Source organism: Gastrolobium bilobum, unplaced genomic scaffold (assembly GCF_033153095.1).
Source record: "Gastrolobium bilobum isolate Gb01-03AN ecotype WA unplaced genomic scaffold, APGP_CSIRO_Gbil_v1 utg18566, whole genome shotgun sequence".
Lineage (NCBI taxonomy): Eukaryota > Viridiplantae > Streptophyta > Magnoliopsida > Fabales > Fabaceae > Gastrolobium > Gastrolobium bilobum.
Window position 1 is genome coordinate 554,774 of NW_026899779.1, and position 144,179 is coordinate 698,952.

At 36.9% G+C, this 144,179-nt stretch overlaps 8 protein-coding genes and 1 pseudogene across 10 annotated transcripts; 3 read left to right on the forward strand and 6 right to left on the reverse strand.

Annotated features, from left to right (window-relative positions):
* The first annotated feature begins 1,287 nt into the window (after nt 1–1,287).
* On the forward strand, nt 1,288–6,173 carry LOC133293451 (uncharacterized). Its single transcript, XM_061492031.1, has 7 exons — nt 1,288–1,426; nt 2,424–2,488; nt 3,420–3,544; nt 3,999–4,141; nt 5,187–5,334; nt 5,414–5,573; nt 5,668–6,173. Exons 2-7 carry the CDS (start codon nt 2,476–2,478, stop codon nt 5,760–5,762), a joined length of 684 nt encoding a protein of 227 aa, XP_061348015.1. The 5' UTR covers nt 1,288–1,426; nt 2,424–2,475; the 3' UTR covers nt 5,763–6,173.
* A 3,491-nt stretch (nt 6,174–9,664) lies between these two features.
* Nucleotides 9,665–11,453, forward strand: LOC133293433 (probable ADP-ribosylation factor GTPase-activating protein AGD15). The gene is made up of 6 exons (XM_061492001.1): nt 9,665–9,730; nt 9,889–9,947; nt 10,436–10,526; nt 10,602–10,656; nt 11,035–11,131; nt 11,222–11,453. Exons 1-6 carry the CDS (start codon nt 9,680–9,682, stop codon nt 11,451–11,453), a joined length of 585 nt encoding a protein of 194 aa, XP_061347985.1. The 5' UTR covers nt 9,665–9,679.
* An 8,743-nt stretch (nt 11,454–20,196) lies between these two features.
* Nucleotides 20,197–22,646, reverse strand: LOC133293463 (uncharacterized). Its single transcript, XM_061492045.1, has 2 exons — nt 21,126–22,646; nt 20,197–20,503 (listed from the first exon to the last, which is right to left on the reverse strand). The coding sequence occupies exon 1, from the start codon at nt 22,093–22,095 to the stop codon at nt 21,208–21,210; it is 888 nt and encodes a 295-aa protein (XP_061348029.1). The 5' UTR covers nt 22,096–22,646; the 3' UTR covers nt 20,197–20,503; nt 21,126–21,207.
* Nucleotides 22,647–37,767: 15,121 nt separating this feature from the next.
* On the reverse strand, nt 37,768–41,955 carry LOC133293410 (eukaryotic peptide chain release factor subunit 1-2-like). Of its 2 annotated transcripts, XM_061491978.1 has the most exons (6): nt 41,821–41,955; nt 40,001–41,305; nt 39,819–39,946; nt 39,516–39,619; nt 39,330–39,401; nt 37,768–38,034 (listed from the first exon to the last, which is right to left on the reverse strand). In XM_061491978.1, exons 2-5 carry the CDS (start codon nt 41,291–41,293, stop codon nt 39,370–39,372), a joined length of 1,557 nt encoding a protein of 518 aa, XP_061347962.1. In that variant the 5' UTR covers nt 41,294–41,305; nt 41,821–41,955; the 3' UTR covers nt 37,768–38,034; nt 39,330–39,369. The 2 variants fall into 2 exon arrangements, 1 of the variants encoding a protein (XP_061347962.1); XR_009749055.1 differs by lacking the exon at nt 37,768–38,034 and having other exon boundaries at nt 39,362–39,401; nt 39,516–39,659; nt 39,819–41,305.
* Nucleotides 41,956–44,751: 2,796 nt separating this feature from the next.
* On the reverse strand, nt 44,752–94,013 carry LOC133293411 (eukaryotic peptide chain release factor subunit 1-3-like; annotated as a pseudogene).
* Nucleotides 94,014–105,207: 11,194 nt separating this feature from the next.
* Nucleotides 105,208–107,728, reverse strand: LOC133293416 (eukaryotic peptide chain release factor subunit 1-2-like). The gene is made up of 3 exons (XM_061491986.1): nt 107,679–107,728; nt 105,472–106,962; nt 105,208–105,311 (listed from the first exon to the last, which is right to left on the reverse strand). Exon 2 carries the CDS (start codon nt 106,935–106,937, stop codon nt 105,624–105,626), a length of 1,314 nt encoding a protein of 437 aa, XP_061347970.1. The 5' UTR covers nt 106,938–106,962; nt 107,679–107,728; the 3' UTR covers nt 105,208–105,311; nt 105,472–105,623.
* A 21,835-nt stretch (nt 107,729–129,563) lies between these two features.
* LOC133293449 (dehydrogenase/reductase SDR family member FEY-like) lies at nt 129,564–136,145 on the forward strand. The gene is made up of 8 exons (XM_061492026.1): nt 129,564–129,835; nt 130,294–130,414; nt 130,610–130,727; nt 130,951–131,087; nt 132,299–132,400; nt 132,888–132,980; nt 135,273–135,345; nt 135,540–136,145. The coding sequence occupies exons 1-8, from the start codon at nt 129,609–129,611 to the stop codon at nt 135,797–135,799; spliced, it is 1,131 nt and encodes a 376-aa protein (XP_061348010.1). The 5' UTR covers nt 129,564–129,608; the 3' UTR covers nt 135,800–136,145.
* Nucleotides 136,146–136,410: 265 nt separating this feature from the next.
* On the reverse strand, nt 136,411–137,245 carry LOC133293407 (mavicyanin). Its single transcript, XM_061491975.1, has 2 exons — nt 137,083–137,245; nt 136,411–136,613 (listed from the first exon to the last, which is right to left on the reverse strand). The coding sequence occupies exons 1-2, from the start codon at nt 137,228–137,230 to the stop codon at nt 136,411–136,413; spliced, it is 351 nt and encodes a 116-aa protein (XP_061347959.1). The 5' UTR covers nt 137,231–137,245.
* A 2,852-nt stretch (nt 137,246–140,097) lies between these two features.
* On the reverse strand, nt 140,098–143,685 carry LOC133293462 (kinase-interacting family protein-like). Of its 2 annotated transcripts, none has more exons than XM_061492043.1 (2): nt 143,541–143,685; nt 140,098–141,230 (listed from the first exon to the last, which is right to left on the reverse strand). In XM_061492043.1, exons 1-2 carry the CDS (start codon nt 143,683–143,685, stop codon nt 140,263–140,265), a joined length of 1,113 nt encoding a protein of 370 aa, XP_061348027.1. In that variant the 3' UTR covers nt 140,098–140,262. The 2 variants fall into 2 exon arrangements, with proteins under 2 accessions (XP_061348027.1, XP_061348028.1); XM_061492044.1 differs by lacking the exon at nt 143,541–143,685 and adding an exon at nt 141,308–141,332.
* Between the last annotated feature and the right edge of the window lie 494 nt (nt 143,686–144,179).

Below are 144,179 nucleotides of genomic sequence, written 5' to 3' on the forward strand. Positions count from 1 at the left end.
TACAACATTTTATAACCATATCTTAACTGTTGATTTTCGTCGATCAACGGTTATTATTTTCGCAAATCAAACTCATTAATTAATATTTAATTTGCAATGAATGATAATAGTTGATTGGCGGAAATCAACGGTTAAGATATGATTGTAAAATGTTGTAAACAAATATAGGTAATAAGTATAACCTTTCCATTTTTATTAACTCTTGTAATTTTGAATGTTTGTTAAAAATTCATATGGTTTTTTAGAATCTTATAAATCCATATTGTCCTTTCAAATCTTATAAAAATAAATATTGTATAAGATAATATCATCTAATATTTGGTAATGCACTGTATAATGCTATATAGGATAAAAATAAATATTTTTAATAAAAATATCATTTAATTAAGAATTTATATAATTCTTCAAATAATGTCATATGATATTAATTTTTATATTCATTAGTGTGTCCAAAACATAAATTAATTTTTATAAAAAAATTCAATATTTAAAATTAATATATTGAAAAATTAATTTTTATAAAAAAAATTCAATATTTTAAAATTAATATATTGAAAAATTAATTTTTATTTTAATATATTAATATTAAAATAATATATTAAATTTTGATAATTGCACTGGTCAACTATGTTAATACACTAATCTCTTATCAGGTCTTATCCTTCCTCCTTAGGCCGAATTAAGTTATACATCATTTTGATGTATTAAGGGATTCTGCTGTATAAACTTATAGTATAAGTATAAGCTTATACTATCAGGCCTTGTACGTTACACCAAACATGCCTTTAAAATACTTTAAAATCTTTTAAAATTCAATCTTATGAAATCTTGATTGTAAAAAAACTATTTTAAAAAAGTCTATAAAGTCTCTCCCATTCTAAATTGTCTTTTAAAATCTATAAGAGTTTTTAGCAGAAAAATATATTTTAAAATCCTAATCCAATACACTCCCTTATATTATATAATTTAGAAAAATCAAATTTCTCTTTTTTCTTAAAAAAAAAATCTCACAATAAACTTGTTTCTTTCGTAAGAGGTAGGTTATAGTTACAACTTTTTTTTACAACCTCTTGCAACCATATCTTAATATTGTTGATTTTCGCCAATCAACGGTTATCATTTATTGTGAATTAATAATTAATTAATAAGTTTAATTTACGAAAATCATAATCGTTGATTGGCGAAAATTAACGGTGTTAAGATATGGTTGTAAGAGATTGTAACTATAAACTTGCTTCTGAATAAAAATAAAAGTTAATTGAAAGATTATTTATAAAACAATTAACGACTCCATTAAGTTTTATCTTGACGACAGTTTTATATTCCTCCTCATTTCAAAGTACCGAATCCATTGTGCCCTAATCGTTCTGACGCTCCACCGCCCCTACTTCCGATCAGCGGTTTCGCCGTCGTTGTGTCACCTGAGGTACCCCTCCTCTTTTTCTTCAATCTTCACTCCCTTCTATTTCACTTCTTCAATTGATTTGGCAACCATCTTAGAAAGAGGTGAAGATTTATTTCTCTGAGAAAATAAAAGTTTTGGGTTTTTTTCTCTTTCGGAAAATCATGAGTTTCTTGTCATATGGATCGGATCCTTTTGAAATTTGGGAAATTTGGTTCAGTTATTTACTTTCAAAAGCAAAAAAAAAGAAAGGGGGGAGGGTAGGGTTTTTGCTTTTTTACTTGTTTTTAATGTTTGCATGTTTATATTGTATTGAACTTCAATACTGTTATTTTCCTTCTTTTTAATAGTGGGAACTCTGATTAGGCACTTGTGATAACTAAGTTCTTTAGCATTATTTGTTTATTTGAAATCGGTGTGTTATCCATTGAAAGTGCAAGATTTTATTTGTTGAGAATCCGGTTGCGTGTTTTTTAAGAGGATTGGAGGATGCTGAATTAGAAGCAATGGTATTACTGCTCAAAGTCTATGGCTTTGACATTATAGAATCTTGTGAGCTTGGCAATTTTGATTTCAAGACTAATTGGCTTATTTTGTTCCCTCTATTTTGGGAGTCTTAAAGTCTGATTTTGGAATCCTGAAAAACCTTAGGGCTGCTGCAAGTATTAATTTTGATTAATTTTTTGTGTATAAGCGAGGGGTTTACTTGTAAAGAGTGGTATGATGCCAGTGATATGCGGCACTGATAGAATGGAAAATAAGATTAGTTGTCTCTTTAATTTTTATGTGTTTCTGCAGATTTTCTGATTTATTTATGATTTGGTCTGTATCACTCCTTTACCATCCATCTCTTTTTTTCTCTTTCTCTCTCTCTCTCTCTCTCTCTCTGTGTGTGCGTGTGTGTGCTGGGGGGAGGGTTTGGAGAGGTTGAGGAAGTGTTGCTGGTTGAACTCTCGTGGTTTTTTCTCGTTCAGATGTCTGACGGTTTTTTTCTTCTTCTTCTTCATGTGCATTCATGCAGTCGATTTAGCAGGCATTCTGTTGTTCTGTTTCATTGACAAAGTGACAACAAAATGGATGATTGGGGTAATGATATTCTGTTTCAATTTTTTGTTTGTACATACCTTTCAGCTGTTGTTTAATGTTAATGCAATTACTGGAATCTTTTTCCTTTTGTCAATTTTTTAATTGGGTATCTAGTATGTTTCTACTTTCAAACAACTTATTTGTGTTGGTCTTTGATAGTTTAATTGTTTTTTACCTCCAGAATCCAGACACCATCTTTAATATTTTCTTAGTATTGCTTATTCTAGATCATTCTCATTAATACAGAGGATATTAGATTTGTATGCACTACAAAACTTACTAGATAAAACTATAATCGTTGATGCTAATTAATTTGTTAGGTTGGGAAAATCTGATAAATTGCGCTGACATTATAAGGTTCTTCAATTGACAGTTCACTTGCACATTGATTCATTATGAGTAATTTTGGAATCACTGAAACTGGAGTTGATTCGATTCAAAATCAATTCATATGTTTCTAACTCATTAGTACAAAAAATTGATTTGTAGATTACTTTTCATGTTTGAAACTTGAAAGATTAAATAAGCTCATTGCGTTAATAATGTTACTTGATTGACCTTACTTAGAATAGGTAAAATACTAAAAAGGCTGAAGTAATGAGGCTGAGGTGGTCAATTCAAATATGAAAACTATAATTAAATCACATTCTCTCAAATCCAAGCTTATTTGAGTGAATTTCTAAATGTACACAACTAATTTCATAAGATTTTGAAATCAAATAAGTTTCTACTGTTGACTATCCAAACGAAAGATTTCATTCATAAATCAAATCAATTTCTAAATTTTGTGATTGCAAACCCACTATGTATATGATTGCAAAAGCCTAAAAATCTAGTATAATAAATTAATAATTATGTCAAAGTATACTGTCTTTCTTCTTTTGTATTTGTATTGTTGTTAATTTAATAAATGTTTGTATATTTGTTTCAGAGGATGAGGAAATTGCTCCTATTGAACTGGCATTAAAAGACCAACCTAAAAGTAAATGGGATGATGAAGATTTGGATGAAAATGATGTGAAGGAATCATGGGAGGATGAAGATGAGCCTGCTCCGGTATGAACAATTAGAAATGATGTCACAACAGGGCATAGTTCATTTACATCTGTATGGTTGCATGTAATTTTTAAAGATAGATGGAGATAGCTTTTTCATATTTAGCCAATTACCTTCTTATTAGTATTAGCTGATTAGCATGCCGTTTTTTACTTTTACAATGCCATCACAATGCCAATGTACTTAAGTCTGCTAGTACATTGTTAGCTCTATTTTATCTGTCTATTTTCTCTTAAAGGAAAAAAGGCTTTTTTTTGGGAGGGGGAATTGTTTAAAAATAAAAAATGGTGTAAGTAGCTTAACTTATACACTTTTAAAAATTATTAGTACAATGAAATTTGAGTTTCATAATTACTTTTAATGAAGTGATGCTGTGTTTCTTGTAATTATGTTCTTTTCTGTTGTTACTAATTGCCAGTTTTTTTTTTTTTGTTTCTTTGCATAATATTGTCAGGAACCTGCAGTACCTGCTGTAATAACTACTGAAAAAGCTCCCAAAAAATCTTCTGAAAAAGCTACTGAAAAGAAGGGAAAGAAAACAGAACCAGTAAAGGAAGAACCATTGGATCCTGTGGCTGAAAAACTTCGCCAACAAAGGTACTTTATTATCTATCTAATTTGTTTACCCTGACATTCCTTTTAGAACGTCTCGTATGGGTACCAATATCATAGATTTTTACACACAAGTAACAATGTGTAGGTTTGCCATGTATGCTGGTTAGCAAAATATGAATATGAGCCAGTGCAGATTGTAATAAGACCGTAGTGCTGAATCTTCTCCTTTGTTATTTAGTTGCTTTCATGAACTTTTTTATGGCAATTTGGTTTTGGTAGCATGATAAGGGGTCTGTCCAAACTGTGTGTGTTGTTTCAGTACAATTTATCTTTGTTATAGAGCTAGATCTTCTTTACTTCTTCTTGAACATGTATTGCAGTGATTTTCGAGGTATGCTTTAACTAGCTATGCTACTTACATGATTAGGAGCTGATTTTTTACTTTTGTGGTAAAACAGCTATTTACCCCTACCCTCAGCTAGAAGAAAAGAAAAGATGGATTGCAAAGGAGGGAGGGTAGTGAATACTCCTAAGATAAAACTAAGATGAAAGCCAGCCGCCAACCAGAAACAGAACAAAATCCCTAACAAAACTATTAATACAAATTAGTCTACACTTTCTATGCAAATTTACCAAAGGAACTTCACTGCATAACCTGTGTGCTGAACATCATAGAGAGGCCAAAGAAATAATCATGTCCTAGAGCAAGACTAAAAGATTGAAACTTTCTTTTCACATTTTCAAGCATTCCTCTTCTAACCAAAGTCATTTAGAGCACAGTGAACATAGCGCATTGCAATAGGACTTTGGCTTCCTTACTGCTGCTAAAGCCTCTCAGATTAGAATTTAGAAAATACTCCGAGAATCCTCTCCAAAATTATGGTTTGCAAACGAGTATCGGGCTAGGCATATTTGTTCTCTATTGATCGTTGCAATTAAATTTGATATTTAAGTAGTGTCTTAGATAAATTGCCTCTCTTTTATTAAATTAAATTATGATTGTTATAGAATGACCACACATTTAAAAGAAGCAGATTGCTAATTTAGATGATGCTCATTTAATTTTAATCTACTCTTTCTATCACAGACTAGTTGAAGAAGCAGATTATAAGTCCACCAAGGAATTGTTTGGTGGGGGAAGTGACGAAAAGAACCTTGATACGTTTATACCAAAATCTGAGAGTGATTTCTTGGAGTATGCAGAGCTCCTCTCTCACAGGCTTCGTGCATTTGAGGTGAGTTAGATACTTCTGTTCCCTTCTTCCTTAAATATTTGTCTAGAGGGTATCCTAATTTCCTTTTTGATGAATGCAGAAAAGTTATCATTATATTGGTTTACTGAAGGCAATTATGAGACTATCAATGACTTCTCTAAAAGGAGCAGATGCTAAAGATATTGCATCTTCGATAACTGCCATTGCAAATGAAAAGATAAAAGCAGAGAAAGAAGCCAATGCTGGCAAAAAGAAGACAGGTAACTTCATCTTAAATTATACATTTTGTGTTTGATTATGTCTCTTTTTCTTTTTCTTTTTTGGGTGTTTTCAAGAATTTTTGTGTGTCTGCAGGTGGCAAGAAAAAGCAGCTAATTGTTGACAAACCTGATGACGAGTTTGTTGCTGATCGATATGATGCTCTGGATGATGATTATAATTTCATGTGAAAAATTTTGGTTCAGTTCCTTTCGGATTCAGTCAGGGGATTCAACTATTTCAACATTGGAAGTTGGGACAAGACCCTTCGGCATACCCTTGTCAAAAATTGATGAGTGCTGTCCTGTATTTTGTCTAATAAGAGTGTGCATCGGTGTCGTTTTTATTCGTTGTCAATTTTGTCATCATTATGTATTTCGATGTTAGATTTTTATTAGATGATTTATACAAGTTTGAAGATGAACGTAGCAACATTCAACATTACTGTTATTTTGGGTACATCAATGTTCTTGGATTGTAAGAATCGATGTTGCCTTTTTAGTGTTAAGGGAACTTGGGACATGCCATGGTATATGCATGTTAAGATTGGATGTTGATAGCATTTATCACCCACTGATTGCTTATAAGGACTCGCATGAGAATGAGTAAGCGTTGTTTGATATCTATTACAATGTGAGAAACGTATTAATGATAAAATCCTTAGCTACCATTACCGAACATATTTTTCTTCTCTTTTCCCCATTAGATTAAAAGAGTGGTAGGTTAAGAGCTGCAGGTGCAGTTTTGGTCAGGAATACATACCCTTCAACCCAAAAAAAAAGTGCTAAAATAATTTTTTAAGTGAAATATTGTTAGCAAAGTATTAACTAATCAATAAAGTAATTTTATACAAAACTGTAACTCTTTTTAAATCCTATTTTATTTATAATATTTTGGCTTCTTAAGATATTTTTACATTTTTTAAGTGCGAATTTAGTTATTTTACGAGGGATAATGACCCATTTGCCACAGTAATTACAACTATTTATCAAAATGCCATGATCTAGTCAAAATTTTTCAAAATGCCATGTCACAAATTCGTTACACCAATAGGCGAGTGTCATTTGGACATGTGGCCATTTCTTGCCAGCCATAAATCTTGGTGAACAGTGCAGCGAGATAGCCAATCAAAGCGGTAGACTGTGCAATCTGAAAAAGTCTGTCCATGTGGCATATCTCGCTGGGCTGTTGCGCAAAATTGGTGCAGCTTTTTCCACGTGTTAGCACTAGCTTATCTCACTATACAGTCAGCCGAATTACATGCTCGTCGTACATCTAGCAAATGCATGTGTGACACGTGTCACAACCCTAGGTGATTCGCTGCATTGCCTGCCGAATTCTATGTGGACCTCTTCCTATATATCCCCCCACTAACCCCACCACCCATCACTCTCAACGTTCGTTCGTTCTCTCTCTCTCTCTCTCTACAAATATCACTCTAACTCTCTATAAAAAATTCACTAAAGGTATTCTCTCTCTCAAGATAAAGTTAGTATTTACAAATTTTTGTTATTGTTATTAATAGCATATACTTTATAAGAAATTCTAGAATAGATGACATGTTTAATTTTTATTACATCAATTAGTATAAGTAAATTGTAGGATATTAATTATTTTAATTAATATTTCAATTTAATATCATGCATAGGGCTTTAACATTGGTTTGAATTTTTGGTTTTATATATTTTATTTTAATGTCATTTATTTTAGGACTTGAAACCTCAGGATAGATGTCATGTTTAATGTTTGATAAATTATTTAATATATGTAAAATATAGGAGAATTGATATTTTTAATTTGACACACAGCGGTGGACGAACATGAATCGAAATCGCCATCCACGCCAGTGTCTAATGAGTCACTGTCCGAGACAACGCCTTCATTCACCTCTTTGTCGAAACTGTCAGTACGCCATGCCGGATCATACATATCGTGAGCAGAAACCTTTTCTGCAGACTTTGGTGGGTAGGGTGGTTGGGGTGACACATACTTGTCTTCAAGATTCACCAGTGACTCCCTTTTAATGTCGATGGAGGGAATGGAAGAGAGGGAATATTGACTGCTAGATTGTCCACCGGAGTCTACTTTCGCATGGAGTTCAACAAATGTGGAGTGTAGATGATCTCGAAATGTATCTACTACTAACGCGACATCTTCATCCTCAACAATCTCTACAAGAACCCAACTTTCGGGTCTCGAGGTGCATCTAGCAGTCAAGCGAGAGAGAACTTGACCCTATTGTAATTTCAACTTCTTATATATTGTCTTCTTCAGTTCATTAAAGGTTAAAACCACACTGCGGGCTCATATGAAATAATTTCGTATCTCCTTCAAAAACTTGCCCATTATGACCAAAATATTTTCTCTCATTGTAATATACTATGGCAATTACTGAATCATTATCATCGCTCTTTTGAAAATAATTACACAAAACTACAACAGAAAGAAACAATCGGAAAATCACAGCACCAGAAATAGAAACAACGAAAATTTAGAGCTCCGATGAATTGTTGCAACTAGAACGAGGGGAGGTGTATTTATAGAACTAGCCTTGATGCTTTGATGACTGAGTTGTACACGTGTCATAGAGTATTAAATTTGGTTGACTGTCCAGCGTGATAAGCCAGGTGCTGACACGTGAAAAAAGCTGCACCAATTTCGCGCAGAAACCCAGCGAGATATGCTATGTGGACATGCTTTTTTAGATTGCACAGTCTGTCACTTTGACTGACTATCTCACTGCATTGTTCATCAAGATTTATGGCCTGCAAGAAATGACCACGTGCTCAAACAACACTCGCTTGTTGATGTAGCAAATTTGTGATATGACATTTTGAAAAAATTTGATTGAATCGTGACATTTTGATAAATAATTGTAATTAGTGTGGCAAATGGGTCAATGTCACCTTTATATAGACACAAACTGTTGTCAATTTTTGAGAGTGTTTTTTGCTACCATTGTGGGTCCTGAACAAGTTACCCAAATTAGTGTTTTAAAAATCGAAACATAGGGTGAGCCAGCGACACCTACAAGGCTACAATCAAGGTTCGGTTGTTTTACTATTAAGATTTATAGAACAAAATAATATTCAAAATCGAAGCTATAAGTCATATAACTAGTTTATAGTCTAATTAGTTAACCGGTCCGTCTAGTTTAGTTTTTAAAATTGTACTCAAAACTCTAATCCACAAAACACATACATGACAAGACTTACATAAAATAAATTTTAGGTAAGATAATAATCACATCTTATAGTTTCACTCGATAATCGATATAGATTTTGGTTCTTGTTAATTATTTTAGACATCTGTTCTTATAGTTTTTACATATTTAGATTTTAGTGTCTCAAAATTTAATATTTAATAATAATATAAATTATAAGGACTAACCTCTATAAAAAAATTACAATCTATTTTCATTTACAATTTCTTATAATCATATTTTAATTGTTGATTTCCGCTAATCTGATTGTTATAATTTATTAGAAAATAATAATTAATCAATAAATATGATCCAATAAATTATAACCGTTAAATTAACGGAAGTCAACGGTTAAGATATGATTATAAGAAGTTAAAACAAAAATACGTTATTAGTATAAGCTTCCTCAAATAAATATAAATAATCTATAAACATTAAACTCAAATAAATCAGGAACATAAAAATTAATACAAAAATTTAAATGAATATGATATATAAAAAAATAATAGCATCTGAACCAAACTATATATACTAACTTTTGTACATGTTACCCAAATATATATATATATATATATATATATATATATATATATATATATATATATATGTTATTGATGTTTTGGGTTTGAAAGGCAACTAAAGTTGTTCTGTAGAAGTGACCAAAGGATGATTGTTATTGGCTTAGAATGATGAATGGATTTTCCGTGTTTTGCTCATGCTATCACAAACCGTGTTTCCCTGCTTCTTCAATGGTTCACCTCTGAATTTTTGGAGCCACAAACACACCCTCTTTTGATCTTATTTTCCCTATCACTTTCCTTCCTTCCTTCCTTTCTCTGTTTGCTTTTCCTTCGCTGTGAATGTGTGTCCTCACACCACCACACAAGCAGTGAAGGTTTTGCAAATATGAACGGAAAAGCCTCTGTCTCCAAGGAGCTCCATGCCAAGCACACCAAGGTTCCATTTTTCTTCCACCCCTTTTCACAATTTTTGTTTTATTTTATCAATCCCTATGTGGGTTATATGAAAGTTGGATTTTTTTTGTGGGTTGATTGTTGCTTGGTGCTTAAGTTATGTTTTTTTTTTTCTCTCTTTTTTTGTGACTGTGTGTGCAGATCTTAGAGGGACTTCTTAAGCTGCCTGACAATAGGGAATGTGCAGATTGCAGGAACAAGTATATATATGCTTTTCAGAACCCATTATTTTATGTTAAGCATAAACATTAATGATTTTATTCATGAAGCTTAAACTATAATAGGTCATTAAATAGTTTTTTTTTTTTGGAACTATAAACATATTTTAGTACTTCTATTATATACACAAGGAGATTGGTTGTGCACCATACTTTTGTTGAGATATTCAAGTGTGATGAGTCCCACATTGGTTGGTAATGAGCTAAGTGAAGAGTATATAAGTAAAAAAACCCATGAACCCAAAGCCTTAAGGTTTTAGGTTGAGATGTGGTGTCGGATCCACTTGCTACAGTTGGTGTAGCCTTAACTCATTGGTGGTGGTTCCCCGCCACGGGCTTTCCCTGATTAGAGTTTGAGGGAACGAATTTCCCAACACTTGTGTCATTGTGTAAAGTTTGGCATTTGATTTTGCATTGAAATTATTGAAGTTTTTTCGTGGTTTATGGAACTCATAATTTTAATATTTCAGGGCACCACGATGGGCCAGTGTGAACTTAGGAATTTTCATTTGCATGCAATGTTCCGGAATTCACCGGAGTCTTGGAGTGCATATATCAAAGGTTTATATATACAACTTTTCTTCTGTATCGGTTTAGAAATTGATAATGGCTGAGCCTTTCTGATTTTGTAACTAGGTGCGGTCCACAACTTTGGATACATGGTTGCCAGATCAAGTTTCTTTCATGCAATGTAAGAAACTATAAAATCTGTTCTTACTTTCTTAGCCAAAAGTATGATTAAGCTAATTATGAGATACTGTGAGTAACTAATTTTTCTTCTCCCCAGTACAAGAGGATCAACTAGTTTTCTTAAAAGGGTAGTAAATCACAAGTAGTCTGGTCCATTCCATATGTATGTAGATAGAGATATCATTTATAGGACATTGTGTAATATTAATTGATTAGTGAATCTAATTGCTCATGGAAGATATGGTAATTGTTTAAAAAAATTTGTTGGGCTCTTGAATTCTCTTGCAGCTGAATTTCTATGTTACTTTGATTGTTTGCATAATGGCTACTTACCTACTCTCTTGATTTGTGTGTTTCTTGATTTGTGTGTTTCATGCAGTTATGGGTAATGCCAAGTCAAATATGTACTGGGAGGCAGAACTGCCGCCAAATTTTGACAGAAATGGATATGGAATTGAAAAGTTTATTCGTGCCAAGTAATACATGACAGTACTTCAAACTGGAAGATCAAATTTTCATCTGCTTTCCCATTTTCTACTGTTATCAACTTGCTTGAGATATTTCAGGTATGTGGAGAAAAGATGGGCTTCAAAAGGTGGCCCACAAGCAGCTTCAAAGTCAGCTGAAATAATCTTTAATGTGAATGATTCACCAAATGTTGTGGCCAAGAGTAGTATTCAAAAGAATAGGAGATTGTCTCTTGAGGAAAGCATTCTTGTGAACCACATGGCAAAAATCCGGCCTCCAGTAGCAAGATCTCATGAGGTATTCATGTTTTATATGAAGTTCAATCCCTGACTAAAGAATTTTAATTGCACAGATACATGTTTCAGTGGATCATTTAATAAACAAGTCACTTGCACAATTGCACATACTGTAAAGAACTTTGGGATACACCACCCCAAAAGCTAACTCTAAGGGTGAGAGTGTCCAAGGCCTTATAAACTCCACATTAGTTGCACATACAACCAATGTGGGACTATATATCTCAACACGCCCCCTCACACGAGAGCCCTTTGGGCTTGAAGGGTGGACAATGCAACAGGCCCAACCTACCTGTGCTAAGAAACTCCACAAGAGAAAGTGGGGGACGGCGAGGCTATGATACCATGTAAAGAACCTTGGGATAAAACGCCACAAGAGAAAATGGGGGGCGGCGAGGCTCTGATACATGTAAAGAACCTTGAGATACACCACCCCAAAAGCTAGCTCTAAGGGTGGGAGTGCCCAAGACCTTATAAACTCCACATTAGTTTCACATACAACCAGACTATATATCTCAACACATACATGGTCACAACTTGCATTTTATTGTCATTTTATTTATTTATTCTCCTCTGCTAAATAGCATGGTTCTCTTTCTGTTTTGTTTACTCCGAAAAATTTTGGTTGCCTTTCAAGATTTACTACATCCCAAAAGAACAAGATATGATTTGAAGTTTATCTTTTCAATTCAGGACTCCTTAGGTTTGCAAAAGAAGATTTCACCACCATTAAAGAAGCCATACGCATCACTTGATTTTGATAACTCCATTGGAAAGAGCAATGGTACCGTTGATCTTTTTTGCTTGCTTTCTATCCATGACGATAAACAGGATGTCTCAACTGTACCTCCTTCAAACTGGACAACATTTGATTGTAAGATGACAATACTTGTATCATAAATCTTTGTAATCTTTCTTCTATTTTCTTTAATTCGCTTCATTATAATAGTTCTTGGAGAACTAAAGCTTTATTCTTCATTTCTTTAAGTTTTTTCTTCTTCTAATATCCTTGCACCCTAGTTGCATTCACAATAGAACAAAGAAAATGTAGCAGTTCATGTTATGCACTTCCAAATTATTAAATCAATATTTATGTTTGCAGGAGAAAGGAATGTGCCGTATAAGTTCATGGATTGTTGAGTTAGCCCTTTGGGTAGATGACACAAAATTATAGTTGCAGACGGTCTTGCAATGTTGCATGAACATTGAGCTGCATTAGTCTGGTGTGTTCTTCTCATTTCAGTTTTATCAACGCTAATTTGATGTTTTTCTTTATGACCATATTTTGTTTAGATGACCCTTTATCCTAAAATGGAGAGACCTGCTTATTCTGTGGCCTTAAAATTACTTTAACTTCGGAATAATGATAAAGTTGCTCCGTTATGGCCAGAAAGTCATAGGGAGTATAGTAAATAGACTCTTTGCAAATACATAAGAGTAAGGAAAGTGACCCTCATCCCTATCCTTGCAAAGTTGGGGGGAGCCTTTAAACACTGGGGTGTGCCACTTTCTTTTTAGGTGAAGTATGCTCAAAGTTCTTATTTATATAATACTGTAGAAGCAAATACCTATTGCAAGGAATGATTTGGCTGCTGAGTTACATTTCTTCATCACTGATTCTGAGATATATGTGTTTCCAATTTGTTTGATGGGGTCTTCAATACCTTGTTTGATAAATGGCTTATTTCTTGAAAGGAGTTTAAAAAGGTTGTGTGTTTTCACAGGTTTGAGGACTAAGTTTTCAATCAACACATACTGCAGCAGGATATATAAACTAGGCTCACATCTGCTCCACTTTCGCGTTGATATATCACACAGCCTGAGGTCGTCTACAAAATGGTTTGATTTGCACTGTAGCTCCTGTTACTTTATCCCCTACAACATCCACTGATTGAGATGGAGAAAGGGATCAAGGAAATGACAGTTGTAAAAGTTAACCATTGATTTTGTTTCTTATGATTTTATTATAAAACAAAAATTTAAAAATTTTGCTTGATCCGAAATCCTGAATTGTATAAGTAGTTCAAAAGAATTGATAATATAATAAATCAAAATATAAAATCGTGATATACAAACTTGGGTAATTGATACATTCCACCGAAATCAACCAAGCAAACAAATCGCACTAAGCAATTGCGATTACGCGAATCTTACATAATCAGGAAGCAGCATAGCATGCAAGATCAGTAGTGTTTTGGACAATTGGATGAAAATATTAGAGAAGGAAGAAATTATATTATTCTTGGTCAACTTCCAAGCTCCAAAATTGCTTGAGTATGGTTACAAATTCAAAAGTAACATCTGCAGTATATATTTAGTTGCACGCATATAATTGAGAGCATTGCATATTATGAAGATTTTACCAATTGAATCAATACTCTTTCAATAAAAATAAAATACTGTTATGTAATTACGAAATCAACCCTATAATGGAGACCACTTTCAAGAATATCTGAAGGGAGTAACTTAGATAATATATGAATAAAACTAATAATTTTGTTTTCTCTCTATATTTTCTAATACCACTTGAACTTTTGAAGTGTTCTCGATTTCTCCATTCATCACAAATGGAAAATAGAATTGGCGCTCTCACCATCCTTATCGTAAGAACGTCCGCATTGTAGCTGACTCTCTGCAACAACAGAAACAAAAACCGTATAAAGGCGGGAAAACTCGCAACCCTCCACCACCGCCATGCCCATACCTTCTCGCTCTCTGAAATTTCTAACATACTCTCTCTTAATATCTCTCTCAACTTCTTGTTCTTCTTCAGTGAGTTGAAAATTAGCTTTAAGATTTTTCTTCTCTGTGTTCCTTGCTATCTTGTGTCACTGCGGAGCTTACAGTAGGTACCTTTACATTTTCTAGAGAACATTAAACCACGCATCAACTTGATACATTTTCTGATCAGTTCTGTTTTTTCACGCTAATTGATTGAGCTTTAGATTTCGATAGTTTGCACTTGCAGAGAGAATTTTCTGTGAAATTTAGCGCTGAACTTCCAATTCCATATTTTCAGTTACTTAATTAGCTCATTTTTTATTTTATTTTTCTTGTTTGTTTCGAAGGAAAATGGAGGGACTGAGGCCAGCGTGGGCTGTCAAGGCTATCGTTGTGATCGTAATCACTTCGATTCTGTTCCGATGCGTCTGCGGTGTTAACCATACCGTCGGTGGAGCTTCCGGCTGGGATCTTGGTTCGAATCTCCAGGCATGGTCTTCTACGACCACGTTTAACGTCGGTGATGAGCTTGGTACGGACCTACATTTTCTCTTTCTCTCTATCTTCACATATGTTAATTCGATCCCAAGAAAAACGTTTTCCGCCAAAACAGAGCACTTAGGATCTTAATCTTTGAACAAACTAACGATAGAGAAAAATAAATAGTTAGGTGAAGTTCGGTTCGATTTATTTGAGCTTTCATTTCGAGAATTTCAGAATCCATGGAAACTACGTTAGCTGTTTGTTTTCTTTGTACTTTCTATACATTTTCTCGGCAGCCAAACAAACTGCTGTACGTAACCGTTTTCGTTCTCGAAGTTTTGAGTATTTAACAGAAACGGAGACAAAGGCGAGGGTATTTTTGACATGACGGGATTTTATTTTTTTTTTAAATTAAAAACTGTACGATTAAAATTCTAAAACGTTCGTTCCGTTTGGGATGGTTTGGTTGGCAGTGTTCTCGTACACGCCGGTGCATGACGTGGTTGAAGTTAACCAACTGGGTTACGACACGTGTACGATCTCAAACCCCCTTGCCACGTACGACACCGGTGACACCGTGATCCACTTGACCGAACCGGGAAACCGCTACTTCGTCTGTGGCCGAATGGGCCAATGCCAACAAGGCCTCAAAGTCCAAGTCCATGTTCTGGCCCACTCTAACAACAACAACGGAACCGGTGATGATCAAGGCCAACGTGGCGGCGGCGGAGGCAGGAGCCGTTCTCCGCCACTTCCTGTTTCTCCACCTGCGGATGCACCTTGTGATTGTTCCCTTGCTGAAGTGAGCTATACGCTGGTGCCATTGATTACGCTCGTAATCATCCTCGCATTCACTCGCGTTCCTCTCTTCGCCTTTTCGCATCTGTTGGTTTTCATCTGAAGCGTCGAGCTTGCTAGCTAGCTAGCTAGCTCCCACCGTACATTTCACCTATGTGTCGTTCTTGCATTTCGTCTTTTATCACGCCCTCTTCCTCAGTGAGCATATATGATTGTGATTTTGGGTTAGTCAATTGTTTCTGTTGGTGCATTCGAAATTGAGTAATGAGTTTTCTGTGGGTGTAATCGTTTCTTTCTTGTTGAGACGCAATGCATGCTCAATGTGAGTACATTTTAGTTTTGACTTTTTAATAAAAAAAAAATTCATCCATGTTCTTTACTCTATCAATTGCGTTATCTTTCATTATTATACAATTGATGTGAAAGTTTTATATAAACAAACGTTTTAATGTGATATGTCTTCCTTTAACTATATTTAACAAGGGATAATTAATAAATGAAAAAGTAAGGACAAAGGTAAGCAAAATAAATTGTTGAGGTTATATTTACAAATTTTTTGTTTACAAAATTGTACAAACTATACTATGTGCAATAATCAAAAGTGTATGACCGGTCATATTCAAGTGTGATGAGTTTCACATTAGTTGGTAATGACCTAAGTGAAGAATATTAAGATTTTAAAAGACTTTTTTTGAGATGAAAAATTCTACAGATTTTAAAAGATATGTTAGAATTAGAGAGACTTTGTAGAATTTTTTAAAAGACTTTTTTTGCAATCAAGATTTCATAGGATTAGATTTTAAAGGATTTTAATAGATTTCATAAGATTTGAAAGGATAATATGAATTTATAAGATTTTAAAAAACCAAATGAATTTTTAACAAACATTCAAAATTACAAGAGTCAATACAAAAGGGAAAGGTTATACTTACAACCTATTTTTGTTTACAATATTTTACAACCATATCTTGACCGTTGATTTCCGACAATCAACGGTTATCATTCATTGCAATTTAAATATTAATTAATGAATTTGATTTGTGAAAATAATAACCATTGATTGACGGAAATCAACGGTTAAAATATAGTTGTAAAAGGTTGTAGACAAAAATAGGCACGGTACTTGTAATTAAATCAACAATTGTAGGTGTAGCCGGCATCATCTTGCCCTACCCATTCTTAATCTTATCATCAATTCCCTAACCCAACAAAAATTACAAGTTTAACGAATAAGAAAGATGCTGCTGCTAACTTGTAATTAAATAGGCACGGTACTTAGACTTTGGATGTATAGGTGATGTCCCGATTTATCTACAAAAGGAATAATATAGCTATGGAAAATGATTCTTTCAAATAATTTTTGTGCACATATTATTATATCTAGCCGCTTCAAGAATCAATGACTACCCCACATACTAACACGAGGTCATCTATCTCAGAATTTCTCTAAGTCAAACACGTTTAACTATGGAGTTTTTCTGTTCCGGACTATCGAAGAGTAGATGTATCTTGTTAGTATAGGTAGTACCAATTAATTCTTATAAGCTATCTTAAACTGTACAGTCTCGTACCTGCACAATCTTTGGAAACCCTTTCTTTCGGGTGTCGATTCGATTTATTCATACATGTAACCCCTACTGGAAGCCTGTTAGGAGCCGCTTCTTGTCCGTGCCTCCTTATCACTCCCCGCCTTCGTCAGCGCTCGGGATGTTACACATATTCTCACCTAGGGGTATTTATATGGTTTCTATACTTTTCTAATACGTAAATATCTACTGGACTTGAAGGATGAATAATGCACATATTAAAAAAATTCACAAAATTTAATTATTTATTAATTAAACGAGAGATGATAAGGATCAAATCTGTAACACTAAAACTCTAATATTATGTTAAAAACTAATTCAATCAAAAAAAATTTAACTATTAGGTGAGGCTACAATTTTTTAATACTTCTCTAACAGTTTTGATGTAAGAGAGAGAAGATAGTAGGGAAGAAATGAATAGTGATGATTTGGTTTAAGTGAGTTACTTTTTACGTGCAACTTACTCTTGCTATTTTCAACCCATGCCAATAAGGAATTTGGGGCAAAGAAGAAGAAAAAATTGTCCAGCAAGTCTGTCAAACTCCAAAAGGTTTCACCTAACGATATGAGCTTAACTTCTCCAAAACTATTTTCATAGATACTCGGGGAATGTACTTGGCATTATTTCAAAATGCAACAGTAGTCCCCACTTTGTTTATTAAAGACTGCTCCGAGAAAATAAGGGGAGTTAGCTTACAGACGGACACATGAAATGATTTTTGTTAGGCAGGCTTCCTTTTGTGTTTTCTAATTATCAATTACCTTCTTGTCAGCATGAAAAAGGGAAGAGTGTTAATGAAACTATTTTGGTTCAGCAATTAGATTTTAGAACCTGAAAGCCCATATCAGGGCCAATTTTGATTGCTGGTCTTGAAGCCATTGCTTCAACTTAGTGTTAATTAGCAGTGCCTGAATAGCTTCTTGCTGCAGTGCAGGAAGCACTAACTGATATCATGCCCTATACTGTCTGGGTCCCGATTCCCTTGATTCAGGCCCACAGCTTAAATGTGCCATAACAACGTGTACAAGGATTTTGTGGGTTGTTTCCGTAAGTGGTTAATAAGAAAAGGACCCGTCTTTGATAATGGCAAACATTGGGTCTTATTCTTTGGTCCTCTAGCTAATAGATTCTTCTTAATCAATTTTTGGACATAATTATTACCGTAACTGTTGTGTAGACAACTCGCTTCAGTGCCCGCCCCAACTTGCTCGTTGTCTTTGAATTGATAATTATAATTTCTATTATAATAAAATAAAAAATAGAAGGAGAGATATTGTAACAATCAATTAAGGTTACTACTAGGAGTGTTCATCAACCGATCCAAACCAATTCAAACCGTGGTGACCGAACCGAAAAACCGATAACCGATAACCGAATAAACCGAAAATCGAATAATCGAAAACCGAAAAAAAACCGCAAATTTTAATTAGATTGGATCAATTTTCGGATTGATAGATGAAAACCGATCCAATCCAAACCGATCCAATATATTAATTTTCATCTACCTACTTGGATCTTTCTCCAATCATAGCTCAAAAATTTCTAAACCCAAGATCCATTAACCCATCAACTAAACCCTAAAAAAAACTTAGTTACATCTTATCAACAAAATTTCATCTATGTAGAGATTCATATCTCATTTTCAAAAAAAAAAAAAAAACTATATTATCGTTTAATGATGCTTTTGTATTTAATAAAAATAAAATTACAAAGCCAATATATACAAAAGATGTTATTTACACAATAATCATGAAACAATTTTTAAGATTTTCAAAAAATCGAAAATCGATCCAATCCAAACCGAAAAAAATTGGATTGGATCGGATCGAATTTGAAAAAAAATCCAAACTAAATGGATGATTATATGATCAAACTGAATGAATTGGATCAGATGATTTTTGCTTCTAAAACCGATCCAATCCAGACCGCGAACATCCCTAGTTACTACCAATGTTACTAGCAATCAATTTCACCGTTAGATCGATTATGTTGATCCAACGGTTATATTTATTTCCATCTTTATATAGTTATGATTCCTCATATTTAATATTTTTTATATTTGTTTCTATATTTGTATATGATTATGTTTTTTCATATTTAATGCTTTCACATTAAATATGAAGAATCATAACCATACAAATATGAAAATAAATATAACTGTTAGATTAACATAATCGATCTAATGGTGAAATTGATTGATAATAATATTGATAGTAATTCTAATTGGTTGTTATAATATCCTATGAGTTATACTGCAGAATCCATAGACAAAAATAGAAAGAAAGGGTTAAATAGAACGAGAAGGCGCGAAAATTCAAAAAATAAAACCGAGTTTTCTAATTGAGTTAAAAGGACTTTGCAGGCAGAAGATGGAGGGTCCGCGTGCGTGGTTTCTTATATATAAAAACTTTCACTAGCTGGTTCCACTTATATTTCAAATTGTACAAAGGTCCTACTTCTTTAATAGGTTCTGAGCTCAGAAACCACTCAAAAGTTTGTGACACTACGACAAACATGGGGCTTTTTTGTTTCAATTTTCACTGGGCATGTAAAGGGGCAACTTGCTTTCCGACCTTAGGAGGTCATAATTAAAATGAACGCTTGAAGAAACAGCAAGTTCCACCATATCTATAATGATCTATACCATTCTGACAGATAAGATTCATGTGCGTATGTGTATTCACTAAGTTTATTTCCCTAATCTCAAAATTTTGTTTCCAAAACTAATTGTGCCTTTAGAGATATTGACAGCGTAACCAATCTGCTTAAGCCAAGATGCACATCTTAATTGAAGGTCCCGTGCAACCATGCACAGTTGAAGGGACAACTCAGTGTTAACGTTACGTTTAATTCATCCTCCTTGTTCATTCACTTTAACCCATTTTCCAAAAAGAAAAAAAGAAAAAAGCTTTGGTTCTTTTCTAATACCATAACATACCAACGGGGTTCCAACTTCCAAGTGTCTAGTCCAACTCCACGAGTTCACTCCATCAATAAACAGTAGCAACTATCACGTCCTTGCATGTGTACGGTTCTTACTTGTTATTGGTAGGTGCGGGTGATCTTGTTCAATTGGTATGAAATCCAGGTTTCTTCCCTCTTCCTTGTATATCCGTTTCCTTGTAATTAAAAGAATATAAAAAAAAAAACAACTTTCAACAAACATTTTAAAGCTAAATTATCTGGCAAATTAGGACTGCATAAAATTTTACATTCAATTCAAGTAATCCTCTTAACTATAGTGCTGCCTTGGGTTCAAACTATATAATCAATACAAACATTTTGTAATATAAGAAGCACTAGACTTCTGAATAGCTAGTAGAGCATCTACAGGAAAGATCTAGATAAAAGAAAAAGCAACACATATTAGGGAGAAACTAAATTATGTCCACTATGTCACAAGAAACTTGACGAGAGAAAAAAGTCCACAATGTGTGATACTTGTCTTGGCTTCTCCACACAGTCTCAGCAGCAAAAATATATACACAGCAAATCCTGCCAAGGGAGAAAAAAAAGTCAACATAGAGAAACCGACAAATGGAATATGTATGCGGGATTAGATGTACTAATGTAGATTATATTTTTCTACACTTCAATCAAGTGTTCGGTAGGTGGAACAGCCTAATCAAAAAGCTAGATTCATTTAATTGTGCAAACTACTATTTATGTTTCGCCAGGTGTTGGAAGTTGAAAGCCAAAGCCCAATACTTCAAGAATATAAGATGACATATATATGTACCATGGAATCACACTGTCACATTTGGTGTCATAAAAATACATATTTGTATATACAAGAAACTCTATAGAATGCTTTCTGAGGTCATACCTCGTAGAAAAAAAAAGTAGAAAAAAGCTCAACAAACATTTGATAATTAAACATAAAAAGATTCCACACGAAAGTGCTGTACTTAACTACTATTTCGAAAGATTAACCTGTCAGGCGAAAGCTCCCGATTGGTTTTATAACAACATCACATATGTTATATATGATAATAAACATAGTTGACAGTGAAATTCTGCAGAATTCATAAATTTGGCAATGTGTTGAATGCAATGAGAACTGAGTACTAAGCTAAGATAGAAAATTGATAATATATCTATACATGTACTGATGTACCTTAAAATGGTTAATATACTTCAAGAGATTCTCATTTTGCTAAATTTTTTCTGTGACTGGTGAAAAAGAAAGATTAACCACATCAAACCCTGCGATTGACCATGTCCCTGAAACGCTGGTAAGATTCAAGCCTCTGTAACTTCATTTGATTATTGAAATTTTTGATGAATGCTTCTGCCCTGTGATACAATTCCTCTGGGCTGATGGACTTTTCCCTCCTCAACGATGCTCTATCGTTGAAAGTTTCAGACTTTTTGAGCTCCTTTTGAGCCCAAGCCACAGGGTCATCATCACCCTCACCTTTGTCATGGAATGGTTCTGCCTTTGCAATCCTTGCACTCCATGTGTCACTCTTCTTCAGCTGTGGCTTCATCGTTTTCCCCTGTCCCTCCATTATGGCCCTCCACGTTGCTTCCAGTGTGTCATCACCCTTGTCACCGGAATCCGGCGAGAAATAGTCGTTGGTGCATTTTTCCGGTGATGGGTCAGTGATGAATTTGTTGCAGGACAAACCAGAGTCTTTAGCTTCTCCCTTTTCTTCTTCTTCTTCTTCTTCTACTTCTACTTCTTCTTCAACCTCTTTTTCTTCTTCCTTGGACTCGTTGGTTTGATTTTCTTGCTCGGTTGAGTGGGTGGTTGTTGTATACTTAAGATCAGAGGGTGCATGTGAATCAGAAAAGGATACGGGGTTATTTCTTTTGTGGTTAAAGTTGGAGGAAGCTACAATGGTGATGATGATGAAGTTGACTATGATATAAACGAATGGTAGTGTTAAGCAGCTTCTTGCTGAGACCCAAAGGCGAGGAAGAGTTGAGAGAACAAGGTGGAATGTGTATGGGACTATTGCCACTTTCAACAAAATAAGAGTGGTGATAACCCCCATGGACATAAGCACAAGCTTTGAAGCCCATATAGCTGTTTCAAAGCTGTTTGATTTTAGAGGAGATGGGTTTTGAAAAAGATCCATCATTGACAAATTGTAACACTACTAACAACTCTTCACAACCCCCAGAACTAAACAAGAAAAAAAAAAAAAGAGAGTACTTTTCTGCTAAAAGCTGTTTGGCAAATGAGAAGAATAACACCCAGAAATTAAAAGTTTGGGGGGAGGAGTTTAGCTACTAGGAAATAACCAAGCATCAGTTTTTCATAAGAACTAGAAGAGAAAGAAGCTTTAGAAACTGAGGCTGGAATATCAAAATAGATATCTGAAACATCTGAAAGTTTCATCAGGATGTTAAGAAGGGGTTGCAGAAGCAAGGTTTAAGATGGATTATTGAGGATCCTTGAGCATGAAACAGAAAGAAAAAGGGACAGAAAGAAAGGAAGTGAAGAAACTGAATACAATGTATAGAGAGATCTAGAATTTCAGGCCTCTCTATAATAAAAAGAATGAAGAAAGCCTTTTAAAGAAAGAGAGATTTCAAAGTTTCACAGTCTCAGGTGCTGTAGTTAGCTGCAGAACCAACAAAAATTCCATTAGTACAGGGTAGGGTGGCTGGTTATAGAATAGAGGACCACAAGAGTCAAGATGGGATTTAAATGAAGAACTAAGAAGCTCTCTTACACATAAACTGTTGTAACCAAGACAGTTTTTGATGAATTTCCCACCGTCGGATGATGCTTCAGAATAGTTTATGAGTTTTGAGGACTACATAAATTTTGCACCCTCATCTTCATTTTGTTACTATTGTAGATGATGATAAAGATAGACATACCATATTTTTTTTAATTTTTTGTTTTTCTGAAATTGTTTGGATATTCTTTATGGAAAAGTCAAGCAAAAGTAAACGGTTGAATTCGAGTGGAAATTATACAATTAGTTAATCAACTATAATTATTTTAGTTGTTAGAATGGTTTAGTTTTTTTAAAGAATTCTAACCAATGTTTGGAGGTGATAATACCAACTTTCGGCACCACTAAGCTAAAGCTTCGAAACTAACCATAAGGGACTAAGGGTACATGCTTTGCATATAAACATAAAAGTATCATATCTATGTCAATTTATCGCTAGATTCTGGATTGTTCTTTCTTGCACGGGTAATAGCTATTAGTAATGCTAGTTTCAGGCAACTTATCTTTTAAGAACTTGTACAATTATCCATGTAATTTCATATAATTTAAAAGAAATTTGTTCACCCAAACTCCCACCAAATCACTCATAAATATATGTAAAAAAAAATTGTTCACGTAAAAGTTTTTCAATTAATATTATTATTTAAGCTTAACTGTCCACTTACCTCTATTGTTCTATATTCACCACACCAATGGTTTTTCTTTACTTTATTCTCCGAATTGTTCATTTATCTCCATAGTTGTATATCTTTCACCATATCACTAGTTTTTTTTTTTTTTTTTTTCCATTTTCTCTAATTCCATACACCTCTAGCTGATAGAAAAAAAGCACAAGGGGCAAAACCACAAAAGATTCTTTAAGATGTCAGGCAATTAATATTCTATTTTTATTACTGAATTTTTCCATAATCGGGTAAAAAGTTGGTTCCACCATAAGCTGGGCAATTAAGTTGAGCCTTTAGCTGAGCTGAACACTGTCTGGGAGTGTGTGTATGAATAAGGTGGGGAATGATATCCATGCCCTGTTGATATCAGCATACATATGCAACCTTGACATATGAAAATGTTTCCAAAAAGCCATATAAAATTAAAAAAAAAATTAGTTTTGATAATTTTCTCAGAAGTTAAAAAAATAACTCCTCAATTTTTTTTAAATGTTATATTTTAAATATAATTTTTTCAAAAACTGATCTAAATCTAGCTTTAGTTATACTCTTGTGAATTATGATAATTTTCACGCCTTAAGTTGTTTTAATAGTCCCTTATGAAATTATAAGGCTTGTTAATAACTCTTAAACATTTTCTTATTTTTTTTTTATTTTAAAAAATTGTGGATGTTTCTCGTGGGAGGCAGGGGAGACTAGAGGAAATAGTAACTGTATTTTCACTAAGGATAAACGCTTAATTAGGTAATAATTTATTTCAAAAAATTATTTTCGATTTGTGATCTACCTTATAAAGTGCATCTAGATAAGAGGACAGAGCGACAATCCTAAGAGATATTAGGTTGCAAGTTGCAACACGCGTGCAATGTAATCTCTAGCATTTATATATTTAGAATTTGGTCAAAAATTTGGGTAAGAAAAATGAAAAGCATAGTTCACTATATTGGAGCTGTATAGAAGTATTTTGTTGCTAGTTGAGTGAGTGGTGGCATCTGGCATGGGGTCAGTTGTCTTACCCCAGGGAACCAGCCACCTACCGACACACCCCAGCTGCTAATAACTCTCTCTCTCTCTCTCCCTCAAGCTTAAATGTCTAATAATCATAACTACAACAACACTTTTCTTTAAGCCGGGTTTTCAAAATTGAGCTACAACCTTCGTCTTTGCCATGAAACAGTTGAATAATGCTTTTGTTTTTAAAGTTAAGTTCCACCACCATATAATACTTATCAAAGTTAAGTTCTACGTCTAAATAATTATGTATAACGAAAGAAGAATATTATATTTATAAATTCTTACAAATTATATTATGTCTTATCGGTTAGACATAGTGTAGCATGTAAGTTTGTAAAAAAAATTAAATAATTGTCAATATAATCATTCTCATAATAGAATATCTAAAGATGTTTATTTTTGGGTGATTCTAAAGAGTTAATATTTAGGAACTCTCTAACTAATTATAAACTGAAGAAACAAAGAAAAATATGTACAGAGCTAAGAACGAAATCTATTGATAGGACGGCAGAAAAAGTTTAAAAGAGAAACTCCATATTATCACAAATATCTCTATATCAATCATCACTCATTTTGACAAATTCTTTAACTAGAGAAGACTGATTTGATTTATAAATATCAAGGCTTTGAAGCTTATTGATGTATAGTAGCACTGTTTGATAAGTACTTAAAACTAAAACTAAATATTGCATATAGTAGAATTGGATCTAAATACAAATGGTAAGGACAACTTACCCTTTAAAAAAGGTCTCCCTGATTAGTTTGATTGTAAACTTAGTCATTCATAGAGTTGAAATAAAATATCTTCAATCATTGGTGAAAAAGGAAAAGAACTTAACTTGTCAAAAGCCTCGTTATGCTCGCTTCACGGGATTCTATTTTAGTGTTTTACGCATAATAAATTAAACTGCGTTCAATGATTTAACTATGCATTAGAATGTTCTATTCGGTCTATAAATGTTTTTCAAATATGGCTAGGAATCTATAGGGCTACATATAAGAAATCAAGATTAGTTAGGTGCGTCAGAACGTGCATTGTTTGGTAAAAATATGTAATTTAAGAAATGGGTAATCCTTTCGAGACAGTCCGTAAAAATATAGTAAAAAAATGAGTATTATTCAGGGCTTCGGGAATTATATATTATCAAAATGTTAAAACTACTTTATCTTAAGTTACTACAGTTCGAAAGAAAACAAGGCCATCTTACTAGAATTTAATGATTAGGGTTATGTTAGTTACATTATACAGGATAAAGCTTTTAATTGTATAAAATAAGCTATACACTATATAATATTTTATGTTATTCAATGTTTGATGCATCATACATGATAGTAGTGGATTAAGAGTGAGGCAGGATGGTGATTGAGGGAGAAAAATACCACGACAATGACTAAGGTTAATATGGGATTAGAGTTTTATATATTCTTTTTTAACCTTATACAAAATAATCATATCGAGCATTATCAGCCCACCTAATAAGTTTATTCTATAATCATTGGATAAAATTGGGTGGACTAATACTTTTTCCCTACCATATGCTATACCAAACTTATGATAAAAATATACCATATAGTATAAATATACAATCATGCATTTTTTCCATTTACCAAATAGAGCCTAAAATTAAGAAATTAGATAATATTAACAGCGATAGCCTTTTTAAATAATAATTAAAAAAATGATGAAGTGTACAGGTCAAAGTGTCAAAATAAAGAGCTTAAGGGTTTAATAAAAGAGTAAAAACAGAGATATGTCCTGTGTCTTAGAATGAATTCACTCACTCTCTTTCCTTGCTATCTACTAGTTAATGTCTATATCAATCGAAGCACAAACAAAAAAAGAAAGAAGCTTCTGAAGAATAGATGATTTGCATTTCTTGCTTCTTTTTTCATCTCTTGAAATTCCTTGTTTGGTACAGGAAAAATTTTTTGGTGACCGGAAATCATGATTAATGGAAATTCAGTAGAAATTGAGTTTACTTGGAATCTTACGAAAGATGTGTTTGGTTCGCCAAAATATTATCGGGAATACTGGGTAAAAATTACTGATTCCATATTTGGTTTATAACGAAATATGACTTGGAATATGAGGTTATTTTACAAAAATAACCTCAAACTATTTTTACTTTTGTAATTGATAGATTGGGTCTAGATTTTTATGTGTATTGGGGTATTTTTATCTCAAAATTTATTGTTGTGCTTTCCCTTTACTTGGTATTCTGATTGGTATTCCGAATTACCATATTATTTTTGGTAATCTGAATAGTGACTTTTCTTTATAAATCAAATTACCGGTAATCCTTGGATATCCGGAAATCGTAATTTATTCCTTCTACCAAACGTGATAATTACATTTACCAAAGAAGAATTACCGGTAATCCTCTCCAAAAACTTGAACCAAACACCCCCTTAGAGTGTCTTACGAGGATTCTTGAACAGCTAGTCCTTACCGTGACTTCAATTCTTGCAAAGTACACAAGTTTTATGCATATTTCGAGTTCATTTTGAGGTAAGTGCTCCCAAACGCCAACTGATTGCCTACGCGTTCCTAACTTTTATCCATTCTATAAAGGGAAATAATACTCTCATGCCACATGAGATACTCTCATTTTCCTACAAAAATTCGTTTTCCGTGCCAAATAATTCTTCTTTTCTTTTTTAATATAAAATATGGGACCCACATTTAACTTCTCCCTACTTTTTTTCTCTCCTACAATCCTACAACATAAGAAAAGTTAAACCCTTTTATAAATTTTAAGTTTGGATCTCCAAAATCTGGAAGCACGGACATGCAAATTTTTTTAAAATTTGCGTACGGACACGCGTCCGACACGCGATCAATATTTGGGGACACGTGATTAATTCTCCGACACGCAGTCAACTTTTTTCGACATGCGGTCAACATTTAGGGACACGTGATCAATTCTCCGACACGTTTTTCCGACACGCAGTCAATTTTTTTCGACATGCGGTCAACGCTCGAATACGCTCGGACACGTTTTTTTGTTTTGTTTGTAATCTTAATTTTATTTTGTTAACTAAATATAAAAGAAATAATTTATAAATTAATTTTTTTCTATTATGAAATTTGACATGAAAAATTAACAAAGTACGAAAAATTATTTATATTTATGTTATGAAATTTAAATATTTGATTGGTTATATGACTTATTATGGACTCTTATATGTATTATGGACACGTTAATTCTAAAAAAAATTTATTTAATATCAAAACGTGTCGAAATATAACATTTTTTAGAATTAACGTGTCGGCGTGTCGTGTCGTGTCCCATGTCTGTGTCCGTGCATCGTAGTCCAAAACTGTATCCAAATTGGGTCAATAGTTAGCAACTTTTTAAGACATGAACTAACATAGGAAAAGAGTAATTTAGTGAATCACTTAACACTTGCACACATTATTGAACACAATCAATTTAATCTTGTCAACCATTCAGCTATATTTAAAGATGAAATCGATAACTAAAAATCATTTACAATCAACAGTCAAATGTCTTTTAACTCAATGGGTGTAGTTCAATTGGTGACAAGAGTTAAGTAGGTGAGAAAAGAACCCGAGTTTGATTCAATGGCGGAGCCAGCCTCTCAACCCAACTAGGGTCAAGGAGAATTTAGCTGGGATCAAACACTAAAACGTGGAAGATTATTTAGCCACTTTTAAAACATGGCTAATTTTCAAAAATAAGCTAGAGCCAAGGCACCCCCTCCGCTGGTTTGATTCTTACCAATTATATATTTAGGGAAGGCTGACGAGCTTTAACTGTGATTAAGTTCTGACTCGGGATTAATCCTCTAGTAGACTCAAAAGAGTTGAAGCTTGTAGGCATTGGGAACCGATTCGCCTCGAAGAGATAATTATGATCGGCGTACCATATATACACACACACACATATATATATATATATAGGTAAAATTATTTTTGCAGCCGCTTTATGTACAACAACGACAAGTGTATGATTATAATTCTCCACATTTAATGCTTTCATCCTTTGTATGGTTATTATTCCCTGCATTTAATGCTTTCAAGTATGTATATGACAAGCATTTGATTGTTGCACGTACAACAGCTACAGAAATGTAAACCCTATATATATATATATATATATATATATATATATATATATATATATATATATATATATATATATATATATATATATATAGAGAGAGAGAGAGAGAGAGAGAGAGAGAGGTAGAATCCTTTGACACCAGTGTCAAATTTCAAATTTGACACCTCATCTGATAGCCGTTAGATCAAAAAAGATCAATGGTGTCACATGCTTGCAAATCAGAGTCGTTGATCTTTTTTGATCTAATTGATCTCAGATGAGGTGTCAAATTTGAAATTTGACACTGGTGTCAAAGGATCCTACCTCATATATATGTATAAAAGGAAAAGTATTTCTACAACCACTTTAAATAAGGTTACCTACAACTACCCCTTTTAAACTAAGTTTGACCGGTCATATATAGTTATAACAATAAAACTGTTCTTTTTTTCTTTTTCCTCAGACATGCAATTTTTATATATGACTGGTCATACTTAGTTAAAAAGGATAGTTGTAGACAACTTTATCTAAAGTGACCGTAGAAATATTTTCTTATATATATATATATCTTTTAACACCAACAGCTAAAAATCACAAACACCAAGAATACTAGCTATTTGTCAAATCAATTTCAAATTCTTACCAACATCAGTACAAAAGTGAGGCTCAAGAAAGTTATGATATCAAATTCATACACAAAGATAGTATTGTCATAAAAAAAATAGAAATGAAACGGAACTAACCAAAAGCAAAACCACATTGCTTAACTACATGTAAATAAACATTTTTGTAATAGATTTTAATTCATCATTAATCGTAGTTAGAATACTATATACTCTTTAGTAAAAGGCCAAAGAATAGTTCGCTGTGCTCACCACACGGCTCCGTAGAATACTATATACTCTATACAAAAGTTAAGATGTACTATTGTCCAAAAGAAAACAAGGCCAACTTCTTAAAGATTCCATAGGTATGCTAAACTGCATAAAGTAGGCAATTATTAAGCCTATCTTATTAACCAAGTACTTTTGGTGTGTTGGCTTTCACTACTCAACAATTCTAGATATGAAAATTTAATTATCTTCCCAAATTTTAATGAACAGAAGAAGCCATATTGATCCCAATGATTGGACCTGCTGTAATTAATTCATACCTCCAATGAATGTATTATCTTCTTGATGTTCCACAGAATGGTCTTGATTCACAGAATAATACTATTTGTGATATACATGGAGTAGCATTTGAGAAAGTGCACTATCCCTAGGGGAAGAAAAAAAGTATTGTGGAAATGGCAAGGCAAGGATCATATCATGATGAAAAGAGGGCCACAACATTTTTAGTGACCAAAGTACTTAGCTTGGCAGAAAAGCGTGTGACATCCTGCAAGTTAAATGGGCAAGAACAATCCCAAAGTTTAAGGGACCCATCAAAAAATATATATATTTTTTACTTCCTGTTTGTCTCTATAGGACCCTCTTAAAATTCAAAACAACCCCTCTTCTTCATTGTACACTAGTATGAATAAAGAAAAACAAACTACTCACAAAGAAGTTGATGAAAGATAATTGAAAGAGGCCGAACGCCGCCTGGTGGAGACCCACCAATATCATGTAGCTAACAGGTCATTAGTGGCAACAACAACTCCATTGCCACAAACCTAGCTAGCCCCCTTATACAATGTGACCTCAATGTCCCCATCCTTAGGCTTCAAGACTACCCACATTAAAGGTGCTATCAAATTCCATTGCTTACAGCTAACTAAGCCAACAAAAAGGAAAGATGATGATGACATTTTTGCATTTATTTCTTTAAATAATTTTAATTTATTCTAGCATAAGTTCATTTCTTTAACAAAAATTTTATATGCATAGGTTTTAGGGGTTGCATTTTATGAGTGAATAATTTTCTGGGTCCATTGGTTTAAAAAAAAAAAAACAAGTAAAGTGGCTAGCACGTATTTCAGTCTTTGTACAGGAGAAAATTTTGTTTTCATGTAACAGCAAAATTACATTTCCCTAAATTTTAATATATATATATATATATATATATATATATATATATATATATATATGAGTCGATTTTTGTTGTTGTTGCTGTAAAACTTTTTCTGGTGCAGCAGACACTGAAAAGTGGGATCCGCTCTCTTTTTTTTTTAAAAAAAAAATCAGGATCCAGTTTTTTGTTGCTTTTTTATGTGTTGCTGCAGATTTTTTTTTTCCAACGACAGCAAAAGTATATTCTCATATATATATATATATGGCTTATCATTTCTCCAACTGTTTGAGACAATGTTATCTCCGACTACTAAATCATAACCGTACAAAGATGGATCAATGGTGATAAAGGAAGAGAGAAAAAAAAGGAATCATAACCATTCAAAGGTGAATTAATTAATATAAGGAAATAAATAAACAAAACGACGTAGTTTTGGGGTGGCCAGAAATAACATTGTCTCAAGCAACTTGAAAAATGTTTTTCCCATATATATGTGTGTGTGTGTGAATAATATTTCTTTAGCCACTTGAGATAAGTTTATCTCAAGTCATCCTTTATAATTACGTATTCTTGGAGGAATACATAGTTATAATATTAAAGTTATTTTTTTCTCTCTTAGAAAATTGTCGGCTGATGAGGAGAGAGAGAAAAAATAACTTTAATATTATAACTATATATTTTTTGAAATACATAATTACAAATGGGTGGTTGGAAAAATATTTTTTCATATATATATATATATATGTGTGTGTGTGGATTATTACACTAACATAATTTATGCTATTAATATTGTTTATTGATTCTAGTTATATCTAATAGCTCTGATTTATTAAATATGTGAATAGTTAAAGACAAGTAAATCAATAACTAATATTTGATGTAAAAATTTTTATTCTTATATTAATTTAAGAATAATCTGTTCCAATATATATTATTTTTTATATAGAATTTTGATATAAAAGAGTTACATGAACGAGAAATAATTAATCATTTCCTGGTTAGCGTCCTATTATATGCCTTGACAAAGGTACTAAGGGAAACAGGATCATAGCTGTTTCAGTTGACCCTTAAAACTATCTTTGTTCCTAAACTAGCTACACTTGTTAAATTAGCATGGTCTTTAACTTTATAGTAGAAGATCTTTGGTTTAGCCGTACGTTTAGGCCTCCTATGTGAGGTGATCTATAATAGATTTATATCCTTGCAGGGCCAGATGAAGAAAGTAACCATATTCAGGACTTCATTGTTAGGAAAGAAAGGGACAATGACTCACAAGGAGAAAAAAAAAAGTCTTATTAAACTTAACAGTTAAGACCATTTTACACAAAGTGTATTGCATTGTTCATCATATATATATATATATATATATATATATATATATATAGAGGCGGTATTCTTTGACATCGGTGTCAAATTTAAAGTTTGACACCTCGTCTGAAAGTCGTTAGATCAAAAAAGATCAATGGTGTCACATGCTTACAAATCAGAGTCGTTGATTTTTTTTTATCTAACGGCTCTCAGACAAAATTTGACACCTGTGTCAAAGGATCCTACCTCATATATATATATATATATATATATATATATATATATATATATATATTATAATTTTTCCAATCTTTTATAATTATATCTTAATAGTTGATTTTTATCAATTAACGGTTATTATTTTCACAAATTAAACTAATTAATTAATTATTAATTCACAATAAATGATAACCGTTGATTGACAAAAATCAACGGTTAAAATATGGTTGTAAACAAAAATAGGTTGTAAGTATAATATTTCTCATATATATATATATGTGTGTGTGTGGGATTTATATTTCTGCAGTTGTTGTACATGCAGCAGTTAAATACTTGCCATTTATATACGTGAAATCATTAAATGTGATAAATCATAACCATACAAAAGATGAAAACATTAAATGTAGAGAATCATAACTATACACCTGTCATTGTTGTATGTAAAATAGCTTTAGAAATGATTTTACACACACACACACACATATAGAGAGAGAGAGGGGTAGGAATCCTTTGACATCGGTGTCAAATTTGAAATTTGACACCTCATCTGAGAGCCACTAGATCGATTCTGATTTGTAAGCATGTGACACCATTGATCTTTTTTTATCTAACGACTCTCAGATGATGTGTCAAACTTCAAATTTGACACCGGTGTCAAAGGATCCTACCTCTCTATATATATATATATATATATATATATATGAATATAAAGGTTATACTTATAAACAATTTTCGTTTACAACCTCTTACAATCATATCTTAACCGTTGATTTCAGCCAATCAACAGTTATTATTTTTTCAAATCAAATTCATTAATTAATTATTAATTCATAATAAATGATAACAAATATGGTTGTAAGAAGTTGTAAATAAAAATAGATTATAAGTATAATCTTCCTCATATATATATATATGGTTCGCTTTTTCTACAGTCAATGTAGATAACTTATCTACAGTGAGCCCAGAACGACGTCGTTTTGAAGTGGAAATCAATGTATTTTTATAATTATAATTTATTTCAGGGTTATAATAGTCTTTTTTATTATAATTTTTTAATTTTTCAACCCAAAACCACATCGTTTTGGGTGCGAATGTAGATAACTTATCTACATTCACTTTAGAAACATTAAAGCCATATATATATATATATATATATATATTATAATCATGATCTCCAATCTATTTAATTTGGTCACAAATTTTTTATTTGTTATCTGTTTATCATGACCTAATTGTTCAGTATATTCATTCAGAAAGGTCGTTGTTTCCCATTGATATTGTAATAAAACACAATAAGAAAAATAAAATTCAGAGAACATTATATACGCCCGGTCGTTATTATTTGGGTTAAAGCCAAACGACAAAAAGCCATTTTTTTCGGTTTCTAAAAGCAAAAATTTCCACTAACACATGCAATCAATAAATAGATACTCAAAGTGGATCCGAATATATACATGAGTGGGCCAAAGGCAACCACTTACCATTGTTGATTCATGCCTTAAGTTCAACGTTTACGATTTAAAACAATTTGTTTTTCATTTTTCAAATATCCACTGCATAATATAGTTTGGTTATATTTACAGTTGGAAGACCCCAGAATAATCAATCATTGGCCATTCTAATTTTACCTAATTGTACATTGATTGAACGTTTGGTACCTGAATTGCTTCTTGAAGCTGAAGCTAGAAATGTCATTTTCCTTTGTCAGTTTTTGGGCCGGGACGTGCAACTTTATTCTTAGCGTACTTCCTCAATTCTAAGGAAAATTTCCTCCATGGTTATTTGAAAGAAAAAAAAATTATTAAAAACAAAAAATATAAAAGAAATACCCATGATGGTAAAACATCAATTGCATAATTAATAATTATTTATTCAAGTGATAAAGAGTTTCTTAGAATTTTATATAGGTCTGAAATTATTCAAACCAAATTAGTTGAATACATATCAGTGTTATTAAAATCGGTCCGATCCAATTGGTCGGATCAGTTGATCGAGAACCAGTTCATTGACCGATCATGCATATAAACCAGTCAAAAACAGGTGAAGCGGTCATATTCCATCACAATTGCACTTAATTTGGGGATTCAAATTTGGCATATAGGGGAAAGAAAGTATACTAACCACTAAGTCAGATCACTTTGGTTGTTATATTATTTCTCTTTGTATATTTAATTATAGTGTTTATTTTTTATGCAATCAATGTAGCCAAATTATTTACATTGAGCCCAAAGCGACTTCGTTTTGGGACGAAAATCAAGGTATTTTTATAATTATAATTTATTTCAGAGTTATAATAGTCTTTCTCATTATAATTTTTTAATTTTTTAACTCAAAACAACGTTATTTTAGAAGTAAATATAGATAACTTATCTTTATATATATATATGTGTGTGTGTAAAGATATATCTTTATAAAACCTTTATTATATATCTTTATATAAATTTAATTTAAGCGATTGAACTAATGATCCACTTGTTGAAGCAAGTACCCAGTATTCCGATTATCAGTTACTGATCCGAATTTAATAATATTGGTAGAGATGAACCAATTCAGGGTAAAAAAAACATCAATGGAGAAACAGTAACCTAAGGAATTGCGTATAATTGAAGAGCATATACATGTATCCCAAGGTTTGAGAGTTGGGTGGGCTTCTATCTTACCTAATGTTACCTTAAATTCAAACTTTCTCGGTATTAATATAGGTCTTCTAACACATCGCTTTCAAAGTCTACATATATTATATTCACAACTGTGATCCCCTCTATTCTCAAACTGTTGCTTTTTCTTTGTAACACCAGTCACATTACCGGGGAAGGTATCGGTGTGTACCCATTTCATGATATGTTGCTTAATTTAATGGAAAAAAGGGCAATAGATCGTTCCCGGAAGCACATAAAAAATTGGGGAAACATCTCCAAAATATTACTGAAAGGGACAAATAAAAAGAAACAAAAGAAATGGGAGGAAAAAGGTTGGGGGCATCTTCTTATTATTCTGAATTGATGGCCTCAAACATCCCCATCACAATTTTACGTAAGACAGAAGGGTATGGATATATGAGTATCAAAAGTGAATTTTCCATCCAATAAATCATCAAATTTGCACATGACATTGTCGGTTTTGATGTCAATAGTTGATTTATATATATATATATATATTTAATGAAAGCTTAGTACTAGCTAACACACATGCCCCTATTCTAACCTCATTAATTAAGAACTAAAAGAATTGAATATTTCTATCTTATTGTCCAAGGAAATTGCAAAGAACCTGCAAGACCCTTTTTTTTTTTTTTGGTTCCTTCAAGCTCTCTATACATTGGATCATATGGCTAATTTGCATAATACATGTAAACTTGACCAAATACCTTTATCATTGACGTGCTGAATGAGAATTTTGTTGAGTATGTTATATCCACTTAATTATGTGCACATGGGTCCTGATGAACAGTTGATATGTCACATTGATAACGATATTGAAATGTATGGATTTGAATTTGATTGCAACCATGCCTCACTTAACACACAATCAGGTCAAAGTTCAAACCATCATAGTTTTGAAATATTCAAATTGGTTCTGCTTGTAAAAACATTTGCTTCAAATATCATAACATTATTTTGTGATTCATTTTAAAGAATGGAAAATACATGGAACCAATGCTCGTATCTTCGACCGTATAATTGTGGTCCTACGGTTCCATTATGTTACTAATAAAATGTTCAAGTTGTGGATTAGCTTGGTGGCCCTGAGATCTCTGAAAAGACAAGAAAAACAATTAAGTAATTAGGATAAGTACAATTTGGTTTGGCTTTTAATTGAGTGTGACTATTTTCTTATATAAAAACATAACTATTCAATTATTTCAAAAAATTGGGCTTGAGGTGTGTGTCCTTAAGGATTAAATTATTATTTTTCAGTAAGTTATCATAATTACTTAAAAAAAATTAAATATTTTTACACTATGGCTCTAGCTCTCCATTCTCTAACCATTTTATTCAATCCACAACGTTGCAGTAACAGCATACCTCTTGCACATACATTTAAAGTATATACATCAATCTATCTAAAGAACCATTTGTTTATAGTATAAGTACTGATGGAGGTTCTCCCTAAAATTTGTACCGTGTCTTGAGGTTGAAATAGGACAATTTTCCAATCTCCTAAACTTTTATGTGCCCAAAAATATCTAGCTGACTAGCTACTCCTATTTTAACAATAAAGGCAATGATAATATGTTCTTATAATGCAGTCGAATGGATTCCATGATTAAGCAGGCAGTAATAGATTCGATAATAGAGAAATTCATTAGCGTATAGATAAGTTTTATTACTATTAACTATATCAATTAATCATACATCATCATTATATATTAAATAATTACATAAATATTTATAATTATTTTATATTCAAAATAATAATGTATCAATTGTTAATTGATTTAGTCTAGACAAAATATATATATATATAAACAAGATCTACATGATGCTTTTTTTTTAACGGATATAATATTTAAAAAGGGCAGAAGATAAACAAAAGCAAGCAGACATGAAATTATGAAAAGTTCATCCTTGGATGATTATTGATACATTGTACTTGTCTCTTGGACTTAAAATATTGTGTTAGAATTAAATTAGTTCAGATTTTTATAATAATTGAAATGGTTTAGCTTTTATGCATTGTAAATTTTAAATTTTATATATTATTATCGAATCATGTATTATTACATCTAGTCAAATTTTTTATAACAATATATAATTAAATAGTGCAAAACTCCGACAATTAATCAAAATTAATTGATACTTAGAACCAAAAAATAAAAATAAAAAAATTGATACTTCGTATTCAAGTATCAAATAAAAAGATAGGATGCTTCCTAATTTTGCCGTGTCTGCTTGCCCCCTCACAATGCTAGCACATACGTAGTTATATCTTCCTTAAAAAAAAAATCCTGTAGGATCACCGCATAGAGCAACTATTTCACTAAATTTCATAACAAGATTTATTAATTTGGAAATTAAGATTCATTCCAGCGAAAAAATATAGAAGCCCAAAGCTCAGAATACCTAATTTGATGGAATTATAAGTTGACCACTTTTACGTCAATGATTCATTAAGTTCGAACTGTCACCATCTTAAAACTCCAATTTAGATTCATTCGATTTAAAACATAAAGTTCAAAAGAATCAGAATATCAAATTTGACAGAATTATAAGGAATTTGACCAATTTTAATTGTTGATTTATCAAATTCGAACTTTCCGCTTCTTCAAACTCCTAAACATTATATTTATAAATTAAGATGACGATCTAAATAAAAGCTAGGCCAGTTATACTTCCACAATTGAATTCGAATAAGAGGAAACACAATACTTCTTTTATTCTACACTCCCAGCAAACAAAAGTATACAGGAATCCAATCTGGTGGCTCAACCAAAATTGTTCCAAGGGTATATACCCTACAGAGCTGTAACCAATTCAAAATACCTTTACATGATTGAAGCACTAGTTTAAGCCTCCACTGCCTAGCTAAACCACCCTCATCAAAGGCACAAAGCTATAGCTTCAACAAGTACCTGACTATACATACACAAACAAACTAGAGGAACAAAAACACCTCGAAGTTGACCTAAATTTAATGTTTTCATTATCAGCTGATTTGAAACAGAATAATTTAGACTAAATAAATTGAATTTTTAAAAAACATTAGTTGCTTTAAGAAAGCACAATCAAACATGCCCCTCGAGGCAAATTCCCAACCAACCCCAGCACTTCAAAGTAAAAAGAAACAGCATGGGTTTTGACATAATTTCATATTAATAAGAAACTGAAAATCTCATAACATCATATCACACACCATTAAGCTATCTGTAAAATATAAGTCATTGTTAATAGAAGCACATCAAGTGTGCAGTACCAAGAAAGAATAAGAACATCAGTTCAACACATCAAAGTTCTGAAATGATGATTAAGGCGCAAAAGATATAGTCATATACTCAAGCACTCAAGTGTCATGTATATGCTCGAGCATCCTTGAAAAACCACGTACATCGAAATATCTGGATTCACCTACAAAATCATGTAAGGCATTATTCAACTCAGCACGTGAAAGGAATTGGCAGTTTAGCCAATGTCTATGCAAAAAAGCCTCTAGGCGCATATATGAAGCATAGGTGAGAAGAAAATATATATATATATATATATATATATATATATATATATATATATATAAACAAACTTGGTACAAATTAATCCAAAGAACATTAGCCAATCATTATAAAAAGAAATAGAACCCAGCTATGGCAGATTGCCAGTGTAGGCACTGCCTATGCAAAAATGTCTCAATGTAAAATGGATATGCAGTATAGATGACAAGAATACAACAAACAAGCTTGGTATAAATTAAACAAAAGAACATTAGCCAATCTAAAGCTCATATGTTCCTTCACTCACTTTAATCATATATAGATTAAAAAATCATCATAATGACAAGTAGAAATCAATATCACCACGAAAAATATAAGTTGGTAAAAAGATTAAAGCAGAGCACTCAGACAAAAGGTAACTTAGCTTGGCTTCTTTTCCATGCAAATTATAATTATGAAAAAAGGATTGACCATCAAACTCAGAAAATATTTTCAATTCAACAATACAAAGGGTTGCATTAACCTTAACGCATCTTATTCAAAGGAAAGAGGTGAAAGTAAAATGGACCTCTACTCAGAATAACCTAGTGAGTAAGCTTCTTCTTCATCAAAGCTTTCCAGGGTTACATAGACAGACAGGTCAAAGAAAGACTACAAAGCAGAAGACTTTTCAATTTGTTTAAAATCTCACGATATCTAAAGACGACACCAGAAGAAGGAAAGCTAGAATAGAAGTGTACTATCTAAGCTTAGAACTGTCAGAAATTTGCAATTAAAACTACAAAAGAAGTTTGTAATTTAAAAACAGCGGAAAAGATAAAAAGTAAATTTTATCTCCTGGATCAAAACAAAGGAATCTTTCATCAAACACCCCAAACACAATGTGTATTTTTTAATCTAAATCTGCAGGATAAGACAAAGATTGATGTCAATCCGTCCAAATATGAAGAAACATGGGTCAGTGACCATGTTTATTCTTAGATCATAAAAATGAAAATTTTCAATCAATGGAGCTATGCTTAAGGAAAGTATTAAAAAAGAATAAAAAAATTCAGTGACCAGTGTCTCAGCTATATTTCTGAATGCAGGTAAAACAGCTCAACAGCTACGTTCTGTTTTTCAGCAGTTGAAATAATTAAAGCTAATTGTGCAAAAGAATAACAAAAAAAAAACAAAGTAAATGAGTTGATCCATCTTAGCTCATTTATGAGGACTGACCTTCATTGATGCTAGGTTTGTTTCTTTTAAGAGCACGATTTTATTCTTGCCTTTCTGAGTTCAAGCAGAGACCTGTGGAGTTAAAAGGCAGAAATCAGCAATGCTAAGAAAATACTTAAGCACATTAAGTAAGGAATAACACTAAAACAATAGATCGAAACATAAGAGCACAAGGCAGATTTTCACCAGATGATTCCAGTAAAGAAGTTGTTGAAATTTGTGGCTCCAGACAGTGAGAACAAGTAGGAGAGTAACTCATATATGAAAGAAGCATTTTTGGGGTAAAGCATCTGAAAATATAGAAGTAGTAGCATTTTTGGGGTAAAGCATCTGAAAATATAGAAGTAGTTTTTAAAACAAACAGTTTAAGCAACTAATTTGATACATAAATTACAATTAGAAACTTTTTCCAGGATGTTATTTCTAAAAAAACAAACCAGCATTAAATAAATCTAAAACCTATGCAAGAAAAGGGTAATAAAATTGAACCTTGATTCACAATCAAATTTTCCATGCAACATCACAGACAGCCAAGGAGGAGGAGGAGGAGCAGCAGCAGTAGTCGAAGCAAGTGCAACCACCTCACATACTGGTGCAGGTATTTTGACCTCCATTTCCTGCACCAGCAGTAGGAAGTATTTCATTGATTGCTAATCAGAATCATCATATACACCTCCATCATCAGACAAATCATCAAACGATCTCATATCAAGCTGGTAACGCAAGATCCCACCTATCCCGCCAAAACCTCTGCAAAACTGTGAACCTTCTTGTGATTTATTGGTGACAAACTCAAGAGTGCAACCAAACCGCTTGTATTCATTTGCAAACCACTCCAGCAGAGATAACTTTTCCTGAACCTCATAATCAGCAGAGCTCACAGGATCCCGAAAATTGTTCTGGTCAGCCTCCTGTTCCTTGTTGAAGTGCTTAATGATAACCTCTCCAGTAGTACTATTTTTTAAGACATACCTATTCAAATCCAGATTTTCCCAGACAATAAGTATCTCAACAGCTCCCATCTCCAGAGCTTTTAGAGTATCATCAACCCCAAAAATATACTTTCCAGTATCTTGGCTAATTTCCTCAAAGTATTTTCCAATCAATCGCTTCTCCTGGATAAACTTCACATTTGACAGGATTTCAGCAGATAGTTCAATAGCCTGATTAAACCCATTCTCCCCTCCATAGGATACATCTGCAACATTAAGTATTTTTGCCTGAAGTCGAGGATCAAACATATCTGACTGACTAAGCTCAGTTTTGAAATCAGCTGATCCAGCCAGTATTAATCCAGAAACGTTGGGCTGGCTGGTAGCGGGATTAATATAAAACTGGGTTGCAAGCTCTGCAGTCTTCCTCACATAGTTATGACGCTTCTCCATGCGAAGACGGGCAAACCGTAGAGCTGATTGCCCTCCTCTTCCATGTTTCTTTGGGAGATCCACACTAAACTTATGAAGCACCTCTCTTGTATTACCACTCAAGGTTCCAAACAGAGTACCATTGCCATCCATGACAATAAATCCAAACTTGTCATCAGACTCCAGGAGCTCATTTAGAGCCTCGATATGAAACTTGTTATCACAGAGATAGAGAGACGCATTGATAGGTCTGAAAGGCTCAAAATCAATAGTCACCTTCTTTTCCTTCCCATCGTCAGTCACAATTGTGCCAGTATACAGAACAAGCCCATTTGGAGGAACCTTGTTATAAAGCTTAAGCCTCTGCTGAGCAGAAGTGATTGCACCAAGAACAGACTGTCGATTCACCCTGCTTTTGATGTTTGAAGCAGTTCCAAACTCATCACCAAGCATCTTGGTAACACGAGATATTTGATCACGTGGGGGCATGATAAGGGAAATCATACTCGTCCCATTTCCTCTAGCAGCCTCAAGAGCCTTGATCAATTTCTTGATTTTCCACACCTCGATGTTCTTATCAGTCTCTTGAGCATCAGCCATCTCCGAACAATTCTACACCAATAACCTTGAAATGAATAAGAAGGAAAACAATACCCAAAACTCTCACATAAATTTAACAGAAAACAGTGTCTTGGGCGCAAATATATTAGAATCAAGATATATTATTTAAAAAAATAAAAATAAATCCATTTCTCATTTTGCTTCATGCTTACCTTCTCCCTCCTGTAAAGTTGCAAATAAAAAATTCAGACCCAATAAAACAATAAAAATCCTAATATTAAATAGAATAAACTAGCAACATTGTCTAGCAAAATAGTAACTTATACACCTAGGTGGCTCTAGAATCTAAAGCATCACAGAACACAGCATGTACATATAATATTAGTCCCAGTCCTTTAAGTCCATCAATCCAGAATAACACCAGTATCATAAGCAATCGCAGCATTGAAAAACTGTAAAGCAAATAATATATATATATATATATATATATGAGATCAATTGTTAGAACATCGAAATTGCAGAATCACTTAACCGAATTAGAGTGTAAATTAGCGTAGAAAGGTAACCTGTTATTGCGAAACTGAAAGAGGCCCTAGGGATGCTCGATTTGATTCTAAAGTGGTGTGTTTTAGGGTTTTTGAATTGCGATTAGGGCTTCTGTTTGCATCTGGTTCGCGTCTTGTCGCTATTTCTTCTAGCTAGAGGGGTGTTGTAGGTAATTTCCTCTCTAAATTTATTATTTATTTATCTTATTGATATATTTTGCTTTTTAAATTTTGATGCGAGATATTTTGCACTTGACAACTTTTTTATATAGAGAAAATTATGAAGCATTTTAGTAGAGGAGAAATTTTTTTTACCAGATAAATAAAATTAATAGGAATATGGTGGGAAAGTGATTTTGGTAAGAAAGTTTAAAAAAAATTGTTTGGTACACCGAAATGTTATTGAAAAAATTGAGTTAAATTTTCTAAGTGTATGTTTAGTTGAAGGTAAAATAATGATAAAAAATTAAATAAAAATACTAAAATAATCCCTTTTTATACTTTTTGAGCGTGAATATACATATAACATAAAACCCGTGTTTTAAATACCGGCTCGGACCGGTCGGGTCGACCCGGGTCTCGGTGACCCGGTGGGTTCCCCGATCCGAGTGGTCATTTGGACCGGTTCCATAGTCGACCCGGTTTGGACCGGTTGACTCGGCCGAAACCAGGAGACTCGGTGACCCAGGTTAAACCGATTGACCCGGGTTAGACCGGTTGACCCTCTTTTTTTTGTCTTTTTTTTTTTGGTAACTTTTTTTTTTTTGGTTGATGAGAACTCTTGAATTAAATCATGTTCATATTTTGTGGTAAATATGATTAATAAGTAGGATTTTATTACTATAATGTTACATGATATAAGAACATTTTCCTACCCTCACAATAAAGAAGAGAGAGAAGGTGGAATGATGAAAGAGAAAAAAAAAACATGTGGATCCCACCTCTTAATTGTGTGTGTAGGAAAATTTTCTTGGGTTATGTAACATGATAGTAATAAAACCCTCATAAGTAAGGTGCAAATAAGAAAGTATTTTGGATTAGTGCAATTCGTTTATGTAATTTAGTTGCATCTTATAATGATCTTAATAAGTTTAGTGGGGATAAACACTGATGGTCTCATATTAACGGTGGACATTTTCTCCTTAGTGTATATTTCATGCCTACTATTTGTTATCATGATTTAATTTATCCGTGTTATGTTAAGGCACAAAAGGCGCATTTAGCTTACATTGCAATTTTAATCCAATATTAGTATATGGTCTAGAGCTAGAAGCTTAGAAGTTTATAATATTTGCTATCATTGAGAACCAATTTATTTTTTGAAGTTAATTGATAGTTTTCATATGTGAATTTTTAATATAAATAATATGTTTATATTTTTTTTAATATGTGAACAGTAAAACCGGTTGAACCCGATTGAACCAATGACCCATACCTCGACCGAGTCGATGACCGGTTCGAGTTTTAAAACACTGCATAAAACCCTATATTAAAAATGATATTTTTTAATAAAAAAAAGGTATTTTTTCTTCTCTTGTTTTCAGATTGAATTCTGAATCTGGAAGCCCTGCAATTTCTTCTCAGATTGAGTTATGCCACTGTTTACAGTGGTCTTCAATGTTAAATTTATGGTAATGCTACAAAGTATCCATGGGTTAAAGTGTCAATGAATTATAAAAACTCCAATTTTAAGTCAATGGTATATTCCAAGGAACTTGAGTAATTATATTCATATAAAAATAAAATAAAAAATATTTGGAAAAACACATTGAAGTTTGACTGCTCCCTATTGTTTATCATTGTGAGGTAGAGAAAGTTTAGACGGAGAAGGATAACTAAATAAATTTGTTTTAAGTCAATATATATATATATATATATATATATATATATAGTATTCATGGAATTTTTTTAAAAAATATTGAAGATTTTTATTTATACAAAAATTATTTTATTTTTTGAATATATTGATCAATAGATTTTTATAAAAATTTAATATCATATGACATATTTGGAAGAATTATATAAATTTTTTATTAAAGGGTATTTATATCAAAAATGTTTATTTTTATCCAATCTAGTATTACACAATATACTATTAAATATTGGATAATATTATCTTATACAATACATCATCTTATATGATGTCATACTAACGTTGGATAGAAATTTAATAAGTCTTATGCAATCAAATTTTATATTATCAAGTCTTATATTATCAAACCTTATCTTTAAATATGGCCTAAACGTTAATAAAGGATCGGTTTCAAAGGCCAGATCATGACTTGTACTTACGTTAATTAAATGAAATAGTCGGTTCATCAATAAAAAAAGCTCTACTTGCTATCATTTATCAATTGATCCAAGTACTTAACGGTCCTGATAAATTTACTACTCATGGGTCCGTTTGTCCATTATTTTTAAATGTTTATTTGGTAACCCATTTTAAATTTATTTCGTTCCTTTAAAATTCATTTTGAGACAATAGGTTTAATCCAAACGTTATAACTTATATATTCTGTACGTCAAATTTTGATTGCGACTGTTAATATTTGAATATTATAATTCCAATTTTTTAAAATAACTCCATCCTCAAGATAGAATTGATAAATTGACTTGTTATATAAGAGACAAGTCTGCTTTTAAAATCAAATGGTGTTAAGATCATTTATTTAGATATACATTTGATGCAGGAATTAAATTGCTAAACTAAGTTATGAATCAAGTTTAAATATAAAAAACTAAAAATATTAGGATGCCTCTACTCTATCGAGAAAATTCAATTTCTAATTAGATGTTGAATTTTCCTTTCTTACCAAAGCACAAAAAATTTAGAGTTACATTTTCTTGGTGCCTATATATAATCCTTCCATTAGTCATGAGCCATCAGACGTGTAAAAATTGCAGTCACCAAGGGTTGTTGATAATATATTAATAAGAAACTAAAAATCTCATAACATCATATCACACACCATTAAGCAATCTGTGAATACAAGTCATGCTGTTTAATAGAAGCACATCAAGTGTACAGTACCAAGAAAGCAATAAGAACATTAGTTCAACAAAGCAAAGTTCCGAAAGCATGATTAAGGCACGAAAGATATAGTCATAGACTTAATCACTCAAGTGCCATGTATATGCTCGAGCATCCTTGAAAAACCACGTACATCGAAATATCTGCATTTACCTACAAAACCATGTAAAGCAATTATTCAACTCAGAACGTGATGGCATATTGGCAGTGTAGCCACTGTCTATGCAAAAAAATCCTCTACGTGCATAGATGAAGCATAGGTGAGAAGAATATATATATATATATATATATATATATATATAGGGGCAGGATATTCTTACACCGGTATAAGAGTTAGAAGTCTTACACTCAATCCTGACCATTGATCCACCGGTGTAAGAGTTAGAAGTCGACGAGCGGATGGAGCAAGCCCGCTCAATGGACGAGGCTCGTCACCAAGAACGGGCGCGACAGCGGGTGGAGCTTCGCGCCCAAATAGAACCTTATATATATATATATATATACACACGCAGAAGTAGTATAATTTAATCCAAAGAACATTAGCCAATCGTTATAAAAGGAATAGAACCCAGCAATCAAATTGCCAGTGTAGGCACTGCCTATGGAAAAATGTCTCCATGTAAAATGGATATGCAGCATAGATGAGAAAAATATAACGAACAAGCTTGGTATAAATTAATCAAAAGAACAAAAGCCTATCATTATTAAAGGTCATATGTTCCTTCACATACTTTAATCATATATAGATTAAAAAATCATCATAATGACTTGAAGATATCAATACCAGCACGAAAAACATAAGTTGGTGAAAAGATTAACCATCAAATCAGAAAATATTTTCTATTCAAGTTGATTTAAACTTAACTCATCTTGTTCAATGGAAAAAGGTAAAAGTAAAATGAACCTCTAGACAGAATAAACTAGTGAGTGAGCTTCTTCATCATCAAAGCTTTTCAGGGTTTACATAGACAGGGCAAGCAAAGACGGCAAAGCAGAAGAATTGTCAATTTGTTTAAAATCTCATGATGTCTAAAGACTACACCAGACGAAGGAAAGCTAGAACAGAAGTGTACTATCTAAGCTTAGCACAGTCAGAAATTTTCAACTTAAACTACAAAGAAGTTCAAAAATTTAAAAGCAATGGAAAAGATAAAAAAACAAATTTTATCTCCTGGATCAAAAGGAAGGAATCTTTCATCAAACACCACAAATACAATGTGCATTCTTTATCTAAATCTGCATGATATGACAAATATTGATGTCAATCCGTCCAAATATGAAGAAACATGGGTCAGTAAATTCTTAGATCAGAAAAATGATTTTTTTCAATCGATGGAGCTGTACTTGAGAAAAGTATTTTAAAAGAATAAAAAAAATCTCAGTGACCAGTGTCTGAGCTATAATTTTTAATGCAGGTAAAATAGCTCAACTGTTTTTGGGAAGTTGAAATAATGAAAGCTAATTGTGCAAAAGAATAAAAAATTAAAAAAGTACATGAGTTTATCCATCTTAGCTCATTTACGGGGACTGACCTTCATTGATGCTAGGTTTATTTCTTTTGAGAGCACAACTTTATTCTTGCCTTTGTGAGCGCAAGCAGAGACCTGCAGAATTAAAAGGCAGAAATCAGCAATGCTAAGGAAAATACTTAAGCACATTAAGTAAAGAAGAACACTATAAGAATAGGAAGAACACTATAACAATAGATCAAAAAATAAGAGGACATGGCAGATTTTCACCAGATGATGCCAGCGAGGTTGTTGCTGAAATTTGTCGCTCCAGACAGCGAGAACAAGTACAAGAGTAACTCATATCAGAAAGAAGCACTTTTGGGGTAAAGCATCTGAAAATATAGATAGTTTTTAAAACAAACAATTTAAGAAGCTTATTTGATTCATAAATTACAATTAGAAACTTTTTCTAGGATGTTATTTCTAAAAAAGTAAAACAAGCATTAGGTATAATCTAAAAACTATGCAGGAAAAGGGCAATAAAATTGAACCTTGATTCACAATCAAATTTTCCATGCAACATCACAGACAGCCAAGGAGGAGGAGGAGCAGTAGCAGTAGCTGCAGCATGTGCAACGACCCCACATACTGGTGCAGGTATTTTGACCTCCATTTCCTGCACCGGCAGTAGGAAGTATTTCATTGACTGCTATTCAGAATCATCATATACATCTCCATCATCAGACAAATCATCGAACGATCTCATATCAAGCTGGTAACGCAAGATCCCACCTATCCCGCCAAAACCTCTGCAAAACTGTGAACCTTCTTGTGATTTATTGGTGACAAACTCAAGAGTGCAACCAAACCGCTTGTATTCATTTGCAAACCACTCCAGCAGAGACAACTTTTCCTGAACCTCATAATCAGCAGAGCTCACAGGATCCCGAAAATTGTTCTGGTCAGCCTCCTGTTCCTTGTTCTGGTCAGCTCTGCAGTCTTCCTCACATAGTTATGACGCTTCTCCATGCGAAGACGGGCAAACCGTAGAGCTGATTGCCCTCCTCTGCCATGTTTCTTTGGGAGATCCACACTAAACTTATGAAGCACCTCTCTTGTATTACCACTCAAGGTTCCAAACAGAGTACCATTGCCATCCATGACAATAAATCCAAACTTGTCATCAGACTCCAGGAGCTCATTTAGAGCCTCGATATGAAACTTGTTGTCACAAAGATAGAGAGATGCATTGATAGATCTGAAAGGCTCAAAATCAATAGTCACCTTCTTTTCCTTCCCATCGTCTGTCACAATTGTGCCAGTATACAGAACAAGCCCATTTGGAGGAACCTTGTTATAAAGCTTAAGCCTCTGCTAGCGGAAGTGATTGCACCAAGAACAGACTGTCGATTCACCCTGCTTTTGATGTTTGAAGCAGTTCCAAACTCATCACCAAGCATCTTGGTAACACGAGATATTTGATCACGTGGGGGCATGATAAGGGAAATCATACTCGTCCCATTTCCTCTAGCAGCCTCAAGAGCCTTGATCAATTTCTTGATTTTCCACACCTCGATGTTCTTATCAGTCTCTTGAGCATCAGCCATCTCCGAACAATTCTACACCAATAATAACCTTGGAATGAATAAGAAGGACAAAAATTCTAGACACAAAATTCTCATTTTTATAACATGAAGATATATTAAAATGAAGATACATTATTTATAAAAAAAACAATTCATTTCTCATTTTGCTTCATGCTTATCGTATACCCTCCTGTAAGTTGCAAATAAAAAATTCAGATCCGATAAACAACAATAAAAACCCTAATATTAAGTAGAAGAAACTAGCAACATAGTCTAGCAAAATATGATATATACACATATGTGGCTCTAAAATCTAAAGCATCACAGAACACAGCATGTATATTTAATATTAGTCCAAGTACTTTAAGTCCATCAATCCAGAATAACGCCAGTATCAAAACAGTAAAAAAACCATAAGCAATCGCAGCATTGAAAAACTGTAAAGCAAATAATATGTTTACATATATATATGATCAATTGTTAGAATATCGAAATTGCAGAATCACTTAATCGAATTAGAGTATAATTTAACGTAGAAAGGTAACCTGTTATTGCGAAACTGAGAGAGGCCCTAGGGATGCTCGATTTGATTCTAAAGAGGTGCGTTTTAGGGTTTTTGAAGTGCGATTAGGGCTTCTGTTTGCATCTGGTTCGCGTCTTCTCCATATTTTATTCTACTTAGAAGGGTGTTGTAGGTAGAGGGTGTTGTAGGTAGCGGTGAAAGTGGGTCACGCCGGTTTACATGGCGTAGGGCTCGTTCTATATTAGGTCAGACTTGGCCTATTATATAATCAAATAGAACAGATCCGGTCTTTTAAAGAAGTCTATTTAGAAAATAGATAATAGGCTTTTTTATATGTCGAGCCTACAAGTTTTCAGATCGGCCTATATCATATTATTTATTTTAAATTAAATTAAATAATATTATTTATAATAGTATCAAATGGTGATAGTTCACTTGGTGAACGTGAGCTAAATAGGTGGTAGAAGGACCTTGGTTCGTTCCTTCACTAATACTATCTTTGAGAGTGACATAAGGTCTGTACCAATCTCTACAGTACCATCATAATCAACATTTGGAGCTGGAGGAAGAGTTATTGATGTCTATCGTTCTAGCTTGGCTGAAGATACCATCCAAGCTTTAATATACGGCGGAGATTGACTGCATAATAGGTATGACTTGAAAAAAACAAAAAGTATAAATTTAATCAATTAAAATTATTTTCTGATTTAATTATATTCAATTAAATTTTAATAGAAATTTGACTTTATTTTTTATGTAAGAAGAACCAACATCTCAGTATGTGAGATTGCCTATATGAATTTATTAAAATAAAATTGTTTCTTAATTTTATTATTTTTGTTTCTATTCTTTATTCTTGTTTTTAGTTTTCAACGTTTACAAATTATTTACCAACTTATGTAATCTTGAAATTGTATTTGTAGGGGAGAGAAGTTGAAGAGAAGTTTTTAGCTACTATAAGCATCATGATGTGTTTGTTGAATTTATGTAGTCATTTTAATTTCTATAGTATAGATTTGTTAACTGAATCTGATGAAATATATGTTATTTAGTTTGAACATTTTGCTTTTGAAAATGACTTAAAAGCAGATTGTGATGAGTTTTGTTGTGATTCATGGTTCTGTTTGGACGTTGAAATTGTGATTTTTGTTTTAGCAACAAAATTTGAGTATTTTGTGAGTTGATTCATGGTTTTGCTTGTAAGTTAAAAATTAACAGTGCCATTTGTTTTTTTTATAAACGGGTCAAACTAGGCTAACGATTAGACTCGTACTAGGCTCGGGCTAGATCAAATTAAAATTTTTTGGCATTGGCTTGAGCTTTTCGAAAGTTTTGGAGGAAAAAATATTTTCGTCAAAAGTTTCGAAGGAAAAAATAATTCATCCAAATTTCTGACGGAAATACTTCCCGTCAAAATTTTTTGATGGAAATGTATTCCTTCGAAAATTCCAACGAAATTTTTTTTTTGTCAAAAAGTTTGACAAAAATATTTTCGTAGAAATTTTGGACGAAATTTAGATTCCGTCAAGATTTTTGAAGTACTTTTTTAGTTCCAAGAGAGAGAGTCTGTTCTTCGGAAATAAAACTTGTTGATGACAAATAATGTAGCGGATGAAAGTTTCTCGAGAAGAGAATGTGTTCTAAGAGAGAAAGAGACTGAGAGTCTTTATAGATGATAAATATGTATGTTCCTTTCTTTGACAACAAAGCACGACGATATGAACGTATAGTAAATAATGCCCAGTGACTTGGGTCTTTGACGTCTGGTTGCTCCAATTTAAATCCTGCAACAACTAGTATAGTAGTGTATGAATGACGACAAAAATGTGCCTAGGTGGGGCGTTGGCCAGGCGCCGATTATTATCTTGGACTTTATTAACCGAGGGTGAGAACCATCCCGGCCTTCATAGTGTATCGGGAGTGAGAACCATCCCGGCCTTCATAGTGTACCGGGGGTGAGAACCGTCCCGACCTTCTTAATTACCGGGGGTGAGAACCGTCCCGGCCTTCATAGTATACCGGGGGTGAGAACCGTCCCGGCCTTCATAGTGTACCGGGGGTGAGAACCGTCCCGACCTTCTTAATTACCGGGGGTGAGAGCCGTCCCGACCTTCTTAATTATCGGGGGTGAGAACCGTCCCGGCCTTCATAGTATACCGGGGGTGAGAACCGACCCGGCCTTCGTAATTACCGGGGGTGAGAACCGTCCCAGCCTTCATAGTATACCGTGGGTGAGAACCGTCCCGGCCTTCGTAATTACCGGGGGTGAGAACCGTCCCGACCTTCATAGTATACCAGGGGTGAGAACCGTCCTGACCTTCGTAGATTGTTTAAGCAATTCATATGGAATTTATACTCATATGAAATTTATAAAGATGCGGTAGAAGAGAAACATGTATATGCTAGTGAATAGATGTTATTGCTGAAATAAAACCTGACCATGTGAGCGTCGTTGGGCACTTGGCATACAAGTGTTGGTTGTATAGCTTTGAATATGTTTGTTGATGAATGCCGACCTTCCTGTTATAAAATAATTTCAGCCGATTGAGTACACCGATCGGTCTTCATAAATAATTACAGAGCGTGAGAACCATCTCGGCCTTCGCAAATAATTATCGGGCGTGAGAACCGTCCCGGCCTTCACAAATAATTACCAGGCAAGAGAACCGTCCCGGCCTTCACAAATAATATGATCAATACCGGAGATGAGAACCATCCCGGCTTTCACAATTAATTATCGGGGGTGAGAGCCCTCTCGAACTTCATAATTAGTTACCGGGGGTGAGAACCATCCCGGCCTTCACAAATAATTAATTACCGGGGGTGAGAACCATCCCAGCCTTCGTAAATAATTACCGATGGTGAGAACCATCCCGACCTTCACAATTAATTAATTACCGGGCGTGAGAACCATCCCGGCCTTCATAAATAATTAGCGGTGGTGAAAATCATCCCGGCCTTCACAAATAATTAATTATCGGGGGTGAGAGCCATCCCAGCCTTCGTAAATAATTACCGGTGGTGAGAACCATCCCGACCTTCACAATTAATTAATTACCGGGCGTGAGAACCATCCCGGCCTTCACAATTAATTAATTACCGGGCGTGAGAACCATCACGGCCTTCATAAATAATTACCAGCGGTGAAAACCATCCCGGCCTTCACAAATAATTAATTACCAGGGGTGAGAGCCCACCCGGCCTTCATAATTAATTACCGAGGGTGAGAACCATCCCGGCCTTCGTAAATAAATGTCGAGCGTGAGAGTCGTCTCGGCCTTCGTAAATAAATACCGGGCGAGAGAGTCGTCCCGTCCTTCATAAATAATTACCGGGAGTGAGAACCATCCCGTCCTGATAATGTGAGTTTTAATGGACACTTTGGCGTGTAGATATTTGATCTTCTGTCCGGATATCCAGAGTATAATCAACAAGTGACTTGTACCTATTTGATTTGTCTCCCATGGCCACTTTCATTTTTGTTAGGCTGCACGACCTTCAAAGCAAGAGTTCACGTGGTTCCCATTTGACGAGACAAAAGTTGAAATGCTATGGCAATTTCATGGCACACTTCACGAGGCATGTTGCTTTTGAATTGGTTTTGTAAATATTGAACGGCGTCAGGTGTTGTCTCTTTCAACATGTATTGTCTTCGCTCGAATGTCTTTGTGATCCCCAATAATAGCTGGTAGAAATGGTACATGGGGTCTTTGGCTTTATTGAATTGTTTGTTGGGTCCCGCCTGTAATTTCTTTTGAGATTTGCTTTTGATTCATTCACGTGGGGTCTTCTTTGGACGGTGGGTGTAGGTAACGCCTTGATAGTGTGAGGGTAGAAACTTTGCAAGCGGACTTTGTGTCCGTTGATTATTAGGCAGCTCAAATGAATTTATAATCAAATGAGACAAATAAAATGAACAAAAAGAATCATGTATACGACATCATGTTATAGCTGAAACTGAAACCTGACCATGTGAGTGTCATTGGGCACTTGGCCTGCAAGTGTTGGTTGGCTAGCTTTTAGTATGTTGATGAATGTTGGTCTTCCAGTTGGAAGGGCGGAAGAGCTTGTCTTCCTGTTGGGAGGGCATATGTGTTGATCTTCATGTTGGGAGGGCGGAACAGCTGGCTTCCTGCTGGGCGTGATTAAATGTTGGGCTCCCTATTAGGCGTGATAACACTTGGTCTCCCTGTTGGGCGTGATAAAATCTGGTCTCCATGTTGGGAGTGATGAAAAGCTGGCCTCCCTGTTGGGCGTGATGAAATGCTGGCCTCCCTGTTGGGCGTGATGGAAAGCTTGGTCTTCATGTAAGGAGAGCTGAAATGCTGGTCTTCCTGTTGGACAACTTCATGTTCACGTGGGTGACTAGAAATATACCTTTGAAGAAAAGTACTATCTTTAGAGCAAGTGTGAAAAAGTATTTTGATCACAAATTTCGAAATTCGTTTAGATGATTTTCATGTGCAGTGACTACGCACATGCTTATAAATTAGCATTCTTTTTATGCTTTCCTAGATGGGCCCGCCACCTTATCAATTCACGGGCAAATTGCTTGAAGTTGAATTGTCAAATTGCTAGGCTTTCCAAAACTTCACGAGCTCCAAGTAAATAAAAAAGCCATGCTCACAGGCCCCACGGTTTAATGAATTCAAATTCATTAATTCAACTTCTACGGGAGTTGTTATGGCAGCTTTAGGTTGAAGAAAAGTGAGCAAATTTCTTAGCACGTGTGGGTCCCGCGATTGATTTTCTTATTTTTTGAGCCGCCAACAGTTTTAGCACAAGGGCCATTTGGGGCTTAAATTTTTGCACCGCTTCAAGCAAAACTATCACAGAGGAGGCTATCAACGATGAGTGGATCTTACCTCCATGACTCGGTCCTTCACCAACAGCGCGAGATCAGTGATCTCACCCCCATGGGCAGTTGGCTGCTTTGGGCGGTAGGTGGCTGGCGGTCGCCATCCTTTTGGCGGTGGATTTCACAGAAGACTTGGGCGATCTTTGAAGCACTTTTCTTGTTTGGCGGTTGATATTTTGGGCGGTCCAACTTTTATTCCGGGTTAGGTCTTATTTGGGCGATGTACTGACGGTGTGGTTGGCGATGACCGGCGAGGGGCTGCCGTTGGCGATGACTTGATGCTCGACGAGTGTGGTTTCTGGGCGATTGTGCCCATCGGTAAACTGAGTGTAGTTTCTTAATTGGATTCTGATTTGTTTGTGATGGGTTCCAAGTTGAGCCATGTTAGATATAAATTCCATGAGTCGATACTGATGGCTGGTGATATGGGTGAGGCCGAGGGCGGCCGTTGTGGTAGGCGACTGATGGCTCCTTTGGGCGGTCACTGGCAAGCGGTGGCTATCTTGGCGGCCGATGGTTGGCGGTGTGGGTGAGGCCAAGGGCGGCTGTAGATGTGCTGCTTTGTGTGCTTGGGGAAATGGCTAATCAACTTGTTCTATGTCTAATCGTACAAACCGGTTTCTTTGTATGCTTGTACAGATAGGCGCTTTGCTATGACTATGGTCAGATATCCAGTAATGGGGCAACCGGTTTGTTGGTGGCAGGTGATGGGGCGACCAACTTGTTGGTGACCGGTAGTGAGGCGACTGATATGTTTGGCGACCTGAACTGTGCACCTGTGGCTGTTATGTTTGGCGACTGCCTTCTTCTTGGGAAGTTGATATCTACATTGGCGGTTGCTATCTCCTTGGTCGGTTGACTTCTGGTTAGTTATTATTTCCTTTTGGGCGATTGGCTCCACTTGATTGCGCATCACAGAACTGAAAGGGAAAGTCACGGGTTCATGGGGTTCAGTCTATTCTTTCTTTGAACGTTAATTAGTGATGATCTTTCAATCCAAAGATGTCAGAAGCTCTGCATACTAAAGCAACCAAAGCATATATTCTGTTTTGAAAGCATAATATATATATATACATTATGTTTCGAAAGCAACGAAAGCAAAAGTGCAGGTAAAGTATTTCGAAAGCAACGGAAGCGTATATTTAGAAAACAACGAAAGTAAAGGTGCAGGCCGAGTTTTTCATTGAATTGATATACATATATAATGATATATATATATATATATATATATAAAATAATCAAACTGAAGTGAAGCTTATCACATCATCCGTATTGTGCACTGCAAATGTTAATAGTTTTTGCACAGATTTCGAAGCTTGAGTTAGCTTTGTGCTCTTTGGCACGTTATGTATTACGTGATGTACACCTTTGCTCGGTACTTTGAATTCAAAGTTATTCACTGCACCAAATATTGTGATAGCCGAGGTATATATGAGTTGGAAAAATCTTACCATACGTTGATGCATGTGAGGGGTCCGCCAGGAAAGTCCTTGACATTTAAGAAAAGATGGTAACGATAAGATTGAAGATGGGACCACTGCATGGTTTACTTTTAAATTGTTAATTGTGCTTTGGTCTTCACGATCTCCAAACTGAAACTCACGTGGTTTATAAAGCAATTTGCTTGTGGACTTACTCTCAGCACGACATCACCGCTTCATTTTTATGAATTAGACTTTTGAACTTGGGTGCTGGGTCCCACCAGGAGATAGTTACTAAGATGTAGTCGTTGCATTTCTCAACTATAGGGGTCTTCTAAATCTGAAATCTTCAAGGCCAAGAACCTGTTCTTCGTGATGACCATAAATCTCGAGACCCTACTGTCGAGTTTGGTGACCGATCAGACAGCTTATGGTTAACCCTTGTGGTTGGCAATGGCCGTCAAGGGGCTGTGGCTGGCGACCGGTGTGGTCAGGGTTGGCGACCGGTGATGGTGACTGGCATAAAGCACATTTCTGGTCGGCGCGAACGAGTTTAGCTCGGCAAGCTTCATGGAGAGAGAGAAAGTGGTATGATGGTTCAGGTCATAGATTCCTGGTCAGTGTAACCGGTTTGAGGGGGCTTTCTAGTCGGTATTCTGCTGACCGGTTGGGAAGCTGAGGCCGATGGTGGCTTTTCTTCATGTGCCTCTAGTTGGTGTATGAATGAAAAGTGTGGGCGCTAGAAAGGGTGCGTGAACGCCAAATAAGGTGTGTGAGCGCCAGTAGTCTTATTTTTGGGCATGTTTGCAATTTCCTTGTTCTGTTCTGGTTCTCAAATCTTTGTCTTCAGTAACTCTTGCTGGTCTGGGTTTGAACGCTCCGGTGAAGGCCAGTATCTAAACTTTCTTGTTGAGTAAATAACGAGCATTATTCAGAAATGCCTTTGGGGGGAGATAATCGAGGATTGTGGATTGTTAAACCGGGAGAGAAAGGAGTTTTTGCCTTCTCAGCTTTGTAGCAGAAAGGTGGGAATCAGATTTTATGGTTTCCCACAGACGACGCCAATATACTGATAGTGGTACATAAATGTCTCCCATGGAGGGTGAAGTATGTTGATATAGGGGTGTCCATAGTAGTCATGGTAGAGACCAAGGCACTAATGGAGCTTCCCATGTATGTGCTCAAGGGGGAGTGTGTGTGTGTGTGTGACAGCATATGAGAGGAGTGGGGAAGAAGAAGGTCCTCCTCCCTCCATGCGTGAGGGGAGTATTTAGAGAGGAGAATCCTCTTTTGGGGAAGACCGTTGGTCCTCCCTCTGCTGTCCTAAGCCATGTCTTGTCCTTAGACAAGACATGCTACTCATGTCAGTGTACAGGAGAAGCTGTGGAGGAAGGGGAATGTCCCAGTGGTGAGCCTCTATGGCTTGCCATGGGTGCCCTCTAGAAGGTTCTAGACATGAGCTTTAAGCGCTTGGGCCCATCTGGTGGGTCTAAGTAAATAGTATCCGGAATAGGAGCCCCCAGCTTGGTAGCTTGCGCAGCATGGTGCAAGATATATGGCATCTTAGGGCGGATACTCGTAGTGTGTAGTGTTCGAAACAGGATATAATTTAACCGATCAGTAATACGTCGGCCTTCATGAGTTATTTATTTGTTGTCGTCGAGTATGAATTGTCTGATTGGCAATGTTTGAGTACTTCAAGAGAATCTTCTATTATGGCTTGCAATTGTGCTGAACTTGTTGTCTTCGAAGAGAAACATGTATATGCTAGTGAATAGATGTTATTGCTGAAATAAAACCTAACCATGTGAGCGTTGTTGGGCACTTGGCATACAAGTGTTGGTTGTATAGCTTTGAATATGTTTGTTGATGAATGCCGACCTTCCTGTTATAAAATAATTTCAGCCGATTGAGTACACCGATCGGTCTTCATAAATAATTACAGAGCGTGAGAACCATCTCGGCCTTCGCAAATAATTATCGGGCGTGAGAACCGTCCCGGCCTTCACAAATAATTACCAGGCAAGAGAACCATCCCGGCCTTCACAAATAATATGATCAATACCGGAGATGAGAACCATCCCGGCTTTCACAATTAATTATCGGGGGTGAGTGCCCTCCCGACCTTCATAATTAGTTACCGGGGGTGAAAACCATCACGACCATCACAAATAATTAATTACCGGGGGTGAGAACCATCCCAGCCTTTGTAACTAATTACCGGTGGTAAGAACCATCCCGACCTTCACAATTAATTAATTACCGGGCGTGAGAACCATCCCGGCCTTCATAAATAATTACCGGTGGTGAAAATCATCCCGACCTTCACAAATAATTAATTATCGGGGGTGAGAACCATCCCAGCCTTCGTAAATAATTACCGGTGGTGAGAACCATCCCGGCCCTCACAATTAATTAATTATCGGGCGTGAGAACCATCCCGGCCTTCATAAATAATTACCGGCGGTGAAAACCATCCCGGCCTTCACAAATAATTAATTACCAGGGGTGAGAATCCACCCGGCCTTCATAATTAATTACCGAGGGTGAGAACCATCCCGGCCTTCGTAAATAAATGTCGAGCGTGAGAGCCGTCTCGGCCTTCGTAAATAAATACCGGGCGAGAGAGTCGTCCCGTCCTTCATAAATAATTACCGGGAGTGAGAACCATCCCGTCCTGATAATGTGAGTCTTAATGGACACTTTGGCGTGTAGATATTTGATCTTCTGTCCGGATATCCAGAGTATAATCAACAAGTGACTTGTACCTATTTGATTTGTCTCCCATGGCCACTTTCATTTTTGTTAGGCTGCACGACCTTCAAAGCAAGAGTTCACGTGGTTCCCATTTGACGAGACAAAAGTTGAAATGCTATGGCAATTTCATGGCACACTTCACGAGGCATGTTGCTTTTGAATTGGTTTTGTAAATATTGAACGGCGTCAGGTGTTGTCTCTTTCAACATGTATTGTCTTCGCTCGAATGTCTTTGTGGTTCCCAATAATAGCTGGTAGAAATGGTACATGGGGTCTTTGGCTTTATTGAATTGTTTGTTGGGTCCCGCCTGTAATTTCCTTTGAGATTTGCTTTTGATTCATTCACGCGGGGTCTTCTTTGGACGGTGGGTGTAGGTAACGCCTTGATAGTGTGAGGGTAGAAACTTTGCAAGCGGACTTTGTGTCCGTTGATTTTTAGGCAGCTCAAATGAATTTATAATCAAATGAAACAAATAAAATGAACAAAAAGAATCATGTATACGACGTCATGTTATAGCTGAAACTGAAATCTGACCATGTGAGTGTCATTGGGCACTTGGCCTGCAAGTATTGGTTGGCTAGCTTTTAGTATGTTGATGAATGTTGGTCTTCCAGTTGGGAGGGCGGAAGAGCTGGTCTTCCTGTTGGGAGGGCAGATGTGTTGATCTTCATGTTGGGAGGGCGGAAGAGCTGGCTTCCTGTTGGGCGTGATTAAATGTTGGGCTCCCTGTTGGGAGTGATGAAACTTGGTCTCCCTGTTGGGCGTGATGAAATCTTGGTCTCCATGTTGGGAGTGATGAAAAGCTGGCCTCCCTGTTGGGCGTGATGAAATGCTGGCCTCCCTGTTGGGCGTGATGGAAAGCTTGGTCTCCATGTAAGGAGAGCTGAAATGCTGGTCTTCCTGTTGGACAACTTAATGTTCACGTGGGTGACTAGAAATATACCTTTGAAGAAAAGTACTATCTTTAGAGCAAGTGTGAAAAAGTATTTTGATCACAAATTTCGAAATTCGTTTAGATGATTTTCATGTGCAGTGACTACACACATGCTAATAAATTAGCATTCTTTTTATGCTTACCTAGATGGGCCCGCCACCTTATCAATTCACGTGCAAATTGCTTGAAGTTGAATTGTCAAATTGCTAGGCTTTCCAAAACTTCACGAGCTCCAAGTAAATAAAAAAGCCATGCTCACAGGCCCCACGGTTTAATGAATTCAAATTCATTAATTCAACTTCTACGGGAGTTGTTATGGCAGCTTTAGGTGGAAGAAAAGTGAGCAAATTTCTTAGCACGTGTGGGTCCCGCGATTGATTTTCTTATTTTTTGAGCCGCCAACAGTTTTAGCAAAAGGGCCATTTGGGACTCAAATTCTTGCACCGCTTCAAGCAAAACTATCATAGTGGAGGCTATCAGCGATGAGTGGATCTTACCTCCATGACTCGGTCCTTCACCAACAGCGCGAGATCAGTGATCTCACCCCCATGGGCGGTTGGCTGCTTTGGGCGGTGAGATCTTCTTGGGCGGTAGGTGGCTGGCGGTCGCCAGCCTTTTGGCGGTGGATTTCACGGAAGACTTGGGCGATCTTTGAAGCATTTTTCTTGTTTGGCGGTTGATATTTTAGGCGGTCCAAATTTTACTCTGAGTTAGGTCTTATTTGGGCGATGTACTGACGGTGTGGTTGGCGATGACTGGCGAGGGGCTGCCGTTGGCGATGACTTGATGCTCGGCGAGTGTGGTTTCTGGGCGATATTGCCCATCGGTAAACTGAGTGTAGTTTCTTAATTGGATTCTGATTTGTTTGTGATGGGTTCCATGTTGAGCCATGTTGGATATAAATTCCATATGAGTCGATACTGATGGCTGGTGATATGGGTTAGGCCGAGGGCTGCCATTGTGGTAGGCAACTGATGGCTCCTTTGGGCGGTCACTGGCTGGCGGTGGCTATCTTGGCGGCCGATGGTTGGCGGTGTGGGTGAGGCCAAGGGCGGCTGTAGATGTGCTGCTTTGTGTGCTTGGGGAAATGGCTAATCAGCTTATTCTCTGTCTAATCGTACAAACCGGTTGCTTTGTATGCTTGTACAGATAGGCGCTTTGCTATGATTATGGTCAGATATCTGGTAATGGGGCAACCGGTTTGTTGGTGGCAGGTGATGGGGCGACCAACTTGTTGGTGACCGGTAGTGAGGCGACTGGTATGTTTGGCGACCTGAACTGTGAACCTGTGGCTGTTATGTTTGGCGACTGCCTTCTTCTTGGGCAGTTGATATCTTCATTGGCGGTTGCTATCTTCTTGGTCGGTTGACTTCTGGTTAGTTATTATTTCCTTTTGGGAGATTGGCTCCACTTGATTGCGCATCACAGAATTGAAAGGGAAAGTCACGGGTTCATGGGGTTCGGTCTATTCTTTCTTTGAACGTTAATTAGTGATGATCTTTCAATCCAAAGATGTCAGAAGCTCTGCATACTAAAGCAACCAAAGTATATATTCTGTTTTGAAAGCATATATACTAAAGCAACCAATAGTGCAGGTAAAGTATTTCGAAAGCAACGAAAGCTTATGTTTAGAAAACAACGAAAGTAAAGGTGCAGGCCGAGTTTTTCATTGATTTGATATACATATATAATGATATATATATATATATATATATATATATATATATATATATATATATATATATATATATAACGAAAGCACAAGTTGATATATATATATATATATAAAATAATCAAATTGAAGTGAAGCTTATCACATCATCCGTATTGTGCACTGCAAATGTTAATAGTTTTTGCACATATTTCGAAGCTTGAGTTAGCTTTGTGCACTTTGGCACGTTATGTATTACGTGATGTACACCTTTGCTCGGTACTTTGAATTTAAAGTTATTCACTGCACCAAATATTGTGATAGCCGAGGTATATATGAGTTGGAAAAATCTTACCATACGTTGATGCATGTGAGGGGTCCGCCAGGAAAGTCCTTGACATTTAAGAAAAGATGGTAACGATAAGATTGAAGATGGGACCACTGCATGCTTTACTTTTAAATTGTTAATTGTATTTTGGTCTTCACGACCTCCAAACTGAAACTCACGTGGTTTATGAAGCAATTTGCTTGTGGACTTACTCTCAGCACGACAGCACCGCTTCATTTTTATGAATTAGACTTTTGAACTTGGATGCTCGGTCCCCCCAGGAGATAGTTACTAAGATGTTGTTGTTGCATTTTTCAATTATAGAGGTCTTCTAAATCTGAAATCTTCAAGGCCAAGCACTTGTTCTTCGTGATGACCATAAATCTCGAGACCCTACTGTCGAGTTTGGTGACCGATCGAACAACTTATGGTTAACCCTTGTGGTTGGCAATGGCCGCCGGGGGGCTGTGGCTGGCGACCGGTGTGGTCGCGGTTGGCGACCGGTGATAGGCGACAGGTGATTGGCATAAAGCACATTTCTGGTCGGCGCGAACGAGTTTAGGTCGGCAAGATTCATGGAGAGAGAGAAAGTGTGATGATGGTTCAGGTCATAGATTCCTAGTCAGTGTAACCGGTATGAGGGGGATTTCTAGTCGGTATTCTGCTGACCGATTGGGAAGCTGAGGCCGATGGTGGATTTTCTTCATGTGCCTCTAGTTGGTGAATGAATGAAAAGTGTGGGCGCTAGAGAGGGTGCGTGAACGCCAAATAAGGTGTGTGAGCGCCTGTAGTCTTATTTTTGGGCATGTTTGCAATTTCCTTGCTCTGTTCTGGTTCTCAAATCTTTGTCTTCAGTAACTCTTGATGATCTGCGTTTGAACGCTCCGGTGAAGGCCAGTATCTAAACTTTCTTGCTAAGGAAATGACGAGCATTATGCAGGAATGCCTTTGGGGGGAGATAATCGAGGATTGTGGATTGTTAAACCGGGAGAGAAAGGAGTTTTTGCCTTCTCAACTTTGTAGCAGAAAGGTGGGAATCAGATTTTATGGTTTCACACAGACGGCGCCAATGTACTGATAGTGGTACATAAATGTCTCCCTTGGAGGGTGAAGTATGTTGATATAGGGGTGTCCATAGTAGTCATGGTAGAGACCAAGGCACTAGTGGAGCTTCCCATGTATGTGCTCAAGGGGGAGTGTGTGTGCTTGTGTATGACAGCATATGAGAGGAGTGGGGAAGAAGAAGGTCCTCCTCCCTCCATGCGTGAAGGGAGTATTTAGAGAGGAGAGTCCTCTTTTGGGGAAGACCGTTGGTCCTCCCTATGCTGTCCTAAGCCATGTCTTGTCCTTAGACAAGACATGCTACTCATGTCAGTGTACAGGAGAAGCTTTGGAGGAAGGGGAATGTCCCAGTGGTGAGCCGCTATGGCTTGCCATGGGTGCCCTCTAGAAGGTTCTAGATATGGGCTTTAAGCGATTGGGCCCATCTGGTGGGTCTAAGTAAATAGTATCCAAAACAGGAGCCCCCCAGCTTGGTAGCTTGCGGAGCATGGTACCAATAAATATGGCATCTTAGGGCGGATACCCGTAGTGTGTAGTGTTCGAAACATGATATAATTTAACCGATCAGTAATACGTCGGCCTTCATGAGTTGTTTATTTGTTGTCGTCGAGTATGAGTTTTCTGATTGGCAATGTTTGAGTACTTCAAGAGAATCTTCTATTATGGCTTGCAATTGTGCTGAACTTGTTGTCTTCGAAGATGCGTCTTGTTATTGAGGAAGGTCTTCAAATATTGTTGAAGTAATAATAATTTAATTGTAAGAATAAGTTGGCAAGCCCATGTTGAATCAAGTATCCTGTAGATTTAAACAGCTGCAATAAAGATGCCTTGAGCGTCTGATAATAATCAAATAATGTTGTAGATGAAAGCTTGAAGATCCTGATGATATATATGTATGCTCCGTTCTTCAGCAATAAAACTCGGCGATATGAATGTATGATAAATAATGCCTAGAGACTTGGGTCTTTGATGTCTAGTTGCTCAGATATGTTGCTCCATGATCATGTTTAATAACTGAAATAAAGATATCGTGACCGTCTGATAAAATAATGTTGTAGATGAGATCTTCTGGAGAGGATAATTGTTCCAAGAGAGAGAGTTCGTTCTTCGGAAATAAAACTTGCTGATGACAAATAATGTAGCGGATGAAAGCTTCTCGAGAAGAGAATGTGTTCTAAGAGAGAAAGAGACTGAGAGTCTTTATAGATGATAAATATGTATGTTTCTTTCTTTGACAACAAAGCACGGCGATATGAACGTATAGTAAATAATGCCCAGTGACTTGGGTCTTTGACGTCCGGTTGCTCCAATATAAATCCTGCAACAACTAGTATAGTAGTGTATGAATGACGATAAAAATGTGCCTAGGTGGGGCGTTGGCCAGGCGCCGGCCATTATCTCGGACTTTATTAACCGAGGGTGAGAACCATCCCGGCCTTCATAGTGTATCGGGAGTGAGAACCATCCCGGCCTTCATAGTATACCGGGGGTGAGAACCGTCCTGGCCTTCATAGTGTACCAGGGGTGAGAACCGTCCCGACCTTCTTAATTACCGGGGGTGAGAACCGTCCCAGCCTTCATAGTGTACCAGGGGTGAGAACCGTCCCGACCTTCTTAATTACCGGGGGTGAGAACCGTCCCAGCCTTCATAGTATACTGGGGATGAGAACCGACCCGGCCTTCGTAATTACCGGGGGTGAGAACCGTCCCAGCCTTCATAGTATACCGTGGGTGAGAACCGTCCCGACCTTCATAGTATACCAGGGGTGAGAATCGTCCTGGCCTTCTTAGATTGTTTAAGCAATTCATATGAAATTTATGCTCATATGAAATTTATAAAGATACGGTAGAAGAGAAACATGTATATGCTAGTGAATAGATGTTATTGCTGAAATAAAACCTGACCATGTGAGCGTCGTTGGGCACTTGGCATACAAGTGATGGAAAGCTTGGTCTCCATGTAAGGAGAGCTGAAATGCTGGTCTTCCTGTTGGACAACTTAATGTTCACGTGGGTGACTAGAAATATACCTTTGAAGAAAAGTACTATCTTTAGAGCAAGTGTGAAAAAGTATTTTGATCACAAATTTCGAAATTCGTTTAGATGATTTTCATGTGCAGTGACTACACACATGCTAATAAATTAGCATTCTTTTTATGCTTTCCTAGATGGGCCCGCCACCTTATCAATTCACGGGCAAATTGCTTGAAGTTGAATTGTCAAATTGCTAGGCTTTCCAAAACTTCACGAGCTCCAAGTAAATAAAAAAGCCATGCTCACAGGCCCCACGGTTTAATGAATTCAAATTCATTAATTCAACTTCTACGGGAGTTGTTATGGCAGCTTTAGGTTGAAGAAAAGTGAGCAAATTTCTTAGCACGTGTGGGTCGCGCGATTGATTTTCTTATTTTTTGAGCCGCCAACAGTTTTAGCACAAGGGCCATTTGGGACTCAAATTCTTGCACCGCTTCAAGCAAAACTATCACAGGGGAGGCTATCAGCGATGAATGGATCTTACCTCCATGACTCGGTCCTTCACCAACAGTGCGAGATCAGTGATCTCACCCCCATGAGCGGTTGGCTGCTTTGGGCGGTGAGGTGGCTGGCGGTCGCCATCCTTTTGGCGGTGGATTTCACGGAAGACTTGGGCGATCTTTGAAACACTTTTCTCGTTTGGCGGTTGATATTTTGGGCAGTCCAATTTTTATTCCGGGTTAGGTCTTATTTGGGCGATTTACTGACGGTGTGGTTGGCGATGACCGGCGAGGGGCTGCCGTTGGCGATGACTTGATGCTCGGCGAGTGTGGTTTCTAGGCGATTGTGCCCATCGATAAACTGAGTGTAGTTTCTTAATTGGATTCTGATTTGTTTGTGATGGGTTCCAAGCTGAGCCATGTTGGATATAAATTTCATATGAGTCGATACTGATTGCTGGTGATATGGGTGAGGCCGAGGGCGGCCGTTGTGGTAGGCGACTGATGGCTCCTTTGGGCGGTCACTGGCTGGCAGTGGCTATCTTGGCGGCCGATGGTTGGCGGTGTGGGTGAGGCCAAGGGCGGCTGTAGATGTGCTGCTTTGTGTGCTTGGGGAAATGGCTAATCAGCTTGTTCTCTGTCTAATTGTACAAACCGGTTTCTTTGTATGCTTGTACAGATAGGCGCTTTGCTATGATTATGGTCAGATATCCAGTAATGGGGCAATCGGTTTGTTGGTGGCAGGTGATGGGGCGACCAACTTGTTGGTGACCGGTAGTGAGGCGACTGGTATGTTTGGCGACTTGAACTGTGCACCTGTGGCTGTTATGTTTGGCGACTGCCTTCTTCTTGGGCAGTTGATATCTACATTGGCGGTTGCTATCTTCTTGGTCGGTTGACTTCTGCTTAGTTATTATTTCCTTTTGGGCGATTGGCTCCACTTGATTGCGCATCACAGAATTGAAAGGGAAAGTCACGGGTTCATGGGGTTCGGTCTATTCTTTCTTTGAACGTTAATTAGTGATGATCTTTCAATCCAAAGATGTCAGAAGCTCTGCAAAAAAAAGCAACCAAAGCATATATTCTGTTTTGAAAGCATAAGATATATATATATTTATATATATATATATATATTATGTTTCGAAAACAACGAAAGCAAAAGTGCAGGTAAAGTATTTCGAAAGCAACGAAAGCGTATGTTTAGAAAACAACGAAAGTAAAGGTGCAGGTCGAGTGTTTCAATGAATTGATATACATATATATATATATATATATATATATATATATATAAAACGAAAGCACAAGTTGATATATATATATATATATATATATAAAATAATCAAACTGAAGTGAAGCTTAGCACATCATCTGTATTGTGCACTGCAAATGTTAATAGTTTTTGCACAGATTTCGAAGCTTGAGTTAGCTTTGTGTACTCTGGCACGTTATGTATTACGTGATGTACACCTTTGCTCGGTACTTTGAATTTAAAGTTATTCACTGCACCAAATATTGTGATAGCCGAGGTATATATGAGTTGGGAAAATCTTACCATACGTTGATGCATGTGAGGGGTCCGCCAGGAAAGTCCTTGACATTTAAGAAAAGATGGTAACGATAAGATTGAAGATGGGACCACTGCATGGTTTACTTTTAAATTGTTAATTGTGCTTTGGTCTTCACGTTCTCCAAACTGAAACTCACGTGGTTTATGAAGCAATTTGCTTGTGGACTTACTCTCAGCACGACAGCACCGCTTCATTTTTATGAATTAGACTTTTGAACTTGGGTGCTGGGTCCCACCAGGAGATAGTTACTAAGATGTAGTCGTTGCATATTTCAACTATAGGGGTCTTCTAAATCTGAAATCTTCAAGGCCAAGCACCTGTTCTTCGTGATGACCATAAATCTCGAGACCCTACTGTCGAGTTTGGTGACCGATCGGACAGCTTATGGTTAACCCTTGTGGTTGGCAATGGCCGCCGCGGGGCCGTGGCTGGCGACCGATGTGGTTGGGGTTGGCGACCGGTGATGGGCGACTGGTGACTGTCATAAAGCACATTTATGGTCGGCCCGAACGAGTTTAGGTCGGCAAGCTTCATGGAGAGAGAGAAACTGTGATGATGGTTCAGGTCATAGATTCCTGGTCAGTGTAACTGGTATGAGGGGGATTTCTAGTCGTTATTCTGCTGACCGGTTGGGAAGCTGAGGCCGATGGTGGCTTTTCTTCATGTGCCTCTAGTTGGTGTATGAATGAAAAGTGTGGGCGCTAGAGAGGGTGCGTGAACGCCAAATAAGGTGTGTGAGCGCCAGTAGTCTTATTTTTGGGCATGTTTGCAATTTCCTTGTTCTGTTCTGGTTCTCAAATCTCTGTCTTCAGTAACTCTTGCTGGTCTGGGTTTGAACGCTCCGGTGAAGGCCAGTATCTAAACTTTCTTGTTGAGTAAATGACGAACATTATGCAGGAATGCCTTTGGGGGGAGATAATCGAGGATTGTGCATTGTTAAACCGGGAGAGAAAGGATTTTTTGCCTTCTCAGCTTTGTAGCAGAAAGGTGGGAATCAGATTTTATGGTTTCACACAGACGGCGCTAATGTACTAATAGTGGTACATAAATGTCTCCCATGGAGGGTGAAGTATGTTGATATAGGGGTGTCCATAGTAGTCATGGTAGAGACCAAGGCACTAGTGGAGCTTCCCATGTATGTGCTCAAGGGGGAGTGTGTGTGTGTATGACAGCATATGAGAGGAGTGGGGAAGAAGAAGGTCCTCCTCCCTCTATGCGTGAGGGGAGTATTTAGAGAGGAGAGTCATCTTTTGGGGAAGACCGGTTGTCCTCCCTCTGCTGTCCTAAGCCATGTCTTGTCCTTAGACAAGACATGCTACTTATGTCAATGTACAGGAGAAGCTGTGGAGGAAGGGGAATGTCCCAGTGGTGAGCCTCTATGGCTTGCCATGGGTGCCCTCTAGAAGGTTCTAGATATGGGCTTTAAGCGATTGGGCCCATCTGGTGGGCCTAAGTAAATAGTCTCCGGAACAGGAGCCCCCCAGCTTGGTAGCTTGCGGAGCATGGTGCCAAGATATATGGCATCTTAGGGCGGATACCCGTAGTGTGTAGTGTTCGAAACAGGATATAATTTAACCGATCAGTATTGCGTCGGCCTTCGTGAGTTGTTTATTTGTTGTCGTCGAGTATGAATTGTCTGATTGGCAATGTTTGAGTACTTCAAGAGAATCTTCTATTATGGCTTGCAATTGTGCTGAACTTGTTGTCTTCGAAGATGCGTCTTGTTATTGAGGAAGGTCTTCAAATGTTGTTGAAGTAATAATAATTTAATTGTAAGAATAAGCTGGCAAGCCCATGTTGAATCAAGTATCCTGTAGATTTAAACAGCTGCAATAAAGATGCCTTGAGCGTCTGATAATAATCAAATAATGTTGTAGATGAAAGCTTGAAGATCCTGATGATATATATGTATGCTCCGTTCTTCAGCAATAAAACTCGGCGATATGAATGTATGATAAATAATGCCCAGTGACTTGGGTCTTTGATGTCTAGTTGCTCAGATATGTTGCTCCATGATCATGTTTAATAACTGAAATAAAGATATCTTGACCGTCTGATAAAATAATGTTGTAGATGAGATCTTCTGGAGAGGATAATTGTTCTAAGAGAGAGAGTCTGTTCTTCGGAAATAAAACTTGCTGATGACAAATAATGTAGCGGATGAAAGCTTCTCGAGAAGAGAATGTGTTCTAAGAGAGAAAGAGACTGAGAGTCTTTATAGATGATAAATATGTATGTTTCTTTCTTTGACAACAAAGCACGGAGATATGAACGTATAGTAAATAATGCCCAGTGACTTGGGTCTTTGACGTCCGGTTGCTCCAATTTAAATCCTGCAACAACTAGTATAGTAGTGTATGAATGACGATAAAAATGTGCCTAGGTGGGGCGTTGGCCAGGCGCCTGCCATTATCTCGGACTTTATTAACCGAGGGTGAGAACCATCCCGGCCTTCATAGTGTATCGGCAGTGAGAACCATCCCGGCCTTCATAGTGTACCGGGGGTGATAACCGTCCCGACCTTCTTAATTACCAGGGGTGAGAACCGTCCCGGCCTTCATAGTATACCGGGGGTGAGAACCGTCCCGGCCTTCATAGTGTACCAGGGGTGAGAACCGTCCCGGCCTTCATAGTATACCGGGGATGAGAACCGACCCGGCCTTCGTAATTACCGGGAGTGAGAACCGTCCCGACCTTCATAGTATACCAGGGGTGAGAACCGTCCTGGCCTTCGTAGATTGTTTAAGCAATTCATATGGAATTTATACTCATATGAAATTTATAAAGATGCCATAGAAGAGAAACATGTATATGCTAGTCAATAGATGTTATTACTGAAATAAAACCTGACCATGTGAGCGTCGTTGGGCACTTGGCATACAAGTGTTGGTTATATAGCTTTGAATATGTTTGTTGATGAATGCCGACCTTCCTGTTATAAAATAATTTCAGCCGATTGAGTACACCGATCGGTCTTCATAAATAATTACTGAGCATGAGAACCATCTCGGCCTTCGCAAATAATTACCGGGCGTAAGATATTTGATCTTCTGATAATGTGAGTCTTAATGGACACTTTGGCGTGTAGATATTTGATCTTCTGTCCGAATATCCAGAGTATAATCAACAAGTGACTTGTACCTATTTGATTTGTCTCCCATGGCCACTTTCATTTTTGTTAGGCTGCACGACCTTCAAAACAAGAGTTCACATGGTTCCCATTTGACGAGACAAAAGTTGAAATGCTAAGGCAATTTCATGGCACACTTCACGAGGCATGTTGCTTTTGAATTGGTTTTGTAAATATTGAACGACGTCAGGTGTTGTCTCTTTCAACATGTATTGTCTTCGCTCGAATGTCTTTGTGGTCCCCAATAATAGCTGGTAGAAATGGTACATGGGGTCTTTGGCTTTATTGAATTGTTTGTTTGGTCCCGCCTGTAATTGCTTTTGAGATTTGCTTTTGATTCATTCACGTGGGGTCTTCTTTGGACGGTGGGTGTAGGTAACGCCTTGATAGTGTGAGGGTAGAAACTTTGCAAGCGGACTTTGTGTCCGTTGATTATTAGGCAGCTCAAATGGATTTATAATCAAATGAGAGATATAAAATGAACAAAAAGAATCATGTATACGACGTCATGTTATAGCTGAAACTGAAACCTGACCATGTGAGTGTCATTGGGCACTTGGCCTGCAAATGTTGGTTGGCTAGCTTTTAGTATGTTGATGAATGTTGGTCTTCCAGTTGGGAGGGCGGAAGAGCTGGTCTTCCTGTTGGGAGGGCAGATGTGTTGATCTTCATGTTGGGAGGGCGGAAGAGCTGGCTTCCTGTTGGGCGTGATTAAATGCTGGGCTCCCTGTTGGGCGTGATGAAACTTGGTCTCCCTGTTGGGCGTGATGAAATCTTGGTCTCCATGTTGAGAGTTATTAGTGTTATAATAATATCTCACTCTTTGTAGTTGTAACTTAGCTTTCATGTATCAGCTGTAGCTGATTATACTTCCTATATTAGCTGTGTATTAGCTGTCATAGTTGTTGGGGTTGTTACTGTTTGTTAGATCTGTTTACACAGTTAGTTAGTTCTGCTGACTCACCTTTGGGTTAGCATTGGGCTCTATATATAGAGTCCTAGTTATATCTTGTACGATGAATTCATTTTACTGATTAAAAATACAAAATGTACTTTCAGCTCATTCTCTCTCATTTCTATCTCTCACTGTTCTTCAGTTTCTTTCGTTCTCCTTCAATACAGAAACTCTAATATGGTATCAAGAGCCTTCAAACATGTCTTCCGCATCCAACTCTGACACAAGTGCAACTCCAAATGCAACTCCAGTAAACAGATCTGGAGAATCCGCTTCTAGATCTACGATGGAACTCAAAAATCCGTCTACACTTTTTAACTTTCAAGTCTCTGCAAGATTATCCGAAGATAACTACCTATTTTGGAATCAGATCATAGATCCAATCATCACCTCTCACCAACTGCAACGATTTCTGGTGAATCCAAAGATACCTTTGAAGTTCAACTCATATGAAGATCGAGAGAATAACAATCTCAGTTCAGCCTATACTGACTGGTTGATGCAAGATCAAATGCTCTTGACCTGGTTGCTATAGTTAAATGTAAAAGAATACGTTGTGTATTGATCTGTGTCAAGGAGTTACAATATATAGAGACCCTAATGGGCTTAAGTGTAAGGCCCAAACCTAATCCAAACCTAATCCTAATACAGTCAGAATACAGTCAGACTATTTACGGATAAGACAGAATCCAATCATATCTAATCAAATCTAATCATATCATATCTAATATTCTAACACTCCCCCTCAAGCTGGTGCGTATATATTATGAGCACCAAGCTTGTTACAAATGTATTCAACCCGAGGACCTCTAAGAGCTTTAGTGAAAACATCTGCTAGTTGATTAGACGAGTTGACAAAAGCTGTCTTGATTTCTCCTGACTGAATCTTTTCCCGAATGAAGTGACAATCAATCTCTATATGTTTGGTCCTCTCATGAAAAACAGGATTAGAGGATATATGTAGCGCAGCTTGATTATCACAGATGAGTGTCAAGGGTTGTTTCTGTTCACAAAGATGAAGCTCCTGAATCAACTGCTTTAACCAGATCAACTCACAGGTAGTATTTGCCATTGCACGATACTCAGCTTCTGCACTAGATCGGGAAACAACAGGTTGTTTCTTGCTTTTCCATGAGATTAAGTTTCCTCCGAAGAAGACACAATAACCAGAAGTAGAGCGTTTGTCCGAGGGTGATCCTGCCCAATCGGCATCTGAGTAACCACAAATTTCTGTATTTCCCTGATCCGAATACAACAAACCTTTTCCTGGTGCTCCTTTGATGTATCGGAGGATCCTCACAGTAGCATCCCAATGTGAATCACAAGGGGAATCAAGGAACTGACTGGCCGTACTGACAGCGAAAGAAATATCTGGCCTAGTCACAGTAAGATAATTGAGCTTCCCAATTAGCCTCCGATAACGTCCAGGATCAGATAACGGCTCCCCCTGTCCGGGTAATAACTTGACATTAGGATCCATAGGTGTATCAACCGGTTTACTCCCCAACATACCAGTTTCTTCTAGGATATCCAAGGCATATTTCCTTTGACAGATAGAAATGCCCTGTATTGATTGCGCCACCTCAATTCCCAAGAAGTAACGCAGCTTCCCAAGGTCCTTTGTTTGAAATGTACTAAACAAATGTTGTTTTAACTGACGAATTCCGTCTTGATCACTTCTGGTGAGAATGATGTCGTCAACATAGACTAACAAATAGATACACTTATCAGGAGATGTAATCCTATAAAACACAGAATGGTCAACTTTACTGTGGATTAAGCCAAATGCCTGAACAGCAGAACTGAAACGACTGAACCATGCTCGAGAAGACTACTTGAGACCATATAAGGATTTCCGAAGACGACACACCTTTCCAGACTCCCCCTGAGCAACAAAACCAGGTGGTTGCTCCATGTAAACTTCTTCTTGTAAATCACCATGAAGAAAGGCATTTTTGATGTCAAGTTGAAGGAGTGGCCAGTGACGAACAGCAGCAAGGGCAAGAAAGAGGCGGACTGACGCCATCTTAGCGACCGGAGAAAATGTATCGCTACTATCAAGGCCAAAGATTTGAGTAAAACCCTTGGCAACTAAACGTGCCTTGAGACAATCAATATGGCCATCAGGTCCAACTTTCACAGTAAAAACCCAGCGACAACCAACTATAGACTTCTCTGGAGGAGCAGAAACAAGGTCCCAAGTGCCAAGTGATGTAGAATGAGAAACACAAGCAACGGGATTACCAGTATAAGGCTGAGACTGAGGAGAAGCCTTCCTGAGAGGGGTTTGGAGTGCAGCACAGTCCGAACATGAACCAAATGATGCTTTGTCTGACTGAGCTATATTTGCAACAATAGAAGGAGAGTTAACCTCCGAGAGATCAGGAGATGCTGCTGCCATTTAAAGATAAAATATAAAAGCCGTAAACGAAGGCAAACGATCTCCAATCAAGAAGAACCACGCGTCTAAGGTCAGACCCACAGAGAAACAATCACAGATCCAGAAAGGGGAGGAGAAGGCGAGCTTCTCTGTCCAAGACCGGCCGGAAAAAGCCGCCGGAATAGTGCTCACGCGCCGGCAGAAGGTGGCGCGTGAAGCCCACGCGCAGTGAAGACAGGTGGCGCGTGGGAGATGCGTTGCTGACCGGACCACCACAGACCTGGTCGCCGGGAAGAAAGGGTATTGATCGCGTGAAGTTTGGTCGGAAAAGTCGCCGGAAAAAGTCTCCGGTTGCCTGAACAGTGATTCTGACGGCGGGCGGTGGTTCCGGTGGCCGTCGGAGGTGCTGACGCGTTTGGAAAAAAACACTCAGAGGCTGTTTACAGCCCTAGAAGGCTTGCCGGAAGGACGCACGGCAAGAAAGAGGACTCCTAAGCAGTGGGCTTAGGTTTTTAAAGCAAAAAAAAAAAAAAAAAAGGTTTCTGAGCGGAAGCGAGGGTTCCTAGAACGAAAGAGCTTTGATACCATGTAAAGAACCTTGGGATACACCACCCCAAAAGCTAGCTCAAAGGGTGGGAGTGCCCAAAGCCTTATAAACTCCACATTAGTTGCACATACAACCAATGTGGGACTATATATCTCAACATACAACCAATGTGGGACTATATATCTCAACACGCCCCCTCACACGATAGCCTATTGGGCTTGAAGAGTGGACAATGCAACAGGCCCAGCCTACTTGTGCTAAGAAACGCCACAAGAGATAGTGGGGGGCGGCGAGGCTTTGATACCAAGTTAAATGTAAAAGAATACGTTGTGTATTGATCTGTGTCAAGGAGTTACAATATATAGAGACCCTAATGGGCTTAAGTGTAAGGCCCAAACCTAATCCTAATACAGTCAGAATACAGTCAGACTATTTACGGATAAGACAGAATCCAATCATATCTAATCAAATCTAATCATATCATATCTAATATTGTAACAGCTATCTACCATCTCTGAACCAGTGGTAAATGATATTCTTCCAGTTAAACATTCCTTTGAGGCATGGAACAACATACACAAGCTATTCCATGGTGTAATGAAGTCACGAGCCAGACAACTCAGATCTGAGCTAAAGACGATGAAGAAAGGTGCAAAAACAGCGAAGGAATATATTGCAAGAATCAAAACAATCTGTGATTCACTCAAATCAATTAGAAGTCCAGTTTTTGTTGAACAGCATACTGAAACCGTACTCGAAGGACTGTCCTCAGACTACAACTCCTTCGTGATGATGATACATGGTAGAGAAAATGCTTACTCCGTTGCAGATCTAGGAGTAGAGCTAATGGCTTATGAACAACTTCTTATCAAGCAGAATGAGCAGCTACTCGCAGAAGGAGCCTCAATAAACTTAACCCAGCGTGTTCAGACACCTCAGAAGACTGGATCTGATGAAGAAGATGACACTGTTCAGAGTTCAGAAAACAGAGCAGAACAGAGGAACAACATTTCAAACAGTTTAACACCTCAAATGGCCAAAATAGAGGAAGAGGAAGATCTCACATGAGGTTTAACAGAGGTAGAGGTAGAGGAAATATATCTAATGTGCATTGCCAACTTTGCTACAAGTATGGGCACGATGTGAAGGACTGTTGGCATAGGTTCGAAGAAAACTTTACTCCAAATCTACCTCCACCACAAAATACTTCTTATCCTCAATTCTTTCTTCAGCAACAGTCTCATCCTGTCAGATCCTTTCACTACAATAGACCTCAGAACCAAGGACAAGCCTATATGACAATGCAACCTTCTCTGCCATCTGCATCAAATGCTGCTTCACTTCTTGAGTGGGTTCCGGATTCTGGTGCATCAAGTCATGTTACTGCATCACCTCAGAATATTGTACAAGGTCAACACCTCAGTGGTTCAGATCAAATACTGATTGAGAATGGTCAAGGTTTGCCTGTAACAGCCATTGGATCTTCATCTTTCATATCTCCTCTTCATTCAAACACATACCTACACCTTAAAAATTTACTTTTGGTTCCTTCGATTACCAAAATCTTATCAGTGTTAGCAAATTTGCCAAGGATAACTCTGTCTTCTTTGAATTCCATTCTGATGTCTGTTTTGTAAAATGCCAGGATTCCCATAAGATCTTGCTTCAAGGTGCTGTTGGCACTGATGGTCTATATCACTTCCCAGATCTGAAGCTCTACAAAAATCCAACCTCTCAGACAAATACCAGTTGTTCCAGTACATATCTTTCAAGCAACTCTGTCAATCTTGTTGAAAATTCCAATACTGCCTTAGATACTAGGAATAAAATGTGTATTTCTTCTAATTCCTTGTACTCTCTGTGGCACTGTCGTTTGGGGGACCCACACCTAGATGCTCTTAAAAGTATTCTGAAATCTTGTAATATACATGCTAGTAATAAAATGACAGAGTTTTGTTCTTCTTGTTCTTGTGCAAAATCACATAGACAACACTCTTCAGCCTCTATTACAGAATATAATGAACCCTTCAGCCTTGTGTACAGTGACTTATGGGGACCCTCACCACTAAAATCAACTCTTGGTAACACATACTACATTTCATTTGTTGATGCTCAGACTAGATATACATGGCTTTATCCTATCAAACAGAAATCTGATGCCATTGGTATTTTCAAACAGTTTCATGCAATGATAACTAATCAATTTCAACTACCCCTGAAAGCACTTCAAACTGACTGGGGTGGTGAGTTTCGTGTCTTTTCCTCGTACCTCAAATCACATGGCATAGCTCATAGAGTCACCTGTCCCCACACATCTCACCAAAATAGAGTGGTTGAAAGGAAACATCGTCATGTAGTGGAAACTGGCTTAGCTCTCCTATCACAGTCATCACTCCCAATGCAATATTGGGATTATGCCTTTACCATTGCCAGTTACATCATTAATAGACTCCCATCAGCTGCTATACACTTTGAGAATCCTTACTCTAAGCTCTTCAAGCAGCCTCCTGACTATAACTTCCTAAGGACCTTTGGTTGTGCATGTTTTCCTTTCCTCAGACCGTATAACAAACATAAGTTAGAGTTTAGATCAAGAGAATGTATTTTTCTGGGCTATTCACCAAATCATAGGGGATACACTTGCTTGAGTCCTGACAATAAAATCTTCATTTCAAAATATGTGTCATTCAATGAATATAGATTCCCTTACAAAGAGTGAGATATTATTCAGTTAGAGTTAGATGCTTGTATATGTAGATGATATCATTGTGACAGGAAATAGTGTTCAGTTTATTCAGCAATTTATCTCTCACCTTAACACTTCCTTTGCTTTGAAGGATCTTGGCAGTCTTGATTACTTCCTTGGAATTCAGATTAAACGCCTCTCTACAGGTTCCTTGTCTCTCTCTCAGTCAAAGTATATCAAGGATCTTCTTACTAGAGTGAACATGCTTGAAGCCAAGCCTATCTCCACTCCTATGTCTTCTAGTTGCAAGTTATCAAAGTTTGGCTCTCATGCTTTTGAAGACCCTCATCTGTATCGGTCAGTTGTAGGTGCACTGCAGTATGCAACTATCACTAGGCCAGAAATTTCCTTTTCTGTGAATAAGGTCTGCCAATTCATGAGTCAGCCTTTGGTGGACCATTGGAAAGCAGTAAAACGGATTTTACGATACCTTCAAGGCACTATTTCCTTTGGACTTCATTTTCAACCTGTAAAATCAACCATATGCTCCTTTCCTATTACTGCCTTTTGTGATGCCGATTGGGGAAGTGATCCTGATGATAGAAGATCAACCTCCGGTGCATGCATTTTCCTTGGCCCGAATTTAATCTCTTGGTGGTCCAAAAAACAATCTCTTGTAGCCAGATCTACAGCTGAAGCTGAATATCGGAGTATGACTTTGGTTTGTACAGAGATTTTATGGATTAAATCCTTATTTCAGGAGCTGGATCTCTCTCTGTCAGTTCCTCAAATTTTGTGTGACAATCTTAGTGCTGTAGCTATTGCTCACAATCCCATCTTGCATGCTCGCACAAAGCATCTTGAGTTGGACTTGCACTTTCTTCGTGAAAAGGTGGTTGCCAAGGACATTCTGGTTTCTCACATCCCAGCTACAGCTCAGCTAGCTGATACATTTACAAAACCCCTGCCCCTTGCCTCCTTTGCTGCGTTCCGTGACAAGCTCAGAGTTTTGAACACTCTCTTACCTTCTCAACACTGCTGAGCTTGAGGGGGAGTATTAGTGTTATAATAATATCTCACTCTTTGTAACTGTAACTTAGCTTTCATGTATCAGCTGTAGCTGATTATACTTCCTATATTAGCTGTGTATTAGTTGTCATAGTTGTTGGGGTTGTTACTGTTTGTTAGATCTGTTTACACAGTTAGTTAGTTCTGCTGACTCACCTTTACGTTAGCATTGGGCTCTATATATAGAGTCCTAGTTATATCTTGTACGATGGATTCATTTTACTGATTAAAAATACAAATTGTACTTTCAGCTCATTCTCTCTCATTTCTCTCTCTCACTGTTCTTCAGTTTCTTTCGTTCTCCTTCAATACAGAAACTCTAATAGGAGTGATGAAAAGCTGGCCTCCCTGTTGGGCATGATGAAATGCTGGCCTCCCTGTTAGGCGTGACGAAATGCTGACCTCCCTGTTGGGCGTGATGAAATCTTGGCCTCCCTGTTGGGCGTGATGGAAAGCTTGGTCTCCATGTAAGGAGAGCTGAAATGTTGGTCTTCCTGTTGGACAACTTCATGTTCACGTGGGTGACTAGAAATATACCTTTGAAGAAAAGTACTATCTTTAGAGCAAGTGTGAAAAAGTATTTTGATCACAAATTTTGAAATTCGTGTAGATGATTTTCATGTGCAGTGACTACACACATGCTAATAAATTAGCATTCTTTTTATGCTTTTCTAGATGGGCTCGCCACCTTATCAATTCACGTGCAAATTACTTGAAGTTGAATTTTCAAATTGCTAGGCTTTCCAAAACTTCACGAGCTCCAAGTAAATAAAAAAGCCATGCTCACAGGCCCCACGGTTTAATGAATTCAAATTCATTAATTCAACTTCTACGGGAGTTATTATGGCAGCTTTAGGTGGAAGAAAAGTGAGTAAATTTCTTAGCACGTGTGGGTCCCGCGATTGATTTTCTTATTTTTTGAGCCGCAGACAGTTTTAGCACAAGGGCCATTTGGGACTCAAATTCTTGCACCGCTTCAAGCAAAACTATCACAGAGGAGGCTATCAGCGATGAGTGGATCTTACCTCCATGACTCGGTCCTTCACAAACAGCGCGAGATCAGTGATCTCGCCCCCATGGGCGGTTGGCTGCTTTGGGCGGTGAGATCTTCTTGGGCGGTAGGTGGCTGGCGGTCGCCATCCTTTTGGCGGTGGATTTCACGGAAGACTTGGGCGATCTTTGAAGCACTTTTCTTGTTTGGCGGTTGATAATTTGGGCGGTCCAACTTTTATTACGGGTTAGGTCTTATTTGGGTGATGTACTGACGGTGTGGTTGGCGATGACCGGCGAGGGGCTGCCATTGGCGATGACTTGATGCTCGGCGAGTGTGGTTTCTGGGAGATTGTGCCCATCGGTAAACTGAGTTTAGTTTCTTAATTCGATTCTGATTTGTTTGTGATGGGTTGCAGGTTGAGCCATGTTGGATATAAATTCCATATGAGTCGATACTGATGGCTGGTGATATGGGTGAGGCCGAGGGCGGCCGTTGTGGTAGGCGACTGATGGCTCCTTTGGGCGGTCACTGGCTGGCGGTGGCTATCTTGGCGGCCGATGGTTGGCGGTGTGGGTGAGGCCACGGGCGGCTGTAGATGTGCTGCTTTGTGTGCTTGGGGAAATGGCTAATCAGCTTGTTCTCTGTCTAATCGTACAAACTGGTTGCTTTGTATGCTTGTACAGATAGGCGCTTTGCTATGATTATGGTCAGATATCCGATAATGGGGCAACCGGTTTGTTGCTGGCAGGTGATGGGGCGACCAACTTGTTGGTGACCGGTAGTGAGGCGACTGGCATGTTTGGCTACCTGAACTGTGCACCTGTGGCTGTTATGTTTGGCGACTGCCTTCTTCTTGGGCAGTTGATATCTACATTGGCAGTTGCTATCTTCTTGGTCGGTTGACTTCTGGTTAGTTATTATTTCCTTTTGGGCGATTGGCTCCACTTGATTGCGCATCACAGAATTGAAAGGGAAAGTCACGGGTTCATGGGGTTCGGTCTATTCTTTCTTTGAACGTTAATTAGTGATGATCTTTCAATCCAAAGATGTCAGAAGCTCTGCATATTAAAGCAACCAAAGCATATATTCTGTTTTGAAAGCATAATATATATATATATATTATGTTTCAAAAACAACGAAAGCAAAAGTGCAGGTAAAGTATTTCGAAAGCAACGAAAGCGTATGTTTAGAAAACAACGAAAGTAAAGGTGCAGGCCGAGTTTTTCATTGAATTGATATATATATATATATATATATATATATATATATATATATATAACGAAAGCACAAGTTGATATATATATATATAAAATAATCAAACTGAAGTGAAGCTTATCATATCATCCGTATTGTGCACTGCAAATGTTAATAGTTTTTGCACAGATTTCGAAGCTTGAGTTAGCTTTGTGCACTTTGGCACGTTATGTATTACGTGATGTACACCTTTGCTCGATACTTTGAATTTAAAGTTATTCACTGCACCAAATATTGTGATAGCCGAGGTATATATGAGTTGGAAAAATCTTAGCATACGTTGATGCATGTGAGGGGTCCGCCAGGAAAGTCCTTGACATTTAAGAAAAGATGGTAACAATAAGATTGAAGATGGGACCACTGCATGGTTTACTTTTAAATTGTTAATTGTGCTTTGGTCTTCTCGATCTCCAAACTGAAACTCACGTGGTATATGAAGCAATTTGCTTGTGGACTTACTCTCAGCACGACAGCACCGCTTCATTTTTATGAATTACACTTTTGAACTTGGGTGTTGGGTCCCACCAGGAGATAGTTACTAAGATGTAGTCGTTGCATTTTTCAACTATAGGGTCTTCTAAATCTGAAATCTTCAAGGCCAAGCACATGTTCTTCGTGATGACCATAAATCTCGAGACCCTACTGTCGAGTTTGGTGACCGATCGGACACCTTATGGTTAACCCTTGTGGTTGGCAATGGCCGCCAGGGGGCTGTGGCTGGCGACCGGTGTGGTCTGGGTTGGCGACCGGTGATGGGCGACTGGTGACTGGCATAAAGCACATTTCTGGTCGACGCGAACGAGTTTAGGTCGGCAAGCTTCATGGAGAGAGAGAAAGTGTTATGATGGTTCAGGTCATAGATTCCTGGTCAGTGTAACCGGTATGAGGGGGATTTCTAGTCGGTATTCTGCTGACCGGTTGGGAAGCTGAGGCCGATGGTGGCTTTTCTTCATGTGCCTCTAAACTTTCTGGGTTTGAACGCTCCGGTGAAGGCCAGTATCTAAACTTTCTTGTTGAGTAAATGACGAGCATTATGCAGGAATGCCTTTGGGGGGAGATAATCGAGGATTGTGGATTGTTAAACCGGGAGAGAAAGGAGTTTTTGCCTTCACAGCTTTGTAGCAGAAAGGTGGGAATCAGATTTTATGGTTTCCCACAGACGGCGCCAATCTACTGATAGTGGTACATAAATGTCTCCCATGAAGGGTGAAGTATGTTGATATAAGGGTGTCCATAGTAGTCATGGTAGAGACCAAGGCACTAGTGGAGCTTCCCATGTATGTGCTCAAGGGAGAGTGTGTGTGTGTATGATAGTATATGAGAGGAGTGGGGAAGAAGAAGGTCCTCCTCCCTCATGCGTGAGGGGAGTATTTAGAGAGGAGAGTCCTCTTTTGGGGAAGACCGTCGGTCCTCCCTCTGTTGTTCTAAGCCATGTCTTGTCCTTAGACAAGACATGTTACTCATGTCAGTGTACAGAAGAAGCTGTGCAGGAAAGGGAATATCCCAGTGGTGAGCCTCTATGGCTTGCCATGGGTGCCCTCTAGAAGGTTCTAGATTTGGGCTTTAAGCGATTGGGCCCATCTGGTGGGCCTAAGTAAATAGTGTCCGGAACAATACCTATTCAAATCCAGATTTTCCCGGACAATAAGTATCTCAACAGCTCCCATCTCCAGAGCTTTAAGAGTATCATAAACCCCAAAAATATACTTTCCAGTATCTTGGCTAATTTCCTCAAAGTATTTTCCAATCAATCGCTTCTCTTGGATAAACTTCACATTTGACAGTATTTCAGCAGATAGTTCAATAACCTGATTAAACCCATTCTCCCCTTCATAGGATACATCTGTAACATTAAGTATTTTTGCCTGAAGTCGAGGATCAAACATATCTGACTGACTAAGCTCAGTTTTGAAATCAGCTGATCTAGCCAGTATTAATCCAGAAACATTGGGCTGGCTGGTAGTAGGATTAATATAAAACTGGGTTGCATGCTCTGCGGTCTTCCTCACATAGTTACGACGCTTCTCCATGCGAAGACGGGCAAACCGTAGAGCTGATTTCCCTCCTCTTCCATGTTTCTTTGGGAGATCCACACTAAACTTATGAAGCACCTCTCTTGTATTACCACTCAACACTCCAAACAGAGTACCATTGCCATCTGTACCGTAGGGATCTATAAGCCCACTATGTTCCCTTTTAGGGATGAGTCACTGTATGGGAGATATCCTTAGCTTAGGTACAGACCGGGCTAAGAGGTATTATGCCAAGCAATAGCAAGACAATAGATATGTTTAGTAAGCAATAAGACTCAAAGTCAATGGACAGTATTACGATACATAAGATACCTTTAAGTTGTGCCCATGAGGGCTATTTATAGAGGATATGGTGCGGGTTGGTAAGGAGGGGTCAACCCTCCTTGGGATGTATTACCATGATAACAGTGTTGGGCGTGTTTGGCGCTGCCTTTTGGACAGCGTTGCGCCTTCTGCGTCTGGCGATGTCAGCACGGAGCAGAGGGTAGTTTTCCCTTTAGGGTGCCTGTGGCTGGCGCCTTTGGTGGTTAGTATCCCGAGATAGGGCATTTCGGTGTATCCCTTGGACATGCTGCAAGGTTGGAGGGCGCGCGTCTCCACGTCAGCCCGGGTTGGGGCTGAGTATTGGGCCTAGCCAGCTGGGCTGTACCAGTGGTTGGGCCATTCGGAACAGGAGCCCCCCAACGTGGTAGCATGCTTGGATGGTGCCAAGTTATTGTCTTTGGGCGTTACCTGTTGGGAGATTCATGAGCGGTGTCGCCGCTCTAACATCGTAGTTGACCTGCGTTGGTGCCTGGTCGTAACTACTGGGCGTTCTTGGGCTGATGTCGCCTAGTCTGGGATCTTGGGCGTCTCTGATTGGTGTTAGAAGGCCAACGGTTTTGTCCTTCACGCTTCTAGGGGTACTTCAGGTCTTTCGTCCTGCTGACGCGGAGGGTGTCTCTTCGGTTTTCGTGCATGTTGTAATGATGGACTCTCCATCATTACAAGCAGTTGTAATATTTCGAGACACGATGCATTAACGCGACGTGCAAGGTGTCGCATCACCTTGAAATTACCATCCTGCCCCTCATCACAACCGCCAGCTAAATGACGGTTACGACATCTGACTGTCGGAATACCAAGGGGTAATTCGTGCGAGTGCCACCTTGCGCTCCTTTCTTCTTTAAAAGGGGGGCATGCTCTTGCTTGAAGGTCTTCTTTACGCTGGTTATTGATCTCCTGTTACTTCTATTACGCTGCGCTTCTTCTTCCTTACCTTTAAGCTTCTTCACTATTCGCATAACTTCTCAGGTATAGTGTCTCACTCTTTCTCCTTTGATATTCTTGTGCTTCTTGGTACACCATTTTATCTTCTTTTCCTGGGAACGGTAAAAGCCATGGATCTTCCTGGGTTGGGGGTAGAGGATAAGGAGGAGGAGTTTGATGAAGCTTTCGACTCTTTCGAAGGCTGTTCAGTGGGGCCAGCTATGCAGGAATATCTTGCCAAGCGTGGAGGGAGCAGCAGCTTTCCCTCCTACCGTTCTTTGGTCCCCGGGGTGGAGACTTTGCCCCATGGTAGGGTTCCAGAGCTTCTGGGCTTCTCTGAAACTGAGATTCAGAGTCTCTTGCCAGAACGGGCTTTAGGGCCTGTGCTTCCCTACTTGGGTGAAGTATCAGGTTCTCGACCGCGTGGTAAGTGCTTGGATTCAGGAGGCGAGAGTGCTTCTGTGTCTGGCGCACGTCAGCCAGCCAGTACTCGAGGGCGACGGTCTAGCAGTCCTAGTGAGGGAGTTAGGACTCGCCCTTCCCGTCGTCGCGGTTCAGGATCTTCGGCTCGTGCGGCTGGACGAAAGAAGGGTTCTTACCGCCATGTTTCACGGCGCTCTGCCCTGGGGGTAGGGCAACTTGTTCAACCTTTGTCTTCTATTAACCGTCTTCCACAAAATCGTCCCATAGAGTTTTATTATATGCCTTCCCGTCCGACTGTTGACTCCCGTGTTTCTTTGAGCACCTCTCGGGGCCATATACCCAGTCTTTCTTCATCCTTTCTTCGCCATAAATATGACGAGTCCACGGAGAACCGGTTAGGTAGGTTTCATCCTGAAGATGGGCGCCTTGTGAAGTATGGTGTGTGGTAGGGGTGTTCATAAACCGATCCAAACCGATTCAAACCGCAAAAACCGAACCGAAAAACCAAAAACCGAAATAACCGAAAACCGAAAAACTGAAAACCGAAAAAAACCGCAAATATTTACTGGATTGGATCGGTTTTCGGTTTGGATGTTGAAAACCGATCCAATCCAAACCGATCCAAACTTATTTTCTACCAATTTTTTTTTTGTTAATGTAGTATTCATGCCAATGATCTATGTATGGGTAAGAAGAATTCAGTTTTATGTTTTAAGTTTACTATGTTATGGAATTTTTGGATTACTTTCGTTAATCTAGTATACATGGTTAAGTTTTTTGTAGAAGCTGTGTTTTGGCCAGTGTTCATAGTGGCCACTTTTGCAGCCATTATAATTTATAAGTAGTAAAACAGTGATTTCTGTAAAGGAATTCATTACTTTTTTTATTAGAACATCGATCAATAATTTTTTTTATTAGTGATTTTGGAAGACTTATTACTACGGTATTGTCAAAATTTTCTGCTACTACCAATACAAAAGATCCATGACAAATAATACTACTCATTTTTCTAAAAATAATTCTTATAAGTTCTGTTTTTTTGACTTTTCAAAAAACCGAAAACCGATCCAATCCAAACCGAAAAAAATTGGATCGGATTGGATCGGATTTGAAAAAAAATTCAAACCGATCGGATGATGTAATGACCAAACCGAAGGAATTGGATCAGATGGTTTTTTGCTTCAAAACCGATCCAATCCAGACCGCGAACACCCCTAGTGTGTGGGACGCCATACACGAAGACCTGGGGCTTTATAAGATACCGCCTGCTTGGTGGCCTCCTCCTTTAAGCTACTCAGATTTCTATTCTTCGAGCTCATCAGAAGCTTCTGATTCTGATGGTAATTAGTTTGTGTCCGAGTTATTTTTTCTTGTAGTGATCAGTAAGGAGGGCATTGGTGATTACAGAGGTGGGGGGTAGGGCGAGGCCGCATCTCTTTTCTCTTCGCAATGGTCTTCTTGGCTTTGGTGAAGTATTGAGGATTGACTGTATGTTTATCACTCCCAGGTAGGATTCTTTCTTGACTAATGGAGGTTGATCAATCGGAAAATTGCCTCGAGGCAAGGGAATGGGTTGACCTGGAGATCGCTACTTCGTCATCAAGTTATGCTGACCAGGACACTTTGTGTCGCCACTACAATTCTGAGCCGAGTTTTGTACTTACTGAAAATGGTGCTCATGAGGCGGAGTGGCAGACGTTTGCTGTGACAAGGGAGCGACGGGCTTGTGACGCGCCCAGTAATGCAGCGAAGTCACGGTGGCGTTTCAAGGTTTACAAGACTCACTTTACGGACCAGAAAGTGAGGTTTCCGCTTACTAATTTTGAGATGGGAGTGCTATCCCACCTGCAGGTTGCACCTTCACAGTTGCATCCAAACGCTTGGGCGTTCGTTCGTGTTTTTGAAAGCATATGTCGGTACTTCGGATGGGGGTACTCTGTTCGATTATTCTTTTATTGCTTCCAGATGTCTCCCTCAAAGAAGAAACTTGGATGGGTGTCATTAAAGGCGGGAACTACGGGAGGAGTGATATTTTCTCAGTATGCCAACTCGTACAAGAATTTGAAACACACCTTTTTTTGGATTGAACCCACGTTGGGCGAGGGAGAGCTTCCTTTCTTTATTGATCCGGAGAGCAGAGAGTGTCGGTTTCCCCTGTATTGGACTAAGGCCCATTACGAGACACCCACTGGTCAGTATTCTTCGTTTAGGAGCTTGACTCCTGAGGAGGTAAAGGTGGTTGATTGGTTTGTGGAGGTAAAGGGGATTTTGGATCGGTGGCCCACGAAGCAAGTATTGTGTCATGGAGGTGTGGTGGCGTTCTGAGTGTTTCTTTTTCTTTTTCTTTTTGGCGTTCTGTGTTTGACTCCTCCTTTATGCAGCTTCACTAATTGTTTCTTTAATTCTTGTAGTTGGGTCAATGGCAGCGGAGATGCTAAAGCTTGCACGCGAGGAGGCGGCGAGGCTAAAAGCCAAACAGGGCGATGCTCCTCACGTTCGGCCCAACCCTGTTCTGAGGGATGCGGGTAAGGGGAAAGCTCAACAAACCGTGTCCAAGAAGACCAAAGTTCATTTTGCTACTGACATTCCCGCGGGAGAACTGAGGAAGAGGGCCAATCATCCTATAATTAAAGAACCTACGGGCGTGGCCGACAACTCCTCCACGAGCGGATCAAGTCTGGGATCCGGATCGCCTATCCTGGGGACGTCGGGTCAGAAATGAGGGGCGGGCGCAAGTTTAACGCCGCCTCGAGCTTCGAAGTCTGCACGCCATGATCTTTCATCTGGCGGGCAGTTAGAAGGTAGCACCTGCGGGAGTGACCGGGCGGTCAACCCTCCTTCATCCCAGGGCGACCAGGTCCGCGTGACTTCTAGCACTGAAGATTCCCCTCCTGCTGCTGCAATTCCTGTTAGTAGGGCCTTAACCTTGTCAGAAAGGGACCTTGTTAGGGGATTTCCTAACGTTGGTCGTCCAAAGATGGTGGCCCCTCTGCATCTGGATCGGAAGCAAATTATGGATTGTACCCAAGTGGTTATTGGTCGTATCCTGGGGATGCAGGAGGTCGCCCTTGCTATCGGCGAGCAGTGCTCTTTGCAGGAGAATCGCCTTGATGGGTTTGGGCGACAGGTGGAAAGTGTAACTGCTGACGTTGGGCGTCTTAGCAAGGAGGTTGCTGACAAGAAAAACTCCATTAACTCATTGTCCGAGCGGCTGAAAAAGTCAGAGGATGATGTCAAGCAGCTGTCTGATGAGAAAAATGGCCTCAATAAGTTGTTGGGAGATGCCAAAAAGGAGAATGAGGATCTCCAGGTTGAGAAGGATAAGCTGGTCGCCGACTTGTTTGCCGTTCAATGGTGCCTTCACGCCAAAGGTGAGGACTTTAGAAGGCCTCCGGACAGGTAGAGAAATTGGAGGAGGCTCTTGCAAACTTGATGTACCTTTCTTTTGAAGACGCTCTAAAGCAGGTTTCTGTTAGGTATCGTGACGCCGATCTGACTGGATTTTCTCCTGATTATGAGGTCGAGGATGGCAAGATTATTCAACGTCTTGATGGTGACACCATCAGGGTTATTGAGGAGGCGCCAGAGACTGACAATGATGGTGCGCGGGGGATGCTTCCAGCCTCTGATGTGGATTGTGAGGATGGACCCCAGGAGGGCGATACTGAGCTCGGCATGCCCTCCAGGACTGTCATTAAGAATGTGGTTGGTCACGGCATGGTGACTGGTGAAGAAGCTGCTCGATCGGTCGCGGTGGAGCAGGCGGTGGGTGCGCAAGCTTTGGAGGAGGGTGTAACTGATCTGGCACCACGCGTTGAGGCGGCCAAGGCAGATTTGTAGACATAGACTTAGGCCCTCCCCCTCTTTACAGTCCTGATGTAATTTGAAATGGTTGGCGTGTCAACCAAAGTCTTGTAATTTGATCTTCTAATGAATGACAAGTAATTGGTATTTGCTGATGAACTTCCTTTCCTTTCTTGCTTTTAGGCTTTCTTCTTTAATATTGTTTTTTGTCCAATTAAATGGGCGTTGGCTGGGGGTGAGGACCATCCCAGTCCAACTGCGGCGGGGGTGAGAACCCTGTCGTTAGTTGAGCGTTGGCTGGGGGTGAGGACCATCTCAGTCCAACTGCGGCGGGGGTGAGAACCATCCGTTAGTTGGGCGTTGGCTGGGTGAGAACCATCCCAGTCCAACTGCGGCGGGGGTGAGAACCATCTCGTTAGTTGGGCGTTGGCTGGGGGGTGAGAACCATCCCAGTCCAACTGCGGCGGGGGTGAGAACCATCCCGTTAGTTGGGCGTTGGCTTGGGGTGAGAACCGTCCCAGTCTAACTGCGGCGGGGGTGAGAACCATCCCGTTAGTTGGGCGTTGGATGGGGGTGAGAACCGTCCCAGTCCAACTGCGGCAGGGGTGAGAACCATCCGTTAGTTGGGCGTTGGCTGGGGGTGAGGACCATCCCAGTCCAACTGCGGCGGGGGTGAGAACCATCCGTTAGTTGGGCGTTGGCTGGGGGTGAGGACCATCCCAGTCCAACTGCGGCGGGGGTGAGAACCATCCGTTAGTTGGGCGTTGGCTGGGTGAGAACCATCCCAGTCCAACTGCGGCGGGGGTGAGAACCATCACGTTAGTTGGGCGTTGGATGGGGGGTGAGAACCGTCCCAGTCTAACTGCGGCGGGGGTGAGAACCATCCCGTTAGTTGGGTGTTGGCTTGGGGTGAGAACCGTCCCAGTCCAACTGCGGCGGGGGTGAGAACCATCCCGTTAGTTGGGCGTTGGCTGGGGGTGAGAACCGTCCTAGTCTAACTGCGGCGGGGTGAGAACCATCCCGTTAGTTGGGCGTTGGCTGGGGGTGAGAACCGTCCCAGTCCAACTGCAGCGGGGGTGAGAACCATCCCGTTAGTTGGGCGTTGGCTGGGGGTGAGAACCATCTCAGTCCAACTGCGGCGGGGGTGAGAACCATCTCGTTAGTTGACTTTGACAGAACATAGAAAGCTAATGTTGGCTTCCATTTTATTGAAAATGCGGGACCCTGCCTCATTAAAAACCTTCCCTAGTAAAACCCATTGGGACAAAAATGTAGGGAAGGAAAAGAGTGCAGGCGATGTTTCATGGCAAATTAACTATAGTACTTCTTGAGTTTGTCTGCATTCCATGCCCTCGGGATCGCCTTTCCATCCAGTGTTTCGAGCGAGTAAGCTCTTTTTCCCAATATGTTTGCTATTCGGTAGGGACCTTCCCAGTTTGGGGCGAGCTTTCCTTCTCGGGCGTTCTTGTTTCCAACGTCTGCTCTTCTGAGAACCAGATCTTTTTCCTCAAAAACTCGTGGAATGACTTTCTTGTTATAATAAGTGGCTGACTTTTCTTTGGACTGGCGATCGTTGCGGGCGGCATATCCTCTGATTTCGTCCAGTAAGTCTAGTGCTTCCTTCAAATGTTGGCTGTTGGTGACCTCGGTCACGTGTTCTCGTCGCCAGGAGGGTTCACCTACATCCACAGGAATCCTGGCTTCGGAACCATAGGTCAACCTGAAGGGCGTTTCTCTGGTGGAAGACTGGGTGGTAGTCTTGTACCCCCACAGGACGTTGTCAAGGTTTTCTAACCATGCCCCTTTGTATGCTTCCAACTTCTTCTTGATTCCTTTCCCCAGCATTTTGTTGGCTGACTCTACTAATCCGTTGGATTTAGGGTGTTCTACTGCGGAAAAATGGTGTCGAATTTGCAGACTGCTCATTATGTTCACGAAACTTTGTATCAGTAAATTGAGTGCCGTTATCGGTAATGACCTCTCCCGGAATACCGAATCGGTAGACGAAGCTTCTCCAAAAGAACCTTCTTGCTTTTTGGGACGTGATGGTGGCCAAGGGTTCTGCCTCTACCCATTTGGTAAAGTAGTCAATGGCGACAATCAGCCATTGGACTCGGCCAGCCGCCATAGGGAAAGGGCCTATAATGTCAATCCCCCATTTGTAGAAAGGCCATGGTTATGTGATTGACGTCAACTCTTCTGGTGGCGCTCTGTGTATATCAGCAAATCTTTGGCATTTTTCGCATTTCTTGACATGTTCATGGGCGTCATGTTCCATGGTTGGCCAGTAAAACCCTGCTCTTAATGCTTTCTTTACCAGTGAGTGACCGCCTAAATGGTGGTCGTTAATACCTTCATGAATTTCTTCAATCACGTATTGAACGTCATCAGGGACCAAACATTTCAAGAGTGGGGTTGAGAATCCCCGTTTATACAATCGCCCTTTTACTAGGCAGAAATGTGCGCATCGCCGTATTATCTTTTGGCCTTCTTTTTTATCTTTGGGCAAAACTCCCTCAGACAAGTAGTTGATGATTGGCGTTGCCCAGGTTTCTTCAGCTACCTCTTCTGGCGGGTTCGAAATACTCATCACAATACATGGGCTTGGCATGTTATGCTGGATTACTGATCGGTTATTTCCTGGGCTTTTGGTGCTCGCCAATTTGGCGAGGATATCTGCCCGGGTATTTTCAGCTCGTCTTATATGCTCCACTTCAACAGCTTCAAAACTTCCAATTAATTCTTTGACTTTTTCTAGGTACCTGAACATTAGCGGTCCTTTGGTTTGGTATTCGCCTGAGATTTGAAAGGTTACCAGCTGGGAGTCTGTGAAGACTTTGAGACGTCTGGCGCCCATTTCTTTTGCTTGGAGCAGACCGGCGATCATGGCTTCGTATTCTGCTTAGTTATTTGTGGCGTTGAAGTCAAAAGATAAAGAGTGTTCGAGTGCTACGCCATCTGGGTTTTCAACTATCATCCCAGCGCCCGATCCTTTGGCGTTTGAAGAGCCGTCAACATATAACTTCCAGATTCCAGATGAAGGTGTTTCTGATACCTGATTCTTAAGGGGAGGGTTTTGCGTCATTTCAGCGATGAAGTCTGTCAAAGCTTGAGCCTTAATGGCAGTTCTTGGTTCGTAGGCGATCTGGAACTCTGACAGTTCTATCGCCCAGGACATCATTCTTCCTGCTAAATCTGGCTTATGCAAAATTTGGCGGATTGGCTGATTTGTTCTGACAGTGATTGGATGACACTGGAAATATGGCCTTAACCGCCTTGCAGCAAAGATGAGTGTTAACGCCACTTTTTCAACCTGTTGGTACCGAAGCTCAGTGCCTTGTAAAACTTTGCTTATAAAATAGACAGGCTTTTGTCCTTCTTGTGATTCTTTGACGAGAGCGGCGCTGACTGCTTCTGTTCCTACGGCGAGGTACAAATACAACATCTCTCTGTGGTCTGGTTTGGCAAGTACTGGCGGGCATGAAAGAGCCCTTTTGAATTCTTGAAAGGCGTTCTCAGATTCTTCTGACCATCGGAAGGTGGTCCCCTTTTTGAGCAAACTAAAAAGGGGGAGGGATTTGTGTGCTGAGTTTTCCAGAAAACGGGTGAGAGCTACTAACCTTCCGGTCAGTTGTTGGACTTCTTTGATTGTTTGTGGGCTTCGCATTTCGATGACTGCCTTGCACTTGTCTGGGTTCACTTCTATGCCTCGCTCCGTAAGCATGAAGCCTAGGAACTTTCCCGCGGGAACCCCAAAAGCGCACTTGCTGGGGTTGAGGCGCATGTTAAACTTTCTCAGTCTCTCGAAGCCGCCTTGGAGATCTGCTAAGTGCTGGTCTGGCATTTTGGATTTGGCGATCATGTCATCAATGTAAACTTCCATGCAGTCGCCGATCAGATCTTTGAACACCTCATTCATCATCCTTTGATACGTGGCGCCCGCATTCTTTAATCCAAAAGGCATCATCGTGTAACAATAGTTAGCGTTCTGGGTGATGAATGCCATTTTGTCTTGATCTTCCTCCAGTAACGGGATTTGGTTATATCCCGAATATGCATCCATGAAAGACAACATTTGGAAACCAGAGGCGTTGTCGACCAGTTGGTCAATGCTCGGGAAAGGATAGGCGTCCTTTGGGCAGACCTTGTTGAGATCAGTATAATCAACGCACATTCTCCACGCACCATTGGGTTTCTTTACTAACACCGGATTGGATAACCATGTTGTGTACTTGATTTCCCTGATGAATTCGGCGTCATGCAGTCTCTTGATCTCTTCATCGATGACCTTCTGGCGATCGAGACCAAACTTTCTCTTTTTTTGTGAAACTGGTTTTGCTTTAGGATCCACCGACAAACGGTGGCAACATACGTTCGGGTCAATACCTGGCATATCAGATGGTTTCCAGGCGAACAAATCTTTGTTTTCTTTTAACAGTTGGATCAGCTTGACTTTGACCCCTGGGTCGATGGTCGCCCCGATGTGGTCGTCTGATGATCTGCCTCACCCAGCACTACATGTTCCAATGCTCCATCTGGCGTTGACCTAGCATGCTCCACTCTAGGGTCGTCCCTAGCGTCGAAGTCTACTAGGAAGCATTGGCTGTGTTCCTTCCCCCTCACGCTAGGACTTCCTTCACCCGGAGAGGCCACCTTCTGCTGGGGTGTCAATTCTCCCTTGAAGGTAACCTTTGTCGTTGGCCTTAAAGAAATGTTGTAACAGCTTTGGGCGACAATTTGATCTCCTCGCACAGTGGCGATGTTATTATCTCTGGCTATGAACTTCATTGCCAGGTGGGGGTGCGAGATGCTCGCCTCAAAAGCGGCGAACATTCTTTTGCCAAGGATGGCGTTGTAAGCGGATGATGTGTCCAGTACTAGGAATTGAATGTCTGCAGACCGTGATGTTGGCGGTGTTCCAAGGGAGAGGCGCAAGTTTATTACTCCCAAAGGCTTGGTGGTGGTAGCATTAAAACCTGAAAGTTCACCTGCGACAGGAGTTAAATCATTAATCGTGAACCCCAGCGCTTTGAAACAGGGTAAGAATAAAATATCGGCAGAGCTGTCGTGATCAACAAATACACGGTTAATGCCATAATTGACGATTATTGCTTGGATGACAAGCGGGTCATCGTGTCCTGGGAGAACGTCGCCCAACTCGCTGCTATCGCAAACAATGTTGGGCTTGGCTGGACCGGAGTCGCCATTTCCTTTGCTGATCACCTTTCCAGCAACCGCCAGGCATTGTCTTAAATGTTTTTTTCTGGCGTTGGATGTTTCGCCCCCGCCGCTCAGACCACCAGAGATCATGTTAATTACTCCATGTTTGACGACAGCGGAGTCATCTTCTTCCACGCGCCTTCCTCCATGGCTCGGGCTCGCCTGTGTTCTGGTTCTTTGAGGTGACTCTTCTCTGTTGTCTCGTCCTTGGCGGGACCGAGTGTTGGATTGATTGGTTCTCCTCCTCTCTGGCGACTTGCTTCGGTCACGGTATCGCCCACCCAATTTGGAAGAGCGGGCGCTATCAGCTCCGCGCTTCTGCGTACCGCCTTTGATGAGTTCTTCAATCTCGTCCTAGAGGCGCCTGCATTCCTCCGTGTTGTGGCCATTACTGCGATGAAATTTGCAGTATGTTGTGGCCTCTTTGTTTGGCTGTTGGGGCCGTTGGCTACTTTTGGGATCTTCTTTGTAGTCGGTTTGTAATACACTGTGCGACCGTCGTTCTGATGTGTCTCGCCCCGCAGGACGGATGGAGCGGGTGGATGCATGGTATCCCTTCCTACTTTCATCAGTGTGGTTCTTTCCCTTGTTGAGCGTCTTTTCTTGATCATGGGAGTCACCAGCTCGACTCCCTTTGTATTCTTCAATTCTCATAAATTCTTGCGCTTTTTTCTTGACTTCTTCCAAGTCGGTAATCTCGTGTCGTGCGAGTTCGTAAGCAAATTCTCCTTGTCGCAAGCCTGACAAGAGTATGTCTACCTGTACCTTTGGATCTAGGCCTTGCACTTGTAAGGCCTCTTTATCAAAACGGTCTAAGAAAGACCTGAGCGACTCGCTAGAAAGCTGTCGGACCTTCTCAAGGGCGTGCACGGAATTTGGCACGGGGCGACTAGTCGCAAAATGGGACTGGAACTTGCTTGCTAAATCGTCCCATGATGCGATGCTGCCTGTTGGTAGGGTGGTGTACCAAGTGAGAGCTCTCCCTCCCAACAGTGTTGGGAAAGTTCTGCACATAAGTAGATCTGTTTCACCATAGAGTGTCATTGCTGCTTCGAATTTTTGGATCCACTCGAAAGGATCCGTATCGCCAACATATGTGGCGATGTTAGAGGGACCCTTAAAACTGAGGGGTATGGGAGTTAGTCGCAAGCTGTCGGTCAAAGGCTTGTTACGCCCTGACGTTTGAGCAGGCGTTATTCTGATGTGTTGATCTTGTTGTGGTCGAGGTATTTGCGGGGCTTCCACGGAGTATGAAAGGGCTGGGGCATGGTGGAGGGCTTGTTGAGCGCCATATGGTTGTTGATTGGGATTTGGACAAGATGCCAGAGGTTGTGGAACGGCTACGTTATGGGGCTGCATGGCGTAGCCGTGGAACGAGAAACCAGCTTGATGAGGTAGTTGAAAAGGTATAGCCATGTTATGCGTGTATGGCCTAGGCGGGTAAGGGGAGATCATGGGTACACGATGGTCGTTGTATACTGGCAGTGGTTGACTTTGGGCTGGTAGTGGAGGTTGGGTGAGATGAGCAGTTCGTGGAACGGCTGCTGGAAATGGAATTCCAAAATGAACTCGAGGGGGTGGTGGATGGTTTGGAACTATATTTTCCCCCTGCATCTCGTGCATGGGTACTTGATGATGCTGCAGGGCGACCCTAGCACCAGTCATTGGTAACTGTGGACCAACGGATTGTAGTACAGGAGGTGGGGCCTCTCCAGCGGCCTGCACAGCTGGGGCTGAATGCATGGATGGCGGGGAGCTTGGTTGTATTGTATGTACGTGTCCTTCTAGCGTAGTGGCCCTAGCGTGCTCCATTCTTCTGGTGACCACCATGTTCAGTTGCAAAATGTGTTTGGCGTTTACTTGGTAGTTAGAGGAAATGACCCGTCAGATGGGCCTTTGGGTAAGAGAATGGGAATAGAAGTTTATAATTTCCCACAGACGGCGCCAATGTACTGTAGGGATCTATAAGCCCACTATGTTCTCTTTTAGGGATGAGTCACTGTATGGGAGATACTCTTAGCTTAGGTACAGACCGGACTAAGAGGTATTATGCCAAGCAATAGCAACACAATAGATATGTTTAGTAAGCAATAAGACTCAAAGTAAATGGGCAGTATTACGATACATAAGATACCTTCTTTTCCTTCTGCGTCTGGCAACGTCAGCACAGAGCATAGGGTAGTTTTTCCTTTAGGGTGCCTGTGGCTGGCGCCTTTGGTGGTTAGTATCCCGAAATAAGGCATTTCGGTGTATCCCTTGGACATGCTGCAAGGTTGGAGGGCGCGCGTCTCCACGTCAGCCCGGGTTGAGGCTGAGGATTGGGCCTGGCCAACTGGGCTGTACCAGTGTTTGGGCCATCCGAAACACCATCCATGACAATAAATCCAAACTTGTCATCAGACTCCAGGAACTCATTTAGAGCCTCGATATGAAACTTGTTGTCACAAAGATAGAGAGACGCATTAGGCTCAAAATCAATAGTCACCTTCTTTTCCTTCCCATCGTCAGTCACAATTGTGCCAGTATACAGAACAAGCCCATTTGGAGGAACCTTGTTATAAAGCTTAAGCCTCTGCTGAGCAGAAGTGATTGCACCAAGAACAGACTGTCGATTCACCCTGCTTTTGATGTTTGAAGCAGTTCCAAACTCATCACCAAGCATCTTGGTTACACGAGATATTTGATCACGTGGGGGCATGATAAGGGAAATCATACTCGTCCCATTTCCTCTAGCAGCCTCAAGAGCCTCGATCAATTTCTTGATTTTCCACATCTCGATGTTCTTATCAGTCTCTTGAGCATCAGCCATCTCCGAACAATTCTAGACCAATAATAACCTCGGAATGAATACAAAGGACAAAAATTGTAGACCAAAAATTCTCACATAAACTTCACAGAAAACAGTTTCATGGGCGCAAATATATTAAAATTAAGATAGATTATTTACAAATAAATAAAAAATCCATTTCGCATTTTGCTTAATGCTTACCGTTTACCCTCCTGTAAAGTTGCAAATAAAAAATCCAGATCCGATAAACCCTAATATTAAGTAGAACAAACTAGCAACATAGTCTAGCAAAATAGTAACATATACATATATGTGGCTCTAAAATCTAAAGCGTCACAGAACACAGCATGTATATTTAATATAAGTCCAAGTCCTTTAAGTCCATCAATCCAGAATAACGCCAGTATCAAAAGATTAAAAAATCATAAGCAATCGCAGCAATGAAAAACTGTAAAGCAAATAATATGTTTACATATATATATATAGATGATCAATTGTTAGAACATCGAAATTGCAGAATCACTTAATCGAATAAGAGTATAATTTAGAGTGGAAAGGTAACCTGTTATTGCGAAACTGAGAGAGGCCCTAGGGATGCTAGATTTGATTCAAAAGAGGTGTGTTTTAGGGTTTTTGAAAATCGATTAGGGCTTGCATTTGCTTTGCAATGAGAACATTTTTTATAGAGAGAAAATTAGTCTTTGATCAGGTTTAGGTTATTTAGCCAGACCCATATCCAATATAAATAATAATAATAAAAGAGTTGGCAAACTGGATTGATCCGTCTTGAGTTTTGACCCGTTGCAAACTCGCAAAAAATATGGCAGGACGGGTTAGCGCGCCTTTCAAACGTGGGTTAAATATATCAACTCGCTCCATTTTATAATGGGATGGAGAGTTAACCCATTTAAAAAAAATTAAAATTTTATAAAAGTAATATTTTATTAATTTTATAATATTATTTTATTTCATTTTACATTCTATTTAATTTTTTTCAATCTCAAGACAAAATGTTTGCTAATATTCAATTAGACATTGTCTAAGAATTTATTTTTGTCTTCATATATGAATAAATTTTGTTATTAATAAAGAAAATCATTTTTTTTAGGATATACTAAGATGATAAAATTTTAGATATCGCAGGCCCTGCGAAAGGATGACACGCACAAATCGAGAAATGGTCCAAATTTTTTGGCTTACCAAAAAAAAAAGGAAAATATCGCAAAATCTTAGTAACAAATAAAATAATATTTAAAAGTAAAAAAAATGAACTGGGGGGGGTGGGAACCCGTCAACCTCTTTTGACCTACCTTTATGCGAGGCGAGTTGAAACGGGCCAACCCAACGAGTTGTGTCCATTTTGCCACCTCTACAAAGAACTAGGTTACAACTTACATGCTTATTTTATAGGAATTAATATGTCTTATATTGTAGAAGATAATTTTATCTACTCTACATATATAAAAATGTATGGGGATCCATGTGGGATCATGTCAAGAGAATAGAGAGAAAAGAAAATTATGAAACCCATATTTTTTTATGTATATATAGGAGATAAACTTATCTCCTCAACATAAGAAATATTAATTTCTATTTATATAGGTATGTATTATATGCTTTTAAATAAGATCGCATATTTATGGATGTTTAATTTGTTTTCAATTTTGAATGTATGATCGTGAAAATTAATGAATGAATTGGTTAAATATTCGTATTTAACAAAAATATACCAGACACTCAAACTACTTAGATTTTGTGAATATATGCAGATCTTCTTTCCTATAGACACATATATAATATCAAAATTTAAAGTATTAGATGGTATATACAAATTGTATACATGAAAGAATTGTTAGATAATATTATTTTTGGTAAAGACACTAGTAATGATTAATTGCAAGTGTTAAGTATCAAAGTTTGCAAATAAATTGTATACAAAAAAAAAAAAAAAAGTTTGCAAATAAATGATCGGTCTCAATTGGCAAAGCATGCTTTAAGGGACTTGTATGTATGCTTATTAAACCAAGCCAATGGCCATAATGGCAAGGAAACTAGACTAGCATTAACCTCCAGTGCCAACATATTCATCAAATTAGCATACTAGGGGAGAGAAGAATGCATGATGAATTTACTACTTGTCAGTTATGAGGTAATTTATGGGTTCGTTTGTCCATTATTTTTAAATGTTTATTTGGTAACTTTCTTTAAATTTATTTCGATGCTTTAAAATTCATTTTGAGACGCCATAGGTTTAATCCAAATGTTATAACTTGTACATTTTGTAAGTCAAATTTTGATTGCATATGTTGGTATTTGAAAACTATAATTTCAAATTTAAATACAATTTCGTCCTCGAGATAGAAATTGATAAATTTACTTATATAAGAGATAAGTCTACTTTTAAGAGCCAATGATGTTAAGATCATTTTTTTGGATATAAACTTGATGCAGGAATTAAATTAATGAACTAACTTATGATTCAAGTTTAAATATAAATAACTAAAAATATTAGGATGCTTTTTCGAAAATAGTCTGGAAAAATACTACCATTACCATACCATCCCATAGTCGTCTTCAGCGGAGAGATTCCACCGTACTGCGAGGAGTTATAGTTGCAAGGAATCACAACAATGAATATAGGATCATAATATTGGCAAAAGAAAACTGTAGATACAAGGTATGTTTTGATGATAACAAAGTGACAATAACAAAAAGAGAAGAGTATTAATCAAGAGCAATAAACATCAATCATATGTGAAGATTAAAGATACATGATTGGATCAAGAGATATTAAAGTGGCAAGAACATAGACGAGCTATGAAGAAAGATAGCAATGGATCAAGAGAAACAAGGAAGAATAAGAAGAGCAAAACCAATAACAAAGGCAACAAAACCATGGACAATCATGAAGAAAAGAAAAGGATCAAAACCAACAAATTGTCAAGTATTGTCATATCGAACAAGTCAAATCATCAAGTTCAAGTAACGATTAAGATCCAAGAATCAACACAAGAAGCTAAATCCTTATTCCTATTAGATTACGCTTTTAGGACTTAGATATGATTGTAAGGGTATATGGTAGATTACATTGCATAAGCTCAAAGTTTTTCTCAAAGTAAACGTGTTATTCAAATGGCATAATTCATAACTTTTATATACTTGAAAGAACTTTGAAAAACCCATGGAAAATATCATTGACATGTTTTATACCTTCAAAACATATTTATCAAGTCAAGATCTTTCATGAAAAGTGGTTGAAAGCAAGTTAAAACACATTTGAACTTAAAATTTGTTGCATAATTTGGTTGTTATCTTCCAGACAACTTTTCATATTGATTATGATAGATTTTGATCTTGTGGTCTGCATAGAAGTTGTAGATCCCTTTTTATCTTTCCAACGAGATCAAGATCATATCAATCCGACGAGTATAACTCAAGTTATGCTCAAAATACGAAATAGTATTCTTGCTGTCAGGTTGGAAATCGATTACCCTCTGAGGTAATCGATTACCAACCATTGGGTAATTGATTACCACTATGACAAAATGCATATAACGGCTAGTTTTCAATGGAAACACTATATATGCATTCGCCGTGACTCTAAAACATGTTGGACATCATTTTTACATATCTTAAGCATACTTTGAGAGCTTCTACACTATCATTTACATATTCTTTCATATCTTTTAAAGATCAAACATATTTGAGCTCATATTGTGAAAATTTATATACCTATAGTGCTTCAAGTTGTATATCCACACTTTGAGAGTGTATATTCATTTCCGAACACTTTATCCTTTTTATTCATGAGTTGAGAGGGTTGTGAAACCCATTATATTTGAGATGTACCCAAATACCTAAGTAAAATTGGAGTGAAAGGCATCGAAGAGCCCGAAGTCTTGGAATATTGTAGTGATTTATTAAGCACCTGTGAACCTTGACGAATAGTGAAAGAATTGATTGATCAGTTTCAGTCTAGAGGTAGGTCACAAGTTGTACGATAGAATCAGGATATATTGAGTTTGCATTTTTCTAAACTCTCACTCTTTATTTCTAGCATTTTAATTGCTACTTTGATATCTTGTATGTGCTAGCATAGGCTTTATTATTGTGATATATTATATATTAGAGTAAATACCCTTTTGGTCATCAGCAAATTTCACGATGCCCGCTTTAGTCCTTAGCAAATAAAAAGACTCTTCGTGGTCCCTAAAAAATTCAAAAGGGACCTATTTAGTTGAAATCGTAGTCCTTCACAAATTTAAAAAAGACCCACATTAGTCCCTCAATAGAACTAAAATGGGTCCACTTTGGATATTTTAGGGACCACAAATAGCCTTTTTATTTGCTAGGGACTAAAGCGGGCATCGTAAAATTTGCTGAGAACCGAAAAGGGTATTTACTCTATATATTATGAATTGTATGAATATATTGATTAGCTTTTCATATATCAAATTTTGCTTGAAATGATTACTTAGAAACTATAAGGGAGCTTTTGCGAAAATCTTGTAATACTCAATTCAACCCCCTCACTTGAGTATGGAAGCATATTCCTAATAAAAACATCTCATGCGTCTGCTTTAGAAGAGATATTTTTTACAGAGCAAAGAACCATGACGGTTTGTTCCATTGCAAACCACAACGACCTCTAATGCTTTCGCATATCCAATTGCTATAATAATTGGTAGTAAAGCCAAATTATATGTTTAGGTGTGATGGAACCTTAAAGCTTTTTAAAGAAGTGCATAAACATAAATATAAGGGACAAGGAGGGGAAAAGAAGAGTCAGGTGGGAAATAACCAATTGGTGACAAAAGATGGGGAGTTAATTAGTAAAAATATCATATGGAAGGCAGTGAATGAAGAAGAGAAATTGCAATTGGGTATGGAGAAGGATGCAGTTAGTGGGAGAAGGTGTGGAGAAGGATGCGGTTGGAGAAATGGAAATAAAGGGAGGGGAAATAACGGTGAAGAGAAAAAAAGACTATTGCAGAATGAAGGGTATGGTTGCTGAAATAACGAACTAGGAAAGGGTTAATCAGGTCATGTTCTTCTTTCTAAACTTGTAATATGAAGCGTAATAGTATTTTGGTGATTTCAAGTATCTTGTACTCATATTTTATCATAGTGACAAATAGTGTTTTTATCGTTCATTCAGTGTATTGAGGTATGTTCCTGTTTCATTCTTATCAGATATTCTTGTACCATCATTTGGTATCAAAGCTCATTCGATCCTAGAGCTGTTGTATGGTGCAAACAACAATGAAGAATCGAGTTGAAAGAATAGAGTTGCGCACTGAGCGTCTAGAAGGAAAAATTAGGGGAGTGGAAGAATCAATTCCTCAGTTGAGAGAGATGATTTAAGAGTTCATTGATCGTGGGGCAGGGTCGGGTATGAGTGGACAAAATAACACGCAATAGGGAAGGACTGCAGAACTATCCACCAGAAATACCATGAACGCCAGAGAAGAAGAAAGGATGCGGCAAGTAAAAATGCCATATTTTAGGGAAAAGACCCATATGGATGGATATTTTGTGCAGAACGTTATTTCAAGGTGAATCGAATTCCTAAAGATGAGCAGGTGGAAATGATATCTATTTGCTTCAGAATTATCCCCCAACAGGCCCTGTGATCACCAAATTTATTTGAAGGAAAGAGCTGGCATCCCTAATGTAAGACACTTATCATTACCCTTATTACCATAAAGAAGAAATTGAGAAATTCATGAAGGAGATATTGAGTGTCGGTATGATTAAACCCAATACTAGTCCATTCTCCAGTCCGTTGATTCTAGTAAAGAAAAAAAGATGGCAGTTGGAGGTTCTACGAGGATTGGGCGCTTAACAAGGTAACCTGAATTTCCATTCCCTATTATAGATGAGTTGTTAGATGAAATTGGTGGGGCCGGGATATTTTCTAAACTAGACCTTAAATTAGGTTTTCATCAAACAAGAATGAGGGAAAAAGATATTGAAAAAAATGCATTTTCCACACAAGAGGGTCACTATGAATATAAAGTATTTCCATTTGGTTTACGAAATGCCCCATCGACATTTCAATCCCTTATGAACATTGTTTTCGACCTTGCGTCAATTTCTCTTGGTATTTTCTGATGACATATTAATGTACAACACTAATCTGTGTTGGAAATCGACAATCACACAGAATCGAGAAAACAGAAAAAGAGATAAGAGTAGAGAGATTGACACGATGATTTACCCTGGTTCACCCAATATAGGCTACGTCCAGCTTGTCTGTACTATATTCACCTCACCGCCACTCGTTACAAGTCTCTCGGTTTACAAGGCAAATATAAATAGGATTACAAGAAACCCTAACATCAGCTATTCATAATCTGGAGTAGCATGTTAATCACCTTCGAAAGGTATTGGAGTTGCTCAGACAAAATCACTTTTCTACTAACTATAAAAATTGTAGCTTTGCGAAGGCTGAGTTGGGCAACAGAAATAGGTGGCTAAAGTGAAAGTGAAAGCGAATCAAACAAAAGTAAAAGCAATGCAGCATTGGCTTGTACCGATTAATCTGAAGAGGTTATGCAATTTTTTGTGGTGAAAACGAATGCTTCGGGTATAGGTATGGGAGCTGCCCTAATGCAAAAAAGACGACCCATTGCATTTTTAAGACAAGCATTTTCAGATCAGTCCAGGTCGTCGTCTGTTTATGTGCGGGTTCAATTGTGTTTGCTGTCCAAATATCACGTCACTATCTTATGAGACATCATTTCATAATAAAAACATACGAGCACATCTTTAGGTAGACAACAGAAATAGGTGGCTAAACTTTTAGGGTTTGATTTTGGGATCCAATAAACCTGCAGTGGAAAATGAAGCTGCTGAAGCTTTGTCTAGAATGATGGAGTGTAATTTACTATGACCTCAAGTTCATATCTGCAAACAATTTCAGAGGAAGTACTTCAGGATGAAGCTTATCCCAAGATAATGACTGAAATTCTCATCAATCCTGACTCCTACCCGGGGTTTTACGTCATGAAGGGTTCCTTATGGTATAAGAATACGTTGGTGATTTCCAAAACTTCTCCTTAAATACCAGTAATTTTGCAAGAATTTCATTCCTCTCCATGGAGAGGGCATTCAGGCAAGTTACACACTTATAAAAAGGTTGCATCGATTTTATATTTTTTTGGAAGGGAATGCATAAGAATGTTCGCGCATGTGGTATTTGTCTACAGCAAAAAGTATCAAAATTTGCTCCCTGGGGCACTACTTTAACCATTGCCAGTTCCGGATAAAATATGGGAAAATGATACAATGGACTTTATTGGTGGTCTACTGAAATCGTTGGGCATGGACACCATTGGTGGTTGTGGTTCGATAGAGTAAATATGCTCATTTTATTTTACTCAAACATCCATTTACAACCCAAGAGGTGGTGGCAGCCTTCATTAAAGAAATAGTTCGTTTACATGAGTTCCTTATATCTATAATTTCATATAGGGACTGCGTTTTGTGAGCAAGTTTTGAGGAGAGCTATTTCGTTTGGCGAATACAAAATTAAAGTTCAATTATGCCTATCATTCACAAACGGATGGGCAGACAGAGGTGGTTAATAGGAACTTAGAAATTTTATCTAAGTGGCTTTGTGAATGGACATCCTAAGAGTTAGGCAAAATGGATACCATGGGCAAAATATTGGTTCAATTACTCTTATAATAGATCAATTTAGATAAATCCTTCTAGAGCTGTTTATGGTAGAGATCCCCCTGATTTGATTCATTTTGAGGCTGGCAGTTCTCCAGTAGCTATAGTCGACCAGTGGGCAGAACATTGGTTCAATTACTCTTATAATAGATCAATTCAGATAAATCATTCTAGAACTATTTATGGTAGAGATCCCCCTGATTTGATTCATTTTGAGGCTGGCAGTTTTCCAGTTGCTACAGTCAACCAGTGGCGGTTAGCTGGAGATGTCATTCTTAGTAATTTAAAGCAGAATTTGTGTGAGGCACAAGAAAAAATAAAGCAACAAGTAGATAAACGACATAGAGATGAAGAATTTTAGGTAGGTGACAAGATTTTTTTACGTATTCAGCCATATAAGTTGTGTTCCTTGGCTAATCAAGTCAATCAGAAGTCAAGCCCACGTTGTTACGGTCCCTTTGATTTGATCAAGCGAGTAAGAACAATAGCATATCAACTTGAGCTCCCTTCATATTCCAAAGTACATCCCAGTTTCCAAGTTAAGCGGCTTAAAAGGACAGTTCATCCATCAATTCTAGTATTACCTCTTCCAAGTTGCTTGTTTGCTGAATTAGAAATGCAAGTTTTGCTAGCTGAGGTTTCAAAGGTTCACCGATTGTTAGATGGACCGTTTGAAGTGTTGGTCAAGTGCGAGGGAGGCGCTTCTCGATTGCGAATTTACTTGGAAAATTTTGAACCACATCCCAACTTTTCACCTTAAGGACAAGATGACACTTCAGGAAAAAGGTGTTGATGAATCCTTAAAGTCTTTCATAAACATAACAGTTGATGACAAAAGATAGGGAGTTAGTTAGTAAAAATGCCACGGACAAAGAAGGAAAATTAAGAGAGGGTGTAGAGAAGGATGTGATAAGAGAAGTGAAAATAAAAGGAGAGAAAGTGCGCGAAGATAGGGGGAAATTATAGCAAGATGTAAAAGTACGATTACTAAATCGTTCAGTGGCTAAAAAAAGATTAATCGGATCATGTTATTTCTAAACTTGTAATAGGAAGGGTAATAGAATTTTGATGATTTCTAATATCTTGTACTAATACTGTATCGCAATGACAGTTGTAGTTTCTTTATCAGTTGTAGTTTCTTTATCATTCATTCATTCTATTGAGGTCTGTTCATGATTTATTCTTATCTGATATTCTGGTACCATCAGGGTGTAAATCTAATTCTTTCGAGTCCTTTCATGTAATTAATCTGCTGCTTGAAATATAACACCAAAAATTATAAGAAATTTGACCAATTTTAATTGTTGATTTTTAAATTTGAACTTCCCCCTTTCAAACTCCTAAACAGGATATTTATAAATTAAAATGAGGATCTAAATAAAAGTAAGGCCAGTTATACTTCCACAATTGAATTGGAATCTTCCAAGAGGAAGCACAACTCCCAGCAAACACAAGCATCCAATCTGGTGGCTCACCCAAAATTGTTCCAAGGGTATATACCCTACAGAGCAGGCACCAATTCATAATACCTAGACATCATTGACACACGTATTTAAGCCTCCACTGCCTGGCTAAACCACCCTCATTCAAATGCACAAATCTAGAGCTTCAACAAGCACCTGACGATGCACACAAAAAACAAAAACGATGCACAACTAGAAGGGTAAAAAAAAACACCTCAAAGTTGACAAACACGCTCCTCGAGGCAATTCCCAACCAACCCCAAATATTCAAAGCAAAAAGCAGCAGCAAGGGTATTGATAATATCATATCAATAAGAAATAAAAATCTCATAACATCATATCACACACCATTAAGCAACCTGTGAATATAAGTCATACGGTTAATAGAAGCACATCAAGGGTACAGTACCAAGAAAGCAATAAGAACATCAGTTCAACAAAGCAAAGTTCCGAAAGCATGATTAAGGCACGGAAGATATAGTCATAGACCATGTAAAGCAATTAAAGCATGACTTAAGCACTCAAGTGCCATGTATATGCTCGAGCATACTTGAAAAACCACGTACATCGAAATATCTGGATTCACCTACAAAACCATGTAAAGCAATTATTCAGATGCCATATTGGCAGCACAGCCGTAGCCACTTCCTACGCAAAAAAGCCTCTGCTTACTCAAATAAATAAATAAAAAGCCCCTAAGTGCACATATAAGCATAGGTGAGAGAAATATAACATATATATAAACAAACAGACTCGGTAAAAATTAAACCAAAGAACATTAGCAAATCATAATAAAAAAAGAAATAGAACCCAGCGATTGCAAATTCCCAGTGTAAGCACTGCCTAAGGAAAAATGTCTCCATATAAAGAAGTATGCAGCATAGATGAGAAGAATATTACAAACAAGCTTGGTATAAATTAATCAAAAGAACATTAGCCAATCATTATTAAAGCCCATATGTTCCTTCACTTACTTCAATCATATATTGATTAAAAAACCATCATATTGTCTTGAAGCAATCAATATCAGCACGAAAAACATAAGTTGGTGAAAAGATTAAAGCAAAGCACTCGACAAAAGGTACCTAGCCTGGCTTCTTTTCCTTGCAAATTATAATTATGAAAACAGATTGACCATCAAACTCAGAAAATATTTTCTATTCAACAATAACAGAGTTGCATTAACCTTCAATCATCTTGTTCAATGGAAAGAGGTAAAAGTAAAATGGACTTCTAGAAAGAATAACCTAGTGAGTGAGCTTCTTCTTCATCAAAGCTTTACAGGGGTCACATAGACAGACAGGGCAAACAAAGACTAAAAGCAGAAGAATTTTCAATTTGTTTAAAATATCATGATATCTAAAGACTACAAAGCAGAAGAATTTTCAATTTGCTTAAAATCTCATGATATCTAAAGACTACACCAGAAGAAGGAAAGCTAGAATAGAAGTGTACTATCTAAGCTGAGCACAGTCAGAAATTTGCAACTAAAACTACAAAAGTTTGAAAATTTAAAAGCAATGGAAAGATAAAAAGCAAATTTCATCTCTTGGATCAAAAGGAAGGAATCTTTCATCAAACTCCACAAATACAATGTGTATTCTTTATCTAAATCTGCATGATATGACAGAGATTGGTGCCAATCCGTCCAAATATGAAGAAACATGGGCCAGTAAATTTTTAGATCAGAAAAATGATTTTTTTCAATTGATGGAGCAGTGCTTCAGGAAAAGTATTAAAAAAGAAACAAAAATATCAGGGACCAGTGTCTGAGCTATATTTCTGAATGCAGGTAAAACAGCTGAACAACTACGTTCTGTTTTTGGGCAGTTGAAATAATGAAAGCTAATTGTGCAAAAGAATAAAAAAGTACATGAGTTTATCCATCTTAGCTCATTTACGGGGACTGACCTTCATTGATGCTAGGTTTGTTTCTTTTGAGAGCACAATCTTTATTCTTGCCTTTCTGAGCGCAAGCAGAGACCTGCAGAATTAATAGGCAGAAATCAGCTAAGAATAATACTTAAGCACATTAAGGAAGATCGCTATAAAAATAGATCAAAAAATAAGAGGACATGGCAGATTTTTACCAGATGATGCCAGTGAGGTTGTTGCTGAAATTTGTGGCTCCAGACAGAGAGAACAAGTAGGAGAGTAACTCATATCAGAAAGAAGCACTTTTGGGGTTAAGCATCTGAAAATATAAGTTTATAAAACAAACAATTTAAAAAACTTATTTGATTCACAAATTACAATTAGAAACTTTTTCTAAGATGTTATTTCTAAGAAAAAAAAACAAACAAACATCAGGTATAATCTAAAACCTATGCAGGGAAAGCGGAATAAAATTGAACCTTGATTCACAATCAAATTTTCCATCCAACATCACAGACAGCCGAGGAGGAGCAGGAGCAGGAGTCGCAGCACTTGCGACCACCCCACATACTGGTGCAGGTATTTTGACCTCCATTTCCTGCACCAGCAGTAGGAAGTATTTCATTGATTGCTATTCAGAATCATCATATACACCTCCATCATCAGACAAATCATCGAACGATCTCATATCAAGCTGGTAACGCAAGATCCCACCTATCCCGCCAAAACCTCTGCAAAACTGTGAACCTTCTTGAGATTTATTGGTGACAAACTGAAGAGTGCAACCAAACCGTTTGTATTCATTTGCAAACCACTCTAGCAGAGACAACTTTTCCTGAACCTCATAATCAGCAGAGCTCTCAGGATCCCGAAAATTGTTCTGGTCAGCGTCCTGTTCCTTATTGAAGTGCTTAATGATAACCTCACCAGTAGTACTATTTTTTAGGACATACCTATTCATATCCAGATTTTCCCAAACAATAAGTATCTCAACAGCTCCCATTTCCAGAGCTTTTAGAGTATCATCAACCCCAAAAACATACTTTCCAGTATCCTGGCTAATTTCCTCAAAGTATTTTCCAATCAATCGCTTCTCCTGGATAAACTTCACATTGGACAGAATTTCAGCAGATAGTTCAATAGCCTGATTAAACCCATTCTCCCCTCCATAGGAAACATCTACAACATTAAGTATTTTTGCCTGAAGTCGTGGATCAAACATATCTGACTGACTAAGCTCAGTTTTGAAATCAGCTGAACCAGCCAGTATTAGTCCAGAAACATTGGGCTGGCTGGTAGTAGGATTAATATAAAACTGGGTTGCAAGCTCTGCAGTCTTCCTCACATAGTTATGACGCTTCTCCATGCGAAGACGGGCAAACCGTAGAGCTGATTGCCCTCCTCTTCCATGTTTCTTTGGGAGATCCACACTAAACTTATGAAGCACCTCTCTTGTATTACCACTCAAGGTTCCAAACAGAGTACCATTGCCATCCATGATAATAAATCCAAACTTGTCATCAGACTCCAGGAGCTCATTTAGAGCTTCGGTATGAAACTTGTTGTCACAGAGATATAGAGATGCGTTGATAGGTCTGAAAGGCTCAAAATCAATAGTCACCTTCTTTTCCTTCCCATCTTCAGTCACAATTGTGCCAGTATACAGAACAAGCCCATTTGGAGGAACCTTGTTATAAAGCTTAAGCCTCTGTTGAGCGGAAGTGATTGCACCAAGAACAGACTGTCGATTCACCCTGCTTTTGATGTTTGAAGCAGTTCCAAACTCATCACCAAGCATCTTGGTAACACGAGAGATTTGATCACGTGGGGGCATGATAAGGGAAATCATACTCGTCCCATTTCCTCTAGCAGCCTCAAGAGCCTTGATCAATTTCTTGATTTTCCACACCTCAATGTTCTTATCAGTCTCATGAGCATCAGCCATCTTCGAACAATTCTAGACAAACAACCTTGGAATGAATAACAAGGACAATATTTAAGGCATATCCATACAGATAAAAAAACCATAAAACTGGTGCTTGGTCCCAAACATCAAGCATAAAAGACAGGAACAAAATTACACGTGAACATCAAACCATCCTCCTAATCACAGTTCATTTTCATCTCTCTAAAGACTTGGGAAATAAACATATCACTTCGATAAATAAAAACAACAGAAAGACACCAGATTAAGTTTGTTCCATTTTAAAACAAAGCATTAAATAAAATATAATCATATTAATATTCAATACAGGTTTCCATCTACACTTTCCCCCCAATATTAAAATATAATCATATTAAAATCAAGATATATTATTATTTAAAAAAAATCCCTTTCTTATTTTGCTTCAAGCTTACCCTCTCCCTCCTGTCAAGTTGCAAATAAAAAATTCAGACCAAATACACCACAATAAAAACCCTAATATTAAATACAATAAACTGGCATCATTGTCTAGCAAAACAGTAACATGATACACCTAGGTGGCTCTAAAATCTAAAGCATCACAAAACACAGCATGTCAATTTAATATTAGACCCAGTCCTGTAACAGAGTAAAAAAATCATAAGCAATCGCCGGATTGAAAAAGTGTAAAGCAAACAAAATATAAATGATCAATTGTTAGAACATCGAAATTGCAGAATTAGGTTTTTCGAATTAGAGTAGAAATTAGCGTAGAATGGTAACCTGTTGTGGCGAAACCGAGAAAGACGCCCCGGTGATGCTCGATTTGATTTTGAAGAGTTGTATTCTAGGGTTTTTAAAGTGCGCTTGCGTTTGCGTCTTATTGGCGGTGGACAAGTAAAATTACCATTTGGTTAGCATCTTCTCGATCTTTCTTCTGCTCTCGGAGGGGTATTATAGGTAATTTTCTCTCTAAATGTTGATGCGAGATATTTTGCCATGAGAACTTTTTTATACAGAGAGCTTTAATCAGGTTTGGGTTATTTAGCCCGGCCCATATTAAATATAAATAAAATAGTAAAAAACTAATGATTGAGTTGGTTGAATATTCGTATTTGGTAACTTTTTTTAAATTTATTTTGAATCTTTAAAATTCATTTTGAGATACCATAGCTTTAAGGGCAGGTTATATTTACACATTTTTTTTTTACAAATTCTTACAAACTACATTATCTTCTCTCGAAAGAACACTGGTTACACTATGTTCTCCCGGGAGAAAATAGTATAATTTGTAAAAAAATTCAAAAAAAATTTATAAATGAATCATTCCCCTTAACTTTAATCCGAATGTTATAACTTCTATATTATGTAAATCGAATTTTGCTTGTCATATGTTGGTATTTTCAAATTATAATTCCAATTTTCAAATATAATTCCTTCCTCTAGATAGAAATTGATGAATTGACTTATATAAGAGATAAGATAAGGCTCCTTTTAATATCCAATGATGTTCATATCGTTTTTTTTCATATAAAGTGTGATATTTTTCCTGGTGTTGATAAATTCAACTTTTAAATATGGATATGGTGTTTGTCATTTTAAATGACATAAATTATGTCATTTTAAGAGAGAGATAGACACAAGAAATAAAAATCATGGGAGAGAAAGTGAGTAGTTTTTTTAATTTAAATTTTTAATAAAAAAATTATTTTCTTGTATCTACCTCTCTCTTAAAATGACATAATTTTATGTCATTTAAAATGACAAATACTTTTCTCTTTATATATATATATATATATATATATATATATATATATATATTAATCAAAATTCTTCGACTTACGAAATGTAGAAGTTATAATATTCGGATTAAAGCTATGATGTCTCAAAATAAATTTTAAATGATCAAAATAAATTTAAAAATGTTTCTCTTATAACAGAAAATAATTTTATCTCGTGTTACAGAAGTACGTTAATCTCTCATATATACAGTTGATAGAATTAATGACAAATAAAAAATTAAGCAAAACACTTAATATTTCTAAATCAATTATATTCTATGAAATTTTCCTTTTTTTTCTATTTTTTACAATGTCCCCAGTATTACTATATTTTGGTTCCTGCTCTTATGTTTAAACAATAGATTCAAAATTATCTTCTTCATTAGCTAGTGATATTGAAGATGAAGATTTGTTTATTGGTTCAATTGGAAATTCATCATAATGAAATCTTTTACTAACAAAATTATATAGTGTTGCACATGCTAACACAAGTTCTTGTTGTGTTTTAAAAATGGAAACGGAGGCGCTAAGTTGAAAATTGAGAAGTTGCCATCTAGCAAAACTAGGAAATTTCATTAAGCCTAAATACCCCATTGAGCATAGGAGCTGTGTTCCTTTTTTCACTTATAATTCAAATTTTTGACTTAAGAATGAGTAGTGTTTTGAAAAGTTTTACTAAGTAGTTAAATAACAAGAGGAACTGTTTCATGTATCAAACCAAGTATCTCATACCTCTTTCTAATGCCCCTTGAGCTTAAATGAATATATATGTTCTTTCCCATACACCACCAAAACTGCACCCAAGAAGCAATAACAATCTAAAAACTTTGTGAAAATTTAAGATAATGCATTAAAAGTCATCAATGTTATCAATTGAAGATGAATGAATGGAGCTGGAGTTGATTAAAGCATTGAAAATACGGTACAGAAGTTAATGATCACTTATAAACTTGGAGTGAGGTGTTGCTCTATGTATTAAATTTCATTGCAGTGTAATATCAATTCAATCGTTATTATGTCCATTGGCAGTCATCATTACCATTGAGGTTGAAGTTCAAACACTCAATGAGCATTAAATTTGATGCAATAAAGAAATATTTTGCAAAAACGAAAAAGAAAAAGCTGAAGGGAAATCTAGGCTCAAAAAGAGCCATCATTCCCATTTCTTGGGTTTGAACAATAGGTTCAAAATTATTTTTGAAAGATTTATTATTCCTGGATTATATATATGATTATAAAATATCAAATAATATGAAATTAAAGTTGGGATTGTGCATACCTTGTTGGACCATCACAAAGTCGGTGGAAAGAAGGAACTCTATGCCATGATTTTTCTCTCTATCTCTTATTCCGAAAGTGGCAGCCTCAATACGATGGGAGCATGATGACTTATAAGATTTAACCCCAATATAAATAGGTTAGAGAGGGGACCTGGACAGATACCCAAAAACGTTTGTGTACATTTGGTCCACCCATCATGGAAACCATGGTCACACTAAAACCTACATTTTCTCCTAACTAGGCCCAATGTCAGCTGATGCCAAAAGTTCAATTCGATATGATCACAATGGACTAATCAAAATAATAGAATTAAAATATCTATTAACCAGATTAATTTTAAAACACAAAACTAATTAATTAATATTGCCCACATAAATAAAATTTTCCAACATTCTCTCACTTGGGCTTTATTATTTAGTTTCATATTATTTTGAAAATAACTTTATGTTGAAAATGACTCTATCAGGTTAATAACTAAAAATTATTTTACATGGCCACGATTTTGAAAAACAATATTCCAATTCCAATTCTACAATTTCAGTACAATTCAATTCAACATAACTCCATCATAGGAACATGGCGATCAATATACTGAAAATATTCTAACATATGACCTTTCATGCTCACAGACAATAAGTATTACATATTTATGAATCATGGGCCTAATAGTGTAGTGCCAAAATGTGATAAACAATATAACATACTAATTCTTATCGGTCTTCAATGTAATTTCTCAACAACATGAAATTACAGTGCAATTTCCAAGCAATATGAAATTGCATTACTGCAATTTCTAAACAACATGAATTGTCTTTTTCAATCCAATTTATTAATATTAGGTTTCAAACACACCATGTTATTAAGGCCAAAAGTATGGTAAATAACGTTGTAAATGGTTAAATGCATAGTGTTTATTATCAAATGCAAAAGATTCTTGAGTATGATTCTAACTCTAAAATATATCATTTTCAGGTTTGAAGTGTTGCATTAAAGTTTTGATGGATCAATTAAGTAAGAGGAGACAAGATTCAAGCAAGCAAAGATCAAAACAACTTGATTTTATGCTCGTTGGCTTGCTCGCTTCAGCAAGCAAGCTTTCCTCCATGATCAAAACAATGCGGGTCTAACCCTCCACCATGCTTATAGCTTTTCTCCATTCCGTCCTAAGACACACTGTATGCAAATCTATATCTCACTCCTTTAAGTATGTTTTACTACCTTCCCCCAAGTAAGTTTTGGTCTACCTCTACCTTTTCTTGTGCCTAGCTCCTGCTAACAAACTTTTGTTCTTATGGGAGCATCCATGGGTCTTCTCATTATTTGCCCAAATCACTTCAATCTATGTTCTCTCATCTTTTTGTAAATACAAGGTATGTTTTGATGATAACAAAATGACAACAATAAAAAGAGAAGATCATTGATCAAGAGCAAAAAGTATCAACCATATATGAATATTGAAGATGTATGATGTAGCCACACAAGAAGAGTAATGTCATATCAAAGTGGCAAGATCATTGGATCAAGAGCAACAAGGAATAATTAGAAGAGCAACACCAAGATCAAAGACAACAAACCATGGACAACATCTAAGAGAAGCTCAATCTCATAACCATGGTGAAAAATGATCAAAACTAACAAAATGTCAAACATTGTCATATCCAACAAGTCAAAGCATCAAGCTCAAGTAAAGATCCAAGACACGAGACATGAAGCTAAGTCTAAAATCATATTTAGAATATATCTTTAGGACTTAGAATATATGTGAAGGTATATGGTAGATTGCATTGCATGAGCACAAAGTTATTCTTAAAGTAAACGTGTTTTTCGAATTGCATAATCATAACCTTTATATACTTGAAAAAAATTTGAAAAATCAATGGAAAAGATACTTGACATGTTTTATAACTTCAAAACATATTTATCAAGTCAAGATCTTTCATAAAAAGTGGTTGGAAACAAGTTAGAACACATTTGAACTTAGAATTTGCTTAATAATTTTGCTTCTGCCTTCAATACAATTTTTCGTATCCAAGATGATGGATTTAGATCTTGTGTTCATCATAAAAGTTGTAGATCTTTCTTTTATCTTTCCAACGAGACTAAGATCACATCAATCCGATAAGAATAGCTCAGGTTATACGCAAAATATGAAATAATGTTATTGTTGTCGTATTTCCAACCTTTCCAACAGGTTGGGAATCGATTCCTTATGAGTAGAAATCGATTCCCACTCTCTGGAAAAGTTTTGCTAAAAATGGATAGTTTTGCTAAAAATCACTATAAATACATTCCTTATGACCCTAAAACGTGAAGATCATTATTCCTGCACATCTTAAGGATGATTTGAGAGCTTCTACACTATCATTTGCATATTCTTTCATATCTTTCAAAGATCAAACATATTTGAGCTCATATCTTGAAAATCCATATATCAATAGTGCTTCAAGTTGTATATGCACACTTTGAGAATGTATATTCATTTCCAAATATTTTCCTCCTTGTATTCTTGAGTTTAAAGGGCTGTGAGATCCATTGTTTGAGAAGTAGCCAAATACCTAAGTAAATTTGGAGTGAATTGTAAGGTTGCCAAGTACCCGTAAACTTGGAGATTGTAAGGTATCCAAGAATCTGAAGTCTTGGAAGATTGTAAAAGTTTGTCAAGCACCCGTGAAGCTTGACCATCAGTGAAAGAGTTGATCGAGCGACTTCAGTCTGGACGTAGGTGACCGAACCAGGATATATTGTGTTTGTAATTCTCTAAACTCTTTATTTTTAATACTTTAATTTCTTCTTTGATATCTTGTATGTGTTAGAATAAGTTCTATAATTGTGATATATTATATATTATGGATTGTTTGAATGTATTGATTAGATTTCTACATATCAAAGTTTGCTTGAAATCAATGCAGAAACATAACCCTCAGCGTAATTTTATGTTTCATCCATGAATCAAAGTCAATTTGAAAAAAAAAAAACTTTTAAAGCAATATGTTGCCTTGCTAACAGTTGTGCAAGTAATGCGCGCAAGTATACGCGACAACAAGTAATATAGGGCTGTTATAAGTCCCAAATATCGTTCCCACAAGGATCGTTGGCGTTTTGAAATGACTAAAGGTTGTAATTGCTTAAAACTGAGTTGATATTTGAAAATAAAAGAAATAAAAATTGTAAGGTAAGAATAATCTAGAATGGATCTAAAATACTACTGTTCACTTTTCTTTTAAAATTTTTCTGAATTACTTTCCTAAGTTATAAAATAAGAATGAAGAATGGAGCAACTTAAATGAAAGATGTGACAAAGATTTTGAAAACGGAATAGAGATTGAAATATGAAATAACAAAGGAAATTGGAAAATCTGGATTGATAAAGAGGTTTAAAAAGGTGGGTTGAGTTCTGGTTCTCCTTCCCCACAGTGCTTGAAAAATAATTTGATTAACAAAAAGCTCATACTAAGATTCTCAGTTAACAGGGCTGTATTGTTAATTTTTAATCTCTTAAAAATTGTTTTATCCCAAGGTTGCCCACTTCCATATCTCTATGCCAAGTGGGATTAGGACTCTTGAGATTCAGGTCCAATATTACATGAGGACTCATTCATTTCTGAATTGAGATCCCTTAGATGATTTCTCATCTAAGTCCATGTGTCTAATGCAGAATCCAGAATTAATTGTTTCTCAACAACTAAATCCTAACCAAACATCTGTCATTTGGCCAAAATGCAGATAATTTTAAACATTAGAAACAGCATTAAACAACTGAGATATAAACATTAAAACCAGGAAATCAAATATCTGACAAGCACTGAGGTTTGGGTATCACCTAAACCCAACCTCTAAAAAGTTAGCCACTATCCATAGGGGTGAGGCTTACAAACAGTAACAGAACTACAGAATTCACAAAATAAAAATTCTAAAAACTACAATTACAGCACTGGCCTAACAACCGGCAATCTCAGTGCTGAAAAGACATGCATCAAGTTCATCAAAATGAACCAGAATCTCATTACAAAACAGAAATTAAAAGAAACTCAAAATTGTTCAGAAAACAAAAACTAAGAAAAACCATAAATCAGAAAACAGAAGAGAGCTCTCCGATGACTCACTCCTATATCCCTTTTATAGGGCTCTTTGCACACTATCCTCTTTTTCTCCAGCTCAGCAATATGACGCGCTGCTGCAAATGAGTGGTCCCCACAGTGCTCCACTCCTCTGCTCTTACAAATCGGATGGAATTGTCGTTCCTTCAAACCGTACACTGACGTGTGCTCACAATCGCTCCAGCATCCACTACGTAACGGATCTTTGTTTGGCTTTTTCTGAATCCAAAATAGTGGCTAGGTTTTGGTTTGTTTGCGATATTGTGTGGTTTGGTGCGTCAATCAGGTAGAAAGGGTGCAAACGATGGAAATGGGTTGTATGAGGGTTAGGGTTCGGTTCGAGAGACAAGGTGTTAGGGTTTGTGTAAGTTGGTCCGATTCAAAAACTGAACCGTGGTGGAAAGTGATGGTTCTATATCTAGGTTGAAAATCAGAGGATGTTTTTGGTTTACTTGCTCGATTCAGAGAGGGAACCGTGATGGAGAGCTTGAGATGGAGTAGGCTCACTTAGACGGTCTATGCTAGGGTTTTTTTCTTTCTCTTTCAGAAGACGCACGATTCTGACTTCTTTCTCTCTTCTTCTTTTCTTTTCTTGGGCTGTATCACAATTGGGCCTGAAGAATGCAAATAAGAAAAAAAAACCCATTAGCATTTAAATCAGAATCATCGACCTTAATTCAATTTGGGGTATCTATTAACACAAAGTGTATTCTTTTTTTACATTTTCATATTAAAAACCATACATTGTAAGTATTATTTCATGGACTTATCACAATATATCCTAAAATTTCAAAAGACAAATTCTCCTTGAGTACTCTATAAAAATGCACATATTATATATCTCTGGAAAGCTCTTGACATGTAGAAGAAAAGCCCTTAGGTTATCAATTTAGTCGAATGAAACATGTTCATGAAATAACACAAATAATATTTGACTTTATGAGAAAAAAATATCAATTTCTTAATTTCAATCAACAACATGAATTTTATAATCATATACATAAGGCTCTAATACCAAATAATAAATCTAAAATTTTTAAATCATGTATATAATTATAAAAGATTTAATAGTAATAGAATCAAAAGCACTAATGTGCGTACCTTTTAGGCCATTACAGAAGTAGAGGAAATGAGAAAAGTTGATACTAGAGTCTTCCTCTTTATTGCCTTTGCAAAGGGAGCAGAACACAAGGTTAAATCTCGTGTAAAATAGGCTAGAGAGAAGATCTGACCAGCCAGAAACGATGATTTAAAAACACGGGATTAGACCATCATATGGAAACAATGGTCATATTGAAGTCTACATTGTTATTCAACTAGGTTCAATCTAATTAGATATTACTAGTCAAAAAACACAATACGATTACAATAAGCTTAATTATATAATTAACCAAATTGGAATATTTCATTAACTTGAATTATTTTGAAATATTAAAATAACTAATTATTAAAGCTCATATAATAGAAAATTCTAACACAACCATCAACAAGAATTGCAAGTCAGTGAAAAGTTGGTTAGTCAGTCATGACACGAGTTTCCCTCTTTCCTATGCTCGAATGTAAGTAAGTAAATGTAACACCCCGTTTGCAGCTGTGTATTAACATACAAATGGTATTTAAAGTGCAACTTACAATAATTAATCGTGGAAGCAATATACTGTTTTCTTCAAATAAACAAGGCTAATCCCCATAGTGGATTAACTTTTTCTTTTAATAACAATCCTTATGTAATTGCAACACTAAAATAAATTTGAAATACCTCGTACTCATAAATAACAATTCAAAAGCATTCATAACTCATGGTGCTACAATACAAATACTCAAGTCAACAAATAAACAAATTATTTAATAGTGGCATAGACAACCCCTATGCTCACCACAAATAACAACATAATCAAGCGAGTCTAGTCATACTAAAGTCTCCGCATGGTAGAATGAATAGTATAATATGCATGACTTATAACAATAATGAAATCTCTATCCTAACCTCTTGCCTCTATCAGTGTCTGTCTCACGAACATCATCTCCTGAAAATGTGCCACAAAAGGGGTGAGATTTCTAACAAAAATCTCAGTAAGATAAGGGGTTCTCAAGGAATCCTCCACCCCAAGCTCATTTACAGGTATAATATAAGTTATAAAACAGTGGATACAGTATATAAAGAAGCAACTTAATAACAAGATAAGGGGAATGACTATACCGCGCCATTTATAGCAGTAAACAATGCAGTATATAAAATGAGTGTGCAATGTCGCATATGTCCATGTCATGTGTGTATGCATCCTACTGATCAGAGAATAAAATGTAGGGATTACGTACGTCTACAACCCACAGTACAAGGGATCCACCATGTACCTCACACACGGAGTTACCATCTTGCATGTGGTCTGACATGCTCAGGGATTACCGTTACGTGTGAATACCACATATACATATACATATACATATACATATGGCAAATGCACTATATCATAATCCAGCTCAACAAAAAGGTACAATTCAAACAGATAGGTAAAATAATTCTATATAATTGCATACCTCAATCTCCATGGCATCTGCAAGATTGAAAGTCAATAAAGGATGCTATAACATCGATATATTAACACAGTTCATAGCATTTATTTCATGCTTAGTATTATCCATGGTGTTCACATGCAATAAAATATGTAACTCATCAACAATTTACATATTAAACTAGAGTCATGGAGAGCACTCAACCCACAAAATTAATTGTATATGCACCTTTCTCGCATATACCAGATTGCATGTGGCCTTGCCACAAAGTCTAAGTGTTACACACTTAATTCCTTAAAGAGACTTTCATACTCTCAAATAAACTTGACTAGAGGGTATTTTTCACTTACATGTAATAAGATATCATTCCTTACATTTTTAAAATAAAGCACCATCACATATTATGTAATGGCGTACTAGGAAGCACGAACACTTGTAAAAACAAGGAGAGTCGTGTCCGACACAGCGACACGCTCCGACACGGTGTCGGACACACGGTCAACTTTTTCCGACACGTTGACCATCCGACACGCGAATTTGACCGTGTCCGACACGGTCAAATGACATTTTCGTAAAAGATATAAATTTTTTTTAATTTTTTATATTTTAGAAAAATTAAATATATTAATAAAGTTAAATATTATTAAAAAAGGAAAAAATTATAAAAACATAATCCTAAACCTAAAACGTAAAAAACGCAAACCGGTAAAGTTCTCTGAGTCGCCTTTGCATCGCCTCTTTCGTCTCTCCTTCCCTCTTTCTCTCTGAATCTGGTCTGAGTCTCTCCTCTCCTCTTTCTCTCTCGACGTCGCTAGAGGTGGCAAAGCGGGCTGGCCCGCCCCACCCCGTCATTGAAGGTGGGCTAGATATCTCAGCCCGCCCCGCCCAGTTTGGGCGGGCGGGGCGGGCTGCCTGCCAAGCCCGTCACATTTTACACTAAAAATTAAAAAAAAATAAAAATCAGCCCGGGCGGGCTTGGCGGGCAGCGGGTTTATAAAACTCAGCCCGCCCCGCCCCGGCGGGCTCGACCCATTTTGCCAGCTCTAGACGTCGTTGTGGTCTGGTCTCTTTCCCTCTCTCGCTCGCTGAGTCGCTGTGGACTGTGGTCTCTTTCCCTCTCTCGTGAGTCGCTGTGGTCTCCTGGTCTCTTTGAGAAGACTGGTTTGAAATTTTTTTTGGTTATATTCTGGTTCTATTTGTTTTGTTTTACTGGTTTATTGGTTTATTTTGTGAGTCAATTTATTTTGTTTGAAATTTATGATTTTTTTTTAGTTATATTCTGTTTTTTTTTTCTGTTATTAGTTTATAAAAAATATTCTAGTGAGCCAATTTGTTTTCTGTTATTTGGAACAACTTTGAGCGTTTTGCACTCACAGTGTCAGTGATTCGGTTTAGTTGAATAAATGTTGCGTTTGAAAGAGGAAAAAATTTAAAATTAAAAAAACTAATTTATTAGAATCTTGGAGTTTTGTGCTGAAGTGAGCGTAATTTTGTAAGTTTTTGTGTATGGATTGAGGAGCCAGTTCGGAATTGGAGGAAAACATATATGCTTAATTTTGGTGGTTGTTTTATGGTTAATTGGTTATTAATTGATTGATTTTTTCTAGTTTTATTTGTACTTTTTATTTTTGGCTCTTGAACTTTATATGTATAGAGGGAAATGGGCGGTTGTAGTGCACAGATTGGTTTAAATTCAGGAATTGTGAAGGTGTTGGGTGACCTTGTGTTGTGTGGACATCGATGGTTTCTAATTGTTACTATGATTGCTAGCTAATAGCTAAGATTAGATTAGTCTGAATTTGATTGACTGATCGTAGACTACAAACCTTGAAGGCTTGAACTAACGAAGTTCCTGATAGGTTTTGGCCAGACGTTAATTAATTAGAAGAATAGAGTTATTTGGCTGAAATGTGATTTACTGTTTGAAAAGCATTTTTTTAGTTTAATGTTAATCAATTTGAAAAAAATAGATTTATTTATCTCTTTTTTCATACTTATTTCTTTTCCCCGCAATCTGTTCTTTCTTTTTTTATCCATCACTGACTCAATTAGTTTGGGATGATATTGATATTAATTATGATTTTTTATGCTACTATTTTAATTTAATTGTTCTATATTTGCATAAGTAATTATTTTGTTGCAAGTAGTGGAGATGATGAATTTCTAAGGAAGCCATTATGGAAATATGTTACCAAAGTAGGCACCACACCGGAAGCAGGAGGGAATCTATCTTGGAAATGCAATTTTTGTGAAAAGGATTTTAAAAGTTCGTATACTAGAATAAGGGTTCATTTGCTTAAAATAGCAGGTAAAGGAATTGCAAAATGTTTAGTTGTGGAGACAAAAGACTTGCTAGAGATGGAGAAATTAAAACAAGAAACTAGTGAGAGATTGAAGAGTAATGCACCTAAAAATGTGCCTTTACCCCCTTCTAGTTTTTCTGTAGAATCAAACTCGAAAAAAAGAAGAAGTGGAAGTGAGGGTGGAAGTTCATCTAGAAATCCTATTGAGAAGGCATTCAATGTTGGGGCGCGAGAAGAATTGAACCACTTGATTGCTAGGATGTTTTATTCAGCAGGATTGCCATTCACTTTAGCAAGGAACCCATACTTTCAAGCAGCCTTCACTTTCTGCAGATAATAATTTTGGAGGTTATTTGCCCCCAGGATATAACTCCTTGCGAACCACTCTTTTGCAGAAAGAGAAGGAAAATATTGATAGGATGTGTGCACCTATTCGAGCTGGGTGGAAAGACAAGGGTGTTAGTATTGTGAGTGATGGATGGAGTGATTCACAAAAGAAGCCACTTATTAATTTCATGGCAGTATCTGATGGTGAAGCTATATTTTTAAAATCAGTTGATTGTTCAGGAGAGACTAAGGATAGGCATTTTATTAGGATGTTGTTAAAAGAAGTAATTCAAGAAGTTGGGCATGAAAAAGTGGTTCAAGTAATCTCGGATAATGCTGCAAATTGTAAGGGAGCAGGGCATCTTATTGAGCAACATTTTTCATCTATTACTTAGACACCATGTGTTGTTCACACACTGAATTTAGTTGTGAAAAATATTTGTGCTGCAAAAAATGTGGAGAATAATCAAATAGCATATGAGGAATGCAGTTGGATTTCTGATATTGTTGAAGATGTTTTTGCAATAAAGCACTTTATAATGAATCATTCTATGAGACTGTCAATGTTTAATGAGTTTATGGGATTGAAGTTGCTTTCTATAGCTGAAACCCACTTTACTTCCATGATTGTGATGCTAAAGTGGTTCAAATTGATAAAATGTGGTCTCCAAGATATGGTAATCAGTGAAAAATGGAGTTTGTATAAAGATGATAATCTAGGACGGGCAAGAATGGTTAATGATAAGATTTTGGATGATCTTTGGTGGGATTCAATTGATTATATACTTGCTTTCACTGCTCCTATTTATAATATGATCAGGATTTGTGACACTGATAAACCTTGTCTTCATTTGATTGATTTATGATATGTGGGATGACATGATTGTAAAAGTGAAGAAAGCTATATACTTTCATGAATTGAAGAGGATGGATGAGACCTCAACTTTTTATGAGGTTGTGCATGGCATTCTTGTGGATCGTTGGACCAAACATTCAACTCCACTTCATTCTTTGGCACATGGTTTGAATCCCAAGTAAGCTTTTAATTATGAATGAATTGAATACTTCTCTTATTTGATATAATTTGTATAATTGTTTTTCTTCTTTTTTTCTTTCAGATACTATAGTGAACAATGGCTTAATGAAGATCCTAGTCGAGTTCCTCCACACCAGGATTTAGAGATTAATCAAGAAAGACAAAAATGCTTAAAAAGATACTTTCATAACTTGGAGGACCGAAATAAAATAAATTTGAAGTATGTGGACTTTGCTAGTATGAGTGGAGGTTTTAGAGATTATGATGCCATGCAAAATCGATATTCTATGGAGCCCAAAGCTTGGTGGGTGCTTCATGGTGCTTGTTCACCTATGCTTCAAAAGATAACATTGCGACTTGTTGCACAACCTTCTTCTCCATCCTGTGCTGAACGCAATTGAAGTACTTATTCTTTTGTGCATTCTGTGAGAAGGAATAAGATGACTCCAAAACGTGCTGAATACTTGGTTTATATACATAGCAACCTTAGGCTCTTATCAAGAAAGACTTCACAATATACACAAGGGGGTAATAGAATGTGGGACACTGTTGGAGATACATTTGAAGATGTTGGAATTCTTGAAGTTGCTACTCTTTCACTTGATGAGCCAGAGATGGAGTCAAATGTTACTCTAGATGAAAATGTTCCATTAAGGTAATCTATAATCTCCATGTTTTATGTTTTTGTATGGATATGCTATTATTTTTGCTTTAGATCAATATAATGGTATTGTGGAAATGATTTTTTTTTTGGTTAAATTGATGGATATTATTAGTTTAGTTTTATTTTTTTGTTAAATTATTGAATATTAAATGAAATATACAATATATAAATTAAAAATATTATTCAATATTAAAACATGTCGGAACGTGTCAAAATTCATATTTTTTTAAGATTGACGTGTCGGAGTGTCGTGTCGTGTCGTGTCGTGTCGCGTGTTGAGTCGGTGCTATATAGACATCTTACCTTTCATACCAAACCCCGACATAGTACTCTTAGCATATTTTAATCATCCCACCATTTGGTGGTTGTAGAGTATAAACTCATATTTCAAGTCTCTTACTGCATTATTATACCAAGAGGCAAACAAAAATTGATTGATTAATCTGTGCACCTTGTGCACCAAGACCCCCGATGAGTCACACTCAAGTCGGTGCCCTCATGGGACTTCCAAGAGTCAACACTCTTAGGATCCAATCCCCAAAGGAAAGCCAATGACATAGATCATTGGCCAAAGACCTAGTAGGCAAATCAGCCTCCTGTGTACCTCGTACACCATGACTACTCAATGAATCACACATCAACTGAGCATCCAATGGAGCTCCTCAGAGGCAACCTCTTCGGATACATCTCCTCCAGGGATAGTCCATAATACATTGATGACCAATAACCCACTCAATCAACCTAGTTCACCAAATTATATTATCAAACACTTCATTACAACATTCAATATATAACGACATAATTCAGACATCATATTATGCAATCATAACAATTCAACACACAATTTCTCAATAGCCAGTCCGTACCCAAAATGATCTCAAGGTTGACCATGAGTAGACAAATGAGATCTGTTATGCAGTCTCAGCCATCCAATTAAAATACCATATCCCGATAACTAGATGAAGCATCACATTTCTCCCTCGTACCTTAGAGATGGAGAAAGCTCAAAGATGGGCAAATTTAGCCCCACAACAATCGGACTTGCAATACATGAATGCGCAGCCCCAAAGTCAAACAACACATCAATGTCATATCCACCAATGTAAACTATACCTCTCATGAGGTTCGGAGCTCTATTGGACCGCTGACGGTCCCAAGTGTAAACTCGATCGGTCACTGATGGTGTAGGAACCATCTGAAATAGAATGACTTGGATGACTGCGGCTCTGGCAACAGGTGGGTGATAGTATCTAGAATAGTGGCCCTCTTTGCCACAATTAAAGCAATTGATTTAGCCGGTGGAACAAGGTCTAACTTGTAATCTCCCACAACCGGTGCATCTTGGAATGGTGGGTGGCCTCGTCGAGCTCCCCTGCTGAGCAAAAGTTCTCTTAAACTTATTGAGCTTCTGTCTGACATGTAGTTATTTCCCTTTACTTTTGTTATCATACCTCTTGTCCCTCCCTTTAGAGGAACCACTAATTCCTTTTGTCTCAAACTCTTTAGTTCCCTTTGCGTTGCTGATTACACAGACGTCCTCTACGTCATGACACTACTGGATCAAAATGCCAAAGTCTCTGGATGTAGCTCCGGCAATCCTCTCAGCTATCTCATCATGTAGGCCTCTATGGAACTTAGAAGCTAGGAACTCATGTGTAAGCATTTCTAATCTAAAATTAGCAAATTTGGCTAACTCGTGGAATTAAGCCAAGTACTTATCCACAGTCGTAGAGCCCTGCACTAGGCGTTCAAACTCTCCCTGCTTACGCTCTATCACATTATAAGGGAAATAATTCCCCAAAGAATGGCCAAGTCATAATTTGGCCCTGTATCTCGTAACCCTGATAGGTGTTCGTCCACCACTCATGTGTATCACCTTCAAGCATTTAGGTGGCAAACAACAACTTCTGCGAATTTGTACACTCCATTACTCGAAAAATATTATCAAGCGCTTGAAGCCATCTAGCTACAATGATAGGATCATGACTCCATCGAATGGAGGTGCATTATGCTTATGAAAAGCATTCAGCCTACGTTCTCTTGCCTCCTGGTCCTCAATCGGCTCGTAGTAAGGCTGAGTCATACTGAAATAGCGACTCACGTTCTCCATGTTGTTCTGTCCAACGTCCTTATGAACATACGTCCCTCCATTTCTATTCCCATCCTGGTGATGGAACGAAGGCGGTGGCGGTGCTGATGGCGGATGTTGGCCGTCATTACGACCAGTCTTCATCTCCTCTAATATGACTCGTATCGTGGTTATGTTCGCCAATCAATTTGCCTTTCGGTCTGCCTCTCACATGGTGTCCATCATAGCCTGATTAGCCTCTATAATCGCATCTAACTCAGCTTGCATAGCAGCCTACATCTTAGCCAATGTAGCTGCAATAGGATTGAACGCCCATTTGTTGTCGCTTGAGCACTCCTAAGGTTAACCATAACTTTTCACATGTTACACAAAGACATGAGTTGATCAGACTCACGCTCGACGGTCACAAATGCATCATTATGGTAGGTTCTACGAGTAACTCACAAGACATCCTAACACTCACAATATATCTTCGGTTATTGCAATACATAAGGATTTTCCCTAGAAAGTTTGCTCTGATACCATAAAATGTAACACCCTGTTTGTAGCCGATGTATTAACATACAAATGGTATTTAAAGCGCGACTTGCAATAATAAATCGCGGAAGCAACATACTATTTTTTTCAAATAAACAAGGCTAATCCCCATAATGGATTAATTTTTTCTTTTAATAACAATCCTTATGTAATTGCAACACTAAAATAAATTTGAAATACCTCGTACTCATAAATAACAATTCAAAAGCATCCATAACTCATGGTGCTACAATACAAATACTTAAGTCAACAAATAAATAGATTATTTAATAGTGACATAGACAACCCCTAAGCTCACCACAAATAACAACATAATCAATCGAGTCTAGTCATACTAAAGTCTCCTCATGGTAGAATGGATAATCATAATATGCATGACTCATAACAATAATAAAATCTCTATGCTAGCCTTTTGCCTCTATTAGTGTTCGTCTCACGAACATCATCTCCTTAAAATGTGCCCCAAAAAAGGGTGAGATTTTTAACAGAAATCTCAGTAAGACAAGGAGTTCTCAAGGAATCCTCCACCCTAAGCTAATTTACAGGTATAATATAAGTTCTAAAATAATGCAGACAATATATAAAGAAGCAACTTAATAACAAGATAAGGGGAATGGCTATACCGCGCCATTTATAGCAGTATATAAAATGAGCATGTCACACAATATATCAAATGAGTATGCAATGCCGCATATGTCCATGTCATGTGTGTATGCATTCTACTGATCAGAGAATAAAATGTAGGGATTACGTACGTCTACAACCCACAGTACAAGAAGTCCACCATGTACCTCACACACGGAGTTACCATCTTGCATGTGGTCTGAGATGCTCAGGGATTACTGTCTCATGTAGAATACCCCACATATATATACATATGGCAAATGCACTATATCATAATCCACCTCAACAACATATCCAATACTTATAATATAAACAGATATAATTTCATAATTCAGCTCAACAACTTATCCAATACTCATAACATAAACAAATATTATTCCATAAAACATATCATGCACATAAACCAACCCCCCGTGGGATTTGGCGGAACAAGCAACAGATAAAATTGAGAACCAAAAGCTTATCGGTATCGGTAAAGTCCTCTTATACCAACTCAGTATCAACGTGGTCACCAACAACCAAACAATCCAGCGAGTCACAATCTGGTTTAATGGCAAACACATCATCAATAATAATATCTTACAATTTCATGTCAAATGGAACATGTTTTTTTTTTCGTTTAGCATATTGTAGGCTTCTCCTAAAGCCCCCAAGCACAAACTATCTTTACCATTTTAAAAATTATAGTTGCAACTCTTTACCAAAAATTCTAATATTTTAATATGTTAAACTAGACATCTCACGCTTTCCAACGACATATTTTAAGTCTCATTTGGAGTTGTATAACTCCGGTTATGTTTTTCGCAAAGTGACTACTGCAAACTGAATTTCCAGCAACAAAGACGCGACTTCAAACTGACATTGCGATCAAACCACTTATTCAATGGAAACGAAATTTTGGAAAGTTGTATCCCTATTTCTTAGCTTCACATAGGTCCAAACGACATTCAATTTGGAGCTCTATAGCTCCAGATATCGAATTTTTACTAAAATAGGTTCATTGTTGTCTATATATCCGGATATCATATCCGGATATTTCGCGACAGTGGCCAAAAACAGCTGCCAAGCACGAAATTATCCATTAAAATGCAATATTTTACCTAGATACATCTATCCCATCATCTTAGCATGCATTTTAACACTTATGTTTATCAATCAACGTTCAAGTTATCAAAACTCATAATTTTACATTTTCAAATCATGTTGTTTTTATAAAAACACTAAGGGAAGTGTTGAGGTATATACCCATGAGCTTTAAAACAAAAAAAGGAAAAGTCTTCATGGTCTACAACCCACTTACCACTGTTGCCAAGGTAAGAGCACGAAAATGGTTCTTCAAAGTTGGTTCTTTTCTCTCTCAAGGTTGGTTCTTTCTTATTCCAAGGCTTGAACACAAGTGAAGATGATGACTCAAGGTCTCAAGGATGAAAGGTGGTCACTCATAAACTCAAGACATCAAGCTTAACCCTTCAAGATGGTATTTTTCTCCTCTAACATCACTAACAACTAGTGTTTACAAGGTTAGGATGATCCAATGGTGAAGAAATGTGATAACTTTGGTTTGTTTCTTGAAGAATGATGAAATCCTAGAGGAGGAGAATATTTTCTGCCATGAAAGGAAATGGAGAGGGTGGTGTACGTAGAAGTTTGTAAACTGACTTAGGATTTAGTGCCCATTACTATTTATAGTGGCACACACTTAAACTAACAATATTAGTTTAATTAGTTTCGCTCTTCATTTAACTCCAAAATTTCATATTATTAACCTAGACATTTTTCTAGGAATTATCATATTTTTACATTAATATTTTGAGATATTTTTCCGATACGCACTTTCTACTGCGAAATAGTCGATATTAGTTCTAACATCACGTTTACGATTTTTATCTCAAATTTGATATTCTTGACCTAGATATTTTTCTAGGAATATTCGTATTTTTATTTCTATTTTTCGAGTTACTTCACAGGTATCCATTTATAATATCTGATGTTTTCACTTTCCTTCTGAAAAATGACTTAATATTAATTATCATGCTCTTTCCATATTTATCCAAAATTAATTATGAAATTATTTCTTAAATCATATTTAACTCATTAATTTCTTAATTTAGCAATGCGAGTTCTTACAGTGAACTTGACTCTTAAACATTGTTTCTAGTTTTGATAAGCACGTAATTTTTGCAATAGAGTCACTACCCACAATCACTTTTATGTGTTCTCTACACTAAGTAAACTCAGACCTTCAAGGATATCCTATAATTCTGCAACATAAACATGTTAAATCCAATGGCAGATAAGTATTATTAACACTAATAGAAAATACTAACTATTATAGATATTTTTAAAAGATAAGCTAACTATTAGTACTAATAACCTATTATTATTAAAAAATATTATATATAAAATAATTAAAAAATTAAAATTTAGGGAGAGACAGACGAGGATTGGTCGCTCCTGGTCAAATCCCTATGTTATAAACAAGAGTGAGGATATTCTAACTACCAAAAACTCTCACTACTAACTTACTACCCATTACATCACCATTGGATCAAAGAAAGAGAATGTTAAAAAAAATTTGAAGAGAGAGAAAATGTTAATCTAATGGTGATTAGATAGGTAGTAAGTTGGTAGTAGAAAATTTTGGTAGTTAGAATATCCCTATTCTATAAACAAATCCTTCAAGCCTTATTATTAAAAAATATTATTTATATATATATATATATATATATATATATATATACATCCACTAGGTTTAGCCTAGTGGTGGGGGGTGTGTGAGTTAGGTGTATGTAGTGTGAGGATGTGTGTTCAATTCTCATGTAATGAAAAAATAAAATAAAATATTATACATAAAATAATTAAAAAAATTAAAATTTAGGGAGAAGCGAGCATTGGTCCGCCCCTGGTCAAATCCCTATCTTATAAGCAAATCCTTCAAGCCATTGTCCATCGATACCTCTTACATGCTCCGGAGACCATTTGGCACAGAGGGGGAGGCTAGGGTGGGCGGCTGCCCCCCTCCCCCTCCCAAAAAAAAAATTGAATTTTTTTAATGCAATTAAAGGCTAAACGTGGTACTATTGTTACTGTTAAATGCGCTTCTTCTGGGTACTTTGGTTTGAGATCCAAGTTGAAATCTATCTCTACTTCACCTAATGTGTGTGTTATGTATAACCTTTTCTGCATTTTCTTTTTTATTTTCATATGCTATGTTTTGGTTAATGAAAGCTTTGGCCTTTTTGCCACCATTTTGCTCTCTTTTTATTTGTATGGCTGTGTTTCTCTTTGTGTAGTGGTTTCATGTAGAGAAAATGAGTTTGCTCTAACTTAAAAGATTCACTTTTTTGGGAAATTTGGTTACAGTCTTCTATTTTTCTTTTTTAAAAAAATTGTAGTTAAAAACATTGTTTTAGTTAAGGCACTCTTTTTTTTAATTATTGCTTTAAATTATTTTTTATGTTTGTTAGACCCGGGCAACAGTACACTTTTTAGTCTTTGAAATGTTGTTAAATGTTAATATTTTTGTAAGAAATTATCTAAATGAGTTCCATAAAGGTATGAAGTCAAAAGGTAAAGAAAATACTGATATTATACAAGACAAAAAATTTAATTTTCGCCCCTCCCCTTCAATTCTGGCTCCGCCACTGATTTCGCAGCACCACTGTGTTCAGGTTCATCTATTCTGGCTTTGGTGAGTGCCACTTATAATTTGGTGCAGTGGTGGACGAATGGAAAGGCTAAGGAGACAGTACCCCTACCCCTCAAGTTTATACAAATCTTTAGACGTGAACACTATTTATGCATTTTTTTGTAATATAATTAGTGATCACCCCCTCAAAACATATAAAATTCTGTTATTGGGGCACCATTTATATTTTTTTTTCATATAAATAATCATAATTTAAAAAAATATATATTATAATTCACCCCTTGAAAAAATTATCTAGCTTTGTCATCCACATATCTACTCCGGAACTAGGGGTAAATCACAAATGCTCTTGCACTGGTTTAAACCGTTTAATACATTAATATATATAAACACTATAAAATAATAATACTTCAATTAATATAATGTTTGATATTGGCTCTTTTAAGACACCAGACTTGAGTTTTTATTAAACCGAAGTTGACCTCAGTCAAACTTAATTCAGCTCGATTCATTTCGGACTTTAATTAAAGATGTTAGATTAAAATGAATAAGCAGAATAGATTATGAAATATTTAACCTTTGAAAATGTAATAAATGTATCAAATTATACAGTTAATAGATAATTTTGTCATTGTTTTATAAAACAATTATTATTATTTTGCTCTTTTTAAAATTATGTATCAATTTATTTCTTTGCTAAAATTTTGTTCTAATTTATTCATATTTGATTAAAGTTTAACCGACACTTACTCAATAAGTAACTTATCAAAAATTAAGGATGGATAAAATTTTAGTAAAAAATTATTACATAATTTAAAGAAAGAAAAACTAATATATAATTTTTAAAAATAAAAAATAAAATAATAAAATAATAAATAAGAGGAAAATAATCCATCAAAATTAAAATATCGATTCCTAATGTACCAAAAAAAAAAAAAATATCGATTCCTAGTCACACACCTCAAGAGTGAAGGATCACAATCATAAAAGATTAGTCTCACACTTATATTCAGTGTTAATAAAACCAGATGGACCGACTGGGTCGACCCAAAAATCGATAAATCGGTTATATAACCAGTTCAATTGAAATAATGGACCGATCATGCATCAGAATCGGTGCGACCCGGTTCGATTCGGCCGATTTTCATGAAAACCGGTGACCCGATCGGTTAACCGGAGATCCGGTCCGGTCTTAAAAAAAAGAATTCCAAATTTGTGTTTTTAAAAAAAGAAAATCATAATGGACATTTGAATATTTTTTTGTTTATTATTGACTTACATAAGTTATGTACCTACAACACCATATTATTTTAATTATGCACTATGCAGAAAATTTTGATTTGATTTATAGTTAAAGATGTCATTTTCTGAACCTAAAACCTCGTATCACGATTATTATATTTTTGTTTGATCATTTTATTAGATAATAATATGTTATTTATTATTTTTTATATTAAAATATTTGAAATATTTATCATTTTTTTGGATATTTGAATATGTTTATAATTTTTTAATATAAATTATAAAATTGCATATAATAACCAGATCATGCAGGAGACACATTGACTAGTACCTCGACCGGGACAATGACCGGGCCGGTTTTAATAACATTGTTTATATTTGTTTTGTTTTAAAATAACTTTTAATCATACACTCGGACGAGTGAACTCATCCGAGTCGACTCAACTCAGCTCTAACACACTGGGTGACTCACTCACAAATCACAATATAGAAATCAATCGAAGCAAGTACACATACTTTTTGTGTCCTGCTAAAGACAGATCTCAGATTCTCTACGCTAACAGGGAGAGATGGCAACGGCGTCGTCTTCAAGCGAGGAAGCATTGAAGAGGAAGAAGAAGAAGCAGGGTTTGGGTTGGATAGAGTGGTTGAGAGGTTGGTTCCACTTGATCTACGAAATGCTTTTCCAACGAATCATGGCAAGCCATTTGCACAATCCCATGCCACTACCACCTCTCAATGATCTCACTTGCATTGTTACCGGATCCACCAGTGGCATTGGCCTTGAAATCGCCAGGTTTCATTCATTTTTTATTTTTATTTTTTTTTAATATTCGTTAAAAACAATGTTAATAAATAATGGGTTTTTTGTTTCCAAAAGAAAAAAATAATGGGTTTTCATTTTTGAACAAAAAAAGTTTTACTTTTGGAACTGGGGTTGGTGTTTGTTGTGTGATTATGGAAAAAGGGACAATTTTGAGAAGTGGGTGTGTGTTGTTTATGTGGTTATTATTGTAGTTTGTTGGAAAGGAGGGACCTTTGTAGTTCTTTTTATTAAATGGGTCATAAATGATATATATTGTTTTGGTTACTGTGTTTAGCTCACTTGCAACTCAAGGTAGTCAAAGTCATGTGAGTTTGGGAATATATTTAATTTAAGTTCTGGAGTTTGACTCTGTCAACTTTTTTTTGTTTAGAAAAAAAAATGGAGTTGTTGATAATTTGGGGGATTTTTTGGTTCTTCACATGATGCAGGCAATTGGCACAATCTGGGGCCCATGTTGTTATGGCCGTGAGGAATACAAAGGCGGCTCAGGAGTTGATCCAGAAATGGCAGAATGAATCTGCAGGACTGGGTATTGCTCTCAATGTTGAGGTAACATATATGTTCACTACTCTGGAAACTTTTGTATGTTGATCTGTGTGCTTGGATTAGCTAATTTTATTTTTAGGAAATGCTCAAAAGAGACTGCTGGTTTTTGAATAGCTTTTTTGAGTGTAAGTAAGCTTAATTCAAACATCTTTGTCAGGATTACTTCTGGTCATTGACATTTCCTTCTGGTTTGTCAAGGTGATGGTAGTTGATCTTCTCTCATTGGATTCTGTGGCGAGGTTTGCTGAAGCATGGAATGCACGCTCAGCACCCTTGCATGTTCTCATTAATAATGCTGGAATTTTCTCCATTGGTGGTTGGTATTTTTGATGAAGATTGCTGCTGAATTTTGGCCTTTCTTGGTTGTATCTGTTTATGATTTGAGTACATAATGATATTTTTTTGGGATCACATATTGAAGTATACTTAACTTTTATCATTTTTTGTTGTGACAAAATTATTGGGGTTACAGTAGTGATAGATACTTCCAGATTGGTTTAGTGTAACTAATCCACTCACCTGTTATTCTTCTTATTCAGAGCCACAAAAGTTTTCGAAAGATGGTTATGAACAACACTTGCAAGTGAATCATCTCGCTCCTGCTTTGCTTTCGATACTTCTTTTGCCATCGCTTATGAGGGGTTCTCCTAGTCGAATTGTTAATTTGAATTCCGTTGTAAGTCTCTTGCTCTTTGAACACTAATATATGTACATAGAATGCGATCTGACACATCAAAGTTTATTCTTATTTATTTTTCAGTCAACTTATTGCTTTTTATTTATGTACTATACTACCATTTATGATAACTTTTTTACTTTTGATAGATGGTTTGTTTGATTGATTCAACTTTTATTGCTTATTGGTTCTTAATGCCTGGATCTTATGAAAATATAGTCAATAATGTGCATATCTTCTCATTTGTTTTGTCATTAAGAATTTGGAAACTTTTGACTGTTGTTACACATTGCTATCTAAGGCAAATCAGTTTGTAATTTTCTCTGTTGCTAGTACTGGAATATGTACAATCTTTTGCATCAAATTTGATTATTTAATGCTTTGAGTTACTTTGTTTTCTTTTGCTTATTCAGAAAATTAATGTCGTAAGTTAAATTCTTCTTTGTGGTGCATTGTCAACTTCTGTTGGACAATTTAATTAGCAAGAAACAACTATATCATCATCATCTTTCTCTAATATTTCCTGTTATTCAGTTCATAATTGTATGAACCTTTCTTTAGTTGAAAAAATACAATGATGTTTCTGTGAACACATTAAATTTCAAGAATCTGAAGTTAAAAACTTATTTATTTGTCTTATTAATGATTCTTGCTTGATTAAATACTTATGTACTTGAAATACTGACTTGAAATTTTGAAATAATTTTGAACAAATGGAAAGGATTATACAACATGAAACTGGCTGATAAAATAATTAATAGAACATCAAAGTAAAGTCTGTAAGAAGTTCCTGAAAAAATAAGAATTTATACAGAACCTTATTTTTCTATGAAAGAATAAATTCTTTAAGGAAAAGAGAAATAAAGTCAAATGCTTCATTAACTGGTGTATACCACGGTTTTAAAAGTCAGATGCTTTATAAAGAGGAAACATGTTAAACAAGTTACTAGTGTAAGTAATAAAGCCCGTGGATTGATGTTTGGCTGGTATTTATCTGTAATATTATTACTTTCATTCAACTTTCTATGATTTTTTATGCTGTTGAATGTTGATTGACTTTATTGCTGTCTTTATAGTGAAGTAATTATTCCTGGAAAATTGAAAATGTTATTTATAGTGATAAACTACTAGCTCTATCATTATTTTTTAACCTCTCTTACCCTCGTAAAACTTAAAGTGCTTTATCTTTTCTTTGCACCCTTTTTCTGTAGATGCATCATATTGGCTTTGTTGACGCTGAAGACATGAATGTCACATCTGGAAAAAGAAAATTTTCTAGTATGGTGGGGTACTCAAGCAGCAAGTTGGCACAGGTACACTTCCCTTTTAAAGTTTTGACAATTTGATGGCCTGAAAGCCTTTTTACGAATAAGTTTTTTGATCAAATGAGGTTTTATGTCTAGTTATTTATTTCTTCTGTTAAAATCATATACGCTTAACTGGTTCTGCATAATTCCACTGATAAGGTCTTGCCACAAATAAAATGTATTTTTCTGTATAAGTGCTCTGTCACTCTAACCACTTAATTATTACTAATTTTGATGATTGATATAATTATGTCATCAAATGATTGATATTTTCTTTCGTTTAAAAAGTATAGTGTACACTAATTTAGGATAACAGAGTATAAAACAATTATGGATTGATAAGTAATTTTGTTACATGGGATATGCATGACAAAACATTCACTCCAATGGTGTATTTTGACAAATTAATCCAACAAAAGGTTAGAGTGACAGATTATGTTTACCTTCCATCTTGAAGTTGTAAATGAAACTAGAGCTGGCATTTCTATTGCAGATTATGTTTAGTAGTGTTCTTCATAAGCGACTCCCTGCTGAAGCTGGCATCGGTGTATTGTGCGTATCACCTGGAATTGTCCAGACCAATGTTGTAAGTCCTTCAAAAAATTTGAACTTCTGTCTCCAGATGGAACATGTACAACTATAATTTTAACCTTTTTATATCTATTCTTTTGTTTTAATAAATTCGTGACAAATCGATATAAATTATGCCAAAGAACAAATTTTTGATCTAATTATTCTTTTACAATAGTGCAACAGAAAACCTTCAGAAGTTATCTTTTGCATCAGAATATTTGCCCTGCAATTTTCTTATGCCCCTTAACTGTATCTGTGTCTGTGTCAACCTTAATGCCATAACAATATATATGGGTGGAGGGAGAACATTGTATTTTTTGGTATATACTTTTATACCATAAGTAGTACAACATAACCAGAGAATTTTGCAAGATCCTAGGAATCTTAATTTTTCTTCAACATGAAATCATACCGAGATACTGGATTTAAAATTTATAAATTGGACTAGCACAAGTTGAGATGCCTTCAAGAATTCGATCTTTAAAGTCCAAAATTTCTATACCTCAGTTGGAATCTAGAAGTAATACAGGGAAACTCAGATTAATTTTTAACTTTGATTTTAATTTGATACTTAGCTCCCTTAATGTTTGTTTTAAATATTTGAAATGTAATTGACTTTTTAACTGGGGTAATTATATATAAATATCTTAACAATGCCGGCTTTTTGACCGTTTTATCCCTTATTAATTAAAAAATAACCACTTTGTCCCTATTTTAAAATTATACACCAAATTATCCCTGTTTAATCGATTAATTAACACACTTAATCGATTAAGTACGGAAAAAAATACTTAATCGATTATAAACTTCTTTTAATCGATTAAATTGCGGTTCCAAAGAAAAAGTGCCACAACAAAAAAAGCAAAAGAGCACAAAAATAAATACAATCTGCCTCCATCCCCACCAAAGCTACCAATCATTGGAAATCTTCATCAACTAGGCACACTCCCACACCGCTCCTTTCAAGCACTCTCTCAAACGTATGGCCCTCTCATGTTGATGCAGCTTGGACAAACAAAAACTCTTATGGTTTCATCAGCGGATATTGCCAGAGAAATAATAAAAACACAGACTTTTCATTTGTTCCAATATGATGGCTGGTACAGAATGAGAAAGAACATTCATAAAACTTAACAGAAAAAGAAAAAGAAAAAGAACACAAACTTTCCTTTACTAGCCAAACATGTTGAATCACCTGTGACAGAAAACTCTTTGGTTGTGCCTCTTGATTGTGAATGGACTTGGCACTGTCATAGGGTTTAATCCTTTTTAGGAGAAAATACAGATGGCAAAACGCTTCATCAAAGACACTGCCACAACCACCTCACGTGGCTCTTTTGCTCTTCGCTACCTTAAGGCCTAAACCGATTACAATATTTTTTGCTCTTTTGCTCTGTTGTTGTGGCACTTTTTCTAAGGAATCGCCGTTTAATCGATTAAAAGAAGTTTATAATCGATTAAGTTTTTTTTTCCATACTTAATCGATTAACTGTGTTAAGTAATCGACTAACCAGGGATAATTTAGTATATAATTTTGAAACATGGATAATTTGGTGTATAGTTTTGAAACAGGGACAAAGTGGTTATTTTTTAATTAATAAGGGATAAAGGGGTTAAAAAGCCTAACAATGCCTGTAATGATTAGTTTGCATTAGATTAATTTTGAGCTTGTACTGATAGATGCTTTTGTGATGATTATTAATCCATCGCTAAAGTTGAGCTTTAATGTAAATAGTAGTCTGGTAGGACTAATATTTGAAATGTATATGCTTGACAAAAGTAGATGAATGGGAATTAACTGGGGATGCTGATATTTCTGCAACGGAACTTTTGCTTCTTCGGAAGAATGATCAATAGTGTCAATTAGATAGAAGAGAATATGAAACTTAAGGTTGGTTAAATAAAACTCTTGAGATGTATCTAAAACAGTATACTATTAAATACCTCTGAGGGTAAATGGTAAATTTTTTAGGTCATCTTATCGTGTCTATTGTTTTAAAATGCTAAGCTGCTAAGGGCCTGCTTGTTTTATATTTTTGGGGGATTTAGAATCCTGTCTGGCCCTCTAGGAATTGATCATAAAATAATTTCATCCTGTTTGGATAATTTCATTGCTATAATTTCTGGTCATAACTCATAATTTGTGATTATAATAGTTTGACTCCAAATCTCTGGAGTGATAGTTATTTAATTTCATAATTTTGTTGTTGTATAATGGGATATCTTTGGTCATTGATTTGTTGGTTTTTGCTGCATTTTTTACAAGTTTCTGCTTTGCTTATACTTTCAACTTTATCTAATGCAGGCAAGGGATCTTCCTAAAATTGTTCAAGCTGGGTATCATTTGATACCTTACTTTATCTTTAATGCTCAAGAAGGTTTGTTTAATGAATGTTTTCATGTTTGAAGTACTTTACAATCGTTAGTTTTTAATACACTGCAAAATATGGATTTTAGTTTGGGTAATATATTACTACGACATGATCCATCGGTCCTAGTTATGGAATGTTGTGAAAGTGTAGAAAATGTTGAGTACTGACCATGAAGATACATCACTTATACTACAATGCAGGTGCTAGGAGCGCTCTTTTTGCTGCTACTGATCCTCAAGTTTCAGAGTATTGTGAATTGTTGAAAGCAGATGAGTGGCCTGTTTGCGCCTTTATTTCACAAGATTGTCGTCCAACAAATCCATCAGAAGAAGCACATGACATTCAAACATCATATGAAGTATGGGAGAAGACATTAGAGATGATTGGCCTTCCTTCAGATGCTGTGGAGAGGCTTATAGAGGGAGAAGAAGTTAAATGTCGTTATGGTCAAGAACACTAGTCTAATTTACAATGATGGCCGCATAACACTTTATTAGCAGAAAGTGTCACCACAAGCTCCCCCTTAATCATGTGTAAGGGCACTTTCATTATTTATAATTGAGTAAACTTTAGGAGAAGAACCCTTTTATATTTTTTGGGCTAGATTAATATACCTATAGACAGCTTTTCTACTATCATATGTGCTTTTGTAGCGAAAGTTTCCATATCCAAAAAGTTTATGTACATCCATTTTGATCATATTTTTGTACTCAACTGCCACCTGTTCCTAGTGGGAGAATCTGGTCATAAACGTGTGTTCTGACCACAAAGTTTTGAGGGTTGCTGACATTTAATTAATTACCTCTAGGTGGAACTTGCACTTATATGCTAATTTTTGCTTCTTGACGTAATTTTCAAGGATTTTGTCACCCTTCTTGCTTTCAATTTTTGTTGTTGTTGTAGTAGTATAATTCAGTCTTCGTAGCATTGATGAAATGCTTATTTTTTTTAAAATAAAAATATACAAAGTCTATGGTAATATAAAATGATTTGTCGCAATTCTATGTTACTCTCAATTGCACCAATATAACCGAATGAAAACGTCTTTGATTATTCAAGCCAGAGGAACAACTAAGGAATTACATTGATGTCGAGCTTCTGCCCATTTTCACAGTGATCATTTATTCCACATATGAACCATGCTCTGCCTTCCTTTAAAATTACTGAGTCATTGCCACTACTGAAACGCCGTATATACGAGTCCTTTATGCAATTCTCATAACCTGTATAATCCACTTGCAGTACATTGTGTAGGCCCCTTTCATAGTTGAACACTATCAACAAAAGTATGAACAAGTTTATGTAGTTTGTTCAATATAATTCAGTGTCCCAGTGAAAATTATAAACTGTTCTGCATATAATATATTCAATGCAATGAATTATGCAAACATGTACCATTTTGGTTTATATATGATGCCAATATGTGTTAATCTACATTTGTTCTTTGATTCAGTTCTTTTGTAAAAATTAATTTGTATTAACTTGATTTTATAAAAACTTAATTTTGCTAACGAGTTTGCCATAGGGTGATTCATATTGATTTGATAGATTTAAATAAAAATTACTTTAGATGTGTAATTAAAAAAATATTTTTTTTTAAAATATGTACTTAAAAAGTGGATTTCTATTCAATTAATGAAGTGATATTTTGCAACCAAAATCATGTTTGCCTTAAAACAAGTCTTTCCATGGTTCAGATGCATAACCAAACACATTATATTTATGAATGTGAAGTACTCTTACCTAGTACATCACCAACGTGGAATTCTATTCCATCTGGCCAGTTGTTGAAATCATAGAGGTCATCCCAACCATAGCCGTCACCAACAATGAAGATTTCTCCCTTTGCATAGAGCAAGTAAATGCAAGCCGAGAGGCAAAGGTAGAACATGATTATACTGGAAAATTGGCAAGTTTGAAGACCCATTTATTATTATTTTTTTGTCTATTTCCCTTGCTTTCAATCTGAAGAGACTGCAATATGGCTAATAACCATAGAATAAGAAACGTTTGTAAGAGAATAAATAACAGAAGTTGGAGGCTCACAACATCCTAATGTCATAAGATTAGGTAGTCACATATATCGTCTTAACCTCTATTGTCTATCATGACAATTAGCATAAATTAAGAATATATCTCAAAATAGGAGAATTCAACACAATAAGACATAAAAGAAGAATTAAACGAATTGACTAGATTGACTAGACCTATATTGAAAATTTATCAACTATTTGTTAATTAGGTTAACGGTTGAAAAAAAATTAAAAAATCAATCATTTATTTCTCTTAGATTGACTAGACCTATATTGATCTCACCATTTGCGCATCATTTATAGTAAGAGCTTTCTCACATCATTAAGAGTATATCTCAAAATAGGAGAATTCAACACAATAAGACATAAAAGAAGAATTAAACGAATTGATCTTGATATTTATAATGAAATTCTTTAAAGCTTTTCATATTATATTATGTTTTATTGTGAATATTTTTATTTTTATTATAATTTTATATTAAATTTAAATTATATATTTTTATTTAAATTCTGAATTTTAATATATATAGTAAAATCGTTTCTGCAGCCGCTTTACGTACAACAGCGACCGGTGTATGGTTATGATTCTCCACATTTAATGCTTTGCTTTTATCCTTTGTATGGATATGATTCCCCGCATTTAATGTTTTCAAATATATATATATATATAGCAAATATTTGATTGCTACGCGTACAGCTTGCAGAAATGTAAATCCTATATATATATATAGAGGTAGGATCCTTTGACACACCGGTATCAAATTTGAAATTTGACACCTCATCTGAGAGTCGTTCGATCAAAAAAGATCAATAGTGTTACATGCTTACAAATCAGAGTCGTTGATCTTTTCTGATCTAACGGCTCATAAATGAGGTGTCAAAGGATCCTACCTCATATATATATATATATGGGGCAGGATATTCTTACACCGGTGTAAGAGTTAAAAGTCTTACACTCAATCTTGACCATTGATCCACTTGTATCAAATGGCTCACATTAATAAAAAATTAGAGCCTTGAGATATAAGTGGAATCAACGGACAAGATTAAAAGTTTAACTTACACTGGTGTAAAATGATCCTAACCCTATATATATATATATATATATATATATATATATATATATATATATATATATATATATATATATATATATATATATATATATATATGAGATAGGATCATTTGACACTGGTGTCAAATTTTAATTTTGACACCTCATCTGAGAGCCGTTAGATAAAAAAAAATCAACGATTCTGATTTGCAAGCATGTGACACCTTTGATTTTTTTTAATCTAACGGCTCTCAGATGAGGTGTCAAAATTAAAATTTGACACCGGTGTCAAAGGATCCTACCTCTATATATATAAAATTTAAGTTCCTCACAAAATATGTTGCGCCAGTTCACACACCAGAAGCAATGCGAATAAAATTGAACAAAAATATGAATAATCAATAAACGAAAACTAAAACTTCATCATTTAACCAGCAAGGAGATTACCTAATAGAATCAGTATTTGGGTAAAAAAAGAGAGTACAAATTTATAATTTTTGCACAGGGCATACACAATTATATTTTTGAAGCTAGGAAGAAAAAACATTAGACGAATGATAGAAGTACAAAAGGATTTGCTTGGAGCATTAAAAGGATAATCAAAAAAGGTTTATGTTATTCAGTTATGGATTTAAGAATACTCGAGTGGATAAAATATTACTGGGAGAGTTACCTTACCTTTAATACATAGATCCGATAGTCTCTATCCTGACATGGATATTAAAACAAAAAAATATCTGAGTAATGTTTTTAGTCAAACGTTGACAAGTCAAAGTATGTTTACCAAATTTTAAATGACAATTTGATAGATTTAATGATAAAAAAATCACAAGCGAGGTAAAAAGAGAAAGAGAAAAGTAACGAGGTAAAAGATTATTACAAATGAAAATATTGATTATGGTGAAAACTGATATTTTGTTGGAAAATGAAGCCTCAAAACAAGGTATATAGCCACTTCAAATTTCAAACCCTGCAATTGACCTGAAAATGTTTTAGGTGGTGTTTGGTTGGGAGTTTTTTAAGGGATATCTATCTTTTTCAAGTATGACTTTTAGAAACACCATGTTTGTTTCAACATTTTTCACCAAAAATCCATCTATCCAATTTGTCTGGATTTATGAGAAACATAGATATCCGCACTGTTTAGAAACTCAATTTGAAAGTAAAATTTTTCGAAAAACCGGTTATCTGGCTTTTAATGAACTGTTAATTTCATAAAGTTACCTAATTTTTCCAGTAAAATTTTTCCTCACCAAACAACTTTTTTTTACATTTTTCTACCTATCTCACTTTATCTATCTTTCCAATCATTTCTCTATCTATCTGATTTTCCTACTATTCCAAAAAAATTTACTCAACCAAACGCCCCCCCTGAGGATTTTCTATCCAACTCAATTCAGTAACTCAATTCAACCGTGCATTTTGCTTCCTCTTTGGAAACACAGATTCCAATCTTTTTAAATTCTAAGGTACTTCGAATATAAATAAATGCAAAAAATGCTTACAGAATTGTTGATGATGGATCTCCTACCTTTGTCAACTAGTCTTTAACATAATAAAAATAGCAGAATTGATAAGTTAAGATAGTAGAGGCATAAGTATTGACCCACTCTAGCTTTACAAGATGATGATGTAAACTAATCTACAAATAGTTAATCAAGGTTTAGCTAGAAGTGTGCCCTGCATTCTATGTCAAAGGCCTCATATTGGAGAATGTACACCATAGCTTATAGTGAGTAATCAAGAAACCTCTTACTACCTTAAAAGAGCCAAAAAGTATGTATAAACTTTAACAGAACTTATGTGAACACAAGAACTATAAGCCATCATCATTCTTCAAGCACAGGTTGGATTAGTCCCACACAATAACAAGTCAATGTTCTTCAGATTTTTCCAAAAACTGGGACCTTTCTTCCGATCAGTTTTCTTCCCAGAAGTGCCATCTTTCCACTTGAACCTTCTATGCTTCTCCACATGAACATCCAAAGCTATCCCATCATCACTGTTTTTCCCTTTGTTTCCCATGCAGCTATCATCCTCTTGGTTATCTCTTCCAAGAAGCTTCTCATAATACTCTTTGTTCCTCTTCTCCAACCCATGTATCTGTGCCTGCAGATCTTCAATTTTTTTATGGAGCATATACACTGTATGATCCTCTCTCATCTTCAGCACACACTTTGCTAGCTCCCCAGCCTTCCTCTTAATGAACAATGACTCAGATGCAAGCTCTTTGTTCTCTTCGACTAAAGTGTTGACTCTATAACCCAAGCTAGCATTCTCATTCAACAGAACAAGCCTCTCAGACTCCAACACCTCAAGCAAGCTCTTTTGGAGCTCACTTTTCCTTGAAGACTCACAATACTTCCTCTCCATGACACCAACCTCTTGCATTAACACATCATACTCAACATTCCTAATCACAAGCTCAGCAACAATAGCATCAACATCAAGCATTGAGCTCCTACGGAGTAGCATAGACATCATCATAGATGGGGGTTGTTGGTAAGAGATTGAACTCTCAATATCTGAATCAACCTGGCTCACCCCACTAGTTTCTTCCTGGTCAGAGAAACCCTCTTCTACAGTTGAAACTTGAGAAGAGTGTCTGCTATGGTGCTTGTGCTTAGCCAATGTTTGGATGTAACGGTCAGACAAAGTGATATAGCCATTGTAAAGGTCCTGAAGAAGTGACAATAACTGAGGTCTCTGTTGGTAGTAAGACTCGGCTCTTTCTGCAAAAGTGTCACCCAACTCTTCATCTTCTGTTGTGCCTATTGTCAACACCTTCATCCTCTCCTCCAAGTCTGCCATCAAAAGACCAAGTTCACATTAGAGTTAACTATGCAAGACAAGGAACACAGAGAATAATGCTTTTACTTACCTGATTTACTCAATTCCATGGCTTCAGAACATTAAAAGGTCACAACTTATAACAAGATTACCATTGAGAAGCACTAAAAAGGAGGTTAATTTATAGACCAGATCTCAACTGGGTTGATGAGTAATTGAGAAATGACAGGCTACCCAACAATGAAACAATAAAAGGGTACACTGACAAACCCCATAAATAATTCTGGTACACAAGAAATAATGTTAATAAAAAAACAAAACAAAAAATAGTGTAGGACTAATTTTCAAAAAAAAAAATTTGAATTTCGGGTAGGCATTAGGGCATGGCACTCTAGTGTCTACAGCTACATCTGCCTCCAGTTTTGAATGCAAAGGTCAACATCATGTACTGCACCCTGAGCATGTGCACTGTAGACATTAAAGGTCTTTATCTTCCTCCAACTTTCAATTTTTTAGAATAAAACCAAAAAAGTTTAAGAGAATATGTGGCACAGGCCACAAGGCTAAAATGGAAAGGTCACCCTAATGGATGACACCAAAATCTAATGTCTAATGCAACAAGGCAGAGTGATCTGGATAGGCCCCATTACATTTACGTGTCCAATTGACCAATACTAGATTCAAATTTTAAACACAAAAAAACGAGTGTCCAAAAAGATTTGCAACGGCCAAACAAAAGAACATAGGGTATGAGAAAAAGACAATGGATCTAGAGCCAGAACAAAGACAATGGGTTTGGAAATCTGCTTCAAATCAAAATTGGAAATTTGAAACAGACACACCCCAAAAGGTATAGTATACCTGCCAATAGCTACCTATGGAAAAATCCCATCTACACGTAATAGCAACTTTTTCTAAAGTTTTTCTTCTCCACAATAAAAGAACTCCCATTAGGGAATTGCAAAAAAACAATGGAATAAAACCATAATATAATAATGGAAAAATCTACTCAGTGACAAAAAAAATTTCTGTAGTGTCACTTTTTTCTTTTTATTTTTAGATAATGAAATCTACAAATTTATTTCTATAATATGAAATAATTTATTTTCTTCCGAGAAGAATAAAACCTTATAATAACATAATATAAATAATTCTTCTCTAGTTTGAGTAGTTTCTACTACCCTTTATTTTTAAATTCACTCACTTATTAAGCGCGTGTACAAAGCGCGTGAGCTAAGTGCTGCTTGGTGAAAATGTGACATTGTAAATAACGATGTACGGCGTTTGGTGTTTCCAATGAAAACTTGGACGTTTGACAGTTGACAGGGACATATCTGTATGGGTGATTATATTAGATTCTTCTTCATCCCTTCCTTCCATTGATGATTGCTTGAAAAGGGTTGCTACTAATCAACACAGCTAGCATGTGATCCCATTAAATTCAGATTTCTTCACCTTCCTTCTCTCATTTATTGTGAATAGTAGATTTCAATTTAATTTCCCCTTCAGGTCATTAAAGATTTTTCTTTCCTAACCAAAAAAAAAAGGAATTTTTCTTTCAATTATTTATTAAATATCATCAACATTAATATTAACAATAAACCTATTTTCCTTTAGGACCTCTTACAACCAATATCTTAACCCTTGATTTCCGTCAATCAAAGGTTACAATTTATTGTGAATTAATAATTATTTAATAAATTTTATTTACAAAAATCTTAACCGTTATTTGACAGAAATCAACAGTTAAGATATTGGTCGTAATAAATTGTAAAAGAAAATAAGTTCTAAGTATAACCTTCCCCGTAGTATAAATATAAAAATAATAAAAGAAGGTAAGGAGAAGATGAAAAAGAAAAAGACTAAAAAAAGATTATCTAAAACATAGAATAATAACGAATTTAATTCTCAACCATACATATTTATTAAATATAATATAATGATAAAATTTAAAGGAGACAAAAATGATTGGATTGAAATTTACAAATTCATTAAATAACTTTAATATTATAATTATATATTCTAACGAATACATAATTATAATACTACCGTGCCACCGTGATTTTGAAGATTTGTTCTTAATATAGGTATATAAGAAAAAAAAAAAATTGAAGCTAATATGTTGGCAGGTTAAAAGTGAGCGGAAGAAATTATCCGCTTTCGCACATCTAATTGAACTATTCAAATATCTTACCCTTGACAACACTACAATCTCATTCATCACAAACAAAACCCAAAAGATATGACTCATACGCAGTAAAATGAAGTATTATTTGGTTGAAAGCAAAATTAGTTTGGTACGGTAGGATGAATTTAATACATACCAGAAATGCTATTGAAGAGCCAAGAGGACATGTTGTTGTTGGTGTTGCTCTTGTCCTTGAACCCTTTTGTGGAAGAGGAAAACAATGGAGAATTTGATATCCCTTTCTCTTTGCCCATATCCACAAGGTTTGGGTCCCTCCGCATTAATATCCTTGCCTCTATGTCCCTCTATACATTGCAATATTAATAGATGAGGATCAACAACAACTACTCAATCTATAAGGGAAGCAAAAAAGAACTATTGCTAGGAATAGAGGACCCTTTGCATTTAAGAAGAATGGAACGTGTAGTAGAAGAAGAAAAAAACAATAGCAAAAAAAAATTATGTAGAAGACAATAAAGAAACATAAACACAAAAACAGCGCAGATCTCCATAGACATTGCAGTGCAACTAATAAAGTAACTCATAAAATCGCATTAAACAGAGCCACATTGTTTAAAAATTGAAAACTGGTGCAGTCTGAACATTCAGAATATAACCCATAAACCCAAATCCCAAGGCATTTTAAACCTGTGTATTCTGAAATTCAAAAGGAAAATTCCTTTTTTTTTCTTTTCAAATTAGGTGGTTAACCCGGGAATCAATGAAAACCATGTGAAAGGATGACAAAGAACACCAATCTGAACTCTAAGGAATC

Coding starts and splice junctions, on each gene's coding strand:
- LOC133293451 (XM_061492031.1), top strand. Junction 3,545..3,998: donor ATGAAGATGAGCCTGCTCCG/GTATGAACAATT, acceptor TAATATTGTCAG/GAACCTGCAGTACCTGCTGT. Junction 5,574..5,667: donor TGCTGGCAAAAAGAAGACAG/GTAACTTCATCT, acceptor GTGTGTCTGCAG/GTGGCAAGAAAAAGCAGCTA.
- LOC133293433 (XM_061492001.1), top strand. CDS start 9,680: ATGAACGGAAAAGCCTCTGTCTCCAAGGAGCTCCATGCCAAGCACACC. Junction 10,657..11,034: donor TCAAGTTTCTTTCATGCAAT/GTAAGAAACTAT, acceptor TGTTTCATGCAG/TTATGGGTAATGCCAAGTCA. Junction 11,132..11,221: donor GAAAAGTTTATTCGTGCCAA/GTAATACATGAC, acceptor GAGATATTTCAG/GTATGTGGAGAAAAGATGGG.
- LOC133293463 (XM_061492045.1), bottom strand. CDS start 22,095: ATGATGGATCTTTTTCAAAACCCATCTCCTCTAAAATCAAACAGCTTT.
- LOC133293410 (XM_061491978.1), bottom strand. CDS start 41,293: ATGGCTGATGCTCAAGAGACTGATAAGAACATCGAGGTGTGGAAAATC. Junction 39,620..39,818: donor AAATTTGATTGTGAATCAAG/GTTCAATTTTAT, acceptor CTATATTTTCAG/ATGCTTTACCCCAAAAATGC. Junction 39,402..39,515: donor TTCTTTACTGGAATCATCTG/GTGAAAATCTGC, acceptor TTAACTCCACAG/GTCTCTGCTTGAACTCAGAA.
- LOC133293416 (XM_061491986.1), bottom strand. CDS start 106,937: ATGGCTGATGCTCATGAGACTGATAAGAACATTGAGGTGTGGAAAATC.
- LOC133293449 (XM_061492026.1), top strand. CDS start 129,609: ATGGCAACGGCGTCGTCTTCAAGCGAGGAAGCATTGAAGAGGAAGAAG. Junction 130,415..130,609: donor GTATTGCTCTCAATGTTGAG/GTAACATATATG, acceptor TGGTTTGTCAAG/GTGATGGTAGTTGATCTTCT. Junction 135,346..135,539: donor TATCTTTAATGCTCAAGAAG/GTTTGTTTAATG, acceptor ACTACAATGCAG/GTGCTAGGAGCGCTCTTTTT.
- LOC133293407 (XM_061491975.1), bottom strand. CDS start 137,230: ATGTTCTACCTTTGCCTCTCGGCTTGCATTTACTTGCTCTATGCAAAG. Junction 136,614..137,082: donor CCACGTTGGTGATGTACTAG/GTAAGAGTACTT, acceptor TTTTGTTGATAG/TGTTCAACTATGAAAGGGGC.
- LOC133293462 (XM_061492043.1), bottom strand. CDS start 143,685: ATGCGGAGGGACCCAAACCTTGTGGATATGGGCAAAGAGAAAGGGATA. Junction 141,231..143,540: donor GCTCTTCAATAGCATTTCTG/GTATGTATTAAA, acceptor TTTTGATGGCAG/ACTTGGAGGAGAGGATGAAG.